This window comes from Dryobates pubescens, chromosome 16, assembly GCF_014839835.1.
Source record: "Dryobates pubescens isolate bDryPub1 chromosome 16, bDryPub1.pri, whole genome shotgun sequence".
NCBI lineage: Eukaryota > Metazoa > Chordata > Aves > Piciformes > Picidae > Dryobates > Dryobates pubescens.
In genome coordinates, this window is record NC_071627.1 from 13,392,520 (window position 1) to 13,534,540 (window position 142,021).

Here is a 142,021-nt window from a genome sequence, read left to right on the forward strand (position 1 = left end):
GAACTAGATGATCTTTAAGGTCCCTTTCAACCCAAACTATTCTACCAGACAGGTGGCAGGTCCAGGTGCCCAAGATGGTCAGATTTTCCTATGCTAAGAGCAGGAAACCCAAAATGTTGGGAAAAAGAAGCCAGCTATAAATCCATCTGTTAAGAGCATTGCAATCCCAAGAACGATGTGGTGGAGTTCAGCATGGAAAGGAGGAGAGCAATGTCCTTCTTCCTAAAGACATGTAATTACCATGCTGCTCTTGAGGGGCCTGTTCCAGGGCTAGTGTCTAATTCCACACAATCTTCCACTTCACTGTTCCCCGGGAGGAGCAGAGAATCCTTGCTGTGCTAATGGCAGTGCTCCCCGCAATGAAGAGGAGAAATAATAAGGGGAAAAAAGCCCTGCCCTGAAGGCCACAGAGCCTGCAGCCCTCCCCAAGCCCAGCCTGCTGTCTGCCTGCTGGCTTTGATCAGGAGAGCACAAAGCTGGCAAACACACAGCCACAGACTTGCCAATCATAAAACCTCCTCCCACTCTCAAACTGTGTCCCAGAGAGCTTGGCTGAGAATTCCCCCCCTGAAGAACTCCTCTGTTATCTTGTGCTGGCAAAAGATGGTCAAATGCAGCAGGAGTTGAACAAATTCCTGACAGTGAGGGTGGTGAGATGCTGGAACAGGTTGCCCAGGGAGCTTGTGGATGCCTCCTCCCTGGAGGTGTTCAAGGGCAGGTTGGATGAGGCCTTGAGCAACCTGGGCTGGTGGAAGGGGTCCCTGCCCATGGCAGGGGGGTGGAAGTTCATGACCTTTAAGGTTTCTGCCAACCCAAACCATACTGTGATTCTATGACTCTGTGAAAATTACATCTCCTTGCTCCATTCCTTGCCAACAGGGCAACAGAACCTCCCCACCTCACAAAGATGCTCAAAGACAATTACAACAAATAACCTGGCGTCCTCACATCTTAACCCATTAGGGCCACTGAACCAAAAGAACATTTTGAAAGCTATTCTAATCCCACAGGCTGTAAAGAAATGGTTTTCATCCTGTGAAGGATGTTACTGAACTAAATTTGACAAGTATCTAAAGGGTGAGGGCCAAGAGGATGGGGCCAGACTCTTGCCAGTGGTGCCTGGTGGCAGAACAAGTGGTAACTGGCACAAAGTGGAGCCCAGGAGGTTCCATTTGAGCAGGAGCAGAAACTCTTTGGTGTGAAGGTGCTGAAGCCCTGGAGCAGGCTGCCCAGAGCTTCCAACCCCACCTGGCTGTCGTGACCCTGGGCAAGCTGCTGTGTGTGCTCCAGCTTTAGCAGGGAGGTTGGAGTGGATAATCTCCAGAGGTCCCTTCCAACCCCTATCATGCAGGGGTTCAGGGATTCATGGAATAGAATATACATATTCTATGGAGGATGTATGAATTTACACAGGCACAAGGTACTGGGGCAGTTCTCCAATGCAGTGTGATCCACACCAGGGAAGACCTTTCCTGTCTGTGCCACCTAACCATCGGAAAGACAGCGAATTACCCAGAGAAGAATCACCTCATGAGCTTTTGGACCTTGTATAGAAAGTGAGGAGCCTCCCTGGCAACGTGCAGAGCAGCAGCTGGTCAAGAATATTCCAGCTTTGTGCAAAGGAGGAGATGCAGCAAAAGTTCCTGGTTGCCAGAGGGGCTGCCCAGCACAGCAGCATCCCTGCTAATGTGACAGGCCAGAGCTGGAACGAGTCCCTTCCCCTGTCAGGGACAGAAACGCAGTGTGACAGTGTCAGCAGGGAGACTGCCGGGGACAGTGATTGCTGCTGATGTCAGGGAAGGGGGGGAAGGAGGAGAAAGGCTTCCTGCTGCTGAGCTGGGCCAGCCCCAGCTCCTGCCTCACCCCAGCTTCAAAAACCTTTTGCAGTACAGCAGGGATCAGACGTCAGAGCAGATCAGATATGCTGCAGGTCCACCCAGTGGAGAAGCAGAAGACAGCAAGCCTCAGACACCCCTTTCCTTCAGCTTTTGTGAAGATGCAGCATGTAAGGATAAGAGCAGAGACTCCAGAACATCTCAGTGAGGAGAGAGAGACTGAAAGACGTGGGGAGACACTGGAACAGGCTGCCCAGAGAGGTTGTGGATGCCCCCTCCCTGGTGGTGTTCAAGGCCAGGGTGGCTGATGAAGCCATCTGAAACATAAACAGAAGTGAGGCAAGATCTGGGACGAAATGTTACTGCAGCAGATCAATGGCATTGATTTTGGAAAGGCAATAACCACAATGGAATTGTGCTAATTAATGCACCAGAATCTGAGGCTATTCAAGACTCCCAGTCTAGACATAACAAGGGGTTTTTATCAAGCCCTGTGTGAATTCAAGTGTTTGACTCTCTGCTTCCAACTGATTCTCTCCTGCCCCCCAGAGACCAGTTACAAATTCACTGCAAATTCACAATGCAAAAAGCACTCCTCAAATTGCCTGGCCAGACCTCACTGCCTGAGCAGGACATGCAGTGTCCTCTGCTGCCAGAGCAGTGACTTTGGGAGCACAGCTGTCTAAAGAAACACATTTTTTCTGAGAGTCTTTCCCAACCCAGCAGCTGCTGTTTCTGTTTCTCCTGTGGTGAGTGAGAGAAAAGGTGATTTCCAGCAAATAACCACCCTGGGAGCCACCTACAGAATCAGCACAAGCTTTAAGAAATGAGCTCCACTCGTACCTGCAAGGTAAGCTTCATAGATTCATAGACTGGGTTGGGGTTGGAAAGCACCTTGAAGATCACCCAGCTGCAACCCCCTGCCATGGGCAAAGACACCTTCCACTAGATCAGCTTGCTCAAGGCCTCAGCAAGGCTCATTAGCTCACCTCACAAAAATCCAGTATTTGAGTGTTAGAACCCAATGTGCTCAGTAACATGTGAGCTTTTCTACTCAGCAGAACAATCCTGTATTTCATTAGGGCTCATTAATAAAGGTAATCACAGTAATTTATTTGCACAAACACAGGACATCATGCTCCACCAGCAAGCAATGTTCTGCACTAAAAAAAGGAGGAAGAACTTTGAGCACCAGGGCAGATGGGGGTCTCCTGATCCAAAGGCAGCAGAACCACCAATTACACACTTGCTAAATTGGCAATTAAAGCCGCTGCTAAATAAAAGACCTCAGGGCTTGATTTTAGGATCAGAGTTTTCACAGATTCATGGAATGGTTTGGGTTGGAAGGGACATTGAAGATCACCTAGTTCCAATGTCCCTGCCATGGGCAGGGACACCTTCCACTAGAGCAGGTTGCTCAAGGCCTCATCCAGCTTGGCCTTGAACACCTCCAGGCAACTCCCCGGGCTCCTGGACTTGCTTCTGGTAAAAACCCTGTGTAACAGCCAGTTCCAGTCTGTAAGGGTTTGGTCTTAAAAGCTTCACACTTGTGGTACTTCCCACAGCTCCCAGCGACACAAACAAGAGCTGACCTTGGCCACCAAAGGAGGACCTTGTCAGTGACTTCTAGTGGCACTGGCAAGGTATTTTCAGAAGGCACAGAACCAAGGGAAGAGAAAACAAAGATGTGTAGTGAACCTTTGAAGACCTACACACCTGGGTAAAGAAGGTGAAGGCTTTCCTTTGGAGATGCACTTGCACACCAGAAGATGCTTACCAAACACGTCTGAGCAGTGCTTCAGCTCCTGCAGAAAGCAAATAGGTCATTCCATCCACAAGGGATGAATGCCAGATCCACACCTGGTGTGAACTCCATGAAATTAAATCCCCTGCTGAAGAAATGGCAGCTATAAACCACTGCTGGAGCTTCTCAACTCCAAAGCCAGGGAATTTGTGCCTACTTAAGCTACCTCTCCTCCCCAGCATGAGCTAAAACATGCCTGCAGCCCTTTCTGACACTTGTAAGACTTCTTGTCACAAACCAGATGATCTCCTCACCTAAGATTATCTGACTGCTCTTCTGAGACCCTCACCTCAAATATTGTGTCCAGTTCTGGTGTCCCCAATGTAAGAAGGACACAGAGCTGCTGGAGTGAGTCCAGAAGAGGGCCACAAAGATGATCCAGGGGCTGAAGCACTTCTGCTATGAGGATATGTTGAAGGAGCTGGGCTTGCTCAGCCTGGAGAAGACTGAGATGACCTTAGAGCTGCCTTCCAGTGCCTGAAGGGATCCTACAGGAAGGCTGGACAGGGACTTTTCATGAGGGGGTCTAGCAAAAGGACAAGGAGGAATGGTCTGAAGCTGAGGGAGAGTAGGTTTAGACTGGATCTTAGGAAGAAGTTCTTCAGTATGAGAGTAGTGATACTCTGGAACAGGTTGCCCAGAGTGGTTGTGGATGCCCCCTCCTTGGGAGCATTCAAGGCCAGGCTGGATGAGGCCTTGAGCAACTGAGTCTAGCTGAGAGGCATCCCTGCTCACAGTGCAGAAGTTGAAGAAGATGATCCCTGAGGTCCCTTCCAACTTAAGCCATTCTGTGAATCAAGTATCAACCCCAGCCACTGAACACAGCCTACAGAATGATTTTGCTTCAGTGCTGAAGTTCCTGTTTTAGTCACTGAACTCCATTAACCAACCAACCAAAGGCAGGTTAGAAAAAACCCAGCACCTCCTTCAAAATGTCAGGAAAATTTAATCAATATGCCTTAAATTATTTTACAGTAACTACAATACTGACAAGCATAGCATCTTCCAAATGGTGTTTGCTCTGGGAAGTGCTGCAAAGGACACCCCTCCTCACCTACCACTAGGTGCAGCACTAGAAGAAAAACCCTGGTGGAAGTCATCTCCTGCAATCCAAGTTAACACACAGCTACTCAAACAGATTCAGAACTCAAGTGTGACAGAATTACAAATCCCTTTCACTTTGAAGCATCTGTTTCCTAATTCACAATTGAAGTATCTTAAACCCTGAAGAGTATGATCACATCAAATGAATAGGCAGATGAGACCCAGGAGCTGAAGAGCAGGTTGGTGAAAATACAGGAGTTACTTCAGTTGCTTCTGTTCATTTTGCTTTTGGCAAGAGGGGAGAGCAAATAGGGTTCCTTATTACTGCAGCTTTAGTCAAAGTACCCCAAACCTGCAGCTCAACTGTTGGGGATAAACAAACAACAACTACCAAGTGGTAACTGCAACCCTTCTGGTAACTGTTGGGGGTAAAAATCTCATCAATTGGTAACTGCAACCCTTTTGTTAACTATTGGGGGTGAAAATCTCATCAACTGATAACTGCAACCCTTCTGTTAATTGTTGGGGGTAAAAATCTCACCAACTGATAACTGCAACCTTTCTGTTAATTGTTGGGGGTGAAAATCTCATCAACTGATAACTGCAACCCTTCTGTTAGTTGCTGGGGGTGAAAATCTCATCAACTGATAACTGCAATCCCTTCTCCCTCCCCTAAAAAATAATAACCCAACCCAAACAAAGCCCCCACAACCCTCAAAGAACCAAAAGTCTTCTAGAGATAGAAGAATGGGCAAGGAATGACATGAAGTTGGTGAGCATGGACACTTATTAAAGCTGACAGCCCAGGTCATTGGAAAGAGTATTCAAAGTCCTAGAAAAGTGAACGGCAGACGTTTTGTTTCCCTCGTTCCAGCCGATTCTGAACAGGTCTGAGGTTGGAGACGGCAACACCACACAGTTGTTCACAGCTGCTTCTGGTCCAGCTCGAGGTTCCAAGGGGATGGGTTTTGCTGTTGGCCCACTGGAGTCCAGCAGTGCGGAGAGTCCGTTCAAAAGATGGAGATGAGGGCGAAGACCCCGTAGAGCAGAGCGCAGGGGTACGCCACCAGCAGCTGCTGCCCCTCCATCGCCAAGGCCGAGATGAAGATTTTGGAAGCAGAGAAGCTGCACCAGCTGATGATTCCAGCTGTCAGAATGATCCCCACCATCCCCCTGCACAGACAGGGAAAGAATGCACGTGAGATTGGGTCCGTCCTGCGGGAGTCACAACCGGGCTGCTCCCAACAGCTGGGACTGATTGGAGCATCGAATGAAACACAGACAATTGCTCCGGTTGAGGAAGACCTTTAAGGTCATCACATCCAACTGTGCTCCACCAAGGCTGGTGCTAAACCATGTCCCTTGGCACCACATTTCTGCCTCTTTGCAACACCTCCAGCAATGGGGATTCAACCACCTACCTGGGCAGCCTGTTCCAGTTTGAGAACCCTTACAGTGAAGAAGTTTCTTCTACTGTCCAACCTAAACCTCCCCTGGTGCAACTTGAGGCCATTTCCTCTTGTCCCACTGCTTGTTACTAGACAGAAGAGACCAACATCCACCTGGCCCTAGCCTCCCTTTCACAGAGTTGTAGAGAGCAGTAAGGTCTCCCCTCAGCCTCCTTTTCTCCAAACTAAACCAACCCCAGTTCCCTCAGGTGTTCCTCACCAGCCCTATTCTCCAGACCCCTTCACCAGTTCTGTTGCCCTTCTCTGCACCTGCTCCAGCCCCTCAATGTCCTTCTTGAAGCAAAGGGCCCAAAACTGAACCCAGGCTCTCACCACTCTCAGTGTGAAAAACATCTTCCTTGTACCTAGGCTGAATCTCCCTCTGTTAGTTTAAGCCATCACCCCTTGTCCTGTCACATGCAGCTTCATCACAGAATGGGAACACTCTTTGGGTTACTTCCTTCACCATCTCAGGGAAGAGGACTCTCTTATTGAGCCATCAAGTTGACATACTTACTGCAAGGAAAACACAATAGCAAAAGTGGAGAGCAGGATCATGGGAAGCAGGCAGTATCCCAGCACACTGGCCACACAGCCAAAGGAGACTCCTGTCATGCTCATTAAGTTCAGAAGACAAAACATCCCCAAGCAGCCGATTGCACTTATTCCATACACATAACCAAACTGGATTTTGCCAGCCTGAAAGGGAAGCAGAGCAGCACAGGTTAACCACCAGAACAAGGAATGGCTCCCACTAACAACAGGAAAAGTGCTTGCTGAGCATCCTCATACCCCCACCTTGTCCTTCACCACTACTTCCTACCACCCAATTCAACAGGATTTCCCCACCACTGGATTCCCAGGACATCCAAGAGCCTCTCTGTGCTTGAATTTGCATGGTATTGAATTCAGGGTCCTGCTGGACAGACTTTGAGTTGTTATTCTTTGCCCTCAGCTGCAATAGCCTCTGAATTCTTCAGAGTTCAACCAACCAACTTCTCTTGATCAACTGATCAACTGTAAAGACGTGTTGCACAAAGACCCAGAACTGGAGAGAATAAAAAAACAGAGCAAAGAGATAATTTGTTAGGAAAAGAGCTTTCCAAGATATCTAAGCTAGGAGGGATGTTGATCTGCTGGAGGGTCAAGGAGCTCAGAGGGACCTGGCCAGGCTGGATCAAGGCAATTGTTTCAGGTTCAACAAAGCTAAGTGCTGGGTCCTGCACTTGGGTCACAACAACCCCATCAATGCTTGAGAATTGGGACAGAGTGGCTGGAAAATGCTTGGCAGAATAGGACCTGGGAATGCTGGTCAACAACAGCTGAAGATGAGCCAGTGTATGCCCAGGTGGTCAAGAAGGTCACCAGCATCCTGGCCTGGATCAGAAATAGCATGGCCAGCAGGAGTAGAGAACTGATTGTGCCCCTGGACTCAGTACCCATCAGGCCACACCTTGAGTGGTGGGTTCAGTCTCCAAGAATGACACTGAGGGGCTGGAGCATGAGCAGAGAAGGGCAACACCAGAGAAGAGCTGGTGAAGGGTGTGGAGATGAGCAGTTGATTAGTCTGGAGACTAATGGGCTTGTTCAACTTGGAGAAAAGGAGGCTGAAGGGAGACTTTCTGGCTCCCTACAACTCCCTGAATGGAGGCAGGAGCCAGGTTGGGGGTTAGTTTCCTCTCCCAAGGAACAAGAGGTAAGATGAAAGGAAATGGCCTCAAGTTGCACCAGGGAAGGTTTAGGTTAGATACAAGGAACAATTTCCTCCCCAAAAAGGGTTATCAAGGCCTGGCCCAGGCTACCCAAGGCAGTGGTGGAGTCCCCATCCCTTGAAAGGTTTGAAAGTGGCATAGATTTGGTGCAGAGGGACATGGTTTAGCAGCAGATTTGGTAGTGTTGGGTCAGTGGCTGGAATGGATGAACTTAAAGGTCTTTTCCAGCCTAAATTATTCTATGATCTGTTACAGACACCCTCACCGATTCTTCTGGCCTAGTTTCCATAAATAAAGGCTACTGATGAAAGTAGGTTCAAGTGCCCTTGATAACCAAACTCTGTCTTCTACCTGTCCCAGCACTCAGGCAGAAAATGCAGTGCCTGGAGGCACTGAGAGAATAAAAGTGAGTGAAAAAAAGATCTCAGTGACAAAGAAGCCTGTTTGCTGCTGCTCTGTCATTGCAGAAGTGACACTTATGAAATAAGATGGGGCCTTAATGATTCCAATTAAGCTCCACTAATCAATCACCCAGCTGCTGGCCTGTGAAGCAATATTGGCAACTTGAAAGCAGGTTTAGCTGGGAAGTGTTTCATAGGCTGACTGTTCATGTGTCAGCACTTGTGAAATCACTTTTTCTACATGGATTTGGAGTTTCCTTGCCTCTTGAGTAAAGAACAATGAATAGAGAGTATGGAGGAAAGAAATGCAATGAAAACAGGGAAATAAGATCAACTGTGTTCAAAAATTACCCCCCTAAATGAAGAAATAAGTACTCAAGAAAAGAATATTCAGATATTTAATGTTGTTCTGATTTCTCTAAGACAGGAGGTAAGAGACTCTGCAAAGAGCCAAGGTATGGTTATGAAAGTAAAACATCTCCATTAAACCACCCCCCCAGAGGTAAAAATCTGACTCACCCCCATTCCTGTGACAAAAGCAAGCCCTACTCCTCCAAAGCAAAGTGTGAGTACAAATCTGAACTACACTGAAATCTATACCAAGCAAATTCAAGTAGAAAACTCCACTGAAGCCATGTGACAGCAAACTCATTGCTTCCAACCAGCGGGGTGTGAAGCTGTAGCTCCTCTTCCATGCAGCTACAACCCCTTGGTCAGGATGTGCTGGTGCTTTTGACTTCCATGCCAAGAAGTCACTTCCAACAAATCCAAAGGTAGCTTGGCTTCCCCCCCCAGTGTTTCCAAGGGTATGAATGCACAAAGAGAGGTATTTTGCAGTCAAGATCTTACCAGCAATAACGTGGCTCCAAAAGCCAGGCAGAAAACCATTGGTCCAGCCAAGTCAGTCTCATTCATGATGCTGCCATCTGCTACTTTTAATGGGTGCAGCACTGTTAGTGTCTTCTGCCAGATGTGGTCGAAGTTGATGCCCAATTCTACAAGTCACAAAAGAATTAGTGCATTTATTTCAGTCCTCTCCCCCTCCTGTCACCCCTGTCTGCTTCACTCTGTTTATAGCCCTGCCTCTACTCTTCTAAATCTCCCCCAGCCACCATCCTATGGGATCAGATATTTGAGCTATTCCTTCTTGCCTCAACCTGCTGCATGCTGCCTCCACTGCTGCAGGGCCTCAAATGCTTGGAAGTGACCAGGTGGTTTCTAAAGGATGTTAGCAGTGCTCTGACCAAACCTTTCTTTAACCCTCTATATGACCAGAAGCAGCTGTGTGTGACAGAACAGAAGCACAGCACAGGTTCCCCAAGTCTCCAGTCACTGCTAGCTGAAGGATTTCTAGTTCCAAGTAGTTTCTCTGTCCTTAATTACCCTCTTGCATAAACTACTGTTGGTACTGAATGAGGGTGGATATAAAGTGGGAGCTGAAGCCATCCATCCAGACACTAACCACAGATCTGTTCTGGCAGTGTGCACAGGCTGCATTCCACGGAGGAGTTTCTGCAGCGCTGAGCAGTCCTCCTCAGCAATGAAAGATTTCAGTTCTAACCCCACAGCTGACTGAAGCTAACTGCACTGCTCTATTTTACAGTAAGTGGGCAAGCAGAAGTGTGACAAGGGGTAACAGGTACAAAATTGAACAGAAGAGGCTCCAGCTAAACATGAAGAACTTTAATTTAAGGCTGGTGGAGCCCTGGAGCAGGCTGCCCAGAGGGGTGGTGGAGACTCCTTCTCTGGAGAGATTCTAAGCATACCTTGACATGCCCCTGTGTGACCTTCTCAAGGTGAATCTGGCTTGGCAGAGGGGCTGGACTTGACCTCCAGAGGTCCCTTCCAACACCTGCCACTGTGCATTCTATGATTATTTCCTATTGTGTTTTGTCCTAATTGCTGCAGAGTCAGGCTGTGCCTTTATCTGATGGTGTCTTTCACAGAACAGCTGGTATGAAGTGATAAAGCTTGTAGTGATAGGATGAGGGACAACACCTTTGAGCTGTTAAGAGGGAAGATTTAGACTGGAGATTAGGTAGAAATTCTTTAGAATCATGGAATCAGTAAGGTTAGAAAAGACCTCCAAGATCAAGCCCAACTGCAACCCAACTACCATGGCCACTAAACCACACCCTGAAGCTGGGGCTGTGGGGGGCATGGATGGTGTTGGTGATCTGGGAGGTAAGACACTGCAACAGGTTGCCCAGGGAGGTCATGATGTGGATGCTCCTCCCTGGAGGTATTCAAGGCCAGGTTGGATGAGACCTTGAGTAACCTGATGCAGTGGAAGGTGTCCCTGCCCATGGCAGGGGGTTGGAACTAGATGATCTTTAAGGTCCCTTCCAACACAACCACTCTGTGAATCCATGAAATTTAACCTGCAGAAGGTTCTGCCAGACCACAGATTTCATACAGAATTAAATTCCAAAGCAATTAGCAAGAATTCAAAACCAACTCTGTGCCTGCAGAAGCAGGGAACACACACACATACACACACACTCTGCTGCTCAGCTTATCCCCACACTGGCAGGAGTTGTGGACCTGGAGCACAAAGCAGTTTTACCTTCTAGTAGAGGAGGCTCATCCTCAAAGTTGGTTCCATAGAAAGCCTGTGCTGAGGTGGGAGCATAGGACTGTGCTGGCTGGAAGATGTGGCCAGTGTAAGGCTGCTGCTGCGGCACCATCTCCGGAGGGACAAATCCGCTCTGCTGCGAGTACTCGTAGCCTCCATAGTGCCTGCAGAGAGTGACAGCACGTTATGGACAGGCACAGGCTCTCTACAACACCTCCCTGCAGCAGCAAAGATGATCATCAGTGATGAAGTCACAGCAAACAATCCTCCTTTCTCCTAAAACATCCTTTTCTAGGCACACAGCCTCAGACATCAATTCAAACCTCTCTAACCACCCCTCTGTGCAGCTAAACAAGACCATTCTTGCCATGCACATTTACGGTGCTTCTTGAAGCCAAAGGCCTGGAGGAATGAGCATTATCCATGGACTGAAATACTACCACAGGTTGTAGACCTGTTGTAGAAGGGTAGGAAAATCCTGCACCTTGAACTTATTCAATGCCTTTGTTCAGTCAGGTGTTCTACCACCTAATGACCTCCCTCCTCAACTCAGGAAAGGAGGCTCATGGGCTGGAACAGAAAGAGATTTAATACAACAACTGAAAACTCAAACATTAACACTAGCAGGAAATACACAAGGTTAGACTCAGCCCACGTAGTGGTGGCAAGTCCCATCAGGGGGATGTCAGCACTGTGGGCATCACAGCTCCAGGGAGAACACCATGGTCACAGCAGACAGGAGAGCTGGCCTTGGGAGCAGGACGTGTGTGACCCTCCGTGGATGGCGGCCATCAGAAGAGGCTCTTCTCAGTAAACTTCCCAATTCATACTGAGTGTGATGTTTATGCTATGGAATCCTTCTGCTGGGTAGAAGCTTTGCTGCTTCTGCTTTAGCACCTGGATGAGTTGAAGCTGCTGAAGACTTTTGACCACGCTGGAGACCCACAGGCCACCGACAAGACCAGCGTCTCATCAGCTGTGCTCTCACCACACTGGGTGCTGCACCTTGCTCAAAAGTGCAAGTGTTCTCCTGCACAGAAAACAGACCCTCTGACTCTATCCCAGCAAAACCAGGGCACCCACTAATCACTACTGACAGCTCATTTGAGGGCAGCATTAATTAGCTAATGAGAGTGTTTATTTGCAAGCTCAGTGTTAGAGCAAGGTGTTGTTCATTCTCACTGGCACTTCGGCCCCCTCCGTATCTGAGCAGCCAACTTAGTGAACAATAAAAATAAAGCTGTTTTCCCCTTTTCCCTATCCACCTGGGCAACATCATGTCACATAAGGAGGACTTATGATGGGGACAGGAAACACTTTTTGACAGCAGAACAAAAGGAAAGGGTGATTGTTTCTATTCCACGTGTTCTCAATGATTTACTAACAAATCAGTTACTACTGGCTTTTGAATTCCTTCTGTGGCACATTTCACATGTACAAACCCAGACATTGTTACCCCTAAAGCCCAATCAAAGCCATTCTCTGTCCCCAAACCATCTCCTACCTCACTCTTACCACTAACCATTTCCAAATCTGACTACAGAGACTTCAGTGACCATCCCCAAAATATTTCACTATGGACGTAGAAACAGAGAGAAGCAAACCCCAGAACTCCTCCTCCTTTCTTTCCCTCTATTAGCACAGTTCAGCCTCCTGGCAGCACAGTAATCTTTATCAGGACATAAACAGGCACCAACCTGCTCCACCTATCACAGGGATTACACAGGTCACAGGTCACCACAACCCTCAGCCTGAGCTCCATCTTCACACAGGGTTCCCTGGAGCTGCCCTGACCTAGACATGTCCCCTGTACTTCCCTGCTAAAGCTTTTGGATCACCAGAGACACTGCAGTATCTCATACAGGAGCCCACAACTATTTTTCAGTCCTTGAGTATCAGCTGGACATGGGCTCACAGAACAACCACATTGCTTTTCCCAAAGATGTGAACATTGGTCATGGAATTAAGAAGACTCATCTAACCTTTCTATAGGTTTTCAATCCTGGGGCACTCACTCCAAGACAGACCTTGAGGTGCTGGAGTGGGTCCAGCGAAGGACAACAAAGCTGGTGAAGGGTCTGGAGAACAGGGCTGGTGAGGAGCACCTAAGGGAACTGGGGTTGTTTAGTCTGGAGAAGAGGAGGCCAAAAAGAGACCTCATTGCTCTCTACAAGTCCCTGAAAGGAGGCTGCAGTGAGGTGGGGGTGGTCTCAAGTCTCTTCTCTCTAATATCAGATGCTAGGAGACGAAATGGCCTAAGTTGCACCAGGGGAGGTTTAGGCTGCAGACTAGAAGAAATTTCTTCACTGAAAGGGTTCCCAAGGCTGGAACAGGCTGCCCAAGGGCATGGTTGAATGCCCATCCCTGGAAGTGTCTAAAAGAGTCCACCATTCTATATTCTGATCTTTGCCTCAAAGATATTCAGATATTAAGCAGATATTCAACTGTTCTATATTTCCTTTTACTAACTAGAAGTTATGCTCTTCATAAAACAGAGCAGCAAGAATTCATTTACAGGCAGGAGCAGCTGGCTGAAACACCAATCCTGTTCTGAGCAAGCAGACTATCCCAGCAGTATCTTAACCCAGGCCTGGTGCCTACAGAAGAGTGACTGAAGGGCTATACACAAGGCAGGGAAGTTCGAAGGGCATGCACAAATTACTTGTTGTAGGGCCTTCCGCTGTAATCATAGGACTGGTTCTGGTCATCAATGCTGTAACTGGTCTGGAAGAACTCTGTGTTGAAGCTCTCAAACCCAGACATCGCCAGTTATCTGTAAGAGAACAGGCAGGTTTGCTCGGGGCTCCACAACCCAAGCGTTTGAGCGACTGAGGAGCTCTGTCCGCCTATTTTCATGCAAGTCCTTCCCGGTGAGCCCTCCCCTGGGTCCACTCCGGGAACTACTAAAGGCACCAAGCCCGTTCCAAAAGCTCCCGAAAGCACCGGGGCCGCTCCGGGAGTTCCTAAAGGCACCAAAGGCACTCCTTACAGCGCAGCTGTTCCGGGAGCTCCTGAAATGAGAGGTAAGACCGGGCGCTCTCTTTCCCGCCGCTCAGCCCTGAGTCCTCGCTCCGGCCGACACCCCCAAGCTCCGGCCAGCTCCCTCCATCTCGGGCCCAGCCCTCCAGCTCGGACCGACCCCCCTTCACGGCTCAGGCCAACCGCAGTCTCAGCTGCCATCCCAACCGCTGGGCCACCGAGTCCCTCTTCTCCCCATAGGAAAGGCTCAGGGTAGGGGAAAGACCAAGCAGCCCCGCAGCAACGGCGGAAACCCACCTTCACCGCCCGGGCGCGGCCCCGCACCCGCCGCCGCGGCCCCTGCGACGTGTCACCAGCGGCCCGAGCGCTTCCGGGGCCCGGCCAGGGCACATCCGGCACGGCAGGGCCGCGCCTGCGCGCGGAACGCTGCTATTGGGCATGCGTCCCCTTAGCCCCGCCCCTCGCCTGCCCCAGGTGCGGCACGCTGCCGCGCATGCGCGCGGCCGCTTTGCCCGGGGGAGGGGCGGGAGCTCAGCGGGTGCTACGTGGCAGGGCGGTGGGGAGCGCTTGCGGTGCCCTTGCGGTGCCCGGGGAGCGCTTGCGGTGCCCGCACCCCCTCAGGGCTGCGAGCGTTCTGCTTATCCCGCAGCCTCCTGCTAGGGGCCAGCTGGCGTTTTTGCCCTGCTGTGTTAACCACCCTGTGAGAGCTGGGGCTTGGAAGCTCCCTGGCGTCTGCCTCCCGTTGATTTGCCTAAAATCCGAAGTAAAGCAAAACTTTGGCTTTTGATGGCGTGCAGAATAAGATGCAGAAGATGTGAATGAGGTGAAACCGAGTTAAAAATAAAAAGTTTGGACCTGTGAGGACACCCTAAGTTGAAGAAGCTCCTTTCCCAAGCCTTTTGTCGCTCGCTCCATTTCTCTTTCCAGTTTCATCATTTTGTGCCATGTTTTTCACGTAGGGCCAGGGAAAAGCTGTACTTGGGCTGTTAATTAGGAGGTCCCTTCCAATCCCTTCCGTGCTGTGACTCTGATTTGTTTTCATTAGCTCCCTGCAGCCAGGGTGCAGTGCAAAGGAAGAGAGGTGAGCATTGCATAGCTGACTCAGGTGGGCTTTGTAGTGGTCAAGAGTCATGGAAAACCTCACCTAAGGAAGTCCAGATGAAGCTTCAGAATGAAAATTGCCACTTTGTTATTGTTGCTGAGAATAGATGACCTGGGAATAGCGCTTAGAAAAGTGTTAGCTGAGCATGCATCAACAGGGTCAATCCCATGCTGGATGTAACCAGCTTCTCGTATGCAATGTGGGAACTGAGCCCCTGTCACTTGGGCACATGTGCTTTATAAAATCACAGAATGGGTTGGGTTGGAAGGAACCTTAAAAATCATCTAGTTCCAAGCCTACTGCCATGGGCAGGCACACCTTCCACCTGACCAGGTTGCTCAAGGCCTCATCCAACCTGGCCTTGGACACCTCCAAAGAGGGGGGGCATCCACAACCTCCCTGGGCAACCTGTCCCAGTGTCTCACCATTCTCACTGTCCAGAATTTCTTCCTAACCTCCAGTCTAAATCTACTGCTTTGCTTCTGCAAACGTGAGTCCCTGCTTTGAATTATGTGTGAATTTGTTGTCTTCTTTAAATAAATTTTGGCTCAGGAAAAGATTACAGTTATTTTGTAACAGACTCACATGTATATAATCTTCTTGCAGGGAGATTACTGTATTTATATCATAGTCCTATTACAAGCCTCTCCTGCAAAACCTATCTGGTGGTGCAGCACACATGGTATCTCCTGAGAACAGCCTCCAGAAATGACATGGGTTGGTAGAGCTGAATGGAGGAAGGGTGGAGGAACCACAGCCCCAGATAATCCAGAGATCTGTAACTGTGGGATAAGCTGCTTCTCACGAGGTTAGACTGTAGGTAAATCAGTGTTTGATGTCTGAGAAGATCCCAGCTTTCATGGAAGGCTTTAGAGTGTGCAGACCACATCTGATGGTGGTGACTTAGTGTGACTTTGCTGAACTGTGGGACTTGGCTGCAGTTCATTGGACAGTAAAATGAGACCCAAATCCCGGGCAGTGGGCTGTGTAATTCTCATCTGCTGGTGAAATGCTCTTTGGCTGGAAATCTATTTGGATTTGCTTAGATTATTAGAATTTACTGACAGCTTAGGCAGAGCTTTCATTAATTAGTTCTCTCCTCACTAGGCATCTCAACACTGCTTTAGGATATTGTCTCCCTCAGCTTTGCAGGACAAAAATCACACTCATCTGCAGCAGTGTGAGGCTGTCAGAGGCCTGTGGGTTCAATGGGAGGCCAAAGCACTGCAGCTGCTTCCTTCCTGCATTGCTGGGAAAGGACATTTCAGAGACAGCTCAGCTCCTCATGCCTTGAGGAACAACCTAGTGAGGCTCCAAACACTGCCTGGCAAACACCACCCCTCTCTTGCAGACCCAGCTCCAGCTGCACCCATGCTTACCTGGACAGGACCTGGCCTTGCAAGAGTCTTTGAAATGACTCCAAGATGGGAAAAGTAAAAAGACCCATAAAATCACTGCTTGGATGATGCAGTGCTTGTATCACAGCAGTGCTGCCTGGGAGGACCAAACTTTGTCTTAGTTGTAACATTAAAAACCACACTATAATTATACTCATGTTAAAACCAGGATGATCTGACATGCAAGATCAGACTTGATGTGTCCCTGGGCAGCCTGCTCTAGTTGGAGGTGTCCCTGGGGGTTGGACAAGATGATCTTTGAGGCCCCTTCCAAAGTGATGCAGTCTGTGACTCTGCTGTACAGCCATTGTCATCTCAATCAGTAGAAGATGGTGCCTCCTCACTGTCAGGTTTTGAAGACCTGGAACTTAGTGCAATATATTTAGAATCATGTACGTTGGAAAAGACCTTCAAGATCATCAAGTCTGAATGGGGTCTGACAGCAGGAGCAAACAGGCTTCCTGGCAGAAGCTGTGCCCACACTCACTGTGGTACCTGGTGGGAAAAAAAAGAAGTCTTCTCATGTCTCCTCTCTGACTCATCTGCCTTGAACCATGCCCATGCTCATGTGCTCAGCAGCTGTGAAAGATCTTCTGCCCCTTTGCCTCTTTTTGATGAAAATACAGGATGCACTTGGGTTCTAAATGAAAAATCAAGGGCTCTAGGGGCACTTGTTAGTACTCCCTGCATGATGGCACTCACACTGCTTTGCCAGCAGATCATTTTCTTAGTGAGGTTCTGCCATTTAGTGCTGCTTGATGCTTCAAAGTGAAAACATTTGTTAGGGCTTCTTGCTCACAACTACTGCTGGATTCCAGCAGAGGATATTTGCTCTGGGTGGTGCTCACTCTGCTAGAGCAGTGGCTGCCTGAGGACATGGTATCTTCCCACTGAAATCACTGTCCCTTTGCATTGGCAACGTGTTGGAACTGGACCAAACACATCTGCTGGGGTCAGACTCCTGTCAGTGGTGCCCAGTGACAGGACAAGGGGCAATGGGCACAAGCTGGAACCCAGAAGGTTCCATCTGAACAGGAGGAGGGTGCTGGAGCCCCAGAGCAGGCTGCCAGAGAGGTTGTGGAGTCTCCTTCTCTGGAGATATTCCACCCCCATCTGGCCATTGTGATCCTGGGCAAGCTCCTGTGGTTTGGACTGGATGATCTCCAGAGGTCTCTTCCAAGCCCACCATTCTGGGATCCTGGGATTTCTTTTCCTCTTTGCCATGCCACACTTCTCAGAACTGCCCTTTTCTCTGTGCCCTGGGGGAGCTGTGGCATTGGCTTGGCGCTCAGAGATGAGGCTGCTGAGGAGCACTTAATGTACAGAGCATGTGGCTGAAGGATCCTTAGGTGGCACCTTGAAGTCATTTCTGGCTCAAAGTGTGAGGCTAGAACTGGAAGTACTGCTTTGCCTTTTTTATTTTAACCATTGTGTGTAAAAATTGCCTGGAGTGATGAAAGTGGCTTTTTAGCTGAGTCTCCTCTCCAAACTCTAACTTAGGGCTTTTTGTTGTTTTCTTTTTTTCCCTTCTTCCCAGAATGACTCCTTTACTTTCTCCTACTCAGTGGCTGCTTCTCTGAGTGCCTTAAGGTTCTGCAGGGTGTTGCTAAATGCTGATGAGCTGCTTCCCCATCCTTCGTTACGCGTGGGTGGCTGGTGGGTATTTATAGCTGGTGTGTTCACGCTGCAGGGATTGATGTCTACTCACCAGCACTACTACAGACCTTGCCTCCTAACATTCATTGCTGCTGCTGCTGCTTCTTCTAAGACACCTTTTTTTTTCTTCTTCTTAGCCCCCACAGAACCTGCTGAAGTCAGTTCTCCCATCATTTCCTGAAAGCTTGAATGCTAATTTAGCACTTTCTCATGAGGAGTGACCTCAAAGCGGTGACTGACGTCACATCATTGGGCGTCCTGCTGGACAGCAGTGGGTCCTTGTGACCCAGAAGGCCAATGGCATCCTGGGATGCATCAAAAGGAGGGTGGCCAGCAGGTTGAGGGAGATTCTCTTACCCCTCTACTCTGACCTGGTGAGGTCGCATCTGGAGTACTGGGTCCAGTTCTGGGCTGTTGTAACAGGGAAGAGTTAATTGGAGTTTGAGTAGAAGTAGCCAGCTGCCTTGGGGTGTCTGGGAGTGCTTGGTGTTTGAGCAGAAGCTCCCAGGTGCACCAGAAGAGTAACGGATAACATGTAGTTGTAGGTTCCTCTGTTTATAAAACTAAGCAGGGGTGGGAATGTATTAGAATCAGTCTGTCTCTAATTAAAGGCTGACAGAACAGGCTGCTGAGAGAGGTGGTGGAGTCTCCATCTCTGGAGACATTTCAAACCCACCTGGATGTGTTCCTGGGTGACCTTCTCTAGGTGACCATGCCTGGGCAGAGGTATTGGATTCAGTCTCCAGAGGTTCCTTTCCAACCCCTACTGTTCTGTGATTCTGTTACCATTGGTATATGGGGTTTAAGCATTGCTCTGTGGGGACTTGTAAGGCACACACTCTAAGGTCAGGCTGGATTTTCCCCTCACTGTAGAGTTATGTGGGCATTTGTTGAAGGCAGAGCATGCCTCATCTTTTCCCCTGTGACAGATTCATAGAATGGTTTGGATTGGAAGGGATGTTAAAGAACATCAAGTTCCAACCTCCTGCCATGGGCAGAGACACCTCCCACTAGAGCAGGTTGCTCAAGGCCTCATCCACTCAGGCCTTGAACACCTCCAGGGAGGGAATATCCACAACCTCACTGGGCAACCTGTTGCAGTGTTTCACCCATCAGAGTTGTAGCTGCTTCTCAAATGAGCTGTGCTTCTGCTGCAGCTGAATAGGTAAGAACCTGAGTGTGGCCCTGACACACATCTCACATGTAGGTCACCACTGTGTTTGCCCTGGTTTGTAAAGTTTCACTGTCCTCGGGCTACACTTTGATGGAGTTGGCCAGTGGGTTGTGTGTAGCTGGGAAGCATTCTGTGGGGCTTTTACTTCTGGAGTCATCTCTTAGGGTGAAATGTTTGGAACATGCTGGGTGAGGAAATACCATCAGGTTTTGGATTCCTTTAATTTCCTGCGTGAGAAGATCAGGTGCATTTCTGAAGCTGTTGTGATTAAAATGCCCCAGTTTTGTTCTTTTCAAAGGACAGTTCTGATTAGAACGTTTCATAAAGACTCCAAGCTGAAATATCTCTGTGCTCACTAATCACACACTATGAATGGCAGGGTGCTGCACAGAAGCTCATCAGGAATCACAATTTCTTCCAAGACTCTCTGCCACCACACCTACATATCATACTGTGTTGTCTCCACTTGGCCCTCAGAAATTCTACCCAGGAGGTCTTTATCCCCCTGCCTTAGTACTTAGGATCTTCACAGAATTGTTTTGGTTGGAAGAGACCTTTAATATCATCCAGTCCAACAGTTAACCCAGCACTGCCAGGTCGCCATTATACCATGTCCCTCAGCACCACATCTACACGGCTTTGAAGCTCCTCCAGGGATGGGGACTCCATCACTGACTCTCTGGGCAGCCTGTTCCAGGGCTTGACAACCCTCAAAGGGAAGAAATTGTTCCTCATGTCCAACCTAAACTACCTTGGTACAACTTAGAATAGAATAGAATAGAATAGAATAGAATAGAATAGAATAGAATAGAATAGAATAGAATAGAATAGAATAGACCAGGTTGGAAGAGACCTTCAAGATCATTGTGTCCAACCTATCACCCAACATCATCTAATCAACTAAACCATCACAGTATCACAGTATTGCCAAGGTTGGAAGAGACTTCAAGGATCATCAAGTCCAACCTGTCACCACAGACCTCATGACTAGACCATGGCACCAACTTGAGGCCATTTCCTCTCGTCCTGCCACTTGTTGCTAGGAAGACCAAGCCCCACCTGGCTCCACTCTCAGGGAGTTGTAGAGAGCAATGAGGTCTCCCCTCAGTCTCCTCTTCTCCAGACTAAACAATCCCAGGTCCCTCAGCTACTCCTCACCAGACCTGTTTTCCCGACCCTTCACCAGCTTTGTTGCCCTTCTTTCGATACTCTCCAGCTCCTCAATGTCCTTCTTGGAGTGAGGATCCCCAGACTGACCCCAGGATTGGAGATGCAACCGCCACACTGTGTGATCTCTAATAGCTTCAGGGCTTGTTTGAAGGAGATCAGTTTTTACTGAGGAGGGTGACTTGACTCGTCCAGCCCTGCCAGCCTGGCACCCCTGGCTTAATACAGTGGATGTAAATACAATTCCAGCTCATTAACCGGCGTGAATAACGGAAATATTTGCACAGGCTGATGCAATGCTGCTCGCTCGAGCAGGGGCAGCACTAATGAGCTGTCATCCCAAGGGAAGCTACCATTTCATCTGTCTGGCCATGGAGATGGTAAAGCAGTGACTGTACCAGGCTCTTAGAAAGGGAATGGAGACATCTAAGGTAACATCTGCTCCCATCCTATCTTCAAATTCTCTTGTAAGGGTCATGGAGTACTCTGCAGGGACTTCATCAGTTGCCACAAAGATGATCAGAGGGCTGGAGCGACTCTCCTATGAAGGCAGGCTGAGAGATTTGGGGCTGTGCAGCCTGGAGAATGCTCCAGGGAGACCTTAGAGCTGCATTTCAGTATCTGAAAAGGACATACAGGAAGGTGGAGGGACTTTTGGAAGGGTTTGCAGTGATAAGACAAGTGGCAGTGGTTTGAAAGTGGAGCAGGGTAGGGTTAGATTGGACATCAGGAGGAAGCTCTTCACAATGAGGGTGGTGAAATACTGGAACAGGTTGCCCAGGCATGTGGTTGAGGCCCCATCCCTGGAGACATTCAAGGTCAGACTTGAGGTGGCCCTGAATAACCTGATCTAGTTGGAGGTGTCTCTGCTGAGTGCAGGGGGGTTGGACAACATGACCTTTGAAGGTCCCTTCCTACCCAATGCATTTTGTGAATCTGAATTCATCTACCACAAGTGAGTGGGAAGGTACTTGGTCTTTTCTCTTTGTGAAGTTCACTGAGCATTTGCTGTGATAGTGCCAGGTGTGAACATAAGAAATGAGGTCTAGAAGGAGACAGAGCCTTTGCTCAGGAGCCAAGCAGTTCCATCAACATTCATAAATTGAATAAGGTAACAATCAAGGGTTTGATTAACTGTTCAGTTCACAGTTGGGATTTGAAAAGTCCATCAGTCTACAGAGTCATGGCTTTCTGTTTTATCCTTGAAACTTATACTTCCCACAGCACCATATTGTGGTAACTCTTGATTTCTGATGCTGGCCATGCTTTCAGAAGAATCCAGCTGAAACAGCTACAGCTGAAGTGCTGTCAGCACCAGCTCTCTGTGCATGGTGCCTTCCTCACACAAAGGTTTCATTCAGAAAACTTCCCTCCACGTTTTAGCTATTTCTGGAGTTCAAGGCTCTACTTTACCACACTTTGATCATCCTGAGGAACCTGGGTTTGCCCAGAATGCCGTGAGGTTGCGTGTGGGAGCGTGATGAGCTCATGGAGCTGTTGGAACAGCTTCATCCTTGATTCCAACGGATGTTTTTAGTTAACCATGTGGCTTAACGTCCCCGAGGGTCTCTGGTTTACCTCCACCCCGGGGCCCACATCCGCCGGCGGCAGGAGGCTGCACCGCAAATCCTCGTTTCCCCGGTGCCGTTCAGCTCATTTTCCAGCAGTGCTTGGCCCGGTGAGAGCAGCCGGGACGATCACGGCAGCGGACGCGAGGTGGCGGTGCCGGGTAGCGCGGGGCGGGCTTGGAGCCGCGGCCGCCGCTCCCCACCCGTTAAAGACCTGGTTAAAGTGGGTGCGGGACCGCTCCTGCCCCGCCGAGCCCCGCGCAGGGTCCCAGATCCCCCCGTCTGCGCCCCTGTCCGCTGCCTCCCGCCCTTTCCGGGGAGATGACGAGTACCCGTGGCGGGACCAAACCACGGACCCGCCCGAAAGCCAAGGGGGTGCGTTCCGGTAGCCCCCACCCACCGGGCGCTCCTGCCCGCCTCTTTCTCCGGCTGAAACCACTGCGCGGCGCCGGGAAAGGCACGTTTCGGCTGCGGGCGGGCCGGGGAACGGAGCTGCCGGCTGGAAAGGGGACGGAGAGCAACGGAGCGGGGAGGAACTTCCCCCGAACTCCAGCGGAGAGGGCTTGCAGAGCCTCCCGGATCCCCGGGACTGGCACCGGCAGCGGCTCCAGCAACTGCAGCGGCCCCGGCGCGGTCCCGGCGCTGGCGCTGTCCGCGGTTCTGAAGCTGTCCCCGGTACTGGCTCTGTCCGCGGTTCTGACGTGGTGCCCGGTGCCGGTCCCGGTGCTGGTCCCGGCTGCCCATCCCAAGCCGCCTCCTTTAAGATGATGCAATCGGTCCCGCGCTCCGCGCTCCCGTGCCCCTGCCGTTGAGCAGAACGGAGCAGAGCCGCGCAGCGCGTTGCGGGAGCGGCCCCGCGGCCCGGCCCGGCCCGGCCCAGCGGGGCGGAGCGGAGCAGCCCCAGCGCGGACATGGCTGTGCAGCCGGCCGCGCTGTCCGGGAGGCTGCCGCCGCGGGGGCTGCCGGCGCCCGGCAGCCCTTAGCGCAGGGCTGCGGGCTTTCTGCAAGTCATCTGAGGCAGCCGAAAGGGCTCCCCTGCCCCGCTCACACTGAGCACAACGGGGCGGGGGGCTGCTGCAGGGGTTTTTTCCCTCCCTTCCCGCATCGTGCTCTGTGTGTTGGTTTCTCTCGTCACCTGCCACGGTTAAGTTTCCTGTGACTCAGTTTAACTCTTGAGATCTCCACGGATGTCGCTGAGAGCACTTTTCTTGCCTTCGCCGTCCCTTGCTGGGATGGGATTTGTTGCTGCCTGGCCTGTGTGCCTGTGTGTTGTGTTCTGAGTGCCGGGGGGTTTTGCTTTCCTTTGCCAGAGCTTTGCGTTCCTGCTGACCAAGGTAAGCCTCGCTGTTCCTGTTCCCTCACCTGCGTGTCTCAATCAGATGTGTCTCTAAAGATGAAATGTGTGTTTTGTTTGAAGCAAAGGAGTCGTTTGTAGTCCTTCCATCGCTAAGTAGTTGTGAGAAAGGAGCACAGAACTTGCTCAGAACCAGACCCATTTAGCAGCAGATGCAGCCTGGCTTTCCAAACTGCTGTGGCTTTCCAAACTGCTCTGCTTCTCTCTGCTGCAGCTCCTGTGGTGCTTCACAGACTAATTTGTGTCTTGCTTTCTCTTCCTTTTTGACAGACCTGTGAATGACCACAGGCTTGGCTTGACCTTGATTTGGATGGCTTTGTGGGAAGATCCAACGCTGTGATTGCATTTCATGAAGAGAATCTCTCCAGCCTCCATGGCATAGGGAATAAGCCACACTTCTGCCACACTGTCACTCATGGACAATTCAGATTTGGGTTAAATAAACCTTTTGGCCATTTTTCTCTTTTCTCACTTCTCCTTTCCCTCCATTTGTCTTAATGTTGGAAGCCTTATTCTGCACTTGGATGTGATTGATAGTCCTGCCGCTTCCTGCTGCTGCTTCCTTCTTTAAAGTACAATGGCTCTGAGTGGCAACTGCAGGACTTACCTTCCTGCTCGGGAGCAGGGGACTGGGCTCCACTCCTTCCCAGAGGTAGTGGAGCTAAACGTGGGTGGCCAGGTCTACTTCACCCGCCACTCCACCTTGGTTGGCACCCCTCACTCCCTGCTCTGGAAAATGTTCACCCCAAAGAGAGACACAGCCAACGATCTGGCCAAGGACTCCAAGGGAAGATTTTTCATCGACAGAGATGGTTTCCTCTTCCGCTATATTCTGGACTATCTCAGGGACAAGCAAGTGGTTCTGCCTGACCACTTCCCAGAGAAGGGGAGGCTCAAGAGGGAGGCTGAGTACTTCCAGCTCCCGGACTTGGTCAAGCTTCTGACTCCTGACGACAACAAGCAAAGCCCAGATGATTATTGCCACAGTGACTATGAAGAGGTCTCCCAGGGCAGTGACACCAGAATCTGCCCACCCTCAGCACTCTTACCGCCTGATCGCAAGTGGGGATTCATTACCATCGGCTATCGGGGGTCGTGCACTATTGGCCGGGAGAGCCAAGCAGATGCCAAATTCAGGAGGGTCCCAAGGATTTTGGTTTGTGGAAGGATTGCTCTGGTCAAAGAGGTCTTTGGAGAAAGTTTGAATGAAAGCAGAGATCCTGACAGGGCTCCAGAGAGGTACACCTCCAGGTTTTATCTCAAGTTCAAGCACCTGGAGAGGGCTTTTGACATGTTGTCTGAGTGTGGATTCCACATGGTGGCCTGTAACTCCTCGGTGACAGCTTCCTTTGTCAACCAGTACACCGATGACAAGGTCTGGTCCAGCTACACCGAATATGTCTTCTACCGTAAGTCCAGCTTCTGAGGCCGAGGCGGGGGCATGTGGGTGGGTGTCTGTGTGGCAGCGACCGATTCTCAAAGCCCAGAGAGCAAATGTCCTTGTGCCTAAGGCTTTATGTAGGTCTGGAGGGGGGGTTACGCTTCAGCTGAAGGCTTCAAAATGCAGAGCAAGGCTGAAGCCGATGGCATGGTCCTGGCTAGGTGGCAGCACAGACTGCCAAAAGCCCCCGTCCCTGTGCCTGGAGGCTGCCTGCATCAGCCATCTGCCTGCCTTCCACCCTGCCCCGCTGCGTGCGGGATGCGATCAGAGCCTTGCAGACGCACCACGGATTTCATTACAGACAATCTTCAAATGGGATTCCATTTACAAAGGTAATAGCTGCTTGATGGTAGTCGAGCAGAGGCAGCCAAGCCATCTGTTAACAGACCTGACACACTTACAGGGAAAACAAAATCCTGTCCCCCCGGCTGCTTTTCAGCAGGGGCCTTCTCAACAGCTGATGTTCTCCAAAACAAGGGCTCGGGGTGGGGAGAGGCAAGTGGCTGTGCCTTGTTATGCAACATGCTCGTGGAAAACAAAGTCTCCTCCTGATGAGGAGCATCTGCCCTGCTTAGCACAGCCACCTCGGATCACACACCGCTGGGGTGATTTCACCGATGGCTGGGGCAGGGTCATTAACTTTCCAGCTGAAATTCAGGTAGAGGCACCATCACTGATAGTAACACTGGGGTGATTTGGATCCTCTCATTCTGTACTAGAAAATCTTATCACAGCTGCTGGGTTGAGATAATTGAGAGGCTCAGGAGGCTGTTTTTTGTTCCACTTTCATGCGGAGAGGGTGTGGGATGGGATGTTTCCCCAGCCCATTGGTGGAAGTGGGCTTTGGCCAGCTGCTGCTTTGGGCAGCAGGGTTTGGAGAGGGCAAATGCTAGACTGTGGGAAGTGTGGTGCCTATGGAGAGCAGCCTAGAGAGCTGGCAAAAGTTTTAGGTAGGAGATGTATCAGGAAGTGAGTACTTGGTGTGTAACACTGGATTCATCTACTCCCGTGTCTGGGCTCAACAGGCAGCCCTAATCTGCTTATGTAATGGTGCTTAAGTTAGCACCCTCAAAAGCCATCTGTGTTTTTGACGTGCATAGATTTACTTAAAATTAGTTTCCTAGCTGGATTTCTCTAGCAAAATCGTTCTAAGGTCATGGATCTGCTTATATTCCTACAGGGATGGATGGTTTCTATTATTAGCCTTCTTCTGGTTGAGATGAGTGCTTGGTACAAGTTACAGGAGGAGAATTCATGTAACTGAAGGAATAAATGGTGTTTGCATTTGGATTTAAGCTCAGAGCACATTCTAAGTTCCTTATAGGAACAATGGTTTCCTCGTTGAAGGGAGGATGAACACAGGTTTTACATGAATTGTGGACTCCTGAGCTTTATATTCCTCCAGTTTTTCCCTTCAATGTTTGCTCATTGCTTCCACATCACCACAACAGGTCAGGTGCCAGGAGGTACCTTAGGAATTTGGGAAGGTGAAAGCCTGTGGCAGGCATCACAAAAGCTTCTCTCAGCAGTGCAGGGAAAGCTCAATCCAATTAAAGTTCCTGGAAAGGCTCTTTTGCAGCTCAAGAAGCTTTGCATTTGTCTCCTATCGGTTTGGTGGGGTTTGGACGCCGATGCAGTTCCAGAGGTGGATGTTTCAGGGGGTCCTTCCTGAGGTAGAAACTACAGCAATGACATTCTTGTCCAATCTCTCTTTTATCTCAACCTGAATCATTCTGTTCCTCTCTGCTTGCTGTGATATTGTTGCTGGTGGGCTTTCAGCTTGTCCAGCCCCATGTGCATGGTCTGTCTACAGCCACCCAACCTGAGAGCAGCCACGATCCCCACCAAATCCGGCTGGAGCCAAAGAGCCCTTGTGGCAAACTTCCCCAAATCATTCCATTTGAAGCTTGGAGCACCAATAAAATTGACATCTGCTCTCTAGTGGAACATCACAACTTCTCTGCAGCTGCTTGGCCATAATTATTTAATTAGAAGCTGTCAACTGTTTTTATATAAGCATTAATTCATCAAGCTGTTGTGTGCAGGTTAATGGGCCTAAACATGGGAGGTGTCCTGTATAACCAGTTGGGCAGAGTGGAGTGGTCTTTGCTTGGTAGCTCCTGTGACATTGCCCAGTTGGAGGGACTTCTCAGAGCTGATTATTTCCAGGGGAGGAAGAGTAGAAGGAGCAATTTCTGATTTAGGTGACCCTGCTTTAGAAGGAGGGTTGGACTAGATGATCATAGAATCAGAATTGTTTGGGTTGAAAAAGACCTCCAAGATCATTGAGTCCAACCTTCAACCCACCATCACTATGGCCACTAAACCATGTCCCCAGGTTCCATGTCCACACATTTCCTCAGCACCTCCAGGGATGCTGACTCCACCACCTCCCTGGGCAGCCTGTTCCAATGCCTGGCCACTATGGCAGCAAAGAAATTGTTCCTAATCTCCAGCCTAAATCTCCCCTGGCACAATTTCAGGTCACTTCTCCTTCTATCACCTGATACTAGGGAGAAGAGACCAACCCCCACCTCACTGCAACCTCCTTTTAGGAGGACCCTAGTGGTCCCTTCCAACCCCAAGCATGCTGGGATTCAGTGATATTTTTTTGACACATTTTATGCTCCAAATACTACTCAGAAGGTGAATGTCTGTTATTGGCAGGGAAATAAAGAGCATTCCTCGTGTGCAAATCCTTCTGAGAGTGGATCAGATGGACCTGGGGGGGTGTAACCATGCAGCTCCTCACATGGGTACAGCCTGTGCTGCACGACTAACACCGGGTGACATTTGCTCCCCCCCTTCAAATGTAGGTGCTATTAAGGCTAATGGAAGAGTCATTTCCTCTGTGGAGGAGATGTTCCCAAAATGCAGGGCATACAAGCAGCTCTCAGTGCAGCAAACCTGCAGCTGCCTTGCTGGGTGGGTGGCAAGATGGACTGCAAATTTGGTCCTCGGGGTGACAGAGCTGTCCTGGCAGTGCACCTGGGATCTTCTCCAGCTTCAAACAGGAGGCTGCACTGGAGGGCTTGGGGACAGGCTGTGCTGACACATTAGAATCAGAGAAATGTTTTGGTTGGAAAAGACCTTTAAGACCATCAAGTCCAACCACTCTCTAACTCTACCAAGGCTGATGCTAAACCATGTTCCTCAGCAGGACATCTCTCCCTCTTTGCAACACCTCTAGGGATGGGAATTCAACCACCTCCCTGGGCAGCTCTGAGAACCCTTTCAGTGAGGAGGTTTCTTTAATGTACAACCTAAACCTCCCCTGGTGCAATTTGAGGCCACTTCCTCTCCTCCTATCACCTGACACTAGGGAGAAGAAACCAACCCAACCTCACTGCAGCCTCCTTTCAGGTAGCTGTAGAGAGCAATGAGGTCTCCCCTCAGCCTCCTCTTCAGGCTCAACAACCCCAGCTCACTCAGCTGCTCCTCACCAGCCCTGTTCTCCATACCTCTCACCAGCTTCCTTGCCCTTCTTTGGACCTGCTCCAGCCCCTCAAAGTCCTTCTTGCAGTGAGGGCCCCCAAACCAAACCCAACATTCAAGGTGTGGCTTCACCAATGCTGACTACAGGGGGACAATCTCTGTCCTGGTCCTGCTGGCCACACTATTGCTGATTGTGGCCAGGATGCTGTTTGCCTTCTTGGTCATCTGGGCACACACTGACTCTTCTTTCCAGCCACCTTGCCCCAAGCCTGGAGTGCTGCAAGGGAGTGGGCCACAATGGGCAGTTTTTTGAAAGGCAGCTGCTGCCTGGTGAGAAGGCTTCTGCTCACAGCTGGAGCGTGAGCTGAGGGCAGGAGGTGAGGCTCTGCTCATGCTATTTCTTTCCCTCCAGTTTCTTTTGCATCAAAGGCATTTACTCCAGTGTTGTACTGGCTATGGGTGGATCTCTGACTTGAGCCATTTCGTGGTTCCTCCTCCACCTCCTGTTGTTTTGACGATCTGGAAGCAAAACCACATCTCCAAACACTCCCATTTTTGAAGAGGGTGATAGTCTCTGCTTGGATCTTCATTTTAAAATGTTTTCAACCTTCAGGATGGGATGAATCAAAAATGTGCACTTGAACATCTGGTAGATGCTGTGGTGGGGGTGGGAGGTGTTGAAGTACATGGGCTGGCTCAGCCTGCTGCAGCCTGGCCCCGGTCCTGACTTGGCAGCAGCAGCAGGGCTCTTTATCACCACCTCCCATCACCTCCAAACCAGCCCTTCCTGCCTGGCTCCACTATTGCAGCATTGCCATGACTGTGGGTGACATGGGGACCTTCTGATTGCCAGGACAGCAAAGGAACAGGTTGGAAAGCTTTGGCTTCAGACAGCAGATCTGTGATATGGCAGATTGTGAGCTAGTCTGATGGGCAGCAAGGGACTGAGGGACATGTCTGTGGGATGGGATGAGGTGAGGGGGGATAGGATGAGATGGGATGGGAAGAAACTGCATGGTAACCCCTGTCTGTGTATTGCTGTTGCTTCCTGAACCCTGATGCCACGTCCCTTTTCTCTGCTGGTCAGAGGCTGAGGCTGCAATGTGCTCTCAGAGCAGCTGACAGCAGGGAGGAGAGGTGCCGGCTCTAGTGTTTCATGTCACACTCTCCTGGCTCTGCACAGCTCTGGGTGACACCAACAAGGAGCAGGGTTGGCAACTCTGTTTAGCTGGAGCAATAAAGGAAGGGGGAAGGCGAGGTATAAGGCAAAAAGGATCAAACATGGAGATACAGATGGAGGAAAAGGAGTGAGAATTCACACACAATCTGGAGAGAAGGAACGGGGGAGAACCTTGGGGTACTGACAGCTACACCGAGAGGTGGGGGGGGAGAGTTTGTGAGATAGGTCAAGCCTTGAGTTCAACCCAAATGTTTTCTTGCAGCAAGGAGGTGGAGAGGGGCTGATGGGTGCTCCTTGAAGTTCACTGTCAGGGCTGGAGGCAGACTGCCCCTCCCCTTCCTAAAGCTATGCTTCAGTCTGATCAAGCAGGAGAAAATCAGGACAATGATTTGATTTGCTTAAGCCTTGCCTTGTGCCAGCCACTTCACATCTGGAACAACTCAACTGCAGATGTTCAAATGAGACTGAGAGATGTTCCTGGGTAGCTTTGAAAGCCAAAAATTAATTGACAAGGCTCTTGCTCCTGAAGGATGTGTGCTGGTTCTGCTCTCTCCAGGGACAGCTGCACATTCTGGCATCCTCACCTTTCTCTTTCAAGGAGAGGCTGCCTGGATGTGCTCTTCACTTGCTGGTTGGAGGCTGATGGACAGAGATGTTTGGGAAGCTAGTTTTGGATTATCCTGGGATAAATAGATGAGCCCTCTGGGGTGGGGCTGGGCAGGAGGGAGGAGAAATGCCAAGTGCTACCCTCTGCAGATGCTCTCTGTGTCTTCTGGGATTATCCTGGTGTCCTTTATACAAGATGATTCAGTAGGATTAATGCAGCCAGCTGCAGCCCCTCACCTTGGGTGTGGAAGCAGAGCCAAGAGATCCCATCCTGATGCCATTAACTCATAAAGAGTCCTGGAATCTGAGTGACAAACCTGAGTGCTCCTGTGCAGTGACACCCACAGTGTGCTGGCAGACGGGCAGATCTGGAAGAGCAACATCAGCTGCTTCACTTTAAACGGGTGCTGACATGTGCTCAGAGTTGGTTCTGTCTGGTTTTAAATCAGTGACGGTTCCAGAATCCCAGCATCCCAGCATGGTGAGGGTTGGAAGGAGGCAGGGGAATGCACAGCAGCTTGCCCAGCATCACAGTGGCCAGCTGGGTTTGGAATCTCTCCAGAGAAGGAGACTCCACAACCTCTCTGGGCAGCCTCCTTCCTGTTCAGGTGGAACCTCTTGGGTTCCAGTGTGTGCAGACTGAAAATGCTGCAGAGGTCTTAATCCACAGATGATATTCAATAGTCTTCTTGCCACTGCCTCTGCTACTGCAGGACCAACAGAATTCCAGAATGCCAGGTTGGAAGGGACCCCAAGGGTAATCTGGTCCAGCCTTTCTAGCTAATAGGAGAGTTGAGATGAGCTGTCCCAGCACCCTGTCAAGCTGGGCCTTAAAACTGTTCAGTGTAGGGGACTCCACCACTTCCCCTGGCAGATGATTTCAAGGTCCAGCTGCTCTCATGGGGAGACATCTTGTCCTGGAGTCCAATGGGAATCTCCCCAGCAGTAACTTGTCCCCATCACCTCTTGTCTTTTCCATGGGACTCCTTGCAAAAAGGGAGTCTCCATCCTCCTGGTAGCCACCCTTTATGTACTGGTCTGTGGTAGTAAGGTGTCCCCTAAGCCTTCTTTTCACAAGGTAGGGGCTGGAGGCAGCAGCTCCCCTGTGAATCTTCTATTGCTGCTACTACTCTGTGATCCAGAAAGAGACTTGTAATGACTAAAGGATTAACCAAGGAAGGCTGGCATTTAGGGGGAAAAAATAAAAATCAATGTGTTTTAAACTGCAGCCTGGAGTTGGAGGTTTTCCAGCAGCAGTGTGCATGAGGTCCCACAGCAGTGCTGATCAGAGGAGGGCTTTGCTGTGAAAACAGCATCTCTGTGCCAGGGAGAGATTTCTGGGGAGGTGTGGAAACAGGGAATGCCAGGATGCTGCCCTGGGATGCAGAATTATGAGTGGCAGTGGCCCAAGCTGAGTGGTGCAGTTGATAAGACCAAAGGAAGGGATGCCACCCAGAGAGAGCTGGGCAGGCTGGAGAAGTGGGCTGTGGAGAGCCTCATGAGGTTCAGAAAAGGCAAAGTACAAGATCCTGCACGTAGGCTGGGGCAATCCTGGGTATCAGTCCAGGCTGGAGGATGATGAGATTGAGAGCAGCCCTGCAGAAAAGGACGTGGGGGTGCTAGTGGATGAGAAGCTGGACATGGGCCAGCAATGGGCACCTGCGGGCCAGCAATGGGCACCTGCAGCCCAGAAGGCCAATGGCAGCCTGGGCTGCATCAAAAGCAGCATGGCAAAGAGATGGAGAGAGCTGATTCTGCCCCTCTGCTCTGCTCTGGTGAGACCTCACCTGCAGTGCTGTGTACAGCTATGGGACCCCAAATACAAGAAGGATGTGGACCTGCTGGAGTGGGTACAGAGGAGCCACGAAGATGATCAGAGGGCTGGAGCACCTCTGCTATGGGGACAGGCTGGGAGAGTTGGGGCTGTTCAGCAAGGAGAAGAGAAGGCTTAGATCTTAGTGCTACATTTCTGTATCTGAAGGGCACCTCCAGGAAGGCTGGGTAGGGACTGTTTAGAAGGGCCTCTGATGATGGGAGGAGGGGCAATGGTTTCAAACTGGAGCAGGGTGGATTTAAGTTGGGCATGAGGAGCAAGTTCTTCACAATGAGAGTGGTGAGACACTGGAACAGGTTGCCCAGGAATGTGGTTGAGGCCCCATCCCTGAAGACATTCAAGGTGAGACTTGCTGTGGCCCTGGGCAGCCTGCTCTAGTTGGAGGTGTCCCTGCTGCTCGCAGGGGGGTTGGACAAGACGAGCTTTGAGGCTCCCTTCCAGTCTGATGCAATCTGTGAATCTGTGAATCCCTGGGCTGCTCCCCCTGGAGCAGTGCAGGGTGGCTCCCACCAGCCTTACTCAGCCTGCTGGGGTCTGGCCCTTCTAAAATGTGCTGGAATGTGGTTGTGGTGCAAACAAAATCTGAAGGAGCAAAGGAGTGTAAACAAGAAAACACAACACGGATATTTGCCATTCAAGGAATAGCAGCAACATATTGTACCCACAGACAAACACTTCCTTGCAGCAGGTTGTTGGGGTGGTGGGGTGTGTTTTTTTTTTTTCTCTTTCCAGGCATCCTGAATTTGTTTAAATTTGTAACCACAACATTTCTCAGCTTCTTTTTTCTCTTTCTTGTTTTTTTTTTTTTTGGCTTCTCAAGTTCAAGGCTAACACACAGAAATGTGGAGCTGAGAAGCAAAAATCTAAACCACATCTTTACAAAGAGCCAGAGTGATCTGTTAGGGGATTTCAGAGTCACAGAATGCCAGGTTGGAAGGGACCCCAAGGATCGTCTGGTCCAGCCTTTCTAGGGAACAGGACAGTTGAGATGAGCTGAGCCTTAAAGCTGTCCAATGTGGGGGACTCAACCACTTCCCTTGGGAGATAGAATAGAGTAGCATAGCATAGCATAGCATAGCATAGCATAGCATAGCATAGAATAGAATAGAATTAACCAGGTTGGAAAAGACCTTCGAGCTCATCAAGTCCAACCTATCACCCAACACCACCTAATCAAGTAAACCATGGCAACAAGCACCCCATCCAGTCTCTTCCTAAACACCTCCAGTGATGGTGATTCTACCACCTCCCTAGGCAGCCCATTCCAATGGCCAATTACTCTTTCTGTGAAGAACTTCTTGCTAATATCCAGCCTAAACCTCCCCTGGTGCAGCTTCTGACTGTGTCCTCTTGTTCTGGTTGCCTGGGAGAAGAGACCAACCTCCACCTGTCTACAACCTCCCTTCAGGTAGTTGTAGACAGCAATAAGGTCTCTGAGTCTCCTCCTCTCCAGGCTAAGCAACCCCAGCTCCCTCAGCCTCTCCTCACAGGGCTGTGTTCCAAACCCCTCCCCAGCTTTGTTGCCCTTCTCTGGGCACCTTCCAGCAAGTCAACATCTTTCCTAAATTGAGGGGCCCAGAAATGGACACAGGACTCAAGGTGTGGCCTAACCAGTGCTGATTCCAAAGATGACTCTGCAAAAAGGGAGGCTCCATCCTCCTGGTAGCCACCCTTGATGTACTGCTCCATGGTAGTAAGGTCTCCCTGAGCCTTCTCTTCTCAGGGCTGAACAAATCCTGTTCTCTCAGACTCCTCTCCTATGGCAAGGCTTCCAGTGCTCAAACCCCTGATTTTAGTGAAGGATGAAAATAGCCTGAAATGAGTTAGATGTGGCAGAATGGCTTCCCTTGTCACCAAGATGGGATGATGGATGGCCAGTCCAAAGGATCCTGCTTGAGTGATTCCCCTGGCTGCCTTCAGAAGACATGCTCAAGTTCATCCTGGAATGCAAGCAAAGTTTGAAGCCATTATTTTGCCTTTCTAGTTTGACCCAAGTACTTAAGAAAGAGTGGGGCTTGAACTCCACATCTGGTGATGGAAGGGATCATGTCATTTTCATAGAATCATGGAACTGTTTTGCTTGGAAAAGGCTTCTAAGGTTATCAAGCCCAACCATCGACCCACACCATTATGGCTGTTATACCATGTTCCCAAGTGTCATGGCCACAGGTTTCTTGAACACCTCCAGGGATGGTGACTCCACCACCTCCCTGGGCAGCCTGATCCAATGCCTGACTCTTGCAGCACAAAAATTGTTCCTCATGTCCAGCCTAAACCTCCCCTGGCACAATTTCAGGCCATTTCCTCTCCTTCAATCACCTGATACTAGGGAGAGGAGACCAACCCCCACCTCACTGCAACCTCCTTTCAGGGAGTTGTAGGGATCAGTGAGGTCTCCTCTCAGCCTCCTCTACTCCAGGCTAAAAATCCCCAATTCTCTCAGCTGCTCCTCACCAGCCCTGTTCTCCAGACCCTTCATCAGCTTTGTTGCCCTTCTCTGGACCTGCTCCAGCCCCTCAATGTCCTTCATGGAGACAGGAGCCCAAAACTGAAGCCAGGATTTGAAATGTGGCCTCACCAGTGCCTAGTCCAGGGGCATGATCACTTCCCTACTGTAACTGGTTGGAAGCCTCCACTATCAATCCAAGGGTTATTTCAGCTGATCTGATGATCTGTGGTCATAGGAGCTGTCTTCATTTGCCAGTTTCAGGATGAGCCTCTGCAATCCTGGGCCTATATGGAACAAAATGGGGGACTTGCCCACCAGTGAAAACTCTCAGCTGGGAAAAAGTCAGTAAAATTCCCTTTGTGGGAGCCCAAATGAACTCTGTTTTTCTCAGTTCTGTGCTGGCTTTTTGCTCACTCAAGCTTTGCTCTGAGTTGTTGGCTTTGAGAATATTTGAAGTGCAAAATTCAGTCAAAATCAGCACGTTCCACTGGGTTCTATTTCAGCCTGATTGAATTCTACTGTAAAAATACCCTCTGATCCTGGCTGATGGTAATTCAACCTGAAGTCTCTTGAGTGAGTCTCCTCCAAAAAAGGCACAGATCAAACTTGCTCTTGAATTTGGGCTTTCAGGCCTTGTCCAAAGCCTAATGGCCCTTCAGCCTGGGCTCAGAGCAAGGATGAGAACGTCCCTCAGGCTGCTCCAAGGTAATTCTGTTCTTCTAGTGGTACCTCCCAAAACTCAGCCTCGTTTTCCTGTCAGAAATCCCAGCTCTGGCCATGTCGTTGTCTTCTTCCACCAAACTCCACATCACCACCACAGAGGCTGCCACACGTGGACTGCAAGTTTGGTTTCCAGATTTTGGAGCTGCAAAGCAGGATGGCCAGGGTTCTCTCTTCACTTCATTTTTGCTGGAGGCATTTTTTTTTAGCTGCCTTAGCAGCTAATCAATGAGCCCCTATAAATCACTGATCACTTGGTGAGGAGATTCAGCACTGCAACGGTTTTAAGGCTGGTGATTGATGAATCAGCTGCCCAAGTCCAAATGGTTACTTCAGCTGCAGAGTGCTCACACCAGTGCTGGGCTTATGGAGAGAAGTGCATTTTCTCTGACTGATGGTCAACTGAAAGGGGTCAGCAGGATCACCCCTGTGATTGATCAGTTTGTCTTTATGGGTGTCTCAACAAAGCTTGTGCCCAGCTATTGAAAACTAAAGAGGAATCTCCCAGTTCCAGATCCTCACTTTCCTTCAGACAACACTGAAAAAGTTAATTACCAAGGTCATTTGGGACAATTACCAAGGCAGAAAAAGACCTGGGGGTTCTGGTTGACAGCCAGCTGAAGATGAGCCAGCAGTGTGCCAAGGCGGCCACCAGCATCCTGGCCTGGAACAGCAGGAGTAGAGAAGTGATTGTCCCCCTGTACTGGGCACTGGTGAGGCCACAGCTCAAATACTGGGCTGGATAGGACCTTGAGCAACCTGGTCAAGCAGGAGGTGTCCTTGCCCATGGCAGGAGGAATGGAACTGGATGATCTTTAAGGTCCCTTCTACCCCAAAGCCTTCCATGATTTTACGCTTCTGTGACGTTTCTTGTATTAGATGTGACTTTTATTGTTAGTATTTATTGTTAATCTTCTCTTTATGGGCAGGAGAGTAAACATGTCATGTCTATCATGACAAAAGCTCTGCTGAGCCCAGAGCTGAGGTCTGGCCAGGCATTTCTGCTGCACCTCACCCCTGTGCTGCTCCTTGCCCTGACAGCAGCGTGCACTCCCACGAGGTCTGGCTAATTAGAGCAGTTTATTCTGGAAGGAACCTCATGGTGTGACACAGCAAATGTATTTAAGGTGCTTTGTTTAAGCACAGATGAGCTTTCTTGAGAGGTCACTGTGGCAACATGTTGCTGACAAGTTCTTGGAAGCTCAGTTCCATTTGCCTCATTAGTTTGCTTGTGCCATGGTATCACCTGATGACCTTTCTCTGGCTGGATCTTCTTTCCATCACTTCTGCCAGCATGGGCCTGAGGAACAGTCTCTCAACTCTGCCACCACATCTTAACTCACCAGACTTGTGCCTTAAAGGAGTTTTGTACCCATGGCTGACTTACACCAAATCCCAGCATGGTGGAGGTTGGAAGGGACCTCTGGAGATCATCCAGTCCAACCCCCCTCAAAAGCAGGTGTACAAATAGCAGCTTGCCCAACATCACAATGGAAAGGGGGCATTGGGATGTCTCCAGAGAAGGAGACTCCACAGCCTCTCTGGGCAGCCTGCTCCAGGGCTCCAGCACCCTCACACCAAACAGGTTTCTCCTCCTGGTCAGGTGGAACCTCCTGGGTTCTAATTTGTGCCTGTTGCCCCTTGTCCTGTCACTGGGCATCACTAACAAGAGACTGGCCCCAGCTTCTTGCCCTCCACAGGTCCTTTAGCTCTTGCTGAGCATTGATCAGATCCCTTCTGGGGCTGCTCTTGTTCAGGCTCAACAGCCCCAGGGGCTCTCAGCCTTTCCTCCTCACAGAGCTGCTCCAGGTCCCCTCAGCATCTTCATAACCTCCACTGGACTCTCCCCAGTAGTTCCCTGTCTCTTTTGAACTGGGGAGCCCAGAACTGGCCCCAGTACTGTAACTGTGGCTTCACCAGGGCTGAGCAGATGGGGAGGATTCAATTCTTTCATTCCCTTGGATGTCATGAAGCCAAACCATGTGCAGCCCAGTTATCAAGATGCCAAAGCACGTGTTCCTGGCTGAGGGAAGAGCAGCTTCTGGGATCCTTGATTTCATTCATTTGTGAGCATTCAGGAGAACAAATCCTCCATTCTCTCAAGTCAATGCACTTCTATTACACGAGGAATAATTCATTCCCTTCCTTCAGGTCAGAGCAGAGAGGGAGCTGCTCTGCCTCACTTCAGGGAGACAAAGAATATTTAAATCAGGATGCTGATAAAAATGCTTCCACCAGTGAAGATTTGATTGAAGAAGCTGCTGCTGTTAAGAGTCCTGTAGGTGAAGGCAGAAGTCAAATGAAGAGGGATTGAAGAGTTGGTGTAAGTTTGGTCTGCAGAAAGAAGTTCTGCAACTTGGTGACATCCTCAGTGCTGGAGGGAGACCAGGTCCCTCCTCACAGGCTCATAGTGCTCCTCCACTGCAGCCCCTCGGTGGGGGACATGGTCTGGTGGCCATGGTGGTGTTGGGTTGATGGTTGGACTTGATGATCTTAAAAGGGTTTTTCCAACCAAACAATTCTAAGGTTTTGTGATTCTGTGAAGGCTAAGATGAAGGCTCAGAAGTTAGATGGCAGAGTAAATAAATAATGGCAGGGCAGCATTGCATGGAGCTTTCTTGGGGAGCAGGAGTTAATTAAGTGTTAGGAACATGCCTAGGTAGCTCCATTGATCAGGAAAGAAGGGCTGGAAGATTTACTGGCTTGGCAGGGCTTTGCTTTCCCTCTCTCCCCCCAGTTTCCCTCACTTCATATCCCACAGTGGCAAGGGAACATGTTTCTGGTTTTCTTTCTTGAAGGAATTGATCCTCAGGAGCACAGGACATGATGGATGGTTTGTACCTCTACAATATTGCTAAGAAAAAAACCCCACAGGAGAAGGCTGGGCAGATATTATATTAATTTCCATGTTCAAATTGATTTTTCCCCACTAGGACCAATAACAAATACGTGAAGGCTTTCTACAGCCTCTCCACTAATAATTAGTTCCAAGGTGGAATAAATCTTGTGAGGCTAATTTAGCAAGGTAGGGTTTTAGACACTTCACAAGGTGCTTTGCATTGAGTCCATACTCGTCCCTGGATCCACAGAATCAACCACTCTGGGTCCTGGTGGGGTCTCAGTGCCTTCTCCTTGGTCCATCACAGTGAAACAGAAGTTGTGGAGGTGATTGTGATGGGTGCCTGGCAGAGGTGTAGAAGGACTAGACAGGCCAGCCCATCAGTGTGGCCCTGCAAAGGTCACTGGGGTAGTGCCAAGGGACTTGAACCTCACCATGGCAGTGGTGGATCTGCCTTGTGGAAGGGCTTCCTTGGGGCTGCCAGCTCTGCAGGCCAGCAAGCGTGTTCCTGGTGACACCAGAATACATCCCATGAGAACCCAGAGGGTTTTTCTGTTCATTTTTTAGTCTCCAGGTGTCCTGTCTCAGCTGCTTGTTTGTCAGAGCTGTGAGGGTGTCTCAGGGCATGCCTCTCAAAGCCTGGGCCTGTGTCATGGAATCACAGAATCATAGAATCGTTTTGGTTGGACCATCCAGTCCAACCGTTCTCTGACTCTGCCAAGCTCTGTCCCTCAGCACCACAGCTCTGCCTCTTTGAAACCCCTCCAGGGGTGGGGATTCAACCACCTCCCTGAGCAGCCTGTTCCAGTCTTTGGGAGCCCCTTCAGTGAAGAGCTTTCTTCTGATGTTCAACCTAAACCCTCCCTGAGGCAACTTGAGGCCATCTCCTCTTGTCATAGCCCATGTTAACTGGTCTCACCCCAGCCTCCTTTGATGTTTCTCCAGCCCAGATGCCAGCAAGCTCCCAGATCCACGTTGCTGCAAGCTGGCTGCCTTTTGTCCCTGTCTGGTTGACACCTGGCAGCGGGTGGCTGGGGAAGTGAGGGGGCTGCTGTCCTTGGAGCGTGGTTGGGATTTGGCATCCTGGTGCAGTGTTCAAGCTCCACTTGAACAGATGGTGCCAGGATTTTAACTTATGCTCAGGAGCTGCAGATGGTCCAAGGAGTGAACTCGTACACCAGTTATTTTTATTTGGAACAGGTTAAGAACAAATTACTCTTGGGCTGTTGTCATTAGTGCTCCACTTGTCATCTTCTCCTTCCCTGGGTGTCTGTGTGCTTGTGCAAGTCTTCTCAGCAGCTCTTTTCCTTGCAACTAGATCAACCCTAGCCCTATTTCTACCTAAATCCCCTCCATATAGCCACTATTTCGATCCCAGTGGCCCTTGTATTTCCCCTTAGACTTGTTGGGGTTCTCCCTGGGAGGACCATGGACCAGAGCTCTGCAGAGATCGTGCAATTGCTTCAGGTGGAAAAGATCTCCAAGGTCATTGAGTCCAAACATCAACCTACCACCACTATGGCCATTAAACCATGTCCCAGAGTGCCATGTCCACCTATTTCCTGACCACCTCCAGGAATGGTGACTCCTCCACCTCCCTGGGCAGCCTGTTCCAGTGCCTGACCACTCTTGCAGATTGTTCCTAATCTCCAGCCTAAATCTCCCCTGGTGCAATTTCAGGCCATTTCCTCTCCTTCTGTCACCTGATAGGAGGGAGAAGAGACAAACCCCTACCTCACTGTGACCTCCTTTCTGGGAGGTGTAGAAAGCAATGAGGTCTCCCTTCAGCCTCCTCTTCTCCAGGCAAAAAAACCCTCAGATCCTCAGCTGCTCCTCACCAGCCCTGTTCTCCAAACCCTTCAGCAGCTTCCTTGCCCTTCTCTGGACCTGCTCCAGCCACTCAATGTCCTTCTTGGAGTGTGGGGCCCAAAACTGAACCCAGTATTCAAGGTATGGCTTCACCAGTGCCAGCTGCTGCTGTTGTGTGCTCAGCAGTGCTGGATGCTAGTGTTGGGTGCTCAGCCCAATCCAGCCCCAGGGTGAGCAGGTCCTGTGTGGCGCTTCTGGGGGTGCAGTCCTCCAGAACCTCCCATGGCTCTGGATGCCAGGGCAGGGCTGGTGCAGGTGGGAAGGGCTGATGGGCTACCTACACCTGGTGTGAATGATGATGTGAGAGCAAGTTTCTGGTCTTGTTGAACTGGACTAAACCCAGAGTGACCCCAGCTTTACACCAGTGAGAATCTGATCATTCTTCTCTAACCCTCCTGTGAAGCACAGGGCTCTGTTTCCATCACCATTTATGAGCTTATTTAATCTTTTATAGACAAGAATTATAATCTACTGCTACAAATTATTCATGGCCACCTGAATATTTTACACTTACTACACAGGGGTGATCAGCATGCCAAGACACCACTTTCCTTCACAGTGTTCTCCTGCCCCAGGTCACATACTCAGGGGAAGGACTCAGGACTAGGTGTTTCAGGCAAGTCTTTTGTGTGCCAGCCTTGGTTCTGCTTTGGCTTCTGTCTGCTGGGGGCTGCAGTGGGTAGCATCTTCTTGGAGTGGTGAGGTTTGATGTGGCTCCTCCATCTTCCTTCTTGGAGTGGTGAGGTTTGATGTGGCTCCTCCATCTTCCTTCTTGGAGTGGTGAGGTTTGATGTGGCTCCTCCACCTTCCTTCTTGGAGTGGTGAGGTTTGATGTGGCTCCTCCATCTTCCTTCTTGGAGAAGTGAGGTTTGATGTGGCTCCTCCATCTTCCTTCTTGGAGTGGTGAGGTTTGATGTGGCTCCTCCACCTTCCTTCTTGGAGTGGTGAGGTTTAATGTGGCTCCTCCATCTTCCTTCTTGGAGTGGTGAGGTTTGATGTGGCTCCTCCACCTTCCTTCTTGGAGTGGTGAGGTTTAATGTGGCTCCTCCATCTTCCTTCTTGGAGTGGTGAGGTTTGATGTGGCTCCTCCACCTTCCTTCTTGGAGTGGTGAGGTTTGATGTGGCTCCTCCATCTTCCTTCTTGGAGTGGTGAGGTTTGATGTGGCTCCTCCACCTTCCTTCTTGGAGTGGTGAGGTTTGATGTGGCTCCTCCATCTTCCTTCTTGGAGTGGTGAGGTTTGATGTGGCTCCTCCACCTTCCTTCTTGGAGTGGTGAGGTTTGATGTGGCTCCTCCATCTTCCTTCTTGGAGTGGTGAGGCTTAGCATGGATCCTTCCTCTTCCTTCTCAGAGGGCTGAGGTTTGACATGGCTCTTTGATGTTCCCTCTCGAGGCTTCTGTGTGCACAGGGAAGCTTGTGCTTGCTATCCATGGTGTTGGTGTTTCATTTAGAGCCCATTCCAGAAAGCAGAAGAAACCTGGTGCCTCCTGTATCTGAATCAAGCTGTAGGTGCTCGAGATCTCTAGACTGGGAAAAACAACATTTCTCAAGTGTTAAATCATTGAGTCAGTGTCTACCCAGCTCACTCCTGACAAGGGAACATATTTCTGAGGTCTGACCCGACCAGCAAAAATAAATCCTAGTCTGCAACCTGTCCTTGATCCTTCCACATGTCCATCCTGGCAATGTCAGCTGCAGGGAAGGTGTCCATGAGAAATGATGTAAACATATGGCATGAGGGCAAGGACACCAGTTGCAGGTGGAGGTGTAATCAGGTTCATTTATTCCTCCCTCGTGCCTGCTGCCATTACTCATCCCTCTCGCATGCAAATGTACAAATCTCCCTGCTGCTCGCTGCAGCCCACGAAGGGAACATCCTCGCAGCCCAGCAGGGCTGGGAGCACAGCTCTGAGGGGATGGAGGCTCCTTCCTGCAGTACAGATCTGGCAACCAGGCACCCCAAGTGTCCCCCACAGGCTCTTTTTTTTTTTTTTTCTTTTTCCTGCTTCTTTGCAAACTGGTGGAGAATGCAAAGGGTTTTGGTGGTGGCTGGGCTCGAGGGTGCAGCGGGGGCTGGCTGGGGGCTACAGGGACGCTTGGACGGCCTGTGGGGACCAGCATGCCGCTGGAGCACGTCTCTGAAGGCTGTGAGATGTCTCATCCCTGCAGGTCTGGCACGTCCCCTCTTGCTGGGGCAGCTGTACTGACGCAGGAAGGGCTTTTGGGATGCCCTGGAGCACAGTGACTTGTGCCCTCCCACCTCTTTCTGATAATTAGGGTTCTCCATAATTATCCTGGAGAAGATGACATTGACCGAGAAGGCTGTGCCACAGCCAGAGCAGTTGCAGCTCGTTTGGTTTTCCTGGGAGCACTCAGGGAGGGGGCAGCAGGCACCATGATGGCATTGAGGAGCAGGTGGTGGCCTCTCCTCTGCTGCACAGCCGTGGCAGCTGCTGGTGAGGACAGGGTGAGTGGGGGTGAGGAGGGCAGATTTGGTGGGAAGAAACGACAGCACTGGGCAGGAGAGCAGCTGACTCCATCACACCCTGGCAGCTGCCTCTTTGCCTTAGCCAAGCTGGTTTCTGTCCCTGGTTGCCTGGTGGGAAGTGAGGTGGTGACAGCAGAAAGGCACCAAGCACTGACCTGAGCTGCCACCTGCCCCTTCCCCTTTGTCTGGCAGCTTCTGAATGAGGGGGTTAAAGAGCTCTGAAATGTTAACCTCTTCCACTTTTTGCTTGTTTGAAGCTTTGTCTTCCAAACCTCAAGTCCTCTGCTCTGGGATGGGAAAGGATCTCCCTCTGCCTCCGGAATTTATGGGTCTCCATCCCTGGTGGAGATGTCCAAGCTGGTGGGGCCTCGGTCTGCCTGCTGGTGGCTGGATCCTGGCTGTAAGGAGCAGGTTATAGATTCACACTGTCCTTTTTCCCTGCTGGGAGCACTGAGGACTGTCACCCAACAGCACACTCCCGTGGAACTGAGCGTTGGTGGCCGCTCTGCCATGGGGGCTTGCTGCCACCCACTCCTCTCCACGTGGGTGAGGCTGTTGCTAAGCTGTCTGCTGGCACAGCCTGGCACCAGGATGCTTCCTCTTCACTCACGGTGTCCCACGTCCCCTCAGCACACGTGTGCCACCCTGCTGCCTGCTCCCTGCCAGCCGTGCCTGTGGGATGATCATCCCATGGAGATCTTCCCACACTCTGCTCCACCTACAGCTCCCAGGAATCAACCCAGGGCTTAGAGTCAGTGTCAGTGCATCAGCCATCAAACCGAACCTGAATCCCAGAACCGCATTCCCAGTGTCCATGGGGCTGCTTGGTGACATAAACCATTGCCTTGGAGAGGGAGAGATTTAATCTGGAGAAGAGGAGGCTCAGGGCAGACCTCAGTGCTCTCTACAGCTCCCTGAAAGGAGGTTGCAGTGAGGTGGGGGTTGGTCTCTTCTCCCTCCTTTCAGGTGATAGAAGGAGAGGAAATGGTCTGAAATTGTGCCAGGGGAGGTTTAGGCTGGACATGAGGAACAATTTTTGTGCTGCAAGAGTGCTCAGGCACTGGAACAGGCTGCCCAGGGAGGTGGTGGAGTCACCATCCCTGGAGGTGTTGAAGAAATGTGTGGCCACAGCACCTGGGGTTTAGTGGCCGTGGTGGTGCTGGGTTGAAGGTTGAACTGGATGATCTCAGAGGTCTCTTCCCACCCAAACCATTCTCTGAATTTCCTGCACCTGTGCCTGCCAGGTTTCCCCACCACACCAAGCAGCCCACGATTAAATATCAGTGATGAGGTTTGCAAGGTGTGTGACCTGATTTTGAATGTATTCCAAAGAGGAAAAAAGGGACTTTTAAGGAGTAAAATCTGAGCAGGAATGTGTTTGCTCAGCTGTAGTGACAGCTGTAGCAGCACCACTCTGTTCTTGCTGTTTGCAGATGCAGCTCTGGCTGCAGGACAGATTAAATATTGTTTAGGAAAGTGATCAGAGATTTTGTTTGCAGTCTCTCTGTGGCTCCTTCTCTAAATGCTGGGAGCATTTTAAAGTGGTTTGTATTGATAATGGCATTGTAATGTCTCTTCCTGCTCCTACAGATCTTCAGTGCTTTCATGGGCTTATTCCCAAAGGATGAAGGAGCTGAGGAGAACAGATTAAGTTAAACCAAAAGGGATACTTTGATAGGGAAAATCATGTTGCTGTTTCAAGGGCTTTGGGTAAGGTTGGTGGGTATTGGGTTGGTTGTGTTCCTCACTGCCTTTGTCACCACTGGTTGTGGCTGGAGCCTGGCTCTCCAGCTCCTGCCTGCAGTGCTCTCATTTCACAGATATAAACATGCATGACCTCAGCCAGGGATATTCCACAAGCCTTTCATAAATTCATGGAATGGGTTGGAAGAGACCTTAAAGATCATCCAGTGCCAGCTCCCCTGCCATGGGCAGGGACACCTTCCACTAGCCCAGATTGCTCAAGGCCTCATCCAACCTGGCCTTGAACACCTCCAGGGAGGTGGCATCCACAATTTCCCTGGGCAACCTGCTCCAGTGTCTCACCACCCTCACTGTAAAGCATCTCTTCCTAATCTTCAGTCTAGTCTTTCAAGAAAGGCTGTTCCCACCCAGTCCTCTCTGTGGGACCAGGGTGAGGGGGCTCCACCATGCATTTCTGTGGCCATTCTGTCCCCTAGCCCTGGCAGGGCTGTACAGCAGCTGGGTCACGTTGCTGGCAGGGCTAGAGGAGGCACTCAGAGCCCTTAGCAGGCACTGCATTTTTAATCCAAAGGATTTCCTTTTGCTCCTCTGCAAATGCAAACCATGGGAGGTTTGTGTGCATGTCAAAGTGCTTGTCCCTGTTTTTGCCTGACACAATCCACTCCATCATCTCCTGCTCTGCCCCAGCCTGTGGTGACACAACCACTGTGGAACAGCAGCTCGGCTCTGATAAATCCATCCAGACATCGTCTGCCAGAAGCTGTTGGGATGTACAGGAGTCACAGCTCTCCTGAGCCCTTCTGAATATGTCCACCTGGATACAACCTGATAGCAAACAACCCCCTCCTGCAGGACAGGGACACGTCACATATGTCCCCAGAGGAGACTGAATCCATCTGACAAGCCCTTGCGCTCCAGCCTGTGCGGCCAACATGCATCAGCCAGGAGGTCCTGAGTACAAACCTCTTGGTGACTGTGGGATCAGGCTGGATAGGGCCTTGAGCAACCTGATCTAGTGGGAAGTGTCCCTGCCCATGGCAGGGAGTTGGAACTAGATGATCTTTAAGGCCCAACCCAAACCATTCTATGAATCTCTGATGAGGGCTGAGCCCTCTGTGACTTGTTCCTCAGCCTTCTCTGCACCAGCCTAGATATCACAGAATCACAGAATTAACCAGGTTGGAAGAGACCTTTGAGATCATCAAATCCAACCCATCACCCAACACCATCTAATCAACTAAACCATGGCACTAAATGTCTCATCCAGTCTTATTTTAAACACTTCCAGGGATGGTGACTCCACCACCTCCCTGGGCAGCCCATTCCAATGGCCAACAACTCTCTCTGTGAAGAATTTCTTCCTAACATCCAGCCTAAACTGCAAAAGTGTTTTAGAATCATAGAATTGTTGGGGTTGGAGGGGACCTCAAGGATCATCCAGTTCCAACCCCCCCTGCCATGGGCAGGGACACCTCACATTAGATCAGGTTGCCCAGAGCCACATCCAGCCTGGCCTTAAAAACTCCCAGGGATGAGGCTTCCACCACCTCCCTAGGCAAACCGTTTCAGTGCCTCACCACCCTCATGGGGAAGAATTTCTTCCTCACATCCAATCTCAATCTACCCATTTCTATTTTTTTTTGCCATTCCCCCATGTCCTGTCACTACCTGACACCCTAAAAGTCCCTCACCTGCCCCATTTTCCCTCTTTTCCCCCTCAATTCCCAGAGCACCTGGGCTCTGTTGGAGTCTCCTCCCACCCCAGGTGTAGCCACTTGGTCCTCCCCACCCACTCCCCTTTTTAATCCCACCCAGGAAAGGCAGAAGCCCCAAGCTGAGCCCATCTGGGCTGAGGATCCTCCTCTCATCTCTGGTGAGTGCCCATGGTGCACACTGGGTGATGGTGGTGGTGACAACAAAGGCCGGGGGGCCTGGTGGCCCCCCGGTTTGGTAGGAAGAGCATTGATGGTCCCTCTAATATCATCCATGGGTGCTGGGCTTCCTTGCTGGGACTGAGCTCCTCTCTGTGGTATCTTGGCTGGTGAGGGTCTTGCCCCTGGCTCTAGGATGGGTGCAAAAATGGTGGTGGTGGAGCAGGAGCTGTTTAGCCAGATGATATTATGCTCGTGCCACCATTTTTACCTGGAGGCCCCTTGAGTCTGCTCTCATCATTCAATAAATCTCTGCTTTTGTGCCTCGTTTACAGACCATTGCTTCCCCCTCACTGCTGCCTTCCAGAAATAAGGAAGGGAAGGAGGAAAACAAAGCACCACCACCTTTCCAGCTCTGCCTGTAATGCACCTCTTCAGTAAGAGCTGCTGCTTTTCATACCTCACCAGGGTCCTCCCAGGCTGGGCTGTCTCAAAGAAGTAGCTTTGCTGGGGCTGTACTTGGCAGCGCAGCAGCTCTCGTTTCCCCCTCAGACGTGCAGGTTCCTCAGATAACACTGCTCACATGAAAAGATGTCTCCCAATTCCTTAAGTGCACATTAAAATGCAAATCAGTTGTCTTGTTACAGCTTGCTGGGAGTTCTCTGACAACACATTTAAATGCAAATCACTGAAACGTAGCCTCAGTGTACAAATCCAAACAATTCTTTGATTCCCCCACGCTGGAATTAAAGTGGGACCCTGTCAGATGATTTCATAAAACCAGGGGCGTTTTGGGGAGCCAGCTCTGCATGGGGCTGGGCAGGTCTTTGGGGAGGGAAAGGGACAGGGCATGTGACAGATGCTGTCCCACCATTGCTGAGCCCCTGTGTGTCCCACCACCATGGTTGGACTTGATGATCTTAGCGGTCTTTTCCAATCCAAACAATTCTATGGCTCTATGACTTCCTGGGAGAGACTTTGGGGGGATTTGGATGGGTCCCTCTGTTTTTCCACCAGCTCCACTCAGCTGCTCTTACATTAAGCTCCACTCCTAACTTGATGGATCAAGCCATTTCCTTCATGCTGCTGGCTCTGGAGCTGACGTACCGCTCCGTGGGCCTTCATTTACAGCCAAGATCTGTATTTGCCAGTGACTTATTCTGCAGAGGTGCAGAACTCTGTGTTTTACCTTCTTAGCCAGGGAGGAAGAATAGCTGCTGCCACTGACTGCAGGCAATGAAATCCCTGACATGTGCTCTTTATTATGGGCTTAAGAAGCCTGGAAAATCAGGGAATGGGTGATCCTTCAGCATAAAGCATCTTAGCTGCAGCATGCAGTACAAATTATGCTGGAAAACTGCTCCATTCTTCAGCTATTTGTCCACGGGCTTTGTTGCTAAATTGGTGATTCCTCATTCAGAGAGAGACAGGAATGCAAAGCACCCTGCTGGTGTGGGGGCTTGGATCCTGCTGGAGAACATCTGTGTGGCACTGCCACCTGTACTGGCCACTGGTGAGGCTGCACCTTGAGTACTGGCTTCAGTTTTGGGCCACTCACTCCGAGAAGGACATTGAGTGGCTGGAGTGTGTTCAGAGAATGGCAACGAAGCTGATGAAGGCTCTGGTGAGGAGCAGCTGAGTGAACTGGGGTTGTTCAGCTTGGAGAAGAGGAGGCTGAGGAAAGATGAGATGTCATTGCTCTCTACAACCCCCTGGAAGGAAGTTGCAGTGAGGTGGGGGTTGATCTCTTCTCCCCAGGAACAAGTAGGAGAACGAGAAGAAATGGTCTGAAATTGTGCCAGGGGAGAGGGTTGGGCATGAGGAACAATTTCCATGCTGCACGAGTGGTCAGGCACTGGAACAGGCTGCCCAGGGAGGTGGTGGAAGTTACCATCCCTGGAGGCACTCAAGAAACCTGGGGACATGGTTTAATGGACATGGAGGTGTTGGATTAACGGTTGATGATCTTAGAGGGCTTTTCCAACCCAAACCATTCTGTGTTTCTCTAATTCTCTAAGGTCTTCTGCTCTCATCTGTGGTGAGGCACCAGAGGCCTCCAGCTGCTTCCAGCATTTTTTTTTCTTGATGTTTTTAATGCCTTTGGATTTGTTTTTCTTTTATAATGTGTGAAGGAAAAGTGAAGCTCAGGCTGGTGAGCTCTGCTAGGAGAAGTCCCTGTGAGCAGAGGCTGCTCTCCTGGGACACTGTGTCTTCTGTACCCTCTTGTTCTCTTTTGTGGTTTTTTTTTGTTGTTGCTTTTAACCTTGTGATTGTTTTGCTCCCAAAGTCACCTCTCATGTCTGTTCTGTTCCCCTCCTCCCCTGCCCCAGCTGATTTGCTTTTGCTTTCCCCTGTGGTGCAGGGAAGGACATTTTCATTTTGCTACTGAGTTTGTACTCTGTGCCTGACCCAGCTTAGGAAGCTGCTCTCCTCAGGCTTTATTTGAGATTTCTAGGGAAGGACAAAACCAAGCAGCAACCAAACACTGACCAGTCAGTCTGCCCCACTTCCCCCTCCTCTTTGCTGAGCTAGAAGAGGTTTTTCCTGTGTGATTTACCCTACCAGAATCCACTCAGCCCTTCCACCTGCTTTGCATTGGACAGTTTTAAGGCTCAGCTTGACAGGGTGCTGGGCAAGCTCATTTCAACTTTACTGGTATTTAGAAAGGTTGGAGCAGATGATAACCTTGAGACCCTTCCAACCTGGCCTTGTGTGATTCTGTGTGACCCAGTTCTGTGCTGATCCCAGGGCAGCAGTCTCCAGTTCCCAGCAGCCCTTCAAAGCTGCTTCCTGGGCTCTGAGAAGAATTCCTAAAGAAACAGTCTGTAGGAAGTGTGTTGGAAAATGAGCTTCATGTTCAGTAGCAGATCATTAAGGGCTCCCTCACCCCAACAATCAGAGTGTTCTGTGATTGGTTCCATTCTGGAAGAAGGTGAGTGCTGGCAGCAGGCAATGTGTTCTCTCATCATTTACTGCTGGCAGGGCGGTTCCCAGGGGGCTGCAGCTTCCTAATGAGCAGGGACAGCAGAAAAGAGCATCTGGCATGGTTCTGAGCCTGCTCACAGCACAAGGCCCAGCCCAGGCAGGGCTAGAAGCATGTTCTGTGTTTTGGTTTTTGTTATTTTTACCAGAAACAGGCATCACTCATGAATGCCTTTTGCCATTCTCAGTTTCCCCTTTTTCTCCTTCCCAGCCTCCTTAGCCATGCAGCTCAGCTTCTGCTCTCCTCCTGCGTGCTCTGGCATCACTCCATCCTGTGTCAGCCTTCTCTGCATCACTTCTGATTAGCTCTTGTCTCTTTGGATGCTGGTCTGTGAATGTGTGGTTAGCTAAGGATGCCAAAGCTTAATTTTCCTTTGAGTTCCAAGGGATAAATGTGAAGACAAACCTCCCCCTGCACACTCACACAGCGTTTGATGAGTCTTAAGTGAGTTGTCTTGGAGCCTTTCCTCTGCTTCCTATGAATAATGACAACCAGAATGCTCTGGGTGCCACCAGCCAAGCTATCTGATCAAAGCTGCTGAGGGGAGTCACAGGGATGAACACGGCTGTGCGGCACCTTCTCAAGAGGGGTCACTGCTTTTAGGGGTCACCATGGGAGGCTGCTCCCTGGTGGCCTTGGAGAGATCACTCCTCAGCTTCCTTAGCTTCCTGTTGATTCTCTCTAGTATCAGGAGACTAATCTGGCATGGCAGGGTTGGCATATGGATGTGGAGAACCGACTCTGAGCTGGGACCTGCTAACCCAGGGAGGATGTCCTGAGGAACATAGGCAGTCAGGGGAGAAGGACCATGCCTAGCATCTGTGGTGAGCTCATTGAGCCACCCACCTGCCTCTGGGCCGCTGGCAGCATCCACCCATTGCCCCGAAGCTGATTTTGGGTGGGTACAGCTGTGAGGAATGCAAGGCAAGCCCATCCACCCATCACTCCTGCTTGAGGCACCGAGGATTGATTTATTTTCTTGTGCTGTGGATATACCCTCCTGCAGAAGCTCCAGTGAAGCATCCCCTGAGATAGCAGCAATCCTTCTGCCCAGTGTTGCGGTGCTGATAGCAGCCCAGCTCCTGATGGCTCTGCTCCACTGCTCCCTAATGAGCAAAACAAATGGGATGTGGGCACCAGGCTGGCTGGAGGAGCAGATGTGGGAGAGCTGGAAGAATGACCCTGGAGCAGGTGGCTGTGGCCAGGCTCAGGCTGGTCACTGTGACACTGGAGCTGTGACTCTGCCTGCCTGCTCCTGCCTTTGTGGGCTTTGCAGTGCTAATTACAGTGTAAATCATTATTTGGTCGCATAATGCTCACTCGCTGCTTTGTTCTCCAGCTCGTCTCTGATGGCTCAGGAGCGTTTTGGGGGTGCAATAATTGCAGGCTCAGGGAATTTGCTTAGAAGCTGGCAGTTACTAATTTCCTTATCAATTAATTTTCAACGGGTGGCTGCGGCATGCTGGGCTCTGGGAGCAGCAGGTCGCGCTGGGGGCTGGCTAATGGAAATCAGGGGCCACCTCTGCCCTAATGCAGGCTCCAATTACAGAGAGTGACACTCCCCTGCTGCCTCCGAGGGGGCACGGTGGCATTTGCATTGTTTCACTGCGATTCCGTCACCGTGGCTCCAGTCAGCTCGGTCCTGACTGATAGTTCCTCCCCTCCCCCCTGTGTTTTCGGTGCCTTTCCAGCTGCATGGTTATGCAACATCATCATCTTGTATCTTTTTATTTGATGACCCTGTTCTGTTAGTGATGATGTGCTAATTACTCAGGTTCTCTGTGTGTTGATAACTGCTTCACGTTATGGTAGTAAAGATCAGGAGTATTATGTAGCAACTCATCTTCTGAGCTGTTATTAACTCTGCAGCCTGCTGAAGAGTTTAAACTCTGCTCAAAGCTTCCATTGCTGCAGTAATTTGTGGGTTCACAGAAGGGTTTGGGCTGGAAGGGATCTTGAGGATCATCTAGTTCCAACCCCTGTGCCATGGGCAGGGATTAATGTGCAGGTGTCATGGATCCTCACCTCCACCCCTCTCTAGCCCTCACTGCAAATACCTCATTGCTCTTTCCCACAACCTGAACTTCCTAATGGGAATAAAATTCCAGGTTCTTATATCCTGATTGACTTGATCTCCAGAGGTGCAACCTCTACCATTCTATGATGTCTTGGTGAACATTAAGGAAACACTCCTGGATGTTCAATCTGTGTGTGAGGTGAACATGGACCTGAGATTCCCTCCTGGGCCTGACTCCAGATTCACTAAAACTTGATGCTGTGCTGTAAAACCAGGAGGCTGCTCCTCATTCTTGTTTTCAGACAAGGATTTATCTGAAGAGCACTGAAGTCAGTAGCCTTGAAGGACATTGGGCTGTGTGGGGGGGAATAAAAGCATCATGGTGAGGTTGGTTACAGAATCACAGAATGGCAGGGGTTGGAAGGGCCTTCTGGAAATCATTGAGTTCAACTCCCCTGCCCAGACAGGGTCACTTAGAGAAGGTCACACAGGAACGCTTCCAGGTGGGTTTTGGATGTCTCCAGAGAAGGAGACTCCACCACCTCTCTGGGCAGCTTCTTTCAATTCTCCATTGCCCTTAAACTGAATTCCTCCTGTGGGGCCAGCTCCTTGGAGATTTCTCCTTTGTTCCTGTACCCTTCTGGTGCTCTTCAGAAGCAGGTTCCTGATGAGAGGGAGAATGAAATTTGTGCAGATAAGCATCATGAGATGGCTCTTGTGATAATGTTCCAGCCACGGATTTTCAGGTGGCTTTTTTGACTCAGATAGAGCAAAGAGAAGTTGCCCAACCCAATTTATTTCCCACATGTTATGCTGTAAACCAGATGCCTGAATTTGACTGAGTTTGGATTGTAAAAGTAAATAAATCAGTGTCACTGTTTATCTTTAGTTCCTTCTCCAGTCTTCTGGTCTGCAAACAAACTGTGACTGAACTTCCATAACTGTTGGGGTGCTTGAAATTATAAAGACAATGCCAATGGGGCTAAAAGATTTGTAGGTTTGTGCTTCTTCCCCACCCCCCCCCCACCCCCTTTGAACCAAGAACAGTATCTGAGCTTCTGAAAGAGCTGTGTGGAAATGCTTCTCCCTCCTGTATTTTGCAGGAGTTCGAGAAGACCAAATGAAAGCTGGACGTGATCAAACGCTCATGGAGCTGCTGAGCCTGCAGCAGGGAGGAGCAGGCTCTGCAGTGTGTTCTGCCACAAACAGGGGACAAGTAATTGTTGGAGAAGGATTTAATTAAGCAGCCATTACAGGTTTTACCCAGGGTATTCATTGTCTTGGTTTTTTTCACTTACATATGAGGATGTTCTTGCTGGAGCAGGGCAGATTTAAGCTGGACATCAGGAGGAAGATGTTCTTTGCAATGAGGGTGGTGAGACACTGGAACAGGTTATCCAGGGAGGCCCCATCCCTGGAGACATTCAAGATCAAACCTGTTGTAACCCTGGGCAGGCTGTTTTAGTTGGAGGTGCCTCTGCTGAGTGCAGGGGTCTTGGACAAGATGACCTTTGAGGGTCCCTTCCAACCCAGTGCAATCTGTGAATTGATATCTCTGCACCCTGCATGGAGACTCTGAGCTCCAGTGGCTGCACTGATGACCTGTAATTAAGTATTTGTGGTCCAGTAGTGAGAGGGCTGGTACAGTGACAGCAGGAAAGAAATGTGTGCTCAGGAAATTGGGTTGATATGGGTGTAGAATTGAGTGCAATGCTGAGTGGGTTTGGGTTTGTATCCCACAAGGACAAGTGGGTTTTGATGTTTGGCTGCATTGGGTTCTTCACCAACATTTATAGTTGAACTGGGGGATCCAACCAGATGTGAGCCTGAGACCAACTGGGTTGTGAGAACTAATACCATCACAGAATCCCAGTATGGTGGGGATGGAAGGGACCTCTGGAGATTATCCAATCCAACCCCCCTTCTAAGGCAGGGGCACCCACAGCAGCTTGCCCAGCATCACAGAGACCAGGTGAGGTTGGAATGTCTCCAGAGGAGACTCCACAGCCTCTCTGGGCAGCCTGCTCCAGGGCTCTAGCACCCTCACACCAGACAAGTTTCTCCTCCTGTTCAGGTAGAGCTTCCTGGGTTTGGTGCCTGTTGCCCCCTTGTCCTGTCCCTGGGCACCATGAGAAGAGTCTGGCCCCATTCTCTTGCCCCCAGCAGGTCCTGCTCAGCATTGATCAGATCCCCTCTCAGGCTGCTCTTCTCCAGGCTCAACAGCCCCAGGGCTCTCAGCCTTTCCTCCTCACAGAGATACTCCATGCCCCTCCATATTTTCATAGCCTCCACTGGACTCTCTCAGTAGTTCCCTGCCTCTCTTGAACTAGGAAGCCCAGAACTAGACCCAGTATTCCAGGTGCAGCCTCACCAGGGCAGAGTACAATGGCAGGACAACCTCTCTTCCATGTCCTTACCTCTCAAACCAGCTCAGTCTATCAGCTTTTAAACACAGGGGTCACTCAATTAAGCTGCAAGTATCATCTTCCCCTCTTTGAAGCCAGCCCATTTCTCTGCTCTAGGTTTCAACCAAGGGTCTCCATCCGTAGGAAGTTTCCCTGCACTTTGATGTTAAACACTGGGATTAAAGGCTTACTATCACCTCTCACAAATTACAGCTTCTCAGCCAGGCACTGAAGTACAGCACACAATTACTCAAAGAACAATTTCCTTGTGCCAGAGCCAGCATTTTATATCTGCCACTGAATTTACAGCTTCAGGCTGAGCACTGCTATGAGCACCCATCTGATACACTTCTCTCTACTGGGTATTTTTTTTTCCCCTCTTCCTTTCTTCCTCCTACTTCTTTTAGCCTCATGAGTCACACATTAATGTACAGCTGGAGTTAATGACAGGCTAAGTAGCTTCTAGAGAGACAAATGTCCAAACAGGAGCTCTGGTAGCAGTCAGAGCCCTGCCAGAACCACTTTTTGCAGGCAGAAGATGGTACAGTGTGGGGCATACAGAGGATTTCACTGTCTCTCCCACCTCTAAGCAGCCCAGAGCAATCATGTGTAGCACATGTTATACACAGTGTTACTCTTAGATGACTATAGATCTGTTATTACATCTATGATACCATGATGTGTGTGCATATACAGCTCAACACCCCTACCCCCCCACCCTCTCCCCCCCACACCCCCTCCCAGTTTTCCACAGGCTTTTGCTGTGATGGTTTGAGCCCTAACTGGGATTTAAGAGCTCAGATGGGGACCAAGGCTGAGGATCCCCCTCCTGCCCCTTCCCTCTTTCCTGATCAAGAGGGAAAAAAAGAAAAGGGAAGGAGCAAGAAATAATTTGGAGTTGGTTTGGAAGTAGAGAGGCAGGAAAAATGTCTTTAAACCAAAATATATATATATAAATAAAACAATAACAGGAAGGGTTCACAAGGGTAAGGAACAAGGATGAATGGGGAAAAGAAGTACACAAAACCAGTCTTTTGGAGTGCTTTGGAGAGGTGTGGGTGTAGCAGGGAGGAGGAGGACCAGGCCTGACCATGTGGCAGAGAAGCAGGAAGCCAGCAGCAGTCCTCTTGCCCAGGCAAGGCAGGAGCCAAAAGAGCCCTAATGGCTGCACTGTCTTCCTTTTTATAGGCTTGCTGGACAGGGAGGGGGAGTGGAACAGACTAACTTGGTTTCCCAGGGGGAAAACCCCCTCCAGGGAGGGCAAAGCTTTCAAAAGCCCTCCCCCACCTGCTTTCAGGTTGGGCATAGCCCATCACACAGTGTTTGGGCCAGCCCTGGATCCTGCTTTTACTGATCTGATGTCAACAGGTAGGGTGCTGCTCTGTGGAACAGCAGCTGCTGTCCTTGCATTCATGCCTAGAACCTGCACCAGGCAACCTGTGCTGTTGAAATAAAGAAAGGAAAGGGACTTTTAGCTACTGGAAACTTTGGCAGAGCTGTGATCTCTCTCCAGCTCCTGGGCACACTGACAGGAGCAAGAATGTTGGCAGTCCCTAGTTCTTTGCAAGAATAAAGCCCAGAACATAACCAAACCAGCAACTTGCATGACCTCCTCAGCACCAAGGATGCAGCCAACAGGGCTCAGAACTAATTTAACAAGGGTCTTGCTTCATGAAGGTAGGATTGGCATGAGTCTCATGGGGCACAGGAGTGCAGACACACCAGGGCTGCCCAGCTGGGGTGGAGTGTGTGGAGAATGCAGCTGTAGCACAGGTCTGAGCTGTCTAGTTGGTAACTGGGCTCTTCCCTTTACCCAAAAGGTAATTAGAGCAGGGTGAGAGATAGCAGGGGACATCGTCCCACCAGCAACAGCAGCCACACCATGAGGTCCTTCCCAACTATTTCCATGCTATAACTTGGGGTTTGGATATAGACACAGATCTGTGCATGTCCTGCAGATGTGTATTTTGCACTGCTTAAAAACAAGGTCCATTGGGTGCTTGTTCCACCAAGTCATCCTTGGCCTTTTGAAGCTGTGAGCTCTGTTTCCTAAGCAGAACCCTGGAGTCTGAACTGAGGGAACTGGGATGGAACTGATTCCACCTCATTGCAGGTGACATTATGACACCAGCTCCCTGGCAGCCAAACACCGTCCAGTGTAATCACAGCTCTTGTACAGCTCAGGACAGGCAACTTGACCTTCTACATCTCATCTGGTGGTTAACTATAAACCTGAAAGCTCCATCTTTATCTGTTTATCCAGATTTATACACACCCAATGGCCTTATTTACCTGGAGAGGATGCTGTGCCGACCAGCAAGCAAACAGCTGATGAGTATTATCCCACCCAAGCACCCAATGAGCGTTATCCAAACCTTAAATGTTACTACTAATAAAAATGCCAGCCTGAAAATCAATTGAGTCCCATGGAGCCAGCTTCTCAGCAGAGATGAATCAGTTTATTTCTGCCACAGCCAATGAAGTTAAACTCATTTCCACAGCTGTTAATGCAGCCAGATTTAGGAACAATAATAAATACTCTGCTCTTTCCTCTAGTTAAAGAAGAATGCATGATTTGTTTCAAAGGAAGCTGCCCTGCTGCCATGGCTCCTGAGTTTTTGGCCTAAAAGATCCTGCTCTTTGCTATTTTTTAAGCCAATTTTAAACAGCCTCACAGAATGTTAGGGGGTGAAAGGGACTTCCAGAGATCGTTCAGTCCAACCCCCTCCTGCCAGAGCAGGATGACCTAGGGCAGGCCACACAGGAGCCCATTCAGGGGGATTTGGAAAGTCTGCAGAGAAGGACACTCCACAACCTCTCTGGGCAACCTGCTCCAGTTGCCCATTACCCTTACTGTAACAAAGTGTCTCCTCATGTTGAGGTGGAACCTCCTGTGTTCCAGCTTGTACCCATTGTTCCTTGTCCTGTCGCTGGGCACCACCAAAGAGAGCCTGGCACCTTCATCTTGATGCCTACCCCTCAGATATCAATAGACATGGATCAGATCCCCTCTCAGCCTTGCTCTTCTCCAGACTAAACAGCCTGAGGTCTCTCAGTCTCTCTTCACAGGAGAGATGTTCAAGTCCCTGCTTTCTGAATTCCTTGCCTTATGTAATACCATCTACACTTGGCACAACCTCAATGAAATCAATGTCAAAGGCAAAACCACATCCTGCACTGGTCTCTGATGGATCTTCCTCTCCTCTCAGAAATTCCCCCACATTTCCTGGAATTAACCAGAATAATTGTATAGCAGTTGCAGTGTTGTTTGTGCTGCAGAGGGATCCTGCTTGGCACCGTGCAGTGGCAGGATAAAGTGAGAGCTGTGCTGTAGGCACTGCACCTGGAGTGCCCCAGGTCCTGTGCAGTGGGTTGCAAGGGGGCTGGGGTTTGAGCTTCTTCTTAGGAAGCCTCTTGTGGCCAGGTCTGAAGATTCACTTCCTGCTGAGAGGTCCTTTTGTTAGTAATTTGTGGACTGGGAGACAGCAACCTCAGCTAACAGAGTCTCTTCTGCAAGGGCCACGCTGGGTTAGACAGTGTGGCCAAGGGACACAGCCAGGCTTGTTTTGCAAGGAGCTGTTCTGACAAAGCCTATATCATGTCACCAATTAAATCTAACTGAATCTCCCAGATTTTATGGCCCTGTGAAGTCCACCACAAGTGTTTCACACCTGTTTTACTAGGCTGAGCTGCACACACTGACAGGGTGATTTAAGGGGACGAGTGCCAAATGCTGCTCCGCTGCTGCTGCTGAAGTAGCTCAGGGCTCACCAGAAGACATCAGTTGAGGAAAACCAGCAGAGCCCAGGCAGCAGGTTTGCTGCTGTGGAAGAGCACAGCTGTGAAAGCAGACTGCTGCTCACCTGTCTTGGCAGCCAGGACTTAGGGTTCACCAGCAAGTCAAAGGAGGTTCTCCTACTCATCTATTCTGCCCTGGTGAGGCCACAGCTGCAGTACTGGGTCCAGTTCTGGGCTCCCCAGTTCAAGAGAGACAGGGAACTACTGAAGAAAGTCCAGTGGAGGCTATGAAGATGCTGAGGGGCTTGGAGCAGCTCTGTGAGGAGGAAAGGCTGCGAGCCCTGGGGCTGTTGAGCCTGGAGAAGAGCAGCCCCAGAGGAGATGTGATCAATGATCAGCAAGAGCTAAAGGACCTGTGAGGGGCAAGAGGCTGGGGCCAGACTTTTCTCATGGTGTGCAGGGACAAGACAAGGGCCAATGAACACAAACTGGAACCCAGGAGGTGCCACCTGACCAGGAGGAGAAACCTGTTTGGTGTGAGGGTGCTGGAGCCCTGGAGCAGGCTGCCCAGAGAGGTTGTGGAGTTTCCATTTTGCCTCCTTGTTGAGACCATTTTGCCTCTCAAGTGGCATTTATACTGGGCAACCCCATTATAGAAACTGCCCCCTTAGATGCCCATAGTGATGGAAAATTTGGACATCCCAGAACTATTTAATTCATTATTTGATAGGACAGAAGCCTGAGATCTCTGCAGGATGGTTTTCCCTTCAGTTTGTCACAGAATCATAGAAGGGTTTGGGTTGGAAGGGTCTTTAAAGACCATCTAGTTCCAGCTCCCTACCATGCACAGGGCCACCTCCCACTAGACCATGTTGCCCAAGACCCCAGGCAGCCAGGCTTTGAGCCTCTTCATGGCACTGTCTGCAGAAATACCAGAGGCAGGTGGATGCCAGGTAGTATTTCTCCTTATTGCTGCTGGATTAGAAGCTGCTACTCTAGAGAGCACTGTGTTGTGCAAGAGCTTGGTCCTGTGCCAAGGACAGCATCTGTGTTCTGTGAGTTAGGAAGCAATCTGTTGCTGGAGGGGAGCTTGTGCAGCCACCTCTAGCTCAAAGTTCTCTGGAGCTCTGTCACTGGAAATGCTGTGTCTAAAGCATTGCCTTCCTTGTGTCTAAAACATTGCCTTCCTTGTGTCTAAAGCATTGCCTTCCTTGTGTCTTGGATCAGAATGGCCACAGAGGTGCTCTCTGGAAGAGCCACATCCCTGGGTTCTGTGGATGCTCTGAGCTGGAGGGGTTCTGTGGAAAGGGTGATCAGTGGGTGGAAAAGGGGAACTTTGTTGCTTCTGTGCCCTGGAATCAAACCTGTGGTGATGGCATCTACTGCTGAGCCTTCATCTGGCCCTGTCACTCACAGCCCCTTGCTCTGCCCTGGTGATACCACATCTGGAGTATTGTGTCCAGTTCTGGGCTCCCCAGTTCAAGAGGGAGAGGGATATACTGGAGAGTGTCCAGCAGAGGCTACGAGGATGATGAAGGCAGTGGAACATCTGCCTGATAAGGAAAGGCTGAGAGATCTGGGGCTGTTGAGCCTGGAGAAGACTGAGTGGGGATTTTATTAATGTCTATAAATATTTGAAGAGTGAGGGGCAAGAAGAAGGGGCCAGACTCTGCTGTGACTGGAATCTGGAGGTTGGGTAGTAGCTTAACTGGTCCCCAGATGCCCATCAGGGGTACTTTCAGCCTCCCCTTTGCTCTCCCTGGAGCACTGCTGGCAGGTGGGGATGCTGTGAGGCCATTCAAACTCTGGCAGCCAGACCCATCTCTGCTTCATCTGCTCTTCCAACCAACCCCAAACCCCTGATTGCTCCAAACTGTGGGACAGGGACTCGTGCTCTCCTCCTCCTCCTCCACGGCAGCTCTAGGATCTCGGCGCGAGTTTGGCCCCAGCGGGCTCAGCCAGGGGGGCCGCGCTCAGTGGCCAGACCTTCTGGGTGCCATCCAGAACTTGCTTGAGCTGATGGAAGGACTTCAGTGAACTTTTAGATCATGCTGTAAGTGCTGGCTTTCTTTCATTGTGAGAGAGCAGATCTTGATTTTAATGCCTCTTTCTGTCAGCATCCCTGGAGGTTTTATTTACTCAGGCTGCTTTCTGTGCAAGCGGTGCCGCTTCGTTTGGCTGAGTCCTTGTCGAGCTGCTGGAGCTAAAATTGAGATGCAAATGCACAGCAGCTATTCCTGGGGTGTGGGTTGGTGGTTTTTTTTTTTTTTTCCAGCCATAGAAAGCAGGCATCAGGAAGATAAATTACTGTTGTTCCCTTTAAGCACATATTGCTGAGAAGCGAACACAAAAACATCAAAATAAAGCATTTGGGTTGGATTTTCCCCCCCCTCCCTTCTTCACTCTTCTTAAAGCTCAAATATAATTATGCTCCATGGATCTCACCAGGGCAGAGATTAAAGCAAAGGAAATTGTTTCCAGTGAGGATGGTGAGACACTGGAACAGGTTGCCCAGGGAGCTTGTGGATGCCCCCTCCCTGGAGGTGTTCAAGGTGGGGGCTTGAGCAACCAGATCTGGTGGGAGGTGTCCCTGCCCATGGCAGGGGGTTAGGACTGGATGATCTTCAGGTGTTCTCCCAACCCAAACCATTCTGTGAGTCTTTGGTCCTTCTGCAGACTGTTTCAACTGACAGAGCCCATCCTTCCATGGGCATCAGTTAGGTCCTGCTTGGCACAGATCTATTTTTTCATATCTGTTCCAACCCAAACTGTTTTGTGATTCTGTGAGTCTATGAATAGCTGCTCTTGGCTTCTGGACTGTGGTACTGAGTGGCACGTCCAGTGGCATGCCACAGGAGCTGGCACTGTGGGGAGCAGCCCTGGCACCCAGAGAGGAATTGGTGGGTGCATTGGTATCTCTGCCCCAGCCAGCCTGGAGCATTGAGGTGAATCATAGAATCATAAAATCATAGAATCAATAAGGTTGGAAGAGATCTCAAAGATCACCAAGTCCAACCTGTCACCCAACACCTCATGACTACTAGACCATGGCACCAAGTGCCACGTCCAGTCCCCTCTTGAACACCTCCAGGGATGGTGACTTCACCACCTCCCTGGGCAGCCCATTCCAATGGCTAACAACTCTCTCTGTGAAGAACTTTCTCCTCACCTCCAGCCTAAACTTCCTGTGGCACAGCTTGAGACTGTGTCCTCTTGTTCTGGTGCTGGTTGCCTGGGAGAAGAGCTCAACTCCCTCCTGGCTACAACCTCCCTTCAGGTAGTTGTAGAGAGCAATAAGGTCTCCCCTGAGCCTCCTCTTCTCCAGGCTGAAGAGGAGCAGCAACAGGCCTCAGAGTGGGGAAAATTCCTATAGATGGAGACCATTGGTTGCAATCTGAAGGAGAGTAATGGGCTGGCTCCAAAGGGAGGAAGATGACTCTTGCAGCTTAATTGATGTGGCTTCTGCATTTAAAATCTACAAGTGAGCTGGTTTGAAGTGTAAGGACATGGAAAAGAGTACAGTACAGGGTCCAGTTCTGGGCTCCCCAGTTCAAGAGAGAAAGAGAACTACTGGAGAGAGTCCAGTGGAGGTTATGAAGATGCTGAGGGGCCTGGAGCAGCTCTGTGAGGAGGAAAGGCTGCCAGCCCTGGGGCTGTTGAGCCTGGAGAAGAGCAGCCTGAGAGGGGATCTGCTCAATGCTCAGCAAGAGCTAAAGGACCTGTGAGGGGCAAGAAGCTGGGGCCAGACTCTTGTCAGTGGTACCCAGAGACAGGACAAGAGGCAACAGGCACAAATTAGAACCCATCAGGTTCCATCTGAACAGGAAGAGAAGCTTGTCTGGTGTGAGGGTGCTGGAGCCCTGGAGCAGGCTGCCCAGAGAGGTTGTGGAGCCTCCTTCTCTGGAGACTTCCCAAAGCCCCCTGGCCATTGTGATGCTGGGCAAACTGCTGTGGGTGCCCCTGCTTTAGCAGGGGGATTGGACTGTGTGATCTCCAGAGGTCCCTTCCAACCCCACCATGCTGGGATTCTGGGAAGAATGTCCCTTATCTTTTGGGCTTTTCCCCAGGGTGCAGGGCAAAGCTCTCAGCCAGTGCTGTGGGCACAATTTATTGCCAAAAAGCAGAGTTGAACCCAGAGCTCCTCTGGAATGAACAAGGATATTAATTAAACTCTGTAATTGTGGAGCTGCCTTCAAAAGTAATGATGGGATGCAGCATCATTTCTCTGTGATTCTTGTTAATCAAGGAGAGAGCCAAAGAAACAATCTGCTAATCACCAAGGTGAAGGCTTCTGAGAACACAATGATTGATAAGGACCCAACTGTGGATGATTGTCACTGGGAGCTTTTGCACAGCAGCCTTTTATGCCTTTCAAAGGCTGCCTGGAATGGGAAAACTATAAATCCTTTCTGAGCCTGGGCAGAGAGGGAGGGACAGTCATTTGTCTGCTGTAATTGCGTGGAGGTTTAGGAACAGGAGGATGTGAGCTTCTATCTGGGCACCTGCACATCTTGAATTCCTGCCATCACTGCTGGTTTGCTGAAATAAAAGCTCTTTTGCCAACCAGCTTGCCTGGAAATGGCTGCACCTTAAATGCAGGTGATCCCCTGGCTGGGTCAGTCCAACATCTCCTCAGTGGAGCTGGAGATGCCTGTAACAGAAAGCAAACTGCTTCCTAGTTCTTACTCAAAATAGAGAGTAGACTTTGGGAGTGCGGCCAGCATGTCAAGGAGGTTCTTCTGCCCCTCTGCTCTGCCCTGGTGAGAGCACATCTGGGGTATTCTGGGCTCCTCAGTTCAAGAGAGACACGGGTGTAATGGAGAGTCCAATGGAGGCGACAAGGATGATGAAAGGACTGAAACATCCGTGTGATGAGGAAAGGCTGAGAGACCTGGGGCTGCTGAGCCTGCAGAAGAGCAGCCTCAGAGGGGATCTGCTTACAGTTCATAAATATCTGCAGGTAGGTGTCAAGAAGAAGGGGCCAGGCTCTTTTCAGAGGTGCCCTGTGACAGGGCAGGGAGCAGTGGATATAAAACAGAGCATAGGAAGTTCCACCTCAGCATGAGGAGAAACTTGTTTGGTGTGAGGCTGTTGGAGCCCTGGAGCAGGCTGCCCAGAGAGGCTGTGGAGTCTCCTCCTCTGGAGAGCTTCCAAACCCAGCTGGCCATTGTGATGCTGGGCAAGCTGCTGTGGGTGCCCCTGCCTTATCAGGGGGGCTGGACCGGATGATCTCCAGAGCTCCCTTCCATCCCCTACCATTCTATGACTCTATCATGCCTGAAGGCACAGGATTAAACTGAAGGCCTTGCATCTATGTTTTGAGGTGTAAATGACTACCAAAGTATTTATCAAGGTGTAGCTCTTAGCCTTCCCAGGGCTTTGCTGTGCCCCTTGTGTAACAGGAGGGGTGAGGACCCAAGTGCATTGTTGGTCACTGGGGTTTGGTGGGTGCACAGCACCCTGTGCTTAACTGTGGCCTCCTTCCTGAGCTCTGAGTAAAAGCAGCCACTGATAGGAGGAAAACCAATTCCTTTAGAATTATTAAAAAACCCAAGCAACAAAACATCACCAAGAGCAGCTGGACCTGGAGATGGGTCTCTAACCTGATAGAGCTTTGGGGTGGATCCCCAGCCTGCTCAGCGTTGGGGTGGCTTTTTGAGTCCTTTGGGGCTGCCCACCTGAGCAGAGGCTGAGGAGCAGCACTGTCCCCTCAAAGTGACAACAAGCTGCCAAAACAAATCCTGGCCTGGCCCTGTAGCAGCTCCTGGTTTCTGTGCAGGTTGGTGGGTCCTCTCCTGGCTTGTCTCTTCATCTCCCTCATCCCAGATTTACTTCTGGTTTGAAATGTATGAACCTGTCATTCCAGCAAGTGCTTAATGGAGCTGCCCAATTCTGGGCTGGCTTTGTTTCCTTTCAGAAGATGAACACACAGTGCCTGCCAGCATAGTTCTTGCTCCTACCACCTCCTCTCATCCCCTTTCCACACAAACTGTTTCCAGGCACTGGTACTCCTCACCCATTCCTTGTTGGATGTATGCAGAATGGCTCCCAGGGTGCCACCAGGCATGAATCCCTGCAGCAAAGCATCTCCAGCACATGGTGGGAGCAGTGGGATGGCCCCAGCAGCTCCTGTTACTGCTCTCATTACTCAGGGCTGATGCTGGTGGCCTGAATTAAAGCAGCCCCGGGGCATTATCTGAGGATAATGTGAAGGAACACCACAAGAGGACTCAAATGTGTGTCTCCTCTGCTGTTTGCATTCAGCTCAGCTATAGCCCTGAAATCAGGGCCAAAGCCTGAAGGTTCTGCAGGAGTCAGCTTGCAGGTGTCTGTGGACCTCACAGTGGGCTGTACACAGCCCTGGGCTGTGTGATGGTCCCACCTGGCTGGGAGGGATGAGATGGGGCTGGGGCCACTTTCCCTCCTGCCCACACATCCTGTGTGGAACTGCTGGGCTCTTCAGCAGACCTGGAGGCTGCCAGCAGCCCCTAAAAACAGAAACCAGCAGATTTTTCCTCTTGCTGCTAAGGGGATCAATAGGGATCTTAGCCACCAGGTTGTAACAGCAGTGGTTGCTCTCCTGCCCCTGTGGTTCCTGTGGGCAGGAGGGGTCATGCTGGGGACTGCAGGCTGGGGCAGCATAACAGAACAGCTCCATGGAACATCTCCTGTGGGATCTGAATCTTTGCAAGATCCTCCTGCTGCCAGGAGCCCCAGAGGTGAGGCACAGAGGTGGCCTGCCAGATGTCCACCTGTGTTTGGGTCTCTGCACCAAGGATAATATGTGCAGAGGTGAGACACAGCTGAGGTGTGGAGCAGGATGGAGTTGGTCCATCTGGACTCCCCTTTACTCTATGGCAGGCCATGTTCAGTGTGTCCATGGACAGGTGGGATATTTAGTGGCCATCAGGCAGAACGTGGTGACTGCACCATGGACTGGAGCACCTCCCCTATGGGAACAGGCTGCAAGAGCAGGGGTTGTTCAGCTTGGAGAAGAAAAGGCTCCAGGAGACCTTCTGGTGGCCTTCCAGTACCTGAAGAGGACTACAGGAGAGCTGGGGAGGGACTTTTTACAAGTGATAGGACAAGAGGGAACGGCTTTAGCTGAAGGAGGGAAGACTTAGACTGAAGATTAGGAAGAAATTCTCTCCAGTGAAGGTGGGGACACTGGAACAGCTTGCCCAGGTAGGTTGCCCCCTCCCAGGAGGTGTTCAAGGCCAGGTCTGAGCAATCTGGCCCAGTGGAAGGTGTCCCTACCCATGTCAGGGAGATTGGAACTGGGTGTTCTTTAAGGTCCCTTCCAACCCCAACCATTGTTTGATTCTGTGATACCTTGACCCCACCGTGGCCATCCCAGTGAGTCCGGCTGGGATGCTCGCCCGTGCTGGGATCTGTTGCATCAGGCTAATTGGAGAACAAGGCTCATTGCTGTTACAATCATTCTCAGTGTCAAATATTTTATAGTTAATTTGAGCACAGGAGGCTTTCTCCACTGCTGGTTAGGGCTTTGAAGTTAAATTGCAGCTTCATCAGCTGCATGATAAATCGCTTCACGGAATTTCCCAGATGTTTGACAATTAAGTTGATATTTTCCTGCAAGAACCTCAGGCTCATTGCCCTGATGGGAGCTGGAAAATCTCTCACACTTTACTAGGAATTTAAGCTTCTCTCTCAGCAGCTCCAAGCCCAGCTCCTGCTGCCTGGGTATGTCAGAGGTGGGCAGAGGAAGGTCCAGCTCCAAGCCCAGCTCCTGCTCCCTGGGTATGTCAGAGGTGGGCAGAGGAAGGTCCTGCTGAAGCTGTGTGTGGTGCCTGCAGAAGCAGGAGGCAGCTCCTGGAGATGGGCTGATGCTCAGGCTCAGATCACAACTGATTTCAATTTCAAAGCAGCTCAGACCTACTGGCTGGGAGCTGGGATCTGCTTCCAGGGGACTTTCTGTCGCTGATGAGGGATCTCTTCTCTGAGCCCTCTGTTTTGAGTGTGGCTGAGTCCTCCCACTGCTGCAGAGTGACATCATTGCCTTGACAAGTTAGTTGTCTTCTGAAGAGTCATTGGGGTGACTTTAAGGGCATGTTTGATCCTTGTAGAATCAGCCTGAGAGAGAAAAATCTTGTTCCAGGTGAGAATCTCAATGTTGCCAACCAGCTCATGATGGAGAAATGAAAACCAGTGAAATAAATACTCCTGGGTGCTTCTCAGGGCCATGGGAAGCAGCTCAGGGTGGTTGCAGATGAAGTGCAGGGCAGGTGCCTGCTTGCACTGGGCAGGGCTATTGCTGGCTGCAAACTGGGGCTGTGCTGGAGCGTGGAACTCTGGGGACCTGGTGTGAGCTGCAGGTTCCTTCCTCACCCACTGTGATGGGCAGTGCCTGGCAGCAGCACAGAGAGGGTGGAGGATGAAGTATCAGGCTCCAAAGAAACTGGTCCCTCCTAGTGCAGGCTGCTGTGCACCACAGGGAGAGCAGCTCTGCTGCAACAACTGAGCCTGGTGGCCCTAACGTCACTAATCACCTTGCTTTGATTAGTTTGTATGTTGCCTTTTGGCTAGGAGTGCCTTAAAACTTGATTGTCCTTAGGGAAGACATCAGGATTCAGACAGGGGATTGATCCAGAGTGCAGTGCTGGTTGGCTTGGAGCAGGCACAAAGCTCAGAGATACTTCTGTACTTGGATGGCTGCTGGATCTGCCCTTGGCTTGTGGGCAGGGACACGGGTTGAAGGGCAAGCAGGTGTTGCTGTGCCAGTCCTGTTGCAAGGCCTTGGTCAGAGCTTTGGACAGAGCTTTTTGTTTCCTGCACAAACCCTGGTACTGAGCTGGGTGGGCAGATGCAGCAATGACACAAAGAGCTGAGGTGGGCCCCAGGAACCCCAGGCTTCGGCTGCTGGATCGGTGTCATCCCGGTGTGTGCTCATTAGTGGACTTGCTGTGGTTGTACAGGGTCCTGCTTTAGGGTCACTGAATGACTGTGTACACAGGCTGTGAGTGACAGGATTCTGGTGGTGCTGGTGCTCCTCAGTGGTGCAGAGCAAGCAGAGTAAGTGACTTGCTCATCCTGCCAGCCAAGCTCTTCAGCCATTCCTTCTGCTGGAGGACCTGACCCACTTCCACACCCCCTGGTGATAGTGCATGACCTGGACTTTACAATTCAACCCTTTATTAACAATGGACTGGGAGAGGGCTGAGTAAGGTGCTGAACCAGGGCTGGTTTGTTAACAGGGTGCTGTTTAGTAGGACTGTTTAGAAGGGCTTGTAGGGATAGGATGAGGGACAGTGGTTTGAAACTGGAGCAGGGGACATTTAGGTTGGACATTTGGAGGAAGATCTTTACAATGAGGGTGGTGAGACACTGCAACAGGTTGCCCAGTGAGGTGGTGGAGGTCCAGTCCCTGTAGACAATCAAGAAGCTCTTCACAATGAGGGTGGTGAGATGCTGGAACAAGTTGCTTAGGGATGTGGTTGAGGCCCCATCCCTGGAGCCATTCAAGATGTGACTTGATGTGGCCCTGGACAGCCTGCTCTGGTTGGAGGTGTCCCTGCTGACTGCAGCAGGGTTGGACAAGAGGATCTTTGAGGGTCCTTTCTAACCCAGTGCAATCTGTGAATCTGCTTGTGGTGCTCTGAGCTCAGCTCCTGGCTGAGGTTAAGCAGGCAACGCCAGTGCCGCTGCCTCTTCCTCTCGTGTGCGTGTTGAGCCGTTATGGAGCATGACTGCACAGTTCCTCACTGTAAGGGAGTGGGGCAGAGCTGGGGTTCAAGGAGGAGGAGGAGGAAGCCCAGCCCTGGCTGAGGACTTGCTTTCCATGCTAATTTCCTTTCCCTAAGAGGCAGCTGGGTGAGTGCTGCCAGGCTGGCATGGCAGCACGTGCCTGTCAGGGCAGGCATACGGCTGGGATCTGCTTTTAGCTGCCTGCACAAGCTGCTTGCAGCAGAAGACTGAAGATTGGTCCCTTTGGGCTTGTCTCCGTGACACTCCAGACGTGCTGTGGGCTCTCACAGCCTCACCAGCCAGCGCAGCTCTGAGCTGGCTTTGCTCTTCCCAGGAGCCTGATGGCTGCCTGTATCGTGTGGCTTCTCCTTCATCCACCACCAAGATCAGGGAATCCCAGAATCCCAGAATGGTGGAGATTGAGTCCCCTCTGGAGATTGAGTCCAACCCCCCTGCTCAAGCAGAGGCACCCACAGCAGCTTGGCCAGCATCACAGTGACCAGGTGGGTTTGGAAGCTCTCCAGAGAAGGAAACTCCACAACCTCTCTGGGCAGCCTGCTCCAGGCAGAGGCACCCTCACACAAAAGACATTTCCTCCTCACAGCAAAGAAATTTCTCCCTCACTCTTTTGGATGTGTGCTGGTGCAGGGATGGAGGAGCTGGGAGTATTTCTGTAGGTGCAGAGCAGGAGGGTGCTGGGTGTGTGTGTGGGAAGCTGGTGCCAGCACCACAGAGCTGGGATTCCCACTGGCTCTGCTTCACATGCTGGGGTTTTTTTTCATCAGCCCCAGTGCTCTCTCCAGTGCTTTCATAACTGTTCCAGCAAAACCATCAATATTTAAAGAGGCTGCAGCCACTCATTTCCAGAACTCCCTGATGCAAGCAGCAGCAAGCTCCAAGCACAAGCCTGTGGATACCACAGAATCAGAGAATGGTTTGGGTTGAAAGGGACCTCAAAGATCATCTAGTTCCAACCCCCCTGGCATGGGCAGGAACACCTTCCACTAGCCCAGGTTGCAGAATAGAATAGGGATGGGATAGGGTAGGGTAGGGTAGGGTAGGGTAGGGTAGGGTAGGGTAGGGTAGGGTAGGGTAGGGTAGGGTAGGGTAGGGTGGGATAGGATAGGATCGGATAGGACAGGACAGGACAGGACAGGATAGGATAGGATAGGATAGGATAGGATAGGATAGAATAGACCAGACCAGACCAGACCAGGTTGGAAGAGACCTTCAAGATCATTGAGTCCAACCTATCATCCAACACCACCTAATCAACTAAACCATGGCACCAAGCACCCTATCAAGTCTCGTCCTAAACACCTCCACCCTGGCCTTGGTCACCTCCAGGGAGGGGGCATCCACAGCCTCCCTGGGCAACCTGTTCCAGTGTCTCCCCACCCTCACTGGAAAGAATTTCTTCCTAATCTCCAGTCTAAATCTGCCCTCTTCCAGCTTCAATCCAAGCTCAAATCCTCCTCAGGATGGATTTGACTCTTATGATGTATAATCCAAACTGATGACACCAGAAAACATACATTAGCCCAATAACCATCCCATAAATATGTATTTGCACTGGAGTGGACAAATATATATGTGCTGAATGATTTATTGTTATTATTTTAGGGTTGTTTTTTTTAAAGGCAAAATAAATCCACAAGATGAATTATTCAGTGATTAATATTTGACCAGCTGCAATGTGTGCAGAGTTACTGGGATGTGTTTGTAGACCCAAACTGGCTGGGTAGGACAGAGCCTCTGGGCAATATTTTCACAGCTGCTAAATATTAAGAGCCCATTGGTCATGAGCACCAAGGCTCCATAAATCATCTGGGCTCCTAAAGGGGCCTTGAAGCAGAAGTAAATTACACTGCTGCTTGTTTTATGGCCCTTGTACACAGTGAGGGAGGGATAAAAAGGCTCAGTGTGTATGTGGGAGTGTGGCTCTGCACTGGGGTTGGGATTTGTGAAGCATTCCAGATGACAAACTCTCTGCACTAAGTGGGAGTTTGGCTGGAAGCGGCATGTGTTGTGGTGGAGCAGTTCCCTGCCCCATCCCATGGGCTGCAAGGGTCTTGGGGTCCTCTCTGCCCACTGTCCCCACCCCAGCCCCACTGGGCACGCACTGCCCACCATTAATCATGGAATGCACTGGGTTGGAAGGGACCTTTAGAGGTCATCTGGTCCAACATCTGCATCTAGAGCAGGTTGTGCAGAGCCCCACCAAGCCTGGCCTTGGATGTTTCCAGGGATGGGGCTTCCAATACCTTCCTGGGCAACTTGTTCCAGTGTTCCAGCACCCTCAGAGTAGAGAAGTTCCTCCTAATGTCCAATCTACATCCACCCTGCTCTAGTTTCAAACCATCACCCCTTGTGCTACTGCTACACACCCTTCTAAGGTCCCTCAGCCATGAGCTGTCCCAACCAGAGTGAGGGTCCACGGCAGGAAGGCTGGAACTAGGTGGTCTTTGAGGCCCCTTCCAACCCAAACCATTCTATGAATCAGGTGCAGTCTGCTTCTCCTTGTGCCTGTCTCCTCCTCACTTTCCAATGGGAGAATTCTCTGCCTGGCTGTGTTCCAGCTCACCCCTCCACCCCTCAGCTATGCTTTGTTTAGTTTTCCAACTCTCAACCTCCCTCACTGCAGCTTTCACTTGGATTTACATCCATGAAGCACGTTCACAGCTGTTAACTGCCTCATGTTCTGCAGTCACCTGTCTGAAGGCTATGTCCCCTTCTGCAGAGTGCCTTCCTTGAAGTCAGAAGTGATGAGACAGGTTGGCCTTTGGTTGTTTTCTACCTTTATTCATTGTTCACTGCAAAACCCAGCAAGCCTTGTGTGTTTCATTCATGCAGACTCTGCCTGCTGGAGCTTCCAAGTGACCTACATAGCGAGCTGGCTGCCAGGGAGCTGCTGTCCCTGCCAGGCTGCTGCCATGGCTCAGCGCTCCCCTCACCCCTTTCCAGTCCCTTGGCTTCACAGAAGAGCAAACCTTGTGATCTCAGAGCATTTAAGAGTGGCCAGGCACGGGTAGCTTAATTGGCCTGGAAGCTGGTGCTGAAAACACTTGAAATAAACTGCTGGATTGGATTATTTTGATTTTAAAGCAGCATCTGGAGGGGCTCCCACTGCAAGGGTTTATTTGATACCCAAGTGCTTTGCTCTGGATGCTCAAAGTGATAAACCAACCTCTTCATTTCCTAAAGTTCAATTCACCACTCAGAGGATAGAAAATAAACCAAGTTAAGCCACAGCAACGTCAAGAGCGAGATCCCAGGATTTAAGGCAAAGCCTACTGTTGCTGGGGATGCTCCTCACAGAACCCAAATTTATCTCTGCAGAGCAGGAGGAGGCTGCTTTGTGAGGCTGAGACGGGGAGAAAAAGGAAAACTTCTGGAGTGCCTTGAATAGAATAGAATAGAATAGAATAGAATAGAATAGAATAGAATAGACCAGACCAGGTTGGAAAAGACCTTCAAGATCATCAAGTCCAACCTATCATCCAACACCACCTAATCAACTAAACCATGGCACCAAGCACCCCATCAAGTCTCCTGCTGAACACCTCCAGTGATGGTGACTCCACCACCTCCCCAGGCAGCACATTCCAATGAGCAATCACTCTCTCTATGAAGAATTTCTTCCTAACCTCCAGCCTAAACTTCCCCTGGGTCCTCTTGTTCTGGTGCTGGCCACCTGGGAGAAGAGCCCAGCCTCCACTTGTCTGCAACCTCCCTTCAGGTAGTTGTAGAGAGCAATAAGGTCACCCCTGAGCCTCCTCTTCTCCAGGCTAAGCAACCCCAGCTCCCTCAGTCTCTCCTCATAGGGCTTGTGTTCCAAACCCCTCACCAACTTCATTGTCCTTCTCTGGACACCTTCCAGCAAGTCAACATCCTTCCTAAAGTGAGGGGCCTAGAACTGGACACAGGACTCAAGGTGTGGCCTAACCACATATGTCACAAAACCCAGGGTCTGCCCCTGCAGGAAGGGATGCCCAGTGGTCCCAGAGGCAGCATCCAGGCCCTGGCTGAGGGTTTGGACATCCCTGCTCTCTTCTGGCAGCAGCTGCCTTTGTCGTTCTCCAAATCATTAACAAACAGCAGCCTTGCAGGGCTGCTCCCCCAGCCAGCAGCCTTCATGTCCTGCTGCTCCTCAGAGCCCCAGAGTTTGCCTCCAGGCAGCTGAACCTCACTGGTGGGAGCAGGACTGGGCAGCATGAGGCTGAGCAGCAGGATGGGCTTGGGGCATGCAATGAACCACCATCACCCACCTCCCACACACCACACTCCACATAGGATCAGAGAATTGCTTCAGTTGGAAAAGCCCTCTTGAGATCATTGAGTCCAACCCTCAACCCAACACCACCATGGCCATTAAAACCATGTCCCCAAATGCCATGTCCACATTTCTTGAACACCTCCAGGGATGGGGACTCCACCACCTCCCTGGGCAGCCTGTTCCAATGCCTGACCACTCTTGCAGCAACAAAATTAGAACTCATGAACTCCAGAAAAGCTCTGGAGATATGAAGCTGTCATGTCAGCCTGTGTTGTTCCAATTAATTGCAATCTATTCCTAATTGAGAGCTATTTTAAGACTTGTCATTACTCTGAACATAATGCAGAGGAATTTGTGTGCTCCCCTTTACCCCCCCACAAATCACACTGGGGCAAAGAAATCCTAGGGAACAAAGGAGAACCAGGAGCCTGATTCCTGGTTTCCTTCTGCCTCTGCAGCAGATACAGTTCAATTATTCTAGCACCCTCTCAGCAAAGATGTTTCTCCTCCTGGTCAGGTAGAACCTCCTAGGTTCCAGCTTGTGCCCATTGCTCCTTGGTTCCAGGGTTGGGGACTTTGCCCTAGACTGGTCCAGGGTTGGCATCACAGTGTGGGCATGGCACTTGGGGACATGGTTTAATGGCCATAATGGTGCTGGGTTCATGGTTGGACTTGATGGCCTTAGAGGGCTTTTCCAGCCAAAACAGTTGTATGATTCACCACACATCCTGCTGCTCAGAGGATGTAGAGCACTGTGGCCACCACATTCCCCTAGCAGGATGCTGATGTGCTGGCCAGGCCCAGCTGCTCCTGCAGCAGAGGCAGCCACCACTGCTGTCTGCTTATGAGGTGGGCAATGCCTGAAGCTGAAGGGTTCTCCCAGGATCTGTTTTGTGGTTAAGACAAGCTCTGAGTAGCTCACCTGGAGCTTGTGTCTCCAGGCTAGGGCACAAGGACTCCAGGTAGAGTTAAAAATGTTTATTGCACAGCCAAGTGATGTCCAAAAGAAGAAAGCGACCATGGAAGAGGTTTCCCTTCTGTTCTGAAGTGGAAGGAGTCTGTAGAATAGAATTAGAATAGAATAGAATAGAATAGAATAGAATAGAATAGAATAGAATAGAATAGAATAGAATAGAAAAAACTAGGTTGGAAAAGACCTTTGAGATCATCGTGTCCAACCTATCACCCCACACTATCTAATCAACTAAACCATCTAATCAACTAACTATCTAATCAACTCACCAAGCACCCCATCAAGTCTCCTCCTAAACACCTCCAGTGATGGTGACTCCACCACCTCCCTGGGCATCTCATTCCCATGGCCAGTCTCTCTTTCTGTGAAGAACTTCTTCCTAACCTCCAGCCTAAACCTCCCCTGGTGCAGCCTGAGACTGTGTCCTCTTGTTCTGGTGCTGGTTGCCTGGGAGAAGAGGCCAACCCCTACCTAGCTACAACCTCCCTTCAGGTAGTTGTAGAGAGCCTCCTCTTCTCCAGGCTAAACAACCCCAGCTCCCTCAGCCTCTCCTCATAGGCTCCAAACCCCTCCCCAGCTTCGTTGCCCTTCTCTGGACACGTTCCAGCAAGTCAACATCTTTCCTAAACTGAGGAGCCCAGAACTGGACACAGGACTCAAGGCTTGGGGTCCAGCACAGCTTTCACAAATGGTCTGATACCCTCAGTGACCATGGCTGACCCATTTCTCTGGAGACTTTCCGTCCTTACCATGCTGCTGCTCACACTGTGTGCTTCTCCTTCCACTCAGAAGTTGAACCTCATCACGTGTTACTTCGAGAAAGAGCTGGAGATAAATATTTTGGCTCATTTCATCTGCCTTCTGCTTTCTTAACACCAGGTCTTGCATTTTCTCCACCATTTGGGGAGCTGATTTTTTGTTTTCAAACAAATCTGATGCTCCTACAGAAGTTCATTCTGAGAACTGAGTGTTGTGGGGATGATCAGAGGAGTGCTGGCAAAAGGAGAATGTGCTAGGAGGAGACTCCTGGTAATTGTATGTGATGGAGAGGGGCTGGCTGATGAACAAATTGCATTGGGTTGGAGGAGACCCTCAAAGGTCCTCTTGTCCAACCCTCCCTGCAGTCAGCAGGAACACCTTCCAATTGGAGGTGATCTAGTTGATCAGGCTGCCCAGGGCCACATTGAGTCTGATCTTGAATGTCTCCAGGGATGGGGCCTCAACAACATCCCTGGGCAACCTGTTCCTGTGTCTCACCACCCTCATTGTGAAGAACTTCTTCCTGATGTCCAACCTTAACCTACCCTGCTGCAGTTTCAAACCATTGCCCCTCATCCTATCCCCACAGGCCCTTCTAAACAGTCCCTCCCCAGCCTTCCTGTAGGTCCCCTTCAGATATTGAAGTGTAGCTCTAAGGTCTCCCTGGAGCCTTCTCTTCTCCAGAATGGACAGCCCCAACTCCCTTATCCTGTCCCTACAGGGAAGGTGCTCCAGCCCTCTGATCATCTTTGTGGCCTCCTCTGGATCCACCCCATCAGGTCCATGTTCTCCTTGTGTTGGGGGTCCCATAGCTGGACACAGGACTCCAGGTGAGGTCTCACCAGAGCAGAGCAGCAGAATCAGCTCTCTCCATCTACTGGCCACACTGCTTTTGATGCAGCCCAGGATGCCATTAGCCTTCTGGGCTGCAAGTGCCCATTGCTGACTCATGTCCAGCTTCTCATCCACCAGCACCTCCAAAGCATAGACAGAGAGCCCAAGGGAGAAGAGGTCTCATTTTTTGCACAAGTTCAGAATATTTCAATGGAAATAACTTCAAAACAACAACAAATTAAATTAGTGGAATGGACTGGAAGGCACAGGTATCTGCAGGGAGCAGCTCACAACAGCACCCAGGAGGGTAAAAAGTGGTTTTAGCTCCCTAATTGTGCCTGGCAGCAGCTGGTGCCTCCACTGCCTGCCTTCCTGCTGCCTTTGAGCACATGGCCCAGTTCAATCCAGTAACATTGCTGGCAAGTCCTCCCCTGGTTTTGTTTGCTTGCTGAAATGCTGCTGCAGATACTTGATCCTCAATGCAAAGAAACCCAGGGACTGTCCACGCTGCTGCCAGTGCTGATCCCACAGCCAGTTCCTCACCTGGCATCTGTCACTGCTCCTCAGCTTTACCTTGGTGATTTTATGGAGACAGGGGCACTTTCTGCTGATGCATTCAGCTGGAGTCCCAAGGCAGGAGGTATTTATTCAAACACCAATTAGACCTTGGTCTCTCATCAATCACAACACCTCTAATTCATGCATGGATGCAAGCCTCAGCTGAGGGCTGTGCATGGCTGAGTGATCTCAATCAGGCTGCCACTCTCCCAGCCTCACCTCAGCTCAGGCCTGCAGACAGGCAGGGCTGGGTTGGCCATGTGTGGGATTTTTAAAAGCTCCAACACTTCATACTTATTTTTTTGTTGCCTTGGAAGGAGGACACTTGCTTCACAAGGCTGGAAACAAAAGCAAGCATGGAGATGAGGTTGAAGCCAGGTGGGGGTTGGTTTCTTCTCTCAAGGAACAAGTGACAGGACAAGAGGAAATGTCCTCAAGCTCCCCCAGGGAAGGTTTAGGTTGGACATGAGGAACAACTTTTTACCCAAAAGGGTTGTCAAGCCCTGGAACAAGCTGCCCAGGGCAGTGATGGTATCCCAGTGCCTGGAGGGGTTTCAAAGCCATGGAGATGTGATGCTGAGGGACCTGGTTTAGTGGTAGCCTGGCAGTGCTGGGTTAGTGGTTGGACTCAATGACCTTAAAGGTCTCTTCCAACCAACATGATTCTGTGAGAGCATCAGTCCCACAAGCACTCAGGTGATGGGACACTCATGGGATGGAGGAGATGGGGGGCTGGCCAAGGGGTGGCCATGGAGGCTTCCTGGCTCAAGGTGGTGGCCACCCTGTTGTCACCTCCCTTGGCAGTGTTGTTCATTTCTTATCAAGTGGGGGTGAGTTGCTGCAGCTGGCCACAGCAGAAGAGATGAAGTGTGGAAGGAACAGCAAAACCTGAGGACTGTTGAGAGGATCAAGTCATGGGGACAAGGATAAAGGAATGTAAAATAGGACTTGTGGGCTGTTTATCCCCACCTTAGCTCTACAAAATCCAAAGCCTAGCTGAGAGGGACTCAGCTGGGGCTGGGGTCTGTGTGCCACTCCTCACAATAAAAGCTCTTGCTGGCTTGGCTTTGAGGTTCCTGTGCTAATTTGGTTTCACATCCTAACTTCTCCCTGGTGTTCTGCACACCGTCGATTCCTCCTCACAGGGATTTCCCATTCCCTTGGAATGTGTCTGCTGGGAAAGTGGGAGAGGGGAAGAGAAAGTCTGGCTGTCTGATGGTTTGTGTGTCAATTATACATCAGAGGCTTTGCTGCTTCTTCAGAAGCTTCTAATAATAATAATTATAATTAGGGCACTGGGAGAGAAATGTGCTGAGATCAGGGAGAAAAGCAGGAAAGCCAGGCCAGAATTAATTAGCCCCTTTTATCTAAGAATCTCAAAGCATTTAGACATTAATTAATGAATTCTGTGGTTACATTAGCATGATGTTGGGTTGCTGCTGGCATGGGAGCCACTCGCTGGGGCTCAGCACCCGTCCTGGCTCAGCCGTAGGTCCTGTGTGGGTTGGTGCTGCTGCAGATGCTTCCCTCTCACTGTGAAACAAAGAGAAATCATAGAATCATAGAATCAACAAGGTTGGAAAAGACCTCAAAGATCACCAAGTCCAACCTGTCACCCAACACCTCATGACTACTAGACTGTGGCACCAAGTGCCACGTCCAATCCCCTCTTGAACACCTCCAGGGATGGTGACTCCACCACCCCTGGGCAGCACATTCCAATGGCAAACAACTCTCTCTGTGAAGAACTTAAATATCCTTGTTTCTTCCCTCTGTCATTCTGTCTGTCACCCTGAGAGCACTCAAAACTGGGGTGAGAAGCCCTGTGCCCCGTGTAGCAGTGGGACTGAGTACATCTATGCTGCTGGGAGCTGTGCAAATCATGGAATGGTTTGGGCTGGAAGTGACCTTAAAGATCATCCAGTTTATTCACCATGGAAGCCATCAGTACAGGGTGCACAGGGGACATGCATCTTGTGGGCTCGTGGGGATCTGAAGGGGGCTACAAGAAAGGTGGGGAGGGACTTTTTACAAGGGCCTGTAGAGATAGGATGATGTATTTATCAAAAAGAAATGCCTTCTTCTTCCCATTCTCTGCAGAGAGCAGCAGATGTTCAGCTTGCAAATAGGAGCTGGTTGATTTGTACTGTCCCTGCTGCTGCAGGAGCTGCTGGGCCAGGCTCTTGCCTTTCCCAGGGCAATGGTTCGAAACTGGAACAGGGTAGATTCAGGTTGGACATTAGCAGCAAGTTCTTAACAATGAAAGTGGTGAAACACTGGAACAGGTTGCCCAGAGATGTGGGTGAGGCTACATCCCTGGAGACACTCAAGATTTGATGTGGCCCTGGGCAGCCTGCTCCAGTTGGAGGCATCCCTGCTGATTGCAGGGGGGTTGGACAAGATGACCTTTGAGGGTCTCTTCCAACCCAATGCAATCTGTGACTCTGTGAATTTGGAGATCTTTGCCCACCCACTGCAGCCATGCCCAGCACATTCAGAGCACCCAGTGCTGGATCCCAGTTCTCCTGCCAACCCAGTCCCAGCATAGCCCAGCTCTCTGAACCTCTCCAAACCCCATAGGTGTTGCCAGCACCCAAACCTCAGCTGCTTTTTGCAGTTCTGCCTCAGCAATGGATGAATTTCTGCCTCCCAGCTCACCCTGTGCCCAGCATTGGTGAATATTCATTAAGTGAAATTAGCATCTATTAGGTCCTAATTGACTTACAAAAGGCTTGGTTTGTGGTAATGAAGTATATACCCTAGATGTTCCTGATGACAGCTGGTGGTTCCTCATGACCTTGCAGCCATCCCTGACCAGGGTCTGGCCACTCCACAGGGGGTACAGGGAGCTGGATCCCTTCATCTTCCCCACAGGGGTGAGGAGGCATCTGTGAGCTGAGCGTGGGCTGAACATGAGCTCAGGTTTGCACAGCTCTGTTAGGTGCTGGCAGCAGTGGCCAGGGGCACCTCAGTGTCTGCTCTGATGTCTGATATTTGGTGTCTGATGGTATTTTGTATCTGATGATGTTTGGGGTTTGATATTTGGTGTCTGATGATGTTCAGTGCCTGATACTTGGTGTCCAGGCTGTTTGGGGGACTTGTGGCACATGCTGGAGATGTGTTCCTCGGCTGGACAAGCTCAGCCCTTTGCTATGGGATGTGGAGGGGCATTGGCTAAATGTCTCCAGGAATTTGCTGAGAAACCTGCCACACTCAGAGCAAAGCTGGGATGGAGAAGGAGGTCGCACAGCATGCTGATGGAAACTGACCTGGCCAGGAACCTTCTCCCTCCCAGAGCATTTGTCACCATTTTCCACATCCGTTGTGGTAGAGGAGCAGCAGAGGCAGTGGGAGCTCATGGTCGTGGTGCAGGAGCAGGTGAGCATCCCTAGTGCTGTTCACCAGGAGCCTGGGGACTAGAGGTGGCAAGCAGTGGGAAAGAGCTGCTGGCAGTAGTGAGTCTCGACAGATGTATTTCCTCTGTCAGCATCCACTGGGGAAAGGAACTGATCTGCAGGTGAGAAGAGAAGGACTCACCCCAGAGAGTGCGGAGGAAACAAGGCACGGAAGAGCAGCAGCTGCCCTGCTGCCAGCCAGAAGAACATTCCCTGCTCTCACCCAATTGCTCCTCATCCTCATTCCCTGCTCTGAGCTCTTGCCCCTGTGCCACTGCCAGAAATGCCAGAGTTCCATCCTGGCTCCAGGTCCCTGGTTCCCTGCCCTGGGTCAGAGCAGCGACTCTGTATCTGGTCCAAAGCTGCAAAGCTAAATTAGACATTTCTTGCTCTGGATAATGTTCCCAATCTGCCTGAGCTGGCAGTGAGAATTATGTTTTAGTGGGAAGATGGATGCTTCCAAGTGACATTTAAATCCATGATTATGGCAGTGGTTTGGGCAGGGAACAGTTGCTCCTGGTGCCAGCTCTGCTCTTTCTCATGGGTTGCTGCCTCTGGGCAGGGCTCCAGCTGAAGCACAAAGAATCCAACCACATACTGCATGAGTCAGGAAATCAATTCAGTAACTCAGGGGCTCTCATCCCCAGTTGGGAATGCAAATGAAGGACCATGTTCCCCAAAAGCCCCTGGTTTGGGCACGGCCATTTGTGGAGAAACCTCTTTGCTGTGCGTGTGTTGAAGCCCTGCAGCAGGCTGCCCAGAGAGGCTCACAGATTCACAGCTTAGGCATGGAAAACATGGACTTTGTTGTTTAGGTTGGACCTGAGGGACAATTTCTTTCCCTTGAGGGTTGTCAAGCCTTGGCCCAGGCTGCCCAGGGCAGGGGTGGAGTCCCCATCCCTGGAGGGGTTTCAGAGCTGGAGATGTGGTGCTGAGGGACCTGGCTCGGTGGTGACCTGGCAGTGCTGGGTCAGGGGTTGGACTTGATGATCTGAAAGGTCTTCTCCAACCTAAACTATTCCACATTCCTTTGATTTTTCTGAGCCATGAGAACAGTGTTCTCTGAACACTGTTTCACCATGAGGAACATCTCATTGTGTTGTGCTTAGCTTCATGCCACAGGAAAGCATGGCTCCTAGGGCCTGGGGTTCCCGTCTTGGTGTCACACATGGTGTAAGGCTGCTGTGTTCCTGCCTGCTCCTGGGAGTCTCTCAGGCAGCAGCAAGCCCTCAGGGGGTGAGCAGTGCCTCGGGGTGCTGGTGGGGGCTCAGAGCTGTAGGTAACCCCGGGGTGCTGTGTTCCTCTTGCAGGTGAACCCTCGCGATGGTCCTCCTCCCACTGCGACTGCTGCTGCAAGAATGGCAAAGGCGACAAGGAGGGGGAGAGCGGCACCTCCTGCAACGAGCTGTCCACCTCCAGCTGTGACAGCCAGTCTGAGGCCAGCTCCCCCCAGGAGACCGTCATCTGTGGCCCTGTCACCCGCCAGCCCAACATCCAGACTCTGGACCGCCCGGCCAAGAAGGGCCCAGTGCAGCTGCTGCAGCAGTCAGAGATCCGCAGGAAGAGCGACCTGCTGCGGACTCTCACCTCCGGCTCCAGGGAGTCCAACTCCAGCAAGAAAAAGGCAGTGAAGGAGAAGCTCTCCATTGAGGAGGAGCTGGAGAAGTGTATCCAGGATTTCCTCAAAATCAAAATCCCAGACAGGTTTCCGGAGAGGAAGCATCCCTGGCAATCCGAACTGCTGCGGAAGTACCACCTATAGGCTGAGGGTGGGCAGAGCACACGACCCCCCTGCCCTTAGAGAGAGATCCTAAGGGAAATGCCAATAATTCCCCCAAATAATTGTTTGTTAGGTCACAAAGCCAGGCCAGGCCCGTGTCTGTCGTGCTGCCTACTTCACCTCAACATTTCTAGCTGTAGTTAGGGACCTTTCCTCCCCGTGGTGGAAGCACAACGACAAATGCTTCTCGCTGTCGACTCCAAGTCTTACACGAGCTCAATACCTTAAGGGCACAACCAGATCTGTTCACCTCCGGCTGCTGCTGCTGCTGCTGCTGGTGGGACCATGAGCTGGCAGTGGCCTGGGCTTGGTGGCCTCTATGCCTTCTGCCTTCTCATTCACAGATTGCATCAGGTTGGAAGGGACCTTCCAAGGTCACCTTGTCCAACCGCCCTGGGAGGGACAAGCAGGGCTGCAAGGGCCGAGCTGTGCCGTGGCAGTGACCCTGCAGCAGGTGTAGATCTCTGTGTGCATATATATATATGTGTGTATATATCTGAGTGTATATATATGTGTATATATATAGCAATAGAGACTGCTGGCAGAGCTTCTGCCTCTCTCCTAACTGCACTTTCTCAGAAAAGAGCATTGTTTTTTTTAGCAGTCTGTGGATGTTCTGTTTCTTCTTCAGGTCTTTGAGGGTTGAACAGCAGAAAACCCAAACCCAGCTCACTGTCTCCCCCTCCCCCAGTGCTCCCTCTCTCCTCTTCTCCCCCCTTTCCCTTTCCTCTAAATGCATCTCAGTGGGGCTGCACTGCCAGCAGCAGAATCTCCTTCTGGTCTTGATGATCTTGTCCCCTCCGTGTCCTCCCCTTGCCTCATGTTGTGTTTCTCAAAGCTCTCTGGTGCCAGTGGGTTAAATGCATGATGATCCCAGTTGGAAGCCTGTAGGAATTAGATTGGAGATGAGGAACAATTTGTTTCCTGCAGGAGTGGTGAGGCACTGGAACAGGCTGCCCAGGGAGGTGGTGGAGTCACCATCCCTGGAGGTGTTCAAGAAACCTGTGGCCATGGCACTTGGGGACATGGTTTAGTGGCCATGGAGGTGTTGGGTTGATGGCTGGTCTGCATGATCTTAGAGAGCTTTTCCAACCCAAACAATTCTATGGTTCCATGAGTCTATAAATTCTCCCAAGGTGGGGTGTGGTGGAAGTAGAGTGGGTTTTTTGGTGAGGATGGTGATGACTGATGTCTGCAGGCTTGCCTGGCATGTGTGGCCTCAACAGGGCAAGCAGGCCCTGGGCCCTGTCCATCACATAAGCAAACACAAGTAATGTCCCACCTGATAAGCCCCATTTGATGCTTTGACTGGTGGGGAATCAGTTGCAGGAGGAGGGGGGCAGAGTTTCAGGAGGAAATGCAGACCCCAGAAGGAGATGCCCATGTTCCCTCCTACAGGTGCCCATCTCAGTGTTGGTCCTGTCTGCTGCCAGTGCCAGAACATCACTCAGCAAAGTGTGCCATGATTCCATGTTGGGAAAGGCTGATCCTACCTGGATCAGAGTCAGGGTCCCACAGCCCCCCAGGACATGGGAGCTCAGGGAAGGGGATGAGTTGGTCTTGTGGGGTGCAGCATGATGGCGTGTCTGGCATGCTGCACAAGCCCAGCAGCAAGGACCACAGAGTGACCAGGAGCAAGTGCTGGCAGGTGGGCCCAGGGCAGATGAGCCATGGAAGGTAATGGGAACGTGAGTTGCCCCTGGTGACCTATTTTGGCTCGAGCTGGGGACAAAGCAGCAGGAGAATTAGAGATAAATTGTTTTCTAAAAGCACAAGAAGAAAGAGATTTATTATATATATATATATATATATATGTTTAAGAAAAATATGTCAGTGTCAGTGCTGGTAACAAAGCCCTTTGATTCTGACTCATTTAGCATCTTGCAGGTGCCAGGGCTTCCCTCCTCTTGCATTTCAGAGAGTCCCATGGGACATGATGTCCAGCATGCCCAGATTATTTCTGTGGATCCTCATTCAGTTTCAGCAAGGTGGTGTCTTTGTGCTTCCAGGGCTCCACACACCTGGCTGGGACGTTCCTGTCTGGCCAGAAGGACCATGAGGTCTGCAGGAGCACACACGATTCATGCCCACTGCTCAGCTGCAGGCACTGTGCAGTGCTTCCTGGTGAGGATCCAAGTTCTACCAGCAAAAAGAGAAGCAATACTGGTCCAGAGTGACCCATAATCATGAGCTGGCTGTAGAGAGAGGGGAAACCCTCCCAGCAATACATCTGCCAGCCTCTGGAGAACAGGGCTTGGATGTAGCAGCTCAGCATCATCTCTGCTGAGGCTCCACAGAGAGAAAGGAACCGTATCTCATGGTGAAAAGCAGCCAAGGTAATGCAGGGTGAGGACTGGGAAATAGAGGCTCTGGTCTGGGAAGTGCTGGGCTCAGGAAGGAATCTCAGCATTTCCAAGGATCAGGCTCTAGGAGTCATTCAGCTTCTGAGACATTGGCCCACACTGGAGCTCGGGCATGGTGATTGTGCATCTTGAGAGGCACACAGCCCCATGGAGCCCAAAGCGCTGCACAGGCTTTGGCTCCTCCTAGCTAATTGTTGCTTAGTTCCTAACATTTTCCTTTTCCTATTTAACATTCCCTGCATCACTTTCCCCTACTCCAGCACCAAGCAGAGCAGAACTGGGGGCAGACAGGGTTTTCTCTTGGGATTTCCAGCTGGGTTTGCAGTTTGGGGTGGGTCAGATCTTCTCCTGGGCTGCAGGCTGCAGCTAAACCTTGTTTTTCCCACCACACAGCTTCCCCCCCTCTCTCTTTTTAATATCCCAGATATTTGGGCTCTCGAATGCATGTTCCAGGGTGGGAGGAGAGGCCCTGAGTCTGAGTGTATGTGTGTGTGTGTGTGTGTGGTGTTCCCAGGCTGCTGTTCAGGGTGCACAGGATTGCTCCATGATGAATAACTGTAGAAAAAAAATTAGACCAAATGAAATGCGCCCAAATGGGCTTGATTTATGTGGCCTTCACACCTTCTGCTTGAGCTGAACTGCTTATTGCTCTCCAGAGCTACAGAAATAAAGGTCTTCAACTTCAGCACTCACAGGCAAACCCAACCTGTGGTGTGCTGAGAAGGGTGGAAGGGGGGCAGAGCTGGTGCCAGGAGTGTGGGGCTGCTCCGGCTCCACATAGTATGGGGTTTGAAGGTGATTTGCTGTCAAGGAGGGTTGCTCTGGGGCTCTTTGCTGGCTGGCAAGCTGGAGGTGGAGCAGGCTCTTCTGCAGAGGAGCCCTGGGAGCCATTCACCTGATGGGTTAGCCGAAATGCTGGGTCCTTCACTGCTGCTTGCAGGTCTCCTTCTCTCCCTCTTTGCCTCGCTGCTTTTCTCTGGACCACCACGGCCACCAATGAGCCATGCGTTGGGGACTTTGTTTTGACACTCTCAGGTGGCCACAGTGCCAGTGCAAGCTCTGCTGCTGAGGCTGGGTGAGCAGAGGATGAAGCATGATGTGGTGGTGTGGAGATCCATGGCTGGGTAAAGACAGGACCAGAGTGATTAAGAGCTCTGCTCCACTGTGGCCTCATGGTTGACGTGAGGGTGGAAGCAGACTGGGAAAGAACAGCCGAATCTTGTCCTCATGGTGGTGTCCACCCTGTGGAGGTGTTTTTTCTTATCACAGCAGGGTGATGTGTTAGCTCTGGGAGAGCTCTGCCCCCACATGATGTCATATCCATGTACAGACCCGTACAGACCCGTGGACGAGGATCTGCACAGATGTACAGCTGGATAGACACATGCATCTGGGGATGAGGGGCACATCCTTCTGCCCCTTGGCAAGGCTGTTCTCCCCCCACTCCCTCCTGTTGGGAGGAGCAGGAGCAGTTCCTTCAATAGGTGAGGTTCTAGGGCTTTGTTGCTCACCCAAACACCTGGAGACACCCAAGCAGGATTCAGAGCATAGAGAAGACACAAAGGGAGAACAGGAGTTCACATACACCCCTGAGGACCAAAATTATTTCCCCCCACCCCTCCAAATCCTCTTCACACACCACAGAGGGGCTTCACAGCACTCTGGAGAACATGTTTTGAAGGGTTAATTTTAGGGTTTGAGCCAGTGTGTGAGCTTTATTGGCAAAGCTGTGGACCGAAGGAGAGAACAAGGTTGATCTCTATTGGCAATGACCACGACATAACCAAGACCTTCAGCCATACCTCACACAGCTCTCCTAGCCCCAGAAAGGCCGGGGAAGACTTTCCAGCTTCTTAGTTTTAGGAGCCCATTTTATTTGCAAAGCTGAAGAATTAATCAAGGTTGACCTTTACTGGCAATGACCATAACGTGACTGAGACCTTCAGCCATATCTCATGCTGGTCTCCTAGCCTCAGAAAGGCTGGAGAAGAGGTTCCAACTTTCCTTCCCTGCCCTGAAGCCTTCCCACCACTGTGTGGACTTGACTTTCCAAGTACTTTATGTGTAAGGCCCCATGTGGATCATGGTACAAAATAATTGTCCAGTCTTATGGATAGCGTATGCCCCAGCGGGGTTTTGTAGATTAATAGTAGAACAACAACAGCAACAACAAAGCACTTTTAAATGATTTCTATTAGAAAAGACATTCTTTATTTTTCTTGGCATCACTGAAAAGAAAAATAGCAGTTTCTAAGTAAGATATTAGAGATTTTAAACTATAGCAACGGTAGAGCACACAGGAGAGACTTGAGGGCTCAACAGACGCAGCGTTCCGAGCTGAGGCAGGAGGTCAGCAGGGCCCAGCAGGCTGGATGGGAACTGGTGGCATTCCGTGCAGGGTGTCCTCCCTGATGTCTCCTCATGTGTCTCCTCTGGCTGTGCCACCCTGTCCCCAAGGAGTGGGCAAAGGGTAGTGAGGAGACCATGGGTTGGTGGGGAGACCTAACCATAAGGATTTGGTGCGTGGGCCAGTGAAGGGAGCTGACCCCAGGGAATGAACGGGTGGGACAATGAGGGGGCCAGACCCCAAGGAATGAGTGTGTGGAGCAATGAGGGGGCCTGACCCCAAGGATTGGATGTTTGGGTCAAGGAGAGGACCAGACCCCAAGGAATGAGCGTGTGGGGCAAGGAGGGGGCCTGACCCCAAGGATTGGATGTTTGGGTCAAGGAGAGGACAAGACCCCAAGGAAAGAGCGTGTGGGGCAAGGAGAGAGCCTGACCCCAAGGAATGAGTGTGTGGGGCAAGGAGGGGGCCTGACCCCTAGGATTGGATATTTGGGTCAAGGAGAGTACCAGACCCCAAGGAATGAGTGTGTGGGGCAATGAGGCAACCTGGCCCCAAGGAATGAGTGTGTGGGGCAAGGAGGGGACCTGGCCCCAAGCAATGAGTGTGTGGGGCAATGGGGGGACCACGTTTGCAGGACACGATCCGGCCTGGGTGGCAGTGTGGGTTGCACAGACACTCCAGTGCTGCCAGTGCAATATTTTCCCAACCCAGAGAAGATGTGGAGGTTGGGGGGGGTGGTGTCTGCGTGAGCTCCTGGGGGCCTCGCTCACGGTACATGTTCTGACCTCATCCAAGCAGCTGGTGGCTTTGCTGGGGCTGAGCTGGCTCCTTGCAGAAGGAGGTGAAACGGCACCCGTGGCGTTACCTCTCCGCTTCCCAGCGTGGTTCACTTGTACATAAGTGTCCTGTCGAGTTGTTTACAGGTTATTTTGTGCGTGATTGTGGAATAAAAAACAGAAACCAACACAAAACAACGACAACAACAAAGAGTTCTAACTGTGGAGTCCAAGGAATTGAGTTGACTGGGAGGTGTTTCAACGAAACAAAGCAACCCAAGAATGTGCTTCTTACAGTACAGCCATCCTTGGTGATGGTCTCACACAAATGCATGTATCTCCGTGTTGTCAGTCCCCACCAGTGAGGTTCTTGGCAATATTCTGCAGTCTGTGAATAGCAAAATATGCATCAAAACTGTGACAATGACAATATAGCTGTTTCTGCTGTGGTATGTAAGAAAACAAACAAAGAACAAAGCAAAAGAAAACAACAATCCTCTAGTTTTTAGCCTGCTGTATTTCCCCGGTGCAAACAAAAGCCACCACAAGAGAAAGCGAAGTGTGATGAAGGGATTTGAATATCCCTCCTATGAAGGAAGGCTGAGAGACCTGGGGCTGGTCAGTCTGGAGTAGAGAAGGCTGAGAGGGGATCTGATCCATCAGTATCTGAGGAGCGGGTGTCAAGAAGCAGGGGCCAGATGCTTTTCAGCGGTGCCCAGTGATAGGACAAGGAGCAAGAGGTACAAGCTAGAACCCAGGAAGCTCCACCTCAGCATGAGGAGGAACTCCTTTGCCATGAGGGTGCTGGAGCCCTGGAGCAGGCTGCTTGGAGAAGTTGTGAAGTCTCCTGCTCTGGAGATTTTCAAGCCCCATCTGGATGCATTCCTGTGTGACTTGCCCTAGGTGATCCTGCTTTGGCAGGGCAGTTGGGCTGGATGACCTCTGGAGGTCCCTTCCAACCCCCACCATTCTGTGATTATTTGATCTTGGAAAGAACCCAGTGAGTCATGGCTGTGACCTCTGGGGAGTCACTCAGGTAGTGGCACCCATGAGGGAGTGGCTCTTAGTAGATGCTTGGAGGTGGGAGGTGATGGGGTTGCCTTCTGCTCTAGGAGGAGATGGCCTTTTGTTTGGGATGACCCTCAATGACAAGAGCCACTCCACATTAATGGTGTCCAGGGGTGGGTTGGGTGTTCCCAACAGGCTGGTGGCCAGTTCAGTTACCAGTGCTGTGGGGGCTGAAAACTGCAGCTGGTTTGTGTTCTGCAACGTGAGAGACAGACAAGAAGGACTTAATTGGTGTCCCTCAACTGAATGGAGTCCAATGGAGGCTCCAAAGATGCTGAGGGGCCTGGAGTATCTCTGCAAGGGGGAAAGGCTGAGAGCCCTGGGGCTGTTGAGCCTGGAGAAGAGCAGCATGAAAAGCATTCTGATCAATGCTCAGCAGGAGTTAATGTACCTGGTGGGGGGCAAGAAAATAGGGCCAGACTCTTGTCAGTTGTGCCCAGGGGCAGGACAAGGGGCAACAGGCACAAACTGGAAGCCAGGAGGTTCCACCTGAATAGGAGGAGAAAATTCATGGGTGTGAGGGTGCTGGTGCCCTGGAGCAGGCTGCCCAGAGAGGTTGTGGAGTCTCCTGCTCTGGAGAGGTTCCAAAGCCACCTGACCATTGTGATGCTGGGCAGGCTGCTATAGGTGCTTCTGCTTTAGCAGGGGGTTGGACAGGATGATCTCCATAGGTCCCTTCTAGCCCCCACCATGCTGGGGTTCAGTGAGCACCACCATAAGTACACAGACACAGCTGTGCTCTCTTGCCCACTGTGATGCAGCCCTGGTTCATGTTCCCATTTCCTGGCAAACTGGGATTCTTCTCCCTGGAAGGTTGTTGGGTTTTCCCTCATTCATGTCTGTGTTGGGCAGAGGATGACAGGTCAATGGTCTCATGGTGAGGTTCTTCTCCCTCCCTTTCTTGAACAGAGATTTTCTGATGCTGTGATTGGAGCACTGTCCCCAAGAGCAATACTTCTGGGAAAGCCATCGTCCCATCAGGGGTCAGTTGCCAGAGTACTTCCAACAGTACCGTCAAATCCTTCTGTCCTCTCTCATTTGGAAGAGTGCTTGATGAGGGATGGCTTTGCAACACCTTCAGTTTTGGCTGAGTCATGAGTGGAGAAGGTGTAAGACATGGCAGGAGGAGAAGGATAGAGAGGGTCAGGCAGGAGATTTCTGAACTTGGAGAGGCAGGCAGCTGGTCACCACATCATCCACACTCTGGGCAGGCCCCAGGGTCAAAAATGGCATCCAGCTCTGAAGCTTTATGTTTCTGCAGTAGCTGCTGCAAAGATACACGGAGAGAGAAGGCAGCTAGGGTGAGAGGAAGTCACCAACAGAGCTGCTGTTGGAATGACAGACTCATTTGGCTTAGTTGTCAGATCATCTCCCCTTATGCACAGCTCTCTCGGGGGTATCCAGGGCTTGGCATGGCCACTCTGGGTGGCACAGCTCCCACCAACACTGCTCCAGTCTGGAGGCTGGATCTCAAAAAGCCAGAAAACCAGGGGAGTGCTGGGGCTGGCGTGATTGTGGTGATTATTATTTTTCATCTGTGGGACTTAGCTGCTCCACAGCAGAAGCCCTTTCCACCAGGCTCTTCCTAGGAGAAGGTGAAAGATCTCATCCATCCCTGCAGAGCTCCCTCCATATGGTGCTTCTCCAGGGCAGGATCTGGATAGCACAGTGTCTGCACAAGCATATGGAAGGCAAAGCACTGCTAGAAGCTCCACCTCCTCAGATGGGGAAACAGGATGCAGTCACAGCCTGCTGCCCCAGGTCATTCCAGCAGCCAGCAAACAGCCAGTGCTGGAAGGACCAGGAGCCAGATGATAACTCCATTCCCACCCCAGCAGATGACTCTGGAGAAGACAGCTGCCTTCTGCATCAGTGACAGCACCTGCAGGGCCAGCAGTGGGGGCCCTGCTCTCTAAAGTGCCATCAGAACTCTTGGGCGAGCTCAACCACCCCACATTAACCACCCCTTGTCTGGAGCCAAGGAGATGATGGGGAGAAAGGGCAGGGGTGAGATGAGGAGATGGTTCTGCTGCTGCTGGTGGTCTGCAGCCCTGCCAGCTTTCTCCTGAATTGCATTTGGAGCCTGGAGTTTGTCACCAGCTTCTCCAGTGGGCAGCAACATCATCCTCTCCTGGGGCTGATCAGGACCACTTTGGGGCGCTGCAGCTTGGAGGGGGATGATGGAGATCAGCTCACCCCATGGCATCTTCATGCAGATGAAACAAGTGGCCATGCTGCTGTGTTGTGAGACATGGCAGAGGTTCCTGCCCTCCTGGGCTTTGCCATCCTGAATTACTGCAGGTGTTTGGGGCCAGGAACAGGAAGCAGCGACCACAAACAGCTGGTCTCCAGACGTCCAGGAGCTGCTGCACCCTTGTGTGGGTGACATCTTGGTGAATGATGGATTTGGCCTTCAACAGTCAACATTTTTCTTACTAGCATTATTATTTTTAATGACAATTTGGAATAAAGCCAAGGTTGACATTTTCTTTCTTTCTTTCTTTCTTTTTTGTTTGGTTTAACTATTTTTCATTTTCATGTGAAACTTCATCAGTGGTTTTGTCCACCCTGAAATGAAAGAGAGATTTCACTTCAAAGAAAGAAGGAAATGAGTAACAAATCATTGCATCCAGTTTGGCTCTTTGTTTTGTTGGGGTTTGTTTTTTTTTTGGTTGGTTGGTGGGGTGGGTTGGTTTGGTTTGGTTTTGGTTTCTTTTTGTTGTTTGGTTTGGGTTTTGGTTTGGTTTAGTCAGGCTTGAGTGAGTCTTGAGCTGAGGAATGAGAACCTGTGAGCAGAGCGGTTTGAAAGCCTTCTCATTTGGAACGGCCTGGTGTCTGTCTCCGTGCACTTCAGGATGTTCTCCTTCCACACGATTTGGTTTCCACCTGCTGGGGTTCAAGCAGGGTTTGGAGGATTCACACCCCCTGCAGAGAGGTGGCTCTTGGGCAGAAGCTCATCTCATCTGGACCCCTGAGGATGACCATTTGTTTCAGGAGAAAACATCCTCTCTGACCCCCTCTTGAGCTTCTGGGAGGCACAGTTAATTGTCCTGGGCTGTTTCCACTGCCTGGGCAGACAAAGAGAGGCAAAATGAAAGAACCAGATTGAGATCACATGGTTGTGTGCACTGATTTCTTTGGTAGCTTGCTTTTGTAGCTTAGGAGACCACAAGCAGAGCAGTAGTGGTGTTCCTGTTCCTTCACTTCTTTAACTTCATTCAGTTCTACCTCTTAGGTAGTGTTGGGGTAGTTCTCAAGAAGCTGCTCATGGCTCGTTACAGAGATCTCATGGCTGCAGGGTCTTGGGTACAAGGTGTGAGCAAAAGGTCCTGAGCTTGGGCAGACACTGAGGTGCTCAGCCAAGGGCTGCTCAGCCTGCCTTGGGCCAGCTCTCTCACAGCAAATCTGAAGAAGAGCAGAGCTGTTATGGAATGGTTTTGTGTCCTCAACAAATTCCAGAGGTCAGGAGAGACAAGGACTCTTTATAGCCCAGACTCTGGCTCTAGGTCTCCCCACTTTGCCCTGTATGGGTTTGGTCTCACTCTCCATTTCTTTCAGTCCTGCACCAGAGAACATGGAGGAGATCACTGCTGTGGTGGCAGGGTCTTCTCTTCAGCATGTCACACCTGTCCTGAGCAGGGTCTCAGCCCATTTTCTAGGGCAGGAAGCTGCACTTTGCTATTCCTAGCACTTCTGAGCAGTCCTGGCTGCATTTGTGTCAGGGCAGGGATGAGAGAGCAATGGATGTCCAGGTTTGGACACCTGTAAGGGTGCTGAGGAGCTGGTGACCTTCCCTAGGCACTGGTGATGTGCATGGAAAGTGGGAGAGATCTCTGATTCCAGGGGATGGCAGAAAAGAACCTCGATCTGCCTCACAGCTATGATGTAATTAAAGAAGCTTAGAGAGAGATCTGCATCTCCACACCCACAGTTCTTTGGTTCACTGAGTGGTGGTCACTCTACCCTGTGAGCAGCACCAGACTGGACTCACCCTGTGCCTGGAGGTGTCTGGCTCCAAGCCACTCAGGTGGTAAGAGGAAAGTCCCTAACTCATCCTTTCATCAAACCCTTGTCAGAGCAGAGGACACCTCTTCCACACCTACACCCTCTGAAGAACCAGCTGTCCAAGCACCCAGACTATGGAGGAGAAGGTCTGGGGTGGGAGGGCTGCTGGTTAGTACCTGCCTCACCCTCTCTTCTGGCTGGTCTTGGCAAATCCCACAGGTAGGCTGAGGTGTGACCATGCAAGTCACCCATGGGCTGGCCAGAGATGGGAATAAATTAGTATTGTGCCTCAAAACAGAGCAAATAAGGTGCTCAGCAGCTTGATCAGTGGTCTCCAGTGGAGAAGGAAAGTCCTTTCCACTGCTGTGTGGGACTCAGGTGGGACTATGACGATTAGGACACAGACCCAGCACCTCCAGCCTGCAGAAAAAGCCTCTTCTTGCTGTGGAAAGAGCCTCTTCTTAGTGTGCCAAGGGCAGGGCAAAGAGGAAACCACTGCAAGGAGCTGAGACAGCAAGGTTGTCTCAGGTGAGAGCAGAAGGCAGCAGGTAGGGTCACTTCTCACTCACCTTTGCTTTCCTCTGGCTGCTGTGGGGACCTCAGGAGTTGGTCCTTGCCCCAGCTGGCACTGGCCACCCTTGGGGCCCCTGCTGCTGCACAGTCTGTAGGGAGGGACCCTGTAAATACAGCAGGTTAAAAACTGGCAAATAACAGCGAATCTGTGTTTACTGCAGAGGTTTCCCATGTTTTGTAGTATTGGTTTATTGATAAATAAAAACCAACCAAAGACAACAGTGGTGTTGGGTGCTCTGTGTCTGACTTGGCCCCTCTGTGTGTGTGCTGGTAGGAAGGGGATAGAACCTGTCACAGTAGGAGCTGCACAACCTTCTGCCTCCTACCCCAGCTTCACACCCTCCTGGGGACTTTACTGGGGGGTGGATACAAGGGAGCCATGCTTGGCTGCTGGTTACACCGTGGTTAATCCTCCTGGGACCAGTGCTGGGCTGTTGAGCAGAACCATGTCTCAGCTGAGATTATATTTTAGGGATGTTTTTGCCTGTTGGGTGGCTATAGACAGCTGGATAAACACCTACCCTGCAGCTACCTGAGAGGAGGTTGAAGACAAGAGGGTATTAGTCTCATCCCCCAAGGAACAAGTAATAGGACAAGATAAAAGAAGCCTCAAGTTGCCCTAGGGCAGGTTTAGGTTGGACAAGAGGAACATTTTCTTCCCCACAAGGGTTGTCAAGGCCTGGCCCAGGCTGCCCAGGGCAGTGGTGGAGTCCCCATCCCTGGAGTGTTTTCCAAGCCATGGAGATGCAGTGCTGAGGGACCTGGTTTAGCGGTGACCTGGCAGTGCTGGGGTGACAGTTGGACTTCATGATATTAAAGGTCTCTTCCACTCTAAACAGTTCTGTGATTCTAGGATTCTATTACCTAGCCAGCCACAAGCCCTTGGAATAGGAAGGATTAATGGGGTGGTGACAGCTTTGTGTCCCCCAGGATGGGCTCTGCCATCCCTTCACTGACAGCAGGAGAGCCTGGGGCCAACCAAACACCCCCATCCCTCTGCACAGAATTCATTTCATAGATTCACAGAACAGTTTGGGTTGGAAGGGATGTTAAAGAACATCCAGTTCCAACCCCCTGCCATGGGCAGGGACACCTCCCACAAGCCCAGGCTCCTCAGTTCATCCTGCTCCAACATCATCCCTCATTTCTCACCCCCCACTCCTTACTCGCTCTTTTTGAGCCGACAGAAAGTGAGGATACGCTCTGGGTGTGTGCTGGCCAGGACAAGCTGCTGGCAGCAGCGATGGCTGCAGCTGGACCTCTGAAGATCAATCCTCAGTTTCCTTCTTTCTGACCCAGTCACAGGCATTCCCTCCCCACTTAAACTGGCTGTTGCTCCAGCTCAGCCCTATCCAGGACATCTGAGCCGGTTCAGGCTCTCGCCGGCACGCATGGAAAACGCCAGTCCTGCTTTGCCTGCCATCTCCCCCCTGTTACTGGGAGCTGTTATTAAGCTCCCCTAATTATTTTTTAAAATCCAATAAAGCCATCTAATCTGGGTAATTTTACCATAATGGGGATAGCAGGCAGCTTAGTGATATTGCCAGTGCTAAAATAAATGGTGCTGCTCTTGTAGCTACGAGCTTTTATTTTCATCATTAGCCCCAAAGAGCAGCTTTTGATCTGTTTCTGATTATTCATTGGCACCATTACATCTGACCCCCCTTTTCCTCTGCCATAAAACATTCTATCTCCTTGTGAGTGTGGTGAACAACCACAGAATTCCACTTGGATTGTGTTCTCCCTAGTGGGTGAATGCACTCCTTGGGGTACACCAAGAAGAGTGTGGTCAGCAGCTGCTCCAGGAAGGTTCTCCTCCCCCTCTACTCTACCTCACAGAGGATACACCTGGAGTACCGGGGTCAGTTCTGGGGCCCTTAGTTCAAGAGGGACAGGGAACTACTGCAGCGAGTCCAGTGGAGAATACAAGGATGCTGAGGGGCCTGGAGCATCTTTGTGAGGAGGAAAGGCTGAGAGACCTGAGGCTGTCGTGCATGGAGAAGAGAAGGCTCCATGGAGGCCTTCTGGTGACCATTCAGGACTTAAAGGGCGAAGTCAGAAAGCTGGGGACAGATTTCTGAGCAGGGCCAGTTGTGACAGGACAAGGGGTGATGGTTTGAAATTAAAAGAGGAAGATTCAGACTGGAGAGGAGTAAGAAATGTTTGACACTGAGGGTGGAGAAAGCCTGGCCCAGGCTGCCCAGAGAGATGGGAGATGGGAGATGCCTCATCCCTGGAACCATTTCAGGTGAGGTTTGGGGCACTGAGGAACCTGGTTCACCTGCACATGTCCCTGCTGACTGCAGGGTGGGGTGGACTAGATGAGCTTTAAAGGTCCTTTCCCACCTAAACCATTCTGTGATACTGTTGCTGGCCTTTGCCATGCTGCACCAGGTAATAAAAGCCATATCCAAGCCCCACATCCCTTGGTACCACCATGAACTGCAGGATCCCCACCTCACAGCTGCTGCCACAGCCCATGGGCAGCTCCAAGAAGGGATACAGGGCCCCAGCCTAGCTCCAGAACCCCCCCAAACTCTGCCTGCATGGGGCTATACTGTGAGACTTGCGCACCTCATGGTGCTGGAGCCCTGTGCTGCTACCAGAGGAGCTGGTGGAGGTGGAGCTGCTCCTGTGATGGGCAGTGGTGAGGAAGTGCCCTGGACAAACATGGAGCTGGAGAAAGGTACATTTGGAGAAACAGTGACCTACCCTGTTGGAGTGTGAGGAGTGTTGGTGGGTAACATTCCACCAGGCACAGCCCCCTCATGTCTATCCTCAGGCCTTGCTTAGTGCTTGGCTTTGGGGATTTAGGGGCAGGAGCCCCCAGAAGACGCAGTCTGGATGCTTTGAGCAGGTTTTACATCAGCTGAACAGGGTCTGGCCTCCTGCTCTCCCAGTTTGGAATCTTTCCCTGTAGGATTGACGTGAAAAACTATATAAAAGGCTCTTCTAAAGGAAGAGGAGTGAGGTGTGGGGATGCTGTGATGACAGCAGCTATATAAGGAGGCAGCACAGAACTTTTGAGGGAATGCATCAAGCTCCTGCTGTTTCCCAACCAGATCATCCTCTCGCCACAAAACGTCACCTCCCAAAGGAGTTTTTTTAGCCTGCTCTAATAGGTGCTTCTAAAAGGCCTTTTCCTAAGGGCTTGTCAAGAACTGAGGTGATTGATGCTATCTTCAGAAGCAGGCAAAGATGGTGGGTACAGTAACTGCCAGTCTGAGGGATCACACAGACAACGGCCCAGAGCTCATCTGCACCAAACTTCTCCTTCAAGGATTTAACATTCCTCCAGCAGCAACTCAAGTTCAAAGCTTCCCCCTTCCTGAGAGCCCTGTGGGCCTGGGAAATCTGGGAAACCAGAACAGCAAAATCTGAGACCTGAAGGAAAACAAACTCTGGGAAGCCAACAAAAATCTGGGGGAAAAAAACAAACCACAAACACACACCCCCCAAAAGGCAAAAATCTGGGAACGCAATAAAAAGCAAATTCTGGGACCCCAAACAAAACCTGGGAGATCCACAAAGATCTGAGAAATCAATAAAAGCACAGGCTAGGGACTCAATAAAAAACTGGGAACTCAATGAAAATCTGGGAACTCAATGAAAGCCCACTCTGGGAAACCAATAAAAATCTGAGAGGTCAATAAAACCCACTCTGGGAAACCAATAAAAATCTGGGAGGTCAATGAAAGCCCACTCTGGGAAACCAATAAAAATCTGGGAGGTCAATAAAAGCACAAGATGGGCAATCAACACAATCAAAATCTGGGAAAAAACAAAACCCAATAAAAATCTGGGAAATCAACAACCCCCTGGGAAGTCAATCAAAGCAAAGCACCTCAGCAAGGGGCAGGCAGCAGGGGGGTGTGAGTGGAGTTTTGGGGCTTGGTGCATTTCCTGTGCTGGTTTTTGACAGTGTGCTGTTCCAATGAATAGAATTTACTAAGACCACTGATGGTTTGTAGCTGAGAGATCCCTCAGGGCTGAGCCCAGAGCCTGGAAAAGCCTTTTTGCTCCCAGATCCAAGCTCAAGCCTGCAATGAAGCTCTTAATGCCTTATTAACAGCAGAGGTTTGAGTGTACAACGCTCTGCTCCTTAAATGGGATATTAAATGAACTCCCTTTATGTATTTTCTGATGGAAGTTCAGTGTTTCCATGCAGCTCCAGACAGCAGAAGACAATCAAGTGGGATTAGCCTAATGTGTTTTTATTCTCCAGTAAATGAAAAATGAGCCTGGATGGAGCTGCTGTTGTACAGCACAGAGTGTGGAACTAGATGGTCCTTTAAGGTCCCTTCCAACCCAACCCAATCTATGGTTCTATGGTCCTGCCTCATCATTTGTTGTGCTGCTTTGCAATGTGAATGTTCCGCTGACATTCAGCAGAAAGGCTGATTCACAGAATGGTTTGGGTTGGAAGGGACCTTAAAGATCATTCAAACTCCCTGCCATGGGCAGAGACGCCTTCCACTAGCCCAGGTTGCTCAAGGCTCCATCCAACCTGGCCCCTCCAGAGAGGGGGCATCCACAACTTCCCTGGGCAACCTGTTCCTGTGTCTCACCACCCTCACTGTGAAGAATTTCTTCCTCATCTCCAGTCTCAATGTTCCCTCTTCCAGCTAAAAGCCATTTTCCCCTCATCCTGTCACTACAAACCCTTGCCAAAAGTCCCTCCCCAGCTCTCATGTAGCCCCCTTCAAGCACTGGAAGGCTGTCCTGAGGTCTCCAGGATGAATGACCCCAACTGTCTCAGCTTCCCCCCTCCAACCCTCTGATCACCATTGTGGCCTCCTTTGGGCCATCTCCAGCAGTTCCATATCCTCCTTGTGTTGGGGGCACCCAAACTGGGTGCGGTGCCCCTGGTGGGGTCTCACGATGACGCAGCCTTTTTGTCTGTGTGACAGACAAATGATCATCATTCTTCTGTGTGAATGATGCAGCTGTAAGGAACTAGGAAATGACTTCTGGATAAATAGATTAATTGGAGCAATTTGGGTTTGGAGGGCTGGGCTGGGTGTTTATCAAACATTCATGGAGTTGTCCTTTGCAGTGGTGGAACGAGAACCAGTTAAACAGTGTGTGGGGCTTCATTAGAGCTGCTTCACAGGCAGGATTGTTTGCTGTCTCCTCTTGTCCCTTCATGCAGTGATAAATTGGACCAGATCATTAATCAATAATTACACCTTCTGCATGAAATCAGATTCCTCAAGTTAGGACTGCTGGGTATGTGTTTCAGATGAGGCCTAACCCCTACCCGTGTGCACGTCTCTGCTCCGCATTGAAGCCGTCCTGCTATTCACCCAGCCCCTTAGCAGAGCAGATAATAAACCACTCCAGGAGCAGATGTGCCACTTATTCATCTAGTTCTGTAATGATAATGAAGAAAATTTAATCTGGAGTGTCTATGGAAGATAATCTAAAAGACAGATTGGTATGAATAATAAAGACACTGCACACAAATTGGAAGCCCAAGATGAAAAGGGGATCATTAGCTCCTCCACAAAGCTGCCTTTGATAGAGTCCAACAGCCACAGAACAACAAGCACCTCTTGGGTGATGGACTCCACAAGGAGCTGCTGCTTTGGCAGATGTAAATGCTCTAAATTGGTTTTTCCTTTAAAGAAGTATCAAAGGTAATTTCTCCTACAGCTGGAAGCCACATCTGACATTGCACAACGGTGAGAAGAGGCTGGAGAGAGGCTGGAGGGTCCAGCTCTGTTCGAGGTGTGCAGAGCTGAAGATTCACCAGAGAAAAACAAGCAAATGCAGAGAAAAGTGGAAATCTGTGAGGCCAAGTGACTCTGAATGGCCTTCTAGCTCTTGTTAACTAGGGATATATTTATCTTTGTCCCCATGTAGGCTGCCACCGAGTCCTGTCAGTAGAGACCAGTCAGGACCATGGGGGAGGCAGGAGACACTCACTGTAGCTGACCATGTGCAAAGCCTCTCCTGGAGCTGCAGAGCTCCATGGTTTCTGTTAACAGTCAAAACAAGTTAAAATCTCTCAAATCTCCCAAATGTCTTTGAAGAAAACCAAGCCATGGGTATCAATCCCACAGAGATGAGCAGCCCTGAACAAACCCTGTGGCTCATCCTGTTCCCTTCTCACTACTGCACCAGCAAGCACCAGGGCTGATGGAGAAGGCATTTCCAGCTGCCTCATACCACTGGGCTGCAGGAGGGGGAGGACCTGCTCATAGCCACCACTTTATTTCTCAGCAAGAACCAGGCTTGGAGCAAAACCTCATCAGTGCAGGGGAACTGAGAAGAAACTTGGTGTGAGGAGATATTTGTGCCTGGATGAGCCACTTTGAATCCTGTGCGGGGCACGCAGGACACTGTCCTTCCCCAAGGGCCCTGGTGGCTGTGTGTCTCTGCTGCTGTGCCCCCACACATCCTCAGCTGACAGAGCCAAAGTTATTCCCTCCAGAGAATGACCCTGAGGGGAAACAGCCCATAACAGTAAAATGTAATACTTTTTTTATCAGTTTGTCAGCAAAGGAGCCCTGCTTTTAGCACCGAAAATATCGCCAGCCTCTCACAGCAGCTGTCACAGCAGCAGTGGCTGGCACCACCACAAATCCTGGGTTAAGGAGATGGAAATAAACTGGCTTTGGGAGTGCAGTGTTAGAGCTGAGTTTGTCTGTTTGGTCAGATTCCTTAGTTTGAACCAACACGAGCACAGGAGAGAGAGGATCCAGGCCAAACACATGGGGCTGTGGTCAGCTCCATGGTTCATGGATTTGTAGATTCATAGAATGGTTTGGGTTGGAAGGGAACCCTAAAGATCATCTAGATCCAAACCCCTGCCATGGGCAGGGACACCTTCCACTAGACCAGGTGGCTCAACCAACCTGACCTTGAATACTTCCAGGGAGGGAACATCTACAACCTCCCTGGGCAACCTGTTCCAGTGTCTCACCATCCTCACCAGAAAGAATTTCTTCCTAATCTCGAACCTAAATCTGTGCTCCTCAAGCTTCAATCCATTCTCTCTCATCCTATCGCTACAAGCCATTGTTGCAGTAGCCAGGGGGTCCTAAAGCAGTTTCTTCCTTCTGTGTCACTTCCTTGCCAAGTCTGGAGTCAAATCCTGCTTTGTGAACTTTCTTTCACCCTGCTGATTTTGAAGGTAATGGCAGTGGTAGAGGTAAGCTGTGGCAGAGGTCACCTATCAACAGCAGTGGTCAGTGGGGGCTTGGGATGGTCTTAAACCCAAGAAAGAGACAAGTAGGAGAGCCATTACCTGTGACCACTTGATGCTTCTTGTCCTTGACCCAGCTGAAGCACACTGCCCCTAGCCAGAAGCATCTAAGTCAGCATTGCTGGAGACATGAAGAGCCCCCAGTGATTTTAGTTTCCTTGGTGGTCACTGACAGATCTCAACCACAAGAACGAAATTAGAGTGAGAGAAAGTACAGAATGAATATGGACATAGGTAGCCTCTCATGGCATAGCTCTGAGAGCTGTTTTCTCTCAGCTTCTCCAGGACTAGCACAATCTGGTCAAAGGGCTAAGTGTTTCATCTTCTAGTGACAGAGCAGGCACTCTCCTAGTGAGACAGCTTTATTCTTGGGATCCCTTCCCCACAGGAGATACATCTTCCCAAGGACAAATAATTACTAGGGCAGCCTACAGCCATTTGTCAACGAGAATGACCCTGAGAGCAGTTAAAGTTCATAAGGTGCACCATGAGTCACAGTTAGAAAATAACAGAGCTATTTCTCTCAGTGACACAAGGTGGAAACCCAAGAGCAAATTGGTGTGAAATACCATGGACCCAACTCAATCAGAGATGAGCAGGTGAAGAATTGCAGTGGTTGCTCATTTGGGAAGCAAATGTTGGACTGGGGATTTTAAGTGCCCTGAGAGGAAATTTGGTCAAATGAAGATCTAAAGGAAGAACACCCAAGGATTTTCATTTGTTGCTGCAGTCATGGAGCTTGGAAAGCCAATGAATAATCTCAGAAAGCATTCCCAGGACTCCACTTTCAAAGTGCTGCTGACTCAGGGGCACATAGCTGGGTGGACAGAGAGCCCAATACTGCAAGGTTCATACCAGAGGAGAAGGTAGAGGCAATGGATGTGACTGAACATGGTCACCCCGTGTCTGTTTTCCTGCCTGGGGTATGCTGTGTGCTGCCCAAAGTCCCAGAATCCCCTCAAGGGTGGGGTTGGAAGGGACCTTTAGGGATCATCCAGTGGAACCCCTTTGCTAAAGCAGGTCACCCACAGCATCTTACCCAGTATCACAATGTCCAGGTGGGTCCAGCTGATGCTGACTCATGATGTGGTGCAGCACTGGGTACTCTCTCCTGATGAATGTCCTTGGTAGGCATGGCCTTGGCAGGACACCTCTGCCCCATCCCACAGGCTTCCTACTTGAAGGCTGGCCTGAAGCTTCTGCTGGCCTGAAGCTTCTGCTCTCCCCCCATCACCACGTGTCACTGGTGGGATAGGCAAGCATGAAGCAGGTGAGGCCTCTGGGCTTTGCTCCAGCTCGGTGCTGGCCACAGCAGAATCCTTGATATCTTGATGGCATGGCTGGCTCCTTCATCCAACACCTGGAGGACAGGCTCTTGCCCGGCTCTCCAGCAGCTCACCCCTCACCCAGGGTGAGCACCAGGTCCATGGGGAGTGAGGCTTTGCTCCCCACCTCTCCTGAGCACAGAACATCAGCAGATGTTACGCAGCTGCACCGCCAAACCTGACAAGGCAGTGACAGAGCAAGAGAACGTGGCCACTGCTCACATCTGTGCTCTGATGGATGAGCCACAATCTGGAATACTATAGGAGAACGTATTTCATCCAGACAGGAAACTTAAAGCAGGACACAGCAGACATTTTTCTTACAATATTAACAATTTACCATCTGAACTTTATCTTCTTCTCCATGGATAATAACCGCCAGACAGTGGGTAAAGGAACAATTGATTTAAGATCTCAATCAAGAGAAAGCATTCCTCTTATCTGCAGAGCCAAGCAGTGAGGGAACACTCAGCTGGGTTTACTCTACATTTGTCAGTCCATTAAAAGCAGAGACTCAAGATCTATATATGGAGTGTGAGACCTCTGTGGAAATGACTCCTGCAGCCATTGGTGGTGGTGAAGAGCTTCCAGGCTCTGCCCTGCTCAGCCTTTCCGTGGCACTGGCTGAAAAAGACAAGGGGAAAAAAATCCGTTCTTCCTAAACTGATGCTCTTCTCCTAAATCGAGGCTTTCTTCCTAAAATGAGGTTTTCTTCCCTTTTCCCACAGCTTTTGCTTTGATTTTGCCAGCCCAGCCCCAGCTGTGTCCTGGGCTGATCCCCAGCAGCATGGGTGGCAGATGGAGGGAGCGGATTCTGCCCCTCTGCTCTGCCCACTGCTGAGAACCCCTCTACAGTGCCAGGGCCAGCTCTGCAGTCCTCAGCACAGCAGAGGCAGGGACCTGTTGGAGCAAAGTCAGAGGAGGCCACAGCAATGGTGGAGGGCTGGAAGCCCTGTGCTGTGGGGCCAGGCTGAGAGAGAATACATACATAGAATACATAGAGTTGGGGTTGTTCAGGCTGCAGAAGAGAAGGCTCCAGGGAAACCTTAGAGCAGCCTTTCAGTGTTTGAAGTGGGATACAGAAGAGCTGGAGAAGGACTTTGTACAAAGGTATAGAGTGACAGGACCAGGAGTGATGGCTTCAAACTGGAAGAAGATGGATTTAGATGAGACAGGAGGAAGAAATTCTTCTCCATGAGGGTGGTGAAGCAGGTTGCCCAGAGAAGCTGTGGAGATTCCAAGTCTGGAAGTGTTCAGACAGTCTGGCTGGGACCCTAAGCAACCTGGTGTAGTGGAAGGTGTCCCTGCCCATGGTAAAGGGGCTGGAACTAGATGATCCTTAAGTTCCCTTTCAGCCCAAACCATTCTGTGATTCAGTTGCCACTCTGACAAGGAGTGAAGTGGTGCACAAGGAGCATTCCCTCCGTCCCCCTGCAACCAGTCTGGGTGTCTTCATCCACTTTGGTGTAAACACAAGGGACTTCTTCTGTGGGTTGGAAAGGAGTCCACAGCACCTCCTGGGTGATTCAAGTTATGCTATTTTGAATCCTGCTCCTTCTTCACAGTCTCCATGCTAGCAGACAAGGGGCCCCACCAAGATCTTCCCCTTCTTCCCCAACTCAAGGAGAAATGATGGTGATGGGCAGATGCCATCTGCAAGGGTCTCAGTGTGCAACACACCCTTTCAAACTGCACCAAATCTTGGGAAGGTCTCCTGCCTGGCACAGAATGAGGTGAGGTGGCTGGGGAAGCTGGTGCAGGTGGAGTTTCTTTTGCAGGTGAGTGCTCTGCGGAGATGATGGTGCCAGGCTGTGTGCATGGCACAGGGGTTGCAGCCCTGCTCCAGTTACCATGGTTGCTAATACTTAAAAATCTGCCTGAGAAAGGAGGAGAATTGTTCTCCCCATGCTGGGAAATGTCTCCCTGGCTCATTCCTGCCCACGTACTGCAGCGGTGCTGATGGCCTCCACTTCAGATGTGAAAGCTGGTGGGCATCTGCCTGGCAGGGCCTGGCAGATGGAGCTGGGTTTCTCACTGTGCTGGCAGAACAAATCTCCTCACCTCCACTGTGCTTTGATGTAGGGAGAAATCTTCCTTACTGCTGCTGCCAGGAGGCATCTGTGGGAGAAAAGAAAGTGCACTTCATCCCAAAGACTCTTGTGGAGGGTTTGATGTGAGCAGTGATGCTGTGCAGTACCAGACAGTCAAGAAGAAGGCAAAAGCCTGGGAGAGTAAACCAAGCTCAGAGAAATGCCTGGCTCCCTTCAGCATAACATTTCCCTGTGACAAGCAAACTGCTTTCCAAGGTTTGAAAAGGAAGTGCACAGATAGCAAGGATTTCCAAATGTGGTGGATCTGAGCATGATCAAGTGACTGAGTCTTTGCCTTGGTCCTGCTGCTAAGCATGGGGAGTTCAGCAGCAGTATCTCATAGCAGTTCCTCATAGAACCATGGAAAAAGACCTTTCAGGTCATTGAGTAATCCAGTAATTAACCAGTAACCCAGCACTGCCAGGTCACCACTAAACCATGGCCCTCAGCACCACATCCCCAAGGGTTTTCAGTCCCTCCAGGGATGGGGAATCCACCACTGCCCTGGGCAGCCTGGGCCAGGCCTTGACAAGCCTTTTGGGGAAGAAATTGTTTTTCACATCCAACCTAAACCTGCCTTGGGGCAACTTGAGGCCATTTCCTCTTGTGCTGTCACTTGTTCCTTGGGAGAAGAGTCCAGCCCCCACCTGACTCCAGCCTCCTTTCAGGGAGCTGTAGGGAGCCAGAAGGTCTCCCCTCAGATTCTTCTCCAGGATGAACACCCCTAGTTCCCTCAGCTGCTCCTCAGCAGACTTGTTCTCCAGACACATCCAAGGCAGCACACTGTCCTACATCTCTGCTATTCTTTGAGCCTCTGCAGAGGATCCTTATTAACATTCTCATCCATCTGCCTCCAGGCCCCACATTCTCACCCTGTTTTGGGCTGAAGCTGTTAATGGACAGTTTCTATTTGCATCCCATGGTGTTCCTGGTGCTCCAGGAGAGCAGGTCCCCCTGGCTCAGTCCCTGTGGCTCTGCAGCACGTCATTCCATACACAGTGGCATTGCCTGGGGAGCATTTTGTCCTTGTTCTCTGGAGAGGTCAGCTGGGACTTCACAGTGGTTCCTTTAGGCTCCTGAGTCTGCCAACAGAGGAAGAGCAATAAAAATCCTTGGATCATCGGCAGCTCAGTGAGAAAGTGGTGGAATTAAAGCTCACCTGGCTCTGCTCTTTCCTGCTGAGTGTGGGTCTGGTTTATTGCAGCCCATTCCTAGGGACTGCCATCGTTCCTTGCAAAATTGGGTACAAGCTCATGTGAGAAGCCATCACAGTGCCCACCTTCATCATCCCCTGTCTGTGCCCACCCAACCCAGCTGCAGAAATGATTCCTTCTGGTGCCAATGCCAACAGAAAAGTCATGCCACAGGATGAGGCATCTGTGGCCATGGTCAACACAAGGCAACATGTGCCAGCAGGTCTGGGAGAAGGTGAGGACATGAGGCCACACCTCAGCTGTACTCATGCTATAGAATCATAGAATCAGTCAGGGTTGGAAGGGACCACAAGGATCATCTAGTTCCAACCCCCCTGCCATGGGCAGGGACACCTCACACTAGATCAGGCTGGCCAGAGCCTCATCCAGCCTGGTCTTAAACACCTCCAGGGATGGGGCCTCAACCACCTCCCTGGACAACCCATTCCAGGGCTTCACCACTCTCATGGTGAAGAACTTCTTCCTCACATCCAGTCTGAATCTCCCCACCTCCAGTTTCATTCCATGTGGTGGTGAGACACTGGAACAGGTTGCCCAAGGAGGCTGTGGATGCCCCCTCCCTGGTGGCATTCAAGGCCAGGCTGGAGAGGCCCTTGAGCAACCTGGTCTAGTGGAAGGTGTCCCTGCCCATGGCAGGGGGCTGGAACTGGCTGATCACCACACCCTCACACAGAGCAGGAGAAGAGTTTGGTTGCTACCAGAGCTGTGAAGGGGGCCTCAGGAAAGGACATGGGGCTGAGATACATCTGCTTGTACCCAGAAGTGCCTTTGGCTACTTGAATTATTCAGAATTGCTAGCACATCACCCTGCAGAGAGGAAAATGCAGCAGCTATTAAATTGTTTTCAGTGCCAATATGAAATTTACAGCTGCCTTCATATCCTGTGAGATGCTGCTTGGGTAGCAGTGAAGGATGCAGAGGCTGCCCAGGTGAAAGCTCTTTGCCAATGCTGCTTTTGCTGTAATAGAGAAATCTCATTTTTAGGGTAAAGGGCAATCCAGCCAGCTCTGCCCACACGAGCATTTACAGTGCTTGAAAGCCAGCTGCTACATTTCACCTGCCCCTGAAACCTTGCTTCACACTGAGCAGTCAAATTGGATCCTGCCACAGGGTGTGAGACCACAGAATCCCAGAATGCCAGGTTGGAAAGGACCCCAAGGATCAGCTGGTCCAACCTTCCCAGGTAACAGAAGAGTTGAGATGAGCTGGCCCAGCACCCTGTCAAGCTGAGCCTTGAAACTGTCCAGTGTAGGGAACTCCACCACTTCCCTTGGAAGATGATTCCAGTGTCCAGCTGCTCTCATGGGGAAACATTTTCTCCTGGAGTCCAGTGGGAATCTCCCCAGCAGTAACTTGTACCCATCACCTCTTGTCTTTTCCATGGGACTCCTTGTACAAAGGGAGTCTCCATCCTCCTGGTAGCTTTATGTATGTGGTTGTAAGGTCTTCTCTGAGCCTTCTTTCCTGCCCAAGCCCTGCAGAGCCACATCCTGTCCCTTGTGCCCTCAGACCTGCACTGCTTGTCCTGATACCCAGCACAGTTCTGGAGTAAAGCTCAGGAGTTTAAAATGCAAGGGGAAGAAGTAGAATCACCTCAGACCCAACACACCCATGTTAGCAGGGGGGTCGGACTGGATGATCTCCAGAGGTCCTTTCCAACCTCCATCATGATGGGATTCTGTGAAAACACTGGCAAGGAATCTCCAAGTGCCTTTGATCACACCATGAGGCGCTGCTGTGACCCAGTGACAAACACACCAACCTCACAAATACAATGGATTTGCTTTTCAAGTCACCTCCAAGTGTTTCAGTGGAGTGGTCTGGTTCAGAGTCCTGTGTCCCATCCAAACACCTGCACCTGCATGGCGCAAGGAAGCAGGGTTTCACTGGCCTGCCAAAGATGGAGATCATTACACAAAGAAGTTTGCCAATATCCAGGGACAGGCTGAGCAGAATGGAAACCTCCACCAGCAGCTCCTGTCTCCAGAAGAAACAAGACTTGCTGGTCCCTATTTCCTTAGAATCATAGAACCATAGACCTGTTGAGCTTGGAAGAGACCTTTGAGATCTTCAAGTCCAACTGCTCACCCAGAGCTCCCAGTGCCACCACTGCTGCTTAGCCACTGTCACTAAATCACGTCTCTTAGCACCACCTCCATGCTTCTTTTACATGTCTCCAGGGGTGGGGACTCCACCAGCTTCCTGGGCAGCCTGGGCTTTGGAACCCTTTCTGGGAAGAAATTCTTCCTGATACCCAACCTGAATATCCCTGCACATAACCTGAGGTAATTTCATCTTGTCCTGTCACTTGTGTGTGAGAAGAGACTGACACCCACCTGGTTCCAACCTCCTATGAGGGAGCTGTAGAGGACCAGAAGGAGGCACCTGAGGGAGTGATTCAGAATAGCCCAAGACAGGGAGGGAGGAAAGAAGATATTGCAGGGAAGAGGTTTCTGGCTGACAAGCTGCCATTAGGTAGGATTCTGCATCTTATCCTTCTCCCTATTCTCCACCCCCTGTTCAGCCAGGCCCCAGATGCAGCAGGCTGCAGGAGAAGGGGGTGGGTTGGGGGTTTCAGAACTTCAGTTATTACACAGGTACCTTGGGACCAAAATCCAGATGTTCTCACTCTCATCTTCCCCTTTTTAGTGTCTGCCTTCCAGTTTCAGCCAGATGGACCTCAGTGATTCCTTGGAGCTCAATTCAGCTTCTGATGTATTTTCCATGAGCAAAAGGGGAACTTCATTTTTTTTTCCTCCCATCAGCAGTTTTCCACAGAAAATAAGAAAAGGAAATGGAAAAATCCTTGTAGGAAGTCCCAGGCTGCTGAAGGCTTTTAAAACAGGCTCAGAGCTCAGGCACAAGGCAGATTAATCACACAACAGACACCTTGAGCCAGTGCAGGAGATGACATTTCAGGGCTAGCATAAGGAAGAAGGATTAATTGAGTGACAGGACTAGAGACAAGAGAAGCCTGAACATGATCCACCAGGTACAGGGTAGTCAGGATATGACAGCACTGAGACCATTTGACAAAATCAAGTGTGGCTGTGGAAAAGATTTGCTTTGAACACAGAGCTCATCCTAGCTCACTTGTGAGAAATCCTGTGTGATTAACTGGAGCATTTCTACATCCTGCTCTTAGTGGACTTAGAGGAAATGGTGGGTTTGTTGCTCCTGGCCCACAAGTACTGGGTGTCAGCCACGCCAAAGGGGCCACAGCAGCCAAAAGGCAGCAGTGATGAGCAGCAGTCATTAAGGGGCCAGGCAGAGCAGGTCGCAGCCCCCCTGCCCCCTGAGGTCAACACTCTGAAAATGGAGATGTGCCCCTCGTTGGACAAAGATAAACAGCTAAAGGCAGGAAACAGAAAGCAGCGCTTCCCACATCTAGTGATGACTTTTCAATGATTCACAGGTTGTATCAGCTTGGAAGGGACCCTCAAAGACCAACTTGTCCAACCCCCTTGCAGTCAGCAGGGACACCTCCAACTAGTCCAGGCTGCCCAGGGCCACATCAAGTCCAGCCTTGAATGTCTCCAGGGATGGGACCTCAACCACATCCCTGGGCAACCTCTTCCAGGGTCTCACCACCCTCATTGTAAAGAACTTCCTTCTAACGTCCAACCTAAATCTGCCCTGCTCAAACCCTTGCCCTATCACCAGAGGCCCTTCTAAACAGTCCCTCCCTAGCCTCCCTGTAGATGCCCTTCAGATACTGAAATGTAGCTCCAAAGCCTCCCTGGAGCCTTCTCTTCTCCAGGCTGAACAGCCTCAACTCTCACAGCTTGTTCCCATAGAAGAGGCGCTCCAGCCCTCTGATCGTCTCTGGCACAGAGTGTTAACGCTCCAGCAAGGTCCATCTTTGCTCAGCAGTCCCTTCAGCCACCAGATACACTCAGATACAGTAGCTGCTAGCTGCACCAGGAAAACGTACACAAAGTGCTGCAGCCATCAGAAGGGAGACTCAGATCCCTCTGTCATTCCTGCCCTCTCCTTTGCCAGGGCCAGCAAAGGCCCTGCTGCCTGGGGCACACCCGGGCTCCTCCTGCCTGCTGCAGTTCTGCTCCCAACAGCTGGTTCCTCCTTAACGCTCCATTTACTCCTGATTACCAGCACCGCAGCTCCTTAGGTGTTGTCAGCCTCAAATAGTTAGTTTTCTTGGGGCTGGAAGCACCTAAAAGCTGGTTTCCATATGCTCTGTTTCTATGTAATTATTTCACTCATGAATGAGCAGGGGGAGGGGTTTGCTGCCGCTGAAAAGCAGGCAGGTAAGCAAATGTTCCATCTCGGGCACGGAGACAAGCTGTCAGCGTCATTTATCTGCCGCTGGAAAAGCGGGAGCTGCTCAAATAGCTGCCGAATTGGGCTGGCTCAGGGCACAGCCCACAGCTGTTGACTCCCTGAGCCAGCCCGGGAAGAAGCAGCAGCAGCAGCAGCTTCTCAGAGGCAAGCATCCAGAGTTCTGAACCAAAAAAGGTGTGGGCTTGGCTTGCTGTGGTGTTCTGAAAACCTTCCCATCAACCCGTGATTTCATTCACCTTCCCAGTGTCACTAACCTGCGCTGGAGCTGCCGGTGATTTACTGCTCCATCGCTGAGCAGTTTGAAGAGGGTTTTTTTTCCCCAAAGGGAGAAATTGGATCTGATGGGGAAGAAACTTCTTTTAATTTGCAAAGCCAGGGAAGGTTAAGAAGGGGCAGGGAAAAACCAGCCTCCTCAAACCTCTGACTGATAGCTTTTGACACAGCAATGGTGCAAGAGCCCATTCCATACTGATTTAAAGGGGGAAAAGAACAAATCCACAAGACCTTTCCAGCCCTTGCATAACTGAGATGTGTTGAAAGGACCTCCCAAAGCCTCCTCAGGGCACTGAAGTCCTGCTCAGGAGCTTCACAAGGCAAGGAACCATACATAAGGTGACAGCTTTAGGCTGGATGTTAGGAAGAAGTTCTTCATAGAAAGAGTGATTGGCCATTGGAATGTGCTGCCCAGGGAGGTGGTGGAGTCACCATCACTGGAGGTGTTTAGGAAGAGACTGGATGGGGTGCTTGGTGCCATGGTTTAGTTGATTAGATGGTGTTGGATGATAGGTTGGACTCAGTGATCTCAAAGGTCTCTTCCAACCTGGTCTGGTCCATTCCATTCCATTCCATTCCATTCCATTCCATTCCATTCCATTCCATTCCAACTCACTCATAGAATCATAGAACTGTTTTGGTTGGAAAAGACCTCTAAGATCCTCAAGTCCAACCCTCTGGTACCATGTATCTGTAATCCATGATTCCAAATCAACCCCTTTTGGAACCTTTTAAATGCTCCACACATTTGAACAAACCAAACCTTAACACCACCTCCCCTTTTTGCTCTCCCATAGTGGCCTGAGACAGGTGAGTACTCACCTTCTAAAGACAATGGGAGAGAGGGAAAGGTTCCACGTCCTGTGCCAGGACATCTTCAGTGAGATGAAGCAGGCTGCAGCTCTCCAGATCCATGACCTCAGGTGGTGTTTTAAACCATCAAGCCAAAGCAACAATTTCTTTCCTGCAAGAGTGGTCAGGCATTGGAAGAGGCTGCCCAGGGAGGTGGTGGAATCACCATCCCTGGAGGTGTTCAAGCAAAGTGTGGACATGGCACTTTGGGACATGGTTTAATGGTCATAGTGTCCTTAGTTTGGAGGTTGGACTTCAGGATCTTGGAGGTCTTTTTCCATCCAAAACAATTCTATGATTCCAAGTTGCATCAGGTGAGGTTTAGTTTGGATATGAGTAGAATTGAAGAATCTTCTCAAAGACTGGAACAGGCTGCCCAGGGAGGCAGTTTAATCCCCATCCCTGGAGGTGCTTCAAAGAGGCAGAGATGTGGTGCTGAGGGACGTGGTTTAGCACCAGCCTTGGTAGAGCGAGAGGATGGCTGGACTTGATGATCTTAAGGGTCTTTTCTAACCAAAATGATTCTATGATTCTGGGAGACCCTGAGCAGGGACTGAGCAGCTAAAAGCTGCTCTCCACACCATCCCCATGCCCCTGCCCTTTGATCCATACCTCTGCCCCTTCACAGCCCCATGGCTTGGGAGCCCCCCACCACCTGCACCTGTCACCCACACCCATCTGTGCACCCTTGCCACTTCAGCAGGCTGGAAGTAGGTTAGATTAGATCTGGTGGACCAGATTTTGGTCACCTTAAAAACAAAAACAACCCCCTCCCCTCCTTGTTCCTCACAGCCTCCCACACACACAGCTGCCATGCTGGAACTGGAAATCAAATCAGTTCTCTGCTCAGCTGGCAGAAGCCTGCAGACAGCTCACCAGAACTACAGTGGTTCAAAACAAATGAACCACTTTAGCAAAGAGCTGAGCACTCAGATGGGGAGGGTGAGGGGCTGGGGCGTTCTGGAGGGAGGCTGGAAGGTGGTTAGGAGGTCCTTAGAGAATCTGTAGAGTCTGGAGGGAAGCTGGAGAGTCTGAAAATAGGCTGGAGGGAGCCTGGAAGGTCTGGAGGGAGGCTGGAGGGCAACAACAAGCAGCAGCAAAATGGTGTGGAGTGGTTGGCTGCCTTCTGCTGCACCTTGACCTGCCCAACCAGGTTCATAATGCTCCTATTCATCCCAAGGTGCTTGGCCCAGTCTGCATGGAGCCAGGCAAAGCCTTCACCTTTTGTCATCCTCAGTTTCCTCACTTGAAGGTGTCATTTTGTATGTGTTTGGTGGTGACAGAGTAAGGGTCTCTTGGGGAGCTGCAAATATGAGCCATCTCAGCTCAGAGTGGTGCTTCTCTGTCACTCAGCAACACAAGGCCACAGGAACAGCACCAAGACTCTCTGATTCACACACCCAAGTGTCACCTGGAGCCCATGGACTGTCCCATCTGAAATGAAGCATCTCCTGCCACACACTAAATGAGACCTTTATCATTCTGGAGAGGCAGCTAAACAGCAGCTCCCGTGTCCCTTCCTGGCTGAACTGGTGCTGCTGGAAAGAGAAGGCTCCCTTCCCCCAGTGAAAGCTATTCTATCTTATTTAATTAATGAAGTCATTTTGCTGACCTGCTCCCTGCATTGTATTTCCACTTACCTTGTGCTTCATTAAACTTGCATGAGGCTCTCCAGCTGATGGTGGTTTCACCAGGAATTCATCTGAGAACAGACTGGAAATCATCATGTCAACCTGAAAGGAGATTGGAGTGAGATGGGGTTGGTCCCTTCTTTCTAGTATCAGGTGATAGAAGGAGAGGAAATGGCCTGAAATTGTGCCGGGGGGGGGTTTAGGTTGGACATAAGGAACAATTTCTTTGCTGTGAGAGTGGTCAGGCATTGGAACAGGCTGCCCAGGGAGGTGGTGGAGTCACCATCCCAGGAGGTGTTCAAGAAACCTGTGGGCATAGCACTTGGGGAAGTGGTTTAGTGTTGGATTGATGGCTGGACTCTAGGATTAACAGATTCATAGAATGGTTTGGGTTCAAAGGGATCTGAAATTTTATCCAGCTCCAACCCCTCTGCCATTGGTAGGGACACCTGAAGGGGGTTAGAGGATAGCTGGGGAGGGACTTCTTACAAGGGCTTGTAGTGACAGGACAAGGGGAAATGGCTTTGAGCTGGAAGAGAGAAGATTTAGACTGCAGATTAGGAAGAAATTCTTGACAGTGAGGGTGGTGAGACACTGGAACAGGTTGCCCAGGGAGGTTGTGGATGCCCCCTCCCTGGAGGTATTCAAAGCCAGGTTGGATGAGACCTTGAGCAACCTGGGCTAGTGGAAGGTGTCCCTACCCATGGCAGGGGAGCTGGAACTAGATGATCTTCAAGGTCTCTTTAAACCCAAACCATTCTATGAATCCATGCATCTATGACCCACAGTGGCTTCCTATTTCATCTCCATGACAATTGGATTTATGGCAGAGGAGCAGGAGCAAGCCCACCATGGCCTATAAAGCTGGAGGAATCCTATTTTTCTCTTCAGCAAGGAACTTTTAACAGCCCTGCTGGGTGCCTGTTTGCAGTCACCAGGCAAAAATTCTCTCTCTGCTGTTTACAACCCTTTTAGTCATTTTGGTGACAGAGGGGGGTGGCTTGGAGAATGGTGCCAGTGATGCTCCAGTTTCTGGGTGTGATTTGCTCCAGGGACTCTTTTGATATGTAGCCTTCCGCTGTACTAATGCTCCCATTAGTCTTGATTGCCTCTGCAGGGGGTGGTGAAGGCTGAGCAGCAAAATGCCTGGGAAAATCCTTCTTGAGCCTTTGATATTGTCTTTGTATCATTGCCCTGCTCTTCCACAAGATATCAGATTGGCTTTGAAGTTATTTCCCATTCCGTTGTTGTCATTACCAGATATTTCTGCTGGGTCTCTGGATGTTTCTGAGGGGGAAGCAAGGAGCCACGAAATTGTTTCCCTTTCTGCGTTCCTCATATGCTCCTGATCTCCTGAGTGAAGCTTCCAGTTATTGAAACCAGCCTATTGAAACCAGCCACTCTAAAATGAGGGGGCTGAAAAATGCAGCCACCCAACCCTGTGAGGCACTGCTCAGAGGTGCTGCAAGGGAAAATGAAGACAAGTAAATACACATGGAAAATCATTAAGGGTGGAAAAGCCCTCTAAGGTCAATCCAACTCTCAGCCCAACACCACCATGGCCATTGAGCCATGTTCCCTGGTGCCATGTCCACAGGTTTACTGAACACCTCCAGGGATGGTGACTCCACCACCTCCCTGGGCAGCCTGTTCCCACACCTGGCCACTTTTGCAGCAAAGAAATTGTTCCTCATGTCCAACCTAAACCTCAGTTTAGGCAAGATGTTGAGTTGCTGGAAGGTGTCCAGAGAAGGACAACAAAGCTGGGAAGGGGTTTGGAGTACAAGCCCTACGAGGAGAGGCTGAAGGAGCTGGGGTTGCATAGCCTGGAGAAGAGGAAGCTCAGGGCAGACCTTCTTGCTCTCTACAACTACCTGAAGGGAGGTTGTAGCCAGGTGGGGGTTGGTCTCTTCTCCCAGGCAACCAGCACTAGAACAAGAGGACACAGTCTCAAGCTGCACCAGGGGAGGTTTAGGCTGGATGTTAGGAAGTTCTTCATAGAAGGAGTGATTGGCCATTGGAATGTGCTGCCCAGGGAGGTGGTGGAGTCACCATCACTGGAGGTGTTTAAAAAGACACTGGATGGTGTGCTTGGTGCCATGGTTTAGTTGATTAGATGGTGTTGGGTGATAGGTTGGACTCGATGATCTCAAAGGTCTTTTCCAACCTGGTCTATTCTATTCTATTCTATTCTATTCTATTCTATTCTATTCTATTCTATTCTATTCTATTCTACCTCCCCCTGGAGCAACTTGAGGCCATTTATTATGTCCATAAGCCATCCCAGTGTGAAAATGGCTTGGGAGCAAAGATGGTTTACAGTCAGAAAGCCCAGAGAAAGGCCAAAAAAAAAAAAATATATATATATATATAAATTAAATCCCTGGATATTAGTTTAAACCATTCTGGAGTCCAGATGGTTATTCATGACAGGGAAGTGTGGTGGGCTTAGGAGGCTGAGGTGAAATGAAGCCTCCTGGTGAAATGTCATAAAATTCCTGCTCATGGGCAGGCTGAAAGGATAACATATATACAATATGTATACAATATATATGCTCTCTATATATTGGTTTTTTTCCTCTGGGAAACAATATAGGACTTGAAATGGGAAACTGAACATCAAGATCAGACTTCCTTTGGCCCTGGGCAGTCAGACCTAGCTAGAGGTGTCCCTGCTGAGTGCAGGGGGTTGGAGAAGCTAACCTTTGATGGTGCCTTCCAACCTGACACAATCTGTGTATCTGTAACATGAGGAGCTAAAGGCTGTTCTCTGCTATCTGGAGAGAGCAGCCCCCTTGCAAAAGGACTTTAGATCCCCCATAGTCACTTTGGGCTCAGAGACATGTCCCAACTGATGTCATTTCCATCCTGATTAGTAGCAGAAAGTGTACTTAGAAATATGCAATAAGGAAAGAAAACTTAAATGCAGGTTTTTTTCCCCTTACCTTGGAAGATTACTGTGAAAGCCTGGGAGAATTCTCAGATGATTCAGAAAAGCTTTAATGAGGCTTCTGCTGCTTTGCCACTGAAGAGCTGGTCAGACCTCCCTGCACCACTAAAACCTGCTGGAGAAGCGTCCCTTTGGGACTGGGTTTGACCTTTCCAGCTCTGCAGAGCTCCAGCCATGAGCTCTGATTCAGGCTCTTTCCTGTGAGGTGCAGTTCCCGGAGCCAGACACCAATTTGCTGTCATTATCTGCAGCTCCTCTGGTTCAAAGACCACTCACATTACCTCCCATTACAGCTCAGCCTCCAAAACACACATCAAGGGCAGGAGCAGAGCTGGAAAAAAACCACCCCAAAACAAAGCACAACAGCAAACACAGCAGAGGAAACCAAACACAACCAAGCATCTCCATTGCCAGGTGTGTGCAGACTCGCTGACTGCACTGGGTTGGAAGAGACCCTCAAAGGTCATTGCAGTCAGGAGGGATACCTCCAGCTAGAGCAGGCTGCTCAGGCCAGATCAAGTCTGACCTTGAATGTCTCCAGGGATGGGGCCTCAACTACACCTGTGGGAAACCTGATCCAGCATCTCACCACCCTCATTGTAAAGAACTTCCTCCTGATGTCCAACCTAAATCTCCCCTGCTCCAGTTTCAAAACACTGCCCCTCATCCTAGCCTGAGCAGTCCCTCCCCAGCCTGCCTGTAGGTCCCCTTCAGATATTGAAATGCAGCTCTGAGGTCTGCCTGGAGCCTTCTCTTCTCCAGGCTGAACAACCCCAACTCAGAGTCCCCTACATTGGACATTTTCAAGGCTCAGCTTAGCAGGGTGCTGGCTAACTCTCCTGTTACCTAGGAAGGTTGGACCAGATGATCCTGGGGGTCCCTTCCAGCCTGGCATTCTGTGGTCAGGCTGCACTTGGCTGAAGTTCAGCCCACAGGGAGGCCCCAAGGGGAGAAGGAACTTCTTCTGCCTGGATCTCCTGAGCTGCTGCTGGTGGTGCTTTTTGTGCATTTGGAGGCTGGAGACAAGAAGGGCATTGAATTTGAATGTTATGCTAATCAGAACATCTGTGTACTTAAATCAGCACTGAGCAGCTGGCACATTTAAAACAGCCCCCAGCACCTCTAAACACTCTGTAAATACAGAGTTAATATCTCCCGAGATCAATTTATCATTAATAAGTTATAAAAGCAGGACTTGATGCACACAGAAATGAAAAGACTGTGGAGAAAATATTAAAAGGAAACCCCCAAAGTCTGGTCTTTATTTTCCCTTCCCCCCTCCCCCTAAAAATTCAGTGAAGTGTTCCTAGTGTGACCAAATCTCCTCGGAGAAAGCCATTGCCACAGTCCAGATGTGTTCAGCTGTGGCCCAAGCAAGAGCTTCAGATGTATTTTCTACTACATTTTCTTCTGAGCTGGTCATTCTGAGCTTTGGCTGTAACTGACAGAGCAATTTTCACCATGAAAATGTGGATTTCCAAGGGGCACTCACTGGAGGGTGGAACTCCAGATTTCTGCAGGCACCGTTCAAGGTCTGGAGGCTGCTACCAGCCACCAGCAGGTCTCATTCTGGTGAGAAGCTGTTGTTAGCCCCTACAGAAAATGAATTCAAACTGGACCCAAATGGTTCCTGTACCTGCAGCCCACCCATTCCCAGATCAAGCAGATGTGGCTGCTGCAGGACAGAGCTCTGGGCAGGAAGGAGAAGATATCTTTGCAGCTTCTCTCTGCCCCAGGCTGCTCCTGGGATCTCAGCACCAGGCTCTTTCCTCAAGAGCTCTGAAAATGGAAGATGAGCTTTTAGATCATATTGTCTCTAAATCTGGGGGCATCCTGGGATCCCAAGCAGAATGGAAAGGGCTGAAGAAAGAGGACAGGGCTGAAGAGAGAGGACAGAGCTGAGCTGCTTATGGTTATCACCATCTCAACCCTCCACTGTGTGAGGACCCCAGCCAGACTTTGACTTGCACAGATGGGCTCAGGGCTGGCCTCCTCTTGTCAGGATGTCCAAGTGCAGCCATTCTCTGATCCCTGTGCAGTCAGTGCAGGGGCACAGACACCCTAAATGTAGTGTGGGCCACTCCATCCCACTTCAGCACCTGAACATCAACCACTGTGTACCCACAGTAACTTCAGCTGAGTGTTTTGGGAAAAGCCTTGACCAGGTTCCACCTACACAATATTTGGTGGCTATTCTCCCCTATCACAGCAACCCCTGCCTGGCTGTGGCTACACTGGTGAGGAGCCTCTGGCACCTGCTGTTACATCTCCCTGTGCAGGGCAGGACCTTGGCTTACACTGATAAATGCTTTGTCTTATCAGGCCTGGCTTCTCTAGATATGCCACAAGGACCTGCATGTCCCTGAAAGACTCCAGATACCATCTGAACTAAAATAAATGCAGATGCTGGAATGAGTTCAAAACACTTTGGGACTCTACAGGATCATGAAAGTTAAAGGTAAATGATGAAGTGTGTAAATGTGTCCCTTTTCCTCTTTCACCCTCAAGTACATGCTATGAACAGGCACAGGGCAAATGCATCCTAGAACCCTTCCCAAGCCTCCTGGAGCACAGATCAAAGAATGCGTGTGGTTGGAAGTGACCCTCAAAGGTTGCCTTGCCTGACCCCCCTGCACTCAGCAGGGACATCTCCTACTAGATCAGGCTGCCCAGGGCCACTCAAATCTCATCATGTCTATCTTCAAGGATAGGGCCCCAACCACATCTCTGGGCAACCTGTTCCAGTGTCTCAGCACCCCTGTTGTGAAGAACTTCCTCCTAATGACAAACCTGACTCTGCCCTGCTCCAGTGTCAAACCATTGCTCCTCGTCCTATCACCACAGCCCCTTCTGAACATTCCCTCCCCAGCCTTCCTGTAGGTCTGCTCAGATTTTGAAATGCAGCTACTTGCATTCATGGCCATCAGATCCAGAACTGGACCACCAGGTCCCTCAGGTCCACAGCCTGCTCTCTGCCTCATGCGATGCATGCAGCCTGCAGGCTGAGGGACTCAGCCCAGCGCAGCACAGCAGCCAGGGCGTGCAGGTGGCAGTTTGCTGGGTGCTGTCTGCATCTGTAGAACTGAGATACTCCTCTGCATGTTGGGAGGTTGTATGGTCGTGTTTCCTCCTGCTCCTCTCTTCCTGGAACACTTTTATCTCGCTCCAGTAATTGCCAACAAGACTCAGGCAGTGAACTACATGAGTAAACCTTATCAGCTACCCTACAGTCTCAGCTCTCCTCTCCACCTCCACGCAGGTCCCAGGTGCTGACACATACCTAGTGAAATTCTTCTTTGGTTTCACTGCATCCTGGGGGGTTCTTTTCTTTTAATTGGAAATACTTGTTTGTTTGTTTGTTTTTGACTAGATACATGAAAAAGGTAATCAATAACAAAACTGGACAAAAACAAAACTGGAGCAGAAGCTTCGATTCAGAACATTGATTTGAAAATGGAAATGGTCATCAGGTTTGAGCTTGGCAGGAGCAGGAAATTCATACATTCATAGAGTAATTTGGGTTGGAAGGGATCTTAAAGGCCATTCAGATCCAAACCCCACTGCCATGGGCAGGGACACCTTCCACTAGCCCAGGTTGCTCAAGGCCTTCATCCAACCTGGCCTTGAACACCTCCAGGGAGGGAGCATCCACAGCCTCCCTGGGCAACCTGTTCCAGTGTCTCACTGCCCTCACTGGAAAGAATTTCTTCCTGATCTCCAGTCTCAATCTCCCCTCCCCTCAAGCTTCAATCCATTCCTGTGCAAACTCACGGAGCACAAATGCCACTCCATTCTCCCCCACCCCCCCAAGAAAGGTTTTCATCACAAATATGCCTTGATAGGAAAGAAAATGTGTTTGAGGACAGCCAGCCAGCACAATGCCTTTATAGAGTGTTAGTACCAACACAATTGCAGGTTTCCAAATGGCAGTGGAGACACCATCCCTGGAGGTGTTTAAATGGCCTGTGGACCTGGTCCTTAGGGACATAGTTTAGTGGTGACCTTGCAGTGCTGGATTGAAGTTTGAACTGGATGATCTTGAATGTCTCTTCCAACCACAGTATCACAGTATCACAGTATAACTAAGGCTGGAAAAGACCCCAAGGATCATCAAGTCCAACCTGTCTCAACAGACCTCATGACTAGACCATGGCACCAAGTGCCACATCCAATCTCCTTTTGAACACCTCCAGGGATGGTGACTCCACCACCTCCCTGGGCAGCACATTCCAATGGCGAACGACTCTCTCGGTGAAGAACTTTCTCCTCACCTCAAGTCTAAACCTCCCCTGGCACAGCTTGAGACTGTGTCCCCTTGTTCTGGTGCTGGTTGCCTGGGAGAAGAGACCAACCCCCTCCTGGCTACAACCTCCCTTCAGGTAGTTGTAGAGGGCAATGAGGTCACCCCTGAGCCTTCTCTTCTCCAGGCTAAACAATCCCAGCTCCCTCAGCCTCTCCTCATAGGGCTTGTGCTCAAGGCCTCTCCCCAGCCTTGTTGCCCAGTTATATTATGTTGACCAGTTATATTCTGTGCACCATAAAGCCCCCCATTACCAAGAACAGCTATGGGCTGGGGTCTGAAAGGTGGCTCCTCTTAGTCTGCTTCCAAACCAACCAGAGCACTGCAGAGTTCATTACAACCCCTGAATGGCCAGGACAGAGCTGTGCAGAGAGGAAAAGCAGCCAAGAAAGAGATTGCTCCTGAGCCTCTGACAGGCAGGCTCTGGCTCTGGCTGAGACCATGGAGCACAGGTTCCACTCTTGTGTTGGGGTAAGGTCAGAGGAGGGAGGCGCAGCATGAGGCAATGATTGCAAAATCACTCACCTCAGCCAGGAACCTCCAGATGTATTTGCAAAGCCGCCAGTCAGGGCGAGTGCTGTCAGCTTGAGAAGGCAAAGCCTGAAATGCATTTGCTGAAAAAGTCAAAGAAAACAATTTCCCTCACTACAGAGAATGAGCCCCAGCCCAAAAGCTTGCTGCAGATGTGCTGAGATGGCTTTGATGCATTTCATGACACGGTTTAATGGCCGTGGCGGTCTTAGGTTGAAGGTTGGACTCTCAGAGGTCTTTTCCAACCAAAATGATTCTATGATGAGATCAGCATGCCTCCTGATGTCCACTGGCTCCAGCAGCTCTCACCCAGCTGCAGACTGGACCAGAACGCATGTGGATGGTCAGAAGACGGTGGCCACAGAGCTGGACACTTGCAGTCACATCCAGGAGCTCACATGTAGCCATGACAAACACACGTGTTCAACAGGCAAGGCAGCTCCCAAGGAGAGACTCACAGATAAGCATTTGCATTTGCCCGTGGTTCAGGGAGGACAAACCAGGCTCACCATGTGAAGGGAATGAGATCAGGTGCCTGAAGGACAACCCTGTGAAACATGGAAAGAGCCATCAGCTCCTGAGCAGCACTTCCCAGAGGAACAGCTCTTCATGGGTGCAGAGATGCGAGCAGGAGCTGGGAAGGTGAGGTGACACAGCTATTTATGGATCCACTATGGGAGTGTTTCTCAGTAACTCCTTGGAGAGAGCAGAAACTAAACTGGGTTTGAGCCTGGTTCCATCTGTGGTCCTTACATTTCAGCTTCCATTGCAGGAGGAAGAGATAACCTATGGCTGAAAAGCCATCTCTGCCTCCTTCCAGATCCCCTAGCAAACAGCCCTGCAGGTCAGGAGGGTGAAAATGTCACTGCCTCAGAGGCTGCTGAAATCCATCAGGTGCAGATGAGCTACCTGAGAAGGGAAGGTTTTGGTGCTTTTGATGCTGTAACCCAACAATTCCCTCCCTCCTGGCTCTTCCTATCCATTTTTACCCTGAGGGGGAAATTCCCTCTTCCCATTCTGCTTCTAACTTTAGCAGGAGGTAGTGTTTGAATTTCCTTACCCCACCTCCTCTTTGTGTCCCAACCCAGCACTTGTGGATTGTGGGGTGCTTCTCTCCCTCTCCTTTTCTCTCAGTCCTGGTGTCCTTTTTCCTTAATTTTTCAGCCTAATCTGTTTGTAGAGGAACTGTTTTCATTTATGCAGCTGTATGATCCCCTTTGTCCTACTGCACTGAAGGCTTAGTGGCCCACTGGTATGTTCTTGGAGGACCAGTTCCTGAAGGGGGCTGCAGGGGACCTGGAGAGGGACTTTCTACAAGGGCTTGTAGTGACAGGATGAGAAAGAATTGATTGAAGCTGGAAGAGAGGAGATTTAGACTGGAGATTAGAAAGAAATTTTGGACAGTGTGGATGATGAGACACTGGAGGGAGGTTGTGGATGCTCCCCCCACTCCCTGGAGGTGTTCAAGGCCAGGTTAGATGAGGCCTTGAGCAACTTGGTCTCATGGAAGGTATCCCTGCACATGGCATGGGGGTTGGCACTGGATGATCTTTAAGGTCCCTTCCAACCCAAATGATTCTCTTTATCTATAAAACATTCATGTACCTGCAGGGTGATGACACAGCATCATCTTCCCTCTCCAACACACCATGCACCATTTAAACCCCCAAATACTCAGATCTGTTCTCTTTAGTCAGCAAGAGGAAGGGTTATTTTTGTGAGACTCTTGCTTTAGACATTTTTGGAAGTTTTAAGTGAGCTCTTTATAGTGTTTTTGACTGCAATTCCAGATTCTCTAACTGGTTTTAGATAGAAGGCAGAAAGAATAGCTCCACTGGTAGGTACAGGAAAAACTCTTCTTTTTCCTGGGAGAATAAACTGATTAGGAGGAGCTGTCATCTGCTCACTCTCCTTTCATCCAGGTTTGACAGCAATTTCATTATTTTAAGATTTCTTAAATGATTGCAGAATATGGGAGGGCTAAATTTGGATTTGCATGTCCTTACTGGGATGACTGTGGGGGCAGTGCTCCCAGGGCAGCACCAGAAGGTTTTCACAACTTGCTCGGGATTCTGCCCTTGGCTTCTTGAGTGGATTTCAGGGAGGTCCTTCAACTTGTTTCACCCTGCAGGCAGAACATGGACTGCACAGTGCTCTTCCAGAGGAGAAGTGTCCCTGTCCAGGGCAGGAGGGGTTGGGACTGGATGATCTTTAAGGTCTGTTCTAGACCAAACCCTTCTGTGATTCTGAGTGATGCTGACGGGCTCCCTGCCCACCCTCACAGCACTGCAGAGAGGATCCTGTGTCTGGCTGCGTGGTCGTGGAGCTCACACCCAAGGTTTAAAAGCCAAGTTCAGCCTTCCCAGCTCCTCAGCTGCTGGGTGAGTGGGCTGCTGGGTGGGTGGCTGGGCAAGGCAGTGAGCTGCTGGGCGAGTGGGCAGGGTGGTGGGCTGGCTGGCAGATGGATGGAGGCGTGGGTGGCACATGGTGCTCAGCACCCAGGGGCATCATGCCAGCCTCATGTCTGCCTGGCAAACAGGGCTGGCAACTGTGCCCTGAACTGAAAGAAAAATCCATCCTACAACCTCATTTTCCAGAGAAGAATAAGAAGGATCCCAATTCAAGCATTTCTGTGCCTAACACACTTGTTCTCATTCATGTAGGTGGTCGCTGGATGTGTCTGGGAAGGAGAAACATGGATAGGAGAGCCCCCAGCAGGTCCAGCACAGCTGATATGAAAGAGCAGGAATTCTTCAAAGAGCTCAGTGAATGGTGGAAAATCAGCCTGTTTGCAGAGCTGGGAAGGTGTTAATAAGCATGAACAAGTGTAATTATTTTTTTCCCAAGCAACATGAATAGGACATTTTCCTGGCCAGGAGCAAGCAACGTTTCTTGATGTTTGGGGATGCCATACACTGAGAATTTGTCATGTGTTAAATTGCATTTAACATTTATTCTCTTCCCTGGCTGAAGCTTGAGGAGGGCAGATTTAGACTGGAGACTAGAAAAATCCTTTGCAGTGAGGTCCTGAGACACTGGAACAGGTTTGCCCAGGGAGGTGGTGGATTCCTGAGAGGATCTCATCAATGCTAATCAATACATCAAGGGAGGGTGTCAGAAGGATGGGGCCAGGCTTATTTTCAGTGGTGGCCAGTGACAGGACAAGGGGCAATGGGCATGAACGCAGTCTCAAGCTGCACCAGGGGAGGTTCAGACTGGATGTTAGGAAGAAATTCTTCACAGAGAGAGTGATTGGCCATTGAAATGGGCTGCCCAGGGAGGTGGTGGAGTCACCATCACTGGAGGTGTTGAGAAGGAGAATTGATAGGGTGCTTGGTTGCATGGTTTAGTTTATTAGGTGGTGTTGGATGATAGGTTGGACACAATGATCTTGAAGTTCTCTTCCAACCTGGTCAATTCAATTCAATTCAATTCAATGCTATTCTATTCCATTCTATTCTATTCTATTCTATTCTATTCTATTCTATTCCATTCCATTCCATTCCATTCCATTCCATTCCATTCCATTCCATTCCATTCCATTCCATTCCATTCTATTCTTGCACATAAGAAGTTCCATCTCAATGTGAGGAGGAACTTCTTTAAGGGTGGCAAAGAGCTGGGGCAGGCTACCTAGAGAGCTGGTGGAGTCTCCATCTCTGGAGACATTCAAAACCCACCTGGACTTGTTTAGGTGTGAACTTGTTCAGGTGACCCTACCTTGGCTGGACTCCTGTCTCCAGTGGTGCCTTCCAAGCCCTCCCATTTTGTGATTCTTTGAGACCCGGCTGACAACCAGCCACCAAGCAGTGATGTCTGATAACATGGAAATACCCCTGCAGACACATTACTCGGGTCAACAATCCCATCTCTGGACCCTAATCCAGTCTCTTCCACATGAGCAGATGAAATGGAACTTTCCAGGTTCCTTTGTTCTGCAGGATTTGGACAAATGCACAGGGTGGGATGGCCCTGCCCTGCCCCCACCTGAATCCTCCTCCTCCAAGCACCCTCACATTCCCTTCCCTGGTAATTTAGCTGAGCTTTTAAGGTTCTCTGGATTTAACTCGGTCACGTTCCCAAGGGCTGGCAGGGAGAGAACAGAAATAAAGAAATCAATCACTTGGGGAGAGACAGGCTGGAAGCAGAGCCAGGACTAATGCTGCCAGGCTGGGGGGAGGCTGCAATTCAATATTTATTAGAAAGGCACGTTTCTGGCAGATGTTTACAAGCCTGTTTTTCCCAGCACTGCTGTCAGCACGTCCTCACACACCTTCCCTGAGGCTCAGAGGACATTCTTCTGCAGAACTCAATTATCACATTGTTTCCATTGAAAAAGCCCTCCAAGATCATTGACTCCAACCATCAACCCAACACCACCATGGCCACTAAACCATGTCTCTAAGTGCCATCTCCACATGTGTCTTGAACACCACCAGGAATAATGACTCCACCACCTCCAAGGCCTGACCACTCTTGCAGCAAAGAAGTTGTTCCTCATGTTCCTACCTTAACCTCCCCTGGCACAATTTCAGGCTATTACTTCTTCTTCTATCACCTGATACTAGGGAGAAGAGACCAACCCCTACCTTGCTCCAACCTCCTTTCATGGAGTTGCAGAGAGCAATGAGGTCTCCCCTTCAGGCTCCTCTTACCCAGGCTGCACAACCCCAGCTCCCTTAGCTGCTCCTCACCAGCCCTGTTCTCCAGATCCTTCACCTTTGCTTCAGCCAAACATACTCACAAGAAATCCACTTTGAATACATCTTCTACCTCACCACGAAGTGGGAAGAGGGCCCATGGAGGAAAGCAGAGGCAGCTGCCCAGTCAGAGTACTGGGAAGCACTGGCATTAGCTCCCATGTATCTCAGGTGCACAGTCTGTTCTTCATCCTGACCTTCAGATACAAGCAAAGTAATTTGATAAACAGAAGCTCTCTGCTCTGTTTACAGCTGCCCAAGATAAACTCTGCTGCTTGCTTCTGGCTCAGAAAACCAGCCTGAATAATTACCTGGCTCCAGATGAGAACAGCTGAACCAGCTTCTGAACCTTTCACCCCCTGCCACTTTGGGCTCAGAGAAGAGAAGCACATGAAGAAGACAAGAGGCAATGGGTAGAAATTTCTCCACTGGGAAAAATTTCATCTCCTTTTAAGAATGAAAATTCTTTTTGCTGTGAAGGCAATCAGTCACTGGAACAACCTCCCAGGGGCTTGGTGGGGCCTCCAGCTGGAGGCTTTCAAGATGTGACTGGACAAGAATCATAAAATCATTAAGGTTAGAAAACCCCTTTAAGATTATCAAGTCCAACCTCCCACCCAGCACCTCCATGACTACTAGACTATCTCCCAAAGTGCCACACCTGCTTATTTGTTGAACACCTCCATGGACAGTGACTCCGACACCTTCTTGGGCAGCCTCTTCCTTTTCCACTGCTCTTTCGGGGAAGAAATTCTTCCTGATCTCCAACCTAAACTCCCCTGGGGCAGTTTGAGGCTCTTACCTCTTGTCCTGCTGCCGCAAGAAGGGGTCGGCAACGATCAATATGATCCACGAAATCCAACTTTATTGAGCATCAGACACTTCTTATATACAGTAGCCTAGCTGCCGATCCCACCTTCTGCGGTTAAACATCCTGCCTTCCCATCCTGATGAGATAATCACAAGAATTCTGTTTTACATTCTTCCTTACTTGTTATCTCCTGTAAGGGCGTAGTGACCTTGCTTTGGTATCCTGTTATCCTTTGCAGGCAGCTGCAAGCACAGCTACAAGGCCACGGTGGCCTGGCTGCATCAACACACTAGCTTACTGTGAGCAGTAAATAACAAGATGGAGTGCGGCCTACATGCTCTTGTTCAAACCATAATTCCATAGAACCATGTCTTTACAAGCCATTCCTCAACAATTCCCCCGTTTTCTTTAATAGAAATAAGGCCTTATATAACTCTACACAATACATTCAGGCTTATCAATAATCAAAATTAATACAATGATACCTAAAAACCTTAAAACTTTTTCTATCAATTGTATAACCCACTGTCTATAAGCTCAAACAAAATTTGTTACTGCCTGTCATGTTGGCCCATGTCACTCATACAAGGCAGGGTGCTTAAGTTGAACTGGTTAGAATGTTCTAACAGCGTTGGCATAACACATGGTCAAAGATAACAGACATTGTAAAGAAGAACTGAGATCTTAATAGTTCCAATCTTTACATTTCACTTATTGACAGAGAAGACTTGATTATGCCTGAACACATTGCACACAGAGATTAAGACACAAATGCAATCCTTAGCACTCTTTTACAATCTGCTTTAGGGGTATGTTGCATTTTTATTTTCTCTAGGATGGTCAAAAATCATCAACTGCTTAATGGCAGCAAGATTTCTTTAATCTGTAAAGGTAGATCTGGCCAGGCTCTAGCTTCACAGACAGAAAACTTGCAAACAGCAAGAGCAAAAAGAGCTTCATTGCTTGCCCAATATAAAATTATACAAAATAACGTGTTTTGCTCATCCTAGTAATTCTGATCTCTTAACATTTACACAGCAGTTAAGCAGTCACGACACTCGGTTAGAAGTTAGATGCTTTCTGTTGACATCTTGGATCATCGTGACAGTCGAGGTCACTGCTAGGCAGGTTTGCTGACTGTCATTTTCATGACAGTTGTGCTGTGTGTCTTGTGGTGAGAGGGTTACAGCACTTCTAGGGTTGATGTTTCTAGGGTTACAGCATCTCTAGGGTTACCATGAGCTAATTTTTTTTCTGCTATGGGGGGATTCTCTCTATTCCCCCCCTTTTTTTGTTTTGGCAAAATGTAAAGATGAAACTTTATCCCTAGTTAACAAGAGAGAAGACAAAGTTATCAGACAACCATAGTATTCAGTCCTAATTCACATGGTGCCATGGTACATTCTTCTGAATGGCGTTTGTGATCCCAGATGATCGACGTTCAGCTTCATGGGCAGTGCTGTGTCCTCACGGTCTTGATTCCTCTGCTGTTGTTTATTGCGATGATCGCAGGTAGCAGGAAAGAAAGCTTGAGGCGACCTACTTGTCATCTGTTTTTAAAATTTATTTCTTGTTTACTTTCCTAATTATTATTTGTATTTTGTTGCAGTTTTTAATCTGTATTTTAATTTGTTATTCTAATCACCTTTTATTTTTAACCCCTTTTTTTTTTTTTTTTCTAATCCAGTATTTAATCCTTTATTTTGTTTGATCTTATATTCTTCAATTTTTTTTTTGCATGTTTAGTTCATTTAATCTATTTTCTATTTTTATTTTGTATCTTTGCCTTTTTTATTATATTTTGTAACCTACTTTTCTATTAATTCCTTTTATTATTATTGTGCATTTTAACTTTCTTGACGTCTTCTTTTTACAGAGTTTTTGTTTTAACCTAGTAGTCTTGATAATCCTTATCTTTTATTTATTACTAGCAATTCTTACATTTTTGTTAACAGCTATTTTTGTCAGTAATCCTTATGATTTTTTAGCTTGTCATATTTTGTTTTTAATATTTTTATTTTTATTGTTGCTCTTCTTGTTTATTATTCTGGTATTCAGTACTTTATTCTGTTATTTAGTACTCTATTTTTTGTATCCAGAGTTTTTGTACCTGTTTTTTTTCGTGTGTTTAAACTTTTTCTTTGCACTTGTCACCTTTTTGTTTACCATTTTAAAATTTTTTGTTCTTTGCACTTGTTACCCTTTTTTTTTTTTTTTTTGTAGTCTATGTCTAAGAAAGAAATCTAAAAACCTTACATTAGCTAAAGAATACCTTAGAAAATGAATACCTATTCACTACAAACCTTAACATTATTACAATATTACATGGAGCTCCTTTGAAATGCCAAGGCACACAACTAAGAAGGTTCGAACCGAAAAGAAATCTTATAATTTGAACTCATTACTAAGTAGGTATACCTTGCTACAATTACTATGTACTAAGTACCTGTGAATACCAAATGCTTACTATTCATTATTCTTATTACAAAACTTAGCAAAACTCTAAATAACAAATCTTCATACCTTAGCACAATCGCTATGTATTAACCACCCACAAGTACCAAATGCGTACCGTTCACCATTCCTATTACAAAAGCTTAGCAAAACTCTAAATAGCAAATCTCTGAAAGACATTACAACCAGGAATGAGAAAATTAAGCACTGTCGCTTTAAATCAGAGCAGAGTCGCGGCTGAAGCCGCTGGGAAGGGGGGTCGCTTGTGCGAGGGGAAAGGGGTGGGGGCCGGGCAAGCGGCCGCCGCTGGGCTGCCGCTGCTGTCAGTGGTGCGTCAGTCGGTACTGCCTTGGTCGGAGCCGTCGCGGGCGGGGTGCGGTGGTAAGAACGCCGTCACCGCGAGCCCCCAAGCGGGGGGCCGTAAAACAAAGTCGACGCTGCTTGAACTCCTCGCTGGCGGTGTTGTTGTCTCCGAATCCGAGCCCTCGCTGGCGATATCAGAGGAAGGTGTTGATGAACGAGATCGAACGCACCGAGCTGCCCCCTCTCGGCTCCCTCCCCGCTGGGTGCAAACGCGATGTGGTGGCAGCTGGCAAAACGCGATGTGGCCGCCGAAGATGTATCGGGGGCGGCCCCGGTCGATCGGCCGATACTTTGAAACACATCGTCCGGCTGCAACTCAGATAGACCTAGGGCTGCATCTCGTTTTTTAATACAGTTTATGCATTCTCGCCACGGTTTTTGCAGCTTGATAGTGACCCAGTCCCACAGTCTGTTTCCATAGTCCAAACAAGTGTCATCAAGACAACTATCTCCGCTCGGGAAATACCCTAAAAGCGGATCCATGGGCCAAAAACCCAGGAATTACTTCGGGCGATATCTGCGCCTTACGCTTTTCTAAAAAGCATTGAAATAAGGAGAGCGCTGCCTCTCCTTCCATATTGACCGACGTCCGCGAACTGCACTGCCGCGAGCTGTTACCCGTCAGTGTCCGCTGATCCTTTCCTCAGGCCCGCCGATGCCGGCCCGCCCGAGTTTGCCGTCGGCCCGCCAAGTCTAGCTCGCCGATTCTTTTCCTCGGGCCCGCCGATACTGGCCCGCCCAAGCTGCCGTCGGCCCGCCGATAATTTTTGCCGTGCCTGAAGAGCAGCTTTTTGTTCTGCAGCATGCTGATCGAATGTTACCATAACCACTCTCCATGGCTTACTGTTCTTCTTAGCAGCCTTATCATCGTCTATACTTTTCATCCATAAATCTTGTCCTAATTCCTTCCACCGTAGTCTATCAAAAACATTGTTGGGATCCCCGAAATACCCCAACTTCTCAGCACATTCCAACAAAGGCTCCAATTCCTTTTTAACATCTAACTTAGAGCCCCGCTTTTCTAAAAAGCACTTAAGTAAATCACACGTTGCCTGCCTATCCATCATACATTAGTACCTGTGCACACAGTTCCCAAGCAGTTCCAGGTTACAACGTCTTCGGCTCCCAGGCTGTCGTCTCGCTGCCTCTCTGTGGGTCAACGAACTCTCTGCCTCTCCGTGGGTCAACGAACAGCCTCCGGTACTGCTATCCCGGGCCGGTACTTCTTGCCTCCGCGCTCACGACCGTACACTTAACCCTCGAGGAACCTTCAGACTTCTCTGTGAGTCTATGACCCTCTCTGTGGGGTCGAACCCTCAAGGAACCTTCAGACTTCTCTGTGAGTCTATGACCCTCTCTGTGGGGTCGGACCCTCTCTGTGGGGTCCCGGTTGAACCCTCTCTGTGGGGTCCCTGTTCCAGGCGCCACTTGTCGCAAGAAGGGGTCGGCAACGATCAATATGATCCACGAAATCCAACTTTATTGAGCATCAGACACTTCTTATATACAGTAGCCTAGCTGCCGATCCCACCTTCTGCGGTTAAACATCCTGCCTTCCCATCCTGATGAGATAATCACAAGAATTCTGTTTTACATTCTTCCTTACTTGTTATCTCCTGTAAGGGCGTAGTGACCTTGCTTTGGTATCCTGTTATCCTTTGCAGGCAGCTGCAAGCACAGCTACAAGGCCACGGTGGCCTGGCTGCATCAACACACTAGCTTACTGTGAGCAGTAAATAACAAGATGGAGTGCGGCCTACATGCTCTTGTTCAAACCATAATTCCATAGAACCATGTCTTTACAAGCCATTCCTCAACATCCTGCTATCTGGACAAGGTACCAAATAACCTGACATGGGCTCCCTTTCCCGTGGAAGTTTGGACCAGACAGTGTTTTGAGGTTCCTTCCAGCCTGGGCTGTCCTGACTCTAAACCCAAACCCCTACCTTTGTGTTGATTTGGGGTTTTTTTCAGGCAAACAACCCAAGAGAGAGGGGAAATCAAGGGCTGAGAAACAGGTCAGAGCAGGACTTCATTTCCCTCACTGCCAAAGCATTTTGAGTGACTTTGATGGCCTAGAACGTGCAATTAAAGAGCAGATGATGCTTCACAGAAACATTTAGAGTGCATTAAGAAAAAGGACAACTGCATCCTTGACAGGAAATCTATTTTTGTTTGCCATCAGTTTTCATCAGCGAGAGCATTCACGTCAAAAAAGGAAGCTCCAAGAGGCTGCTCTCCATCCTGAGTGCACAGCTCATGGAGCACTTCTGCACAACTCAATCCCCAGTCACACATTTGGGCAGGTTCATCGACCCCCCCCCCCCCCCCCCCCCCCCTTCCTAGAATTTAATCAAAAGCCACAGAACTCACAGCTAATCATAGAAGCATAGTGGGGTTTGGGTCACAAAGGACCTTAAGGATCGTCTGGTTCCCAGGTTCTGCTGTGGGCAGTGGCGTCTAACCTTTCAGATTAGATGGTTTAGGGGTTGGGGGGGGAAATACCATAGTACCATAGTATCATAGTATCAGTCAGGGTTGGAAGGCACCACAAGGGTCATCTAGTTCCAACCCCCCTGCCGTGGGCAGGGACACCTCACACTAGATCAGGCTGGCCAGACCCTCCTCCAGCCTGCTCTTAAACACCTCCAGGGACAGTGCCCCAACCACCTCCCTGGACAACCCATTCCAGGGCTTCACCACTCTCATGCTGAAGAACTTCCTCCTCACGTCCAGCCTGAATCTCCCCACCTCCAGCTTCATTCCATCCCCCCTAGTCCTATCACTACCTGATATCCTAAGAAGTCCCTCCCCAGCCTTCTTGTAGCCCCCCTTCAGATACTGGAAGGCCACAATTAGGTCACCTCAGAGCCTTCTTTTCTCCAGACTGAACAGCCCCAACTCCTTCAGTCTGTCCTCATAGGAGAGGTGCTCCAGCCCTCTGATCATCCTTGTGGCCCTTCTGTGGGCACATTCCAGCATGTCCAGATCCCTCTTGTAATAGGGGCTCCAGAACTGGAGGCAGTACTGCAGGTGGGGTCTCACCAGAGCTGAGTAGAGGGGGAGAATCACCTCCCTTGACCTGCTGGCCACACTTCTCTTGATGCAGCCCAGGATCTGATTTGCCTTTGGGGCTGCAAGTGCACACTGAGCGCTCATGTTGAGCTTCTCATCCACCAGCACCCCCAAGTCTCTCTCCTCAGGGCTGCTTTCCAGCCAGGCACTGCCCAGCCTGGATTTGTGCCTGGGATTGCCTCGACCCAGATGCAGGACCCTGCACTTGGTCTTGTTGAACCTCATGAGGTTGGCTTGTGCCCACCTCTCCAGCCTGTCCAGGTCCCTCTGGATGGCATCCCTTCCCTCCAGCTGTCTGCTGCACCACACAGCTTGGTGTCATCAGCAAACCTGCTGAGGGTGCCCTCAATGCCACTGTCCTTGTCACCAACAAAGATGTTGCACAAGATAATCTGGAAAATACTGTTATCTTTCTTATGAAGGTCAGAAATGTCTTCTCACACTAAATTACATGGTGGTGATCCAAGACACCTGCAGAAACAGGACTATTGAGCCAACATTGCCTTGGGTTTAGACCTCCACCTGAGATGCACGGCAGCCATTGCACAGAATCACAGAATGGTAGGGAAGGTTGGAAGGGACCTCTGGAGATCACCCAGTCCAACTTCCCAACTAAAGCAGGGACAGCCCCCAGCAGCTTGCCCCCTCCATGCCCAAGGAGGAGGAGCAGCAGCGGGAGCTGTTCTCCACGCTCCTGCATCACCAGCCCCAGCAGCTCTGGGGAGGTGAACCCCGGCTGAAGACGCAGCCACAGTCACTTAGCTGCAGTCCATTAAACAGCCAGATGTGCCCCAGATCAGGTTCCTCCAATCTGTTCCATTATGGATTAAGTGGAGTCACTGAAGAAAATCATTAAGGCTGTTTTGCTGTCACATCACCTCCAGATGACTAAATGATTTACTGGAGAATGTGCTCCCTGTGGAGCCTGGACCTGGCTCATGTTTGTTATGTGCAGAAGTCCCAGCCCTCACCCACCAAAATCAAAATGCAGGTGGAATTTCTCCTTTCCCATGGGTATCTTCAGTCAGGGTTTTCACTACACATTGATTTTTTTTTCAGTGCCATCTTCCCAGTAGTGGTTTTGGTCTAAGAACTGAAAACAAATAAAACAAAAAAGAAAGAAAGAAAAAAAGGAGTAGATTCCAATGCTAACCCAAAATTCAATTAAGACACCAAGTTTTGGGGTCTGGTTTTGGTTTTCTGATAGAGCACATGATTTTCTTTCCTTCTTAACAGTGAGTGGTCAGGCATTGGAACAGGCTGCCCAGGGAGGCGGTGGAGTCACCATCCCCAGATGTCACAGGCTCACGGGATGTTAGAGGTTGGAAGGGACCTCTGGAGATCATCCAGGCCAACCCCCCTGCCAGAGCAGGACCATAGAATCTATTGCAGATCACAGAGGAATGCATCCAGACAGGTTTTGATAGCCTTCAGAAAAGGAGACTCCACAACCTCTCTGGGCAGCCTTTTCCAGTGCTCTGTGACCCTTAAAGTAAAGAAGTTCTTGCTCATCGGCACAGGCATGGAGAGTTGAGGCTGTTCAGCCTGGAGAAGAGAAAGCCCCAGGGAGACCTTGGAGCTGCATTTCCATATCTGAAAGGGACCTACAGGAAGGCTGGGGAAGGACTTTTTAGAAAGGCCTGAGGTAACAGGACAAAGGGCAATGGTTTGAAACTGGAGCAAGGTAGATTTAGGTTGGACATCAGGAGGAAGCTCTTCACAGTGAGGGTGGTGAGACACTAGAACAGAATTCCCAGAGGTGGGGTCAAGGCCCCATCCCTGGAGACATTCAAGATCAGCCTCGATGTGGCCCTGGGCAGCCTGATGTAGATGGAGATATCTCTTTTGACTGAAGGGCAGCTGAACAAGATGACCTTCAAGAGTCCTTTCCAACCCAATGCAATCTGTGAATTTGTGTGGAGAGGAGGAATAAAGTAAACCCACCCTGTTCTGAGTGGGTGTCACTGCTCAAATGCAGACAGCTCAGGCTGTCACAGGCAGGCTTCACTATATTGGTCCAACAGCAGAGAGTGAGCTGGCACAGTCACACCCAGCACACAGAGCTAGAGAGAGAGACACAGCCAGATGGGCCAGGCTGGGAGCAAGAGGAGAATCGGCTCAGTGTGGAAGCTGCCATGAAATCCCTGCATGTCACACAAAACAGTTAATAAAGAGTCAGACAAGAAACAAGGTGGAGTTTAAAATCCATGCCCTGATTGTCCACAACTGGGATGTGCTTCAGTGGGGCCAGACCATTTCATAAACACATTTCTTGCTAAATCAGTGGGGGCTTCAGAGAAGCACAGAGTGGTTTGGGTTGGAAAGGGCTTCAAATATCATTCTGTTCAACCCTCCTGCCATGGGCAGGGATGTTCTAGTAGCCCAGGTTGCTCAAGGCCCCATCCAACCTGGCCTTGAACACCTCCAGGGTGGGGGCATCCACAGCCTCCCTGGAGGGTTGAAAAGGTTTGTTTGTATCTGTGACAACGACAGCTGGCTTTGTCATTTCAGTAGAGCTCACTTTCTAGATTCTCCATCCAACCACTCAAGCTTAAGACCCAAGGTTCAGAAGAGAAACCTTTACGACTGCACCTTGTAGCCAGACTTCAAATCACACCAAGGCACTGGAACAGTTTGCCTAAGGGAGGTTTTGCATGCCCTCTCCCTGGAGATGTTCAAGGCCAGGATGGATGAGGCCTTGAGCAACCTGGGCTAGTGGAAGGTGTCCCTGCCCATGGCAGGGGTTGGATCGAGGTGATCTTTAAGGTCCCTCCCAACCCAAACCATTCTATGATACCCTTGCTAACAATGCTCCACAATTAATCGTGCTGCTCCAGCCAGCCTGCAGTGCTACTCATTTGCATTGTGCATTAACCAATAAATCTGCCCCCATCCCAAGGAGGGTGCTGAGTGCTGCTGTTCTGATTTTATGGATGCCAAAATGAGGCACAGAGAGGTTAGCAGCGAGTGTAATTGGGCAATAATGACCCACTTACCACGCTGAAAATTAAGGAATGATCCTCCCAGTGTCATTCCATCAGCAGAATGAGGAGGGGGGGAGCAGCCTCACTGCATCCCTTGATCCCTATTTAGCCAAACAGCTCCCATGCAAATGGAAGCAAAGGGAGGCCAGGAGCAGAGAGAGGAATTGGTCTTTTTGTGTTGTTGTTTAACATCTGTTTTCCATCACTGAGTCACTTCAGGGTAGAAGAAAATTATTAAATCTCCTCTGAAATCTATTAGGAGATGTTTTAAACTGAAGCCAAGCTCTTTTTGTTGAATGGGAAGGTGCTGGAGCTCTGGAGCAGAGCCCAGATGCCCAGAGAGGTTGTGGAGTCTCCTCTGGAGAGATTCCAAACCCACCTGGAGATTGTGATGCTGGGCAAGCTGCTGTGGGTGATCCTGCTTGAGCAGGGGGGTTGGACTGGGTGATCTCCAGAGGTCCCTTCCAACCCCACCATGCTGGGAATCTGCAAGAGCACAATGAACCCAAAATCTGTTGGCATTTTCCTATGGGACCAGATGTTTTCATTTGAATTGTGAGCAGTTTGGCATTTCCTTCAAGAAAAGAAGCCCAGGCAGGGCTCTTCCCTGTGTCATCTGCAGAGCATCTACCCAGAGAAATCAGACCTCACAACTGCAAGCAGACTGTGATCTGTGGTGATCTTCTGCTCATACTGCCATGGGCTTTGCTGCCTGAAGGGAGGTTGTAGGCAGGTGGGGGAAGGTTCAGACTGGATGTTAGGAAGAAATTCTTCACAGAGAGAGTGATTGACCATTGGAATGTGCTGCCCAGGGAGGTGGTGGAGTCACCATCACTGGAGGTGTTTAGGAGGAGACTGGATGGGGTGCTTGGTGCCATGGTTTAGTTGATTAGGTGGTGTTGGATGGTGGGTTGGACGTGATGATCTTGAAGGTCTCTTCCAACCTGGTTCATTCTATTCTATTCTATTCTATTCTATTCTATTCTATTCTATTCTATTCTATTCTATTCTATTCTATTCTATCATTATGAGGAATGAAAGAGAAATGATGTCACGAGGCCGAAATCGTGCTCAACCTGTTAGGGCCATACCTTTGTTTGCAGTAAACTCTTGTAGGTGGCCCTGGGGTTGTGTGCTGTGGTGGTGGCTCAGCCTTGTGTGACTGATGGGGTCCCTGGTTTTACAGTATTGTCACCCTTGTGAATGTCACCTCCAATCTGAACGCTGTGTTATGCTTCCAGGCTGCTCAGTGCCCTGATTACTCTTCTGTAACCTATTAATATTCTTTATGAATATTATGTTAATATCCCTTTGGGTTTGTTTTTTTTTTTTTCTTTCCTTTTTTCTTCTTTCCAATCCACAACTACAAGAATGCAATAAAAAAGCAATGTGTGGAACTTGGAGATCCATGCTTTCCCCACTCATGAATTGTCATGGTGGATTGCAGCTGTGATTCTGATGAGAGAACATAACACCAATCTAATCCAGAATGCTCAGCTGCAGCTTTTTCTGAGGCTGAAATCTCTACTGAGGAATTTCTGTGGCTTGCTCTGCAAAATCCTCTGTTTACTTTAACCAGCTTTTATTTATTCATTTTAGGATAATTCAACTCTTCAAGAGAGCTTCAACCACACAGGCAATGGTGATTCCAGGAATACTTGAAGAGAACAGAATGGACTTGTTTTGATTGGAAAAGACCCTAAAGATAGGACAAGATAGGATAGGATAGAATTAGAATAGAATAGAATAGAATAGAATAGAATAGAATAGAATAGAATAGAATAGAATAGAATAGAATAGAATAGAATAGAATAGAATAGAATAGAATCAACCAGGTTGGAAAAGAGCTTTGGGATCATCGAGTCCAACCTATCATCCAACACCATGGCACCAAGCACCCCATCCAGTGTCTTTTTAAACACCTCCAATGATGGTGACTCCACCACCTCCCTGGGCAGCACATTCCAATGGTCAATCTCTCTTTCTATGAAGAGCTTCTTCCTAACATCCAGCCTAAACCTCCCCTGGTGCAGCCTGAGACTGTGTCCTCTTGTTCTGATGCTCACCCAGTCCAAACACTCTCTAACTCTACCAAGCATTTGCACCTTTTAAACAGCACCAGAGATGGGGGGTAGGGGTTCAACCACCTCACTGGGCAACCTGTTCCAGTGTTAGAGAAGCCTCTTCATTTTTGGATGGAACTTCTTCTGTTAAAGTTTGTTCCCCTTACCCCTTGTCTTGTCAGTGTGCACCACTGAAAGTGGCTTGGTCTGACCCTCCTGACACCCACCCAGCATATTGATCAGCATTGATGGGATCCCTCCTCAGGCTGCTTTTTTCCAAACTAAAAAGCTCTAATTCTCTCAGGCTTTGCTCATCAGCAAGCCTCCTCTGCAGTGCCAGAAATGCTCTGCTCCTAGTTTCCCTGGTAAAGCAATTTTTAAGTGGGATTTTCCCCACCCTTCTTTCTGAAGCCATAGAGCATTTGGTGTTTCCTTTGTGCCATTGTTCTAACCACCTAATCCTGTAAGCCTGGCTTTGCTCAGCTTTGTTTCCATCTGCAGAATTTTGGATGCTGCCTAATTATAAAATAACCAAATGGTTTCAAGGTTAATTATTTATGGAATATCTGTGTACAATCAGATACAACTGAATCACAGAATGGCTTGGATTGGAAAGGACCTTAAAGATCATCCAGTTCCAACCCCCTGCCTTTGCTCTCTACGACTACTCTATGACTACCTGAAGGGAGGTTGTAGACAGGCACGGGCTGGTCTCTTCTCCCAGGCAACCAGCACCAGAACAAGAGGACACAGTCTTAAGCTGTGCTGGGGAGGTTTAGGCTGGATGTTAGGAAGAAGTTCTTCATAGAAAGAGAGATTGCCCATTGGAATGGGCTGCCCAGGGAGGTGGTGGAGTTGCCATCCCTGGAGGTGTTTAGGAGGAGACTTGATGGTGTGCTTGGTGCCATGGTTCAGTTGATTAGATAGTGTTGGATGATAGGTTGGACTCGATGATCCCAAAGGTCTTTTCAAACCTGGATGTTTCTACTCTATTCCATTCTATTCCATTCTATTCCATTCCATTCCATTCCATTCTATTCTATTCTATTCTATCCTATCCTATCCTATCCTATCCTATCCTATCCTATCCTATCCTATCCTATCCTATCCTATCCTATCCTATTCTATTCTACTGTATTCTATTCCATTCTATTCCATTCTATTCTATTCTATCCTATCCTATCCTATCCTATTCTATTCTATTCTATTCTATTCTATTCTATTCTATTCTATTCTATTCTATTCTATTCTATTCTATTCTACCTTCCATGACACCAAGTTGTTAAAAGCCTCATCCAACCTGGCCTTGAACACCTCCAGGTAAGGAGCATCCACAACCTCCCAGAGCAACCTGTTCCAGTGTCTCACCACCCTCAGTCCAAGGAATTTCTTCCTAATCTCCAGTCTATAGCAGGTTTTTGATTTTTTTTAAAGGTGGAACTTAGTATTATAGTTAATTTTGGGGCTTTTGCAGAACAAGAGTTTGACATCCAGCAGCTGAGGATCTGGAATATTATCTTTGCTACATGGATTTGGAACCTCTTCGGCGCTCAGATCTTGTCTGCTAGCTGTGCTTCAAGAGTTTTTAGTGGTGTGATCAATGAAAGAGATAAACTAAGAGCAGAAGAAGGCAGCATTGATTTTGTGATAGGCTTTATTCATCCAACAGATTAGGTCTGCTTGTGGAGACAGCAGGTCAAGAACCTGATGACAAAAGTGATTTCACGGGAATGTGGCAGTTAGCAGAAAGGGAGAAGTGTGGTGACAATGTGTCCCTCCTGCACAACTTGGCTTTTCTGGCATTTCCCCCTGATGAGGTCACCACTGAGGAGCTGTCAGCCCATCAATGACTGTGGCACAGGGAACCTCAGAGGTTCACAACTTCTACTGTGGCAGCAGAGAGGTAATGGGAGTAAGAGTGGCTGGAGAGCTGCCAAGCAGAAAGGGACCTGGGGGTGCTGATTGACATCTGGCTGAACATGAACCAGCAGTGTGCCCAAGTGGCCAATGGCATCCTGGCATGCATCAAGAATAGTGTGGCCAGCAGGAGCAGGGAAGTCATTGTGACCCTGGACTCAGCACTGGTTAGGCCACACCTTGAGTCCTGTGTCCAGTTCTGGGCCCCTCAGTTTAGGAAGGACATTGAGACTCTTGAACGTGTCCAGAGAAGGGCAACAAGGCTGGGGAGAGGCGTTGAGCACAGCCCTGTGAGGAGAGGCTGAGGGAGCTGGGGTTGCTTAGCCTGGAGAAGAGGAGGCTCAGGGGAGACCTTCTTGCTCTCTACAACTACCCAAAGGGAGGTTGTAGCCAGGAGGGAGTTGGTCTCTTTTCCCAGGCAAGCAGCACCAGAACAAGAGGACACAGTCTCAAGCTGCACCAGGGGAAGTTTAGGTTCGAGATGAGGAGAAAGTTCTTCACTGGGAGAGTTGTTAGCCATTGGAATGGGCTGCCCAGGGAGGTGGTGGAGTCCCCATCCTTGGAGGTGTTCAAGAGGGGATTGGACATGGCACTTGGTGCCATGGTTTAGTCATGAGGTCTGTTGTGACAGGTTGGACTTGATGATCTTTGAGGTCTCTTCCAACCTTGGTGATTCTGTGATTCCTTGATTCTGTATGTAACTCCATGTGGTGGCTCCGTGGGGCTTATCTCACTTAGGAGACAGCAAAATACTGCTCCCAGCTTCCAGAGAGACTTTTTTGTTTCCATTTGGTGGGAACAAAAAATATTTTTTAAGTGAATTGGCACAGAACTGAATCTTCAAGTAGTAAAGCTGCTTTAATCAGAGCCTGAGATGTGATGTACCAGTTTGACAGCAATTGAAGGCTACAGAGGCTGAAGGCAGAAGGAGCAGAAGCAGAGCTGGAATTGAGCTGCTGTGGCAACCCCAGCTGAAGCTGGACACAGAGATACCAAAGAGTTTTAAGTATTAGGACCTGGAATTTGTTACCTTTGAGGATGCTGAGGGCTGAGCTCCATCTCTTGGGTACAGAAAACTCTGAGCATGCAGAATTGATGCCAATGCCCAGGATTTTGATGGTGCTGCACAGCCCTGTCCTGGTCCTCTGCAAGGGAGAGTGGCCATGGCCAAGCACGGATCTGTCAGAGCTTCATCTTCACACCTAGGGGCTTCCACCCATAAGGCAAAGGGAGTCTTGTGCAGACCTCTTCCATGGATCACCTTGTCTGGAGCACTACTCATGACATTCTCTTTCCTAACACACAGGAGCTGGGGTGTACAAGGAAGGATGAGCTGGAGTTTTGTTAATTTATATCTGCTCAGACACACAGTTGAGGGTGGCTGTCACTTATTTAGTGGTTTAAAGATGCATCTTGGAGACCCTGAGAGAAAAATGCCTGCTTTCCCTAGCTGGAGCCCCACACTCAGTAATAGGCTTTGAAAGTCATTCATCTAATGACAGGCACACTGTGTGCCACTGGCTCCTTCCCTGAGCTCCAGCTTCCTGGATGTGCCATCAGCATGAATAAGTGATGATGTAAGAGATTAAATCTCTTTGATGAAGTTGGGGGACAGCAGCTTTGAAATAAGCACAAGTCAATCTGAAGGCTCCTTCTGTCTGGAGTGAATTAGGAGCTATTTTCTGGTTGTCTTTGAGTCTTAATAATGCTTAGTCAAATATTAAGTGGACTGGGGAATAGCATAACAAGGAGCTTAATCTTGTCAAATCACTTCTGGAGAGAGCTAAGTATTTGTGGACTTTATGGTTCCTGCATATTTTATTGCAAAGTCATCTTTTATGCATCTGCCTCTAGCCCAGGTTCATCTCTAACAGAACCAGGAGCAGGGGTGGGGGTCGGGGGTAAGAGGACAGATGTAGTTCTGAGGTGCAGCAATCAGGTACAACTCCTGCAATCCCAGGTTTGTGTCCTAACTCAGTGTCTCTGTGCACCAGTGCAGAGTGAAGCTGTTCCCAGAGCTGCCCAAGCAGGGACCAGCCAGCTCATCACGGCTGAGGCTAGAGCTGGTGCTCATTAAACACCAGAAGCTCTCCCCCAGCCTGAACGTTCAGCTCCAGGTACACGTGAGAGTCTTTGAAGTCTGAAGCTGAAGCACAGACAAACAGCTTCTTCCCTTTTGCATTTCCACTTCCACTGGAATCACAGAATCATGGAGTTATTAAGGTTGGGAAAAAACCTCTAAGATCAAGCCCAGCCTTCAATGAGGAGGTGAGATGACAACAGTGAAAAAACAACCAACAACAGGAGGAGGAAAACTTGGACTGATGATGTGGGGAAAAAGAACCCACAGAAGGGATCACTATCATGGCTTAGTTTGTTCCAAAGGTTCTGCCAGAGCTCTTGGGGCTTTTCTGAAGAGGATTTTTTGCTTTCAACTGTTTTTGAAGGATAAAGTCTCTGGAGAAGACAGACACAGAACCACTGCTGTGGAATAGTGTGAATGGAGAGAGATGGGATGGGAACTGGAAAACATTGTGTATGATGTGGTCAGGTCATCAGTGCAGGTGGAACAGGAAGGCTGCCTCCCAAAAAGGGAAGTGAGATAGTTAAGCATATCAATAAATATCTATGAATATCTACAAATACCTATAAATACGTAAAGGGTGGGTGTCAGGAGGGTGGGGACAGTCTCTTTTGTCAGTGGTGTCCAGTGACAGGACAAGGAGTGAAGGGCATAAACTTGAACATCAGAAGTTCCAGAAGAGGAACTTCTCTAATTTAAGGGTGATGGAGCCCTGCAGCAGGCTGCCCAGAGAGGTGGTGCAATGTGTTCCTGTGTGACCTTCTCTAGGTCACCATGCCTTGGTAGGGGGTTTAGACTCAGTCTCCAGTGGTCCCTTCCAACCTCTCCCATTCTGTGATTCTGTGAAAGTTCATCTCAGTGAGAAAACCTTTCACTTTCCCAGACAAAGATGCTCTCCAGAGTTCTTTTCCAACCCCTATCATTCCTTGATTCTGTGAGATGAATGCCATTTGTCCTTGCTGGTAGGTATGAGATTGCCCATTGGAATGGGCTGCCTGGGGAGGTGGTGGAGTCACCATCATTGGAGGTGTTTAGGGGGAGACTTGATAGGGTGCTTTGTTGCATGGGTTAATTGATTAGGTGGTGTTGGATGATGGGTTGGACTCGAAGATCTTGAAGGTCTCTTCCAACCTGGTCTGGTCTATCCTATCCTATCCTATCCTATCCTATCCTATCCTATCCTATCCTATCCTATCATTCCTTGATTCTGTGAGATGAATGCCATTTGTCCTTTCTGATAGGTATGGGATGTTACAGCATGAACCAGATGCAGGTGTCCCCAGACAGTTCTGCCTTCTCCTCCACTCATGCATTCCTCTCAACACTGGGCACCTCTGCACAAGGAGACACACAAAGGTCAGCAGGCATTTTGCAGCCTCTTTGCAGTTCTCTGTTCTCAGGAGGGGAGATGCAGCTGTGATTAAAGTGCCAAATGATTGTGGCTCCCATTGCATGGGATGTTTCTGTCACCTCTCTCCTCTCTTCTCTAATGGCAATATCTATCTGCTGCACACTGGGTAATGTGGCTGTCCAGTCCCATTTGGGTTACAGAGCCAGGACTTGTGCTTGACAGATCTCATTATGTCATAGATCATCCGGACTAAAATTTACATACCCTTGGATTAAAAGCCATTAGGCAGAAGTCTCTCACTCATGTGCTTGCAGGCAGGCAAACCCCTCTCCTGTGTGTCTCTATTTTTAAAAAAGAGATAATCTAATACCAGAAAATTGCAGAAAATGTAACAAAATCCAATCAACATCATCAGGGTTGTCAAAGGCTGTGATTGGAAATCATAACCTGGCTTTCCACCCAGCAGATGACTCACGGCTGCTCTGAAAGCAGCAGCTCAGTGGGCTTGGACCTTTCAAGCCAATATTCTTTCCCCTCATGAAATTTCATTACCCCTGAAGTGATGCTCTCCTGTTTTTTGAAGCCTGCTTTAGTAATTGAAAACTGGCACAGACAAAATGAGCAGGCACCTAATGAAAATCCAAAGCAGATATTCATGCTGTTAGACTCCTTCTCAGTTGTCACCTTACAAAGCTGGTGCTCTCCTCCTGCATGGAGAAACACCAAAGGTCTGCAGAGTCCTCTCCAGCAGGCACATTCCAAGAGCAGAGACAAGCCATGCCCAAAGGAGCAGACTGGGTGTAGGTTTGTCCTTGTTAAGCTGAAACACCTGGTGGTCAATGGGAGCCTAATTAGGGCTGCTCAGGGAAATATGCAGGTATCTGAGCATCATATCACAACAAAGCTGTTCTCCATCACCTGCTGCTTCTGGTATCACCCATCTTAAATAACTTCGAGGAGAGCAGCTGATTCAGCTCTGGTGGGTTCTGTACTTCTTTTGGTCTGCTCTCTTGGTCAGGCTGGGGCTTGCCTTCTGCCTGCTTGCTCCTGCAAACTGGCTCTGCCCTGTCACGATGTTATGGGCAGCTTTGTCCTAGAGATGGCCATTTTTAGGAAGCAAAAACTGCTGTTTTTTCCCCCCTGCTTTTAAAAAGAAATGCTCAGAGCAAGATCTGTTAGTCATCCAAGAAATACTGGCTTGAAATTCAGCTGCTTGCTTCCATGGCATGCTTGTTGGGAAGAGCTGGAGGCTCTGCAGGGAAGAAAACATGACTCCACTGCTGCCTACCAGTTTGCAAGGGGGGGATCCAGGGTGGTTGTGAGTTGTTGTTCTTCAAAAGTATTTTGTAGATCTCCTGAGAATGACAAATGAGGAGTAGGCAATGGAGCAGCTGCTAACTGGGAAAGGTTGGCCCATAGGTGTGCAGGAGCTTCTGCCCTTCACTTGTTTGGATGCGTTGTGGCTGATGGTACTCTGCTGGAGTTTTGATTGAGACTTCTTTCTGATGCCATGGATGACATAGCACCCAGGGATTTACTGGCAGTGGGTCTCACTGTGGTGGCTGCAGAGGTGTGTTGGCAAGCTTAGGTCAAGGCATGTTATGGTTTCTTTTTATGGGTAGTGGTCAGCAATGTCCTGGCTTCACCCCTAGACAGCAGGTGGTGATGATCACTGTCACAGCTGTACATTTGTTCCTGGGTTCAAAGGGAGGTGAACTCACCTCTGATACAAGACCTTTTCCAATTCCTCTTGAGAAAGGAGCTCCAGCCTTTTTTCATTCCACTGCTCATAGCCTGTTGTAACTGTTCCATAACCTACTTGGGTTCTGCTGTTCCTCAAGAGACACAGGAGAGAATCAGCTGCTCACAGCAATAACAACTGAGATGTAGCCAAGCTTTTCTAGCTTCCAGGTCCAGGTGCAAGCACTCTCTGACCTGAAGGGTCTTCTTTTAAGGTCTTCAGCACCTTTGTGTTGTGACAGCCACACAAATGACCCCGGGCTAAGGAAGTATCTCAAGAAGAATCCGTGCCGTTGGTGGTTAATTGCCCTCTGCTTGCTGAAGTTTTTCAGTCATTTTTATTTGTGTCCATAGCCACTTGTTTGGCCTCTTTCTAGGGAACCAGCACAACTGCTTAATTATTCCATTGCTGTGCAGCTAATAAAGAGCTGAAGCTAGGAGATACCTTTTGCTTCTGGAGGTCTGTGCACTAATGAGATTTTCTGCATGGGCAATTTGGGGAAAGTTCTGTTTCTGTGCTCAGTTTTACAAGCTAGGCAAAACCTTTGCTTGATGTTCCACCAGAGAACTGATTAAAAGGCCTCAATTTGAAAGATTTCCAAGGAAAATGTAGCTATACAGAAACAGAAATGTTTATCAAGGGTGTCTTCAGGCTCCCAGTACCCAGCACACAGGTACACAGTGTGAGGGATGGAGCCATTCTTTTTGTATCTGCAAGAGGTATTTGTGTGGTGGCCACCACGAGACAGTGGACTTTCCTGGGGCAGCCAGGGCTGCTCTGAATGTCAGTGCTCACCCCAATGTGGTGAAATCTGACACCCCATGTCTGATGAGTAGAGACCTTTTAGCTAAAAATGATGGATTGTCTTAAAGAAATGAGCTGGAGTAATAGAGGAAGAGTCTTTGTTGTTCTACTTCATTTTTGGCTCTGGTGTTCCTTGAATCTCAGTAACTGGAGAGTTGTCCAAGAGCTGGCCAGAGAAGGGTAGGAGAAATGAAGAGTCTCTGCATGAGGCATAGCAGCTGCAGTTGGGCTGCTCAGGGGCATGACCAAATGAAGTACCTCTGTGGCACTTCTGCCTTCTCCAGCTCTCACCCAGGCTTTGTCCCTTCCGGGCAGGTACAGCCTGTGATGTTTCTGCTGACAGAGAACAATTTCAGCCCCATCTGTTCAGGCAGCAAGAGACCTGCCTCAGAACTTTGTAAGTCAGCACAGATGATTTTAAGTTTTGCTCTTTCCTTCTTTCTTTGCCTGCTGTTGGCTGTAGGTTTATAGTTTGGTTAAATTCCTGCTTTTTTTATAACCTATCCTCTAATGGCTCTTTTGTGCTCTTCCATCTCACCCACTGATGGATTCCTCTTCTGGCCATCACCTCTTTTCACTGTTCATATGAACAGAGCAGAATAGAATTAACCCAGGTTGGAAAATACCTTTGAGATCATCAAGTCCAATCTATCACCCAACACCATCTAATCAATTAAACCATGGCACCAAGTGCCTCATCCAGTCCCCTCTTAAACACCTCCAGGGATGGTGACTCCACCACCTCCCTGGGCAGCCCATTCCAGTGGCCAATCACTCCTTCTGTGAAGAA

General features: G+C 49.9%; 2 protein-coding genes across 3 annotated transcripts; one reads left to right on the forward strand and one right to left on the reverse strand.

Annotated features, from left to right (window-relative positions):
• Nucleotides 1–5,385: 5,385 nt before the first annotated feature.
• Nucleotides 5,386–14,206, reverse strand: YIPF5 (Yip1 domain family member 5). Its single transcript, XM_054168369.1, has 6 exons — nt 14,096–14,206; nt 13,482–13,592; nt 10,811–10,983; nt 9,094–9,239; nt 6,649–6,830; nt 5,386–5,856 (listed from the first exon to the last, which is right to left on the reverse strand). Exons 2-6 carry the CDS (start codon nt 13,580–13,582, stop codon nt 5,694–5,696), a joined length of 765 nt encoding a protein of 254 aa, XP_054024344.1. The 5' UTR covers nt 13,583–13,592; nt 14,096–14,206; the 3' UTR covers nt 5,386–5,693.
• An 8,291-nt stretch (nt 14,207–22,497) lies between these two features.
• Nucleotides 22,498–80,877, forward strand: KCTD16 (potassium channel tetramerization domain containing 16). 2 transcript variants are annotated; one of them, XM_054168347.1, is made up of 3 exons: nt 22,498–22,537; nt 23,487–24,625; nt 78,606–80,877. In XM_054168347.1, exons 2-3 carry the CDS (start codon nt 23,794–23,796, stop codon nt 79,055–79,057), a joined length of 1,284 nt encoding a protein of 427 aa, XP_054024322.1. In that variant the 5' UTR covers nt 22,498–22,537; nt 23,487–23,793; the 3' UTR covers nt 79,058–80,877. The 2 variants fall into 2 exon arrangements, with proteins under 2 accessions (XP_054024322.1, XP_054024321.1); XM_054168346.1 differs by lacking the exon at nt 22,498–22,537 and adding an exon at nt 22,778–23,196.
• The last annotated feature ends 61,144 nt before the right edge of the window (nt 80,878–142,021 follow it).

Coding starts and splice junctions, on each gene's coding strand:
- YIPF5 (XM_054168369.1), bottom strand. CDS start 13,582: ATGTCTGGGTTTGAGAGCTTCAACACAGAGTTCTTCCAGACCAGTTAC. Junction 9,240..10,810: donor TGAGCCTCCTCTACTAGAAG/GTAAAACTGCTT, acceptor TGTGACTTGTAG/AATTGGGCATCAACTTCGAC. Junction 5,857..6,648: donor GCTATTGTGTTTTCCTTGCA/GTAAGTATGTCA, acceptor CTGTCTGTGCAG/GGGGATGGTGGGGATCATTC.
- KCTD16 (XM_054168347.1), top strand. CDS start 23,794: ATGGCTCTGAGTGGCAACTGCAGGACTTACCTTCCTGCTCGGGAGCAG. Junction 24,626..78,605: donor CACCGAATATGTCTTCTACC/GTAAGTCCAGCT, acceptor TTCCTCTTGCAG/GTGAACCCTCGCGATGGTCC.